The sequence below is a fragment of the Pinus tabuliformis genome, chromosome 8 (genome assembly GCF_031772625.1).
Source record: "Pinus tabuliformis cultivar Carrire ecotype Pingquan chromosome 8, CPIR1, whole genome shotgun sequence".
NCBI lineage: Eukaryota > Viridiplantae > Streptophyta > Pinopsida > Pinales > Pinaceae > Pinus > Pinus tabuliformis.
In genome coordinates, this window is record NC_142294.1 from 88,782,744 (window position 1) to 88,926,922 (window position 144,179).

At 40.9% G+C, this 144,179-nt stretch overlaps 1 pseudogene; it reads right to left on the minus strand.

Moving 5' to 3' along the window:
* Window positions 1-10,563: 10,563 nt before the first annotated feature.
* LOC149234278 (glyceraldehyde-3-phosphate dehydrogenase A, chloroplastic-like) lies at window positions 10,564-98,698 on the minus strand (annotated as a pseudogene).
* Window positions 98,699-144,179: the final 45,481 nt, after the last annotated feature.

A 144,179-nucleotide genomic window follows, 5' to 3' on the forward strand; every position in this document is an offset into this window, starting at 1 on the left:
ATGGTGAAGATGTGGGTGAATAAGGAGGTGTAGAAATGGGAGGAGGAGGATCCCTAAAAGTTTTAAAAGGTGTTTTAATAATTAACTTGCAAACCTCTGTTTCAACCTGTTCTTTATTTTCAAACAAAAATATTTGAATATACAGAGAAGGTTTCTTCAGGTTGGGAAAAAGTAGATGGAAATGTATAATGAGTTGGGGAGATAAAATCAGTTGGTTTTAGCTCCGGTAAATGTACATCTAGTTCTTCCTCTGACTTGGGTGAATCTGAAAATATTTCAGGGAGTTTGTATGGTTCCAAAGATTAGACTAAGAGAGCAGATTGTAGATCAACTCCTTTAGATAATAGTTCTAAAACCCTATGTATTAGATCAACCAAATCTAATTGGGATGGAATAGAGCTAAAGGGATTAGAAGCTGAAATATCTTCAGGTTGTAGTGGAACAGAAATGGAAGCAGAAGCTACAAGTCTCCTTCTAAACGAGGCATCTCTCACCAGTCCCTTTGGATCAGATAAAGGAGAAAGAATTTGAGAGTCAGAGTGAGATCTGGTATGTTTTGAAGGAGCCATCTTGGTCTTGTGGAGTCGTCAGGTGAATGATTTTAACCTACAATTTCATTATTCACCTTAAAGAAAAAGTCTTAATTGTTGTCCCAGGGAAAATAGTTCAACTTTTTCTCCCTGGAAATGGCACTAGTTTTATGTTGTCCTATGAGATGACTCTAGGTTAGTTAGTCATGCCAAAGCATCTAAAATGTTTTGTTTGTTTTTAAAGTTTTTGGATGACCAATGTTATGAATTATTTGAAAACAAGTGCTTAAGCCTTAACAATTACTAAGTTGGATGAAAGGGCTTCTGTTTGTCTAGCTATAGTTAATTGATTTGAAATGGGTGAATAGTAGAGTCTTGATGAAATATAACTTGCTAAATATTTAGACAAAATATTTGATTGATTATAAGAAAAGAATACAGGAAAACATTTTTTCCTGTAGAACAAAATATATTTAAATGAATGGAGATGGGTGTGACAATTAATTGATGTAGAGGATTTTATAATAACAGATAGTCTTATAAACTAGTCCCTAATTATTTTTTATAACTTCAAAGGGGATTTAAGACTGATTGATACTCAATATGATCTTACCCAGATATTTGCATAAAGACTTAAATACATGAAGAAAGACATAATGAAATAAGCACATAAGAAAAACTTACTAGGAGACAAACTATAGAAGGAAAATTCAGAATCCTTTCATTAACTTGAAGCAAATCTCTAGCTTAATTACATTTTTGTTCTGAAAGCTCATCTAAGGGTTCAACCCTTAATAACTCAGAGGAGTTATTTATACAAGAAGTTCTTCTATATATTTTCAAAACAAAAATACAAAAATAGTACAAAACTATAGGAATTTCAAAATTGCTAAGCGTTGGCACTATCCTTTAGGAATTTGTTGATGATCTGGTCCCAAAAATGTGCTTCCCACCTGTGTTTCAGTTGTTGATGAAAGTTAGTCGATAACTTGACACAAGTGATCCCATCTGTCCTCACTTGGTATAGAAAGATTTACCAAATTTCCTGTAAACTTCATCAACCTCAGTGTACTTCTCAAAAGTTGGCTTATTTACAAAAATGTATTTAGTATCATGCTTAATGTTCAAGTCAAAATCTAAAGCCTCTAACATTTGTTTTCCTATCATATGACCCTTTGTACCTACAAAAATTTCTTTATCAATTGCTATTGTATAAATATTTTGGTAGTCTTCCTCCAATCTGATCAACCTGTCATTTGGGGCCACTAATCATGGCAGTGCTCTCTGATTAAGTAGATTAAACATAAAATGAAACCTTTGAAAAGAAACATTAAATTTTTTTCACTTAGTATCTAACTGAGTCATAAGGTTCTTTTTCTGAAAAACCTTCTTGATCTCCAAAATGGTTTTTGTTATGTCTAGAATCTCAATCTCCTCCAACTTGACCCTAGTTTTTGAATTAAGAATTTTGATTGTGTATGTAGCTTCACTTGGTTTGTCTTTAAGAAGTTTCTTAACTTCATACATAGCTATCTCACATCTGTTTATAAGTTCCTCTTGCTAACTTATAAACTGTACATAAATTCCTTTAAAGATTCATTCTTATTCTTAATTTCAAGGAAATTAGTGAAGATGTTTGGCTCCTCTGTTTCACTTGCTCCTGCAGATTGGGTGATTTCTGACAAATTTTGTGAAGCTGAAGAAGAAGATGGAGTAATGATTATAGGTTATTCTTTCACTATGGAAACCCGTGAATCATCCAAATTGATGATGATAGATTCCTTCTATCCTTGAGTAGTAGTAGTGCCTTTGGAGTCAATCCTTGATTTGTTCTGATAATAAATGAATTCCTTTTCTCCAACTGTTGATGATGAAGATCCTTCTCTGGGTCTCTTGTCCTGCTGAGTGTGAGAAGTAGGAGTTTGAAGAGTAGAAGGAGGTAAAACCTCCTCTTTTACTTCTTGATGTGTATTCTCCCCCCACTGTTCTTGACTTCTATACTTCTCAATCTCTGGTCTTGGTGTATGATTGTAAGGTGTGGTTTTGAGTTCCACCCTCAAGTTTGAAATAATACTAAATGGTTCATAAGTGTTAGAAAATTATATATTACAGAGCAATGGAACACATAAAATATTGCAGAAATATAAACACAGAAAACACATAAAATAAGAGAGACACAGATATACGTGGTTCACCCAGTTTGGGCTACGTCCATAGAGAAACAACCAGTCCTTCCTTTTATATTATCCAACAAACTGAAGAGATACAACCTACAGCAGACCCGCTGTAACACCCTCTTTGCTCTCAATATCCTCTCTCTTTCGCACTCAGAAATACAGATCTACATAGACGCAATACAATTCCCTCATATATAGTGAGGGGTTGCCTTCTAGGGAAAAAAACCCTAAATTAAACATAACTTCTATCATCAGATCTCTGCCTAATGAATGGCCCAGATTGACTAGAAATTACTATACTTTTACAAGGCAATTTTACATCTATTCTTAGCTTCGGGGGCGCTGCCCCCGAAACCCCCCACCAGGGGGGGACTGCCCAAAGGTCACAGTCGTGCCCCCCCGCCCCTGGACCCCCCCTACAGCGAATATTTTTAGAGCAGTGTTGCCACCCCATTTCGAACTGGGGTCTAATGTGGCGATACCTTTGAATACAGTAGATAATCAGGCTCTACACCCAACAATAAGACCAAGTGAAGCTTGGTTGGAAACCCATATGTTTGAGTATTGCATATTATTCTAAACCTACTAATCTAGGATTAAAAATGAATGATCCTACCTGTGACTTTATCTTAAACTGAGATTTCTTCTTGCAGAAATAAAATGAAGTTTATCCATATTAAGCATTTGCCTAATATTCTCCAGAGAGAAAATTATCATTGGAACATATTTTGGAAATTTATATGGAGCCAATTTGCAGTCATATACTCTAATCTCTTTATATTTCTAGTAAATATACGAGTCTCTTTTTATATCTTGATCACTGAGATGTAGGATCCTTTTGATTTCTGTACTGATATTGGGTTCACTCTGGCTGTTGAGAAGTTGTGCAACTAGGTGAATGAAACAATCAATGAATTCTAAAAATCTGAACTCAGTTGAGTTCTTCCTAATCAATGAGGTCCATTCTGTGATTGCTTGATTCACTTGTTAATCATCCTCCTTGTGTATAACAATAGGTAACCTATCTCCCTGTTGAAAAATAATCACATGTACTAGAAAAGAGGAGTATTTAAACACTCCTTCAGTAGTAATATTCATCAATTGGTCATGCATAGCTTCAACCAAGAATTGACTATAATTACACATGAAGGCATGTTTGTTTTCTTTATAGAAAATATATAGATAACATAGGACAACTTCATCTACCCATTGATATGTTTGGTAGCCTAACAAGAAAGAAACTAGGGAAATGATGTGTTTATCTCTCTCAGGGAACATGGATGCTGGATAAGGAGGATTATTTTTAGGGAGTTCAGCATCTTTAGGGAGAAAGATGTCAAAAATCCGAGCTCTTTGAGGGAAGGGAAAATTTTGATATAGTTCCATTAATACTGCAGTGGAGAAAAAGCTAATTGAATCATTTTCAGGGATCCAAAGCATTTTGTTGATGATTTATGGGGTGATAGATATTAGAGTTTCTCCATTTTGAGCTACCACGGTTCTCTGCAAATGGTTATACTTAGCTTGGCACCAGATGACAAGATCAGTAAAAGTATAGGTTTGAGGAAACATTTACGAGGGAAAAAGGGATTCCCATAGGTTTATATCATCTTCAGAGTCAATATAGGTTTGTTTAAGCCAATTGTGTAATTCAAACATGTCGGATTCACATTTTGTTTCTATGATTTTGAAATAGTGGTTAGCCAATGGAATGTGGTCCAAGTATAAGGCATCAAAGGCTTTGGGTTTTCCCATAATGCAGAAGAACTGGTAAATGGCTTATCTTTCTTCTTAGGAGCCATGACTACATAATTGTAATGAAGGATAAGAAAAAAAGGAATAGAGATACCTTGAGATGACGTGTATTGTTTGTAGACTCAGTAGTGCCATAGACTGTAAAATAGGAACAATGAAATCAAATAGTGAAAGAGGAGTTTAGAAAAATAGACGTAACGGGGCGAGGGGATTATTTATCATCGGGATAAGCTTATTGTTAAGGGAAATCTGTTACTGATTGACAAATGGGAATTTAATGCAGAGGGATAATAGTAATGGGAGGCAATAAATCGATGGCAATGGATAGGTGGCAACGGATCGACGACACGAGACATACAACGGTTGGAAGCGGAAGGCGCAGGAGATGCTATCGTTGACATGGTATTGGGAGGTGCGTGAAAAGAGAAAGCGGATTTCAGAGGGGGGTGGGGATAAGTGGTAAGGAGTGAGGGGGGTGTGAAGTGGCTTCCCCACCATTGATCTGGATGGGGAAGCAGATCACTGTTGTTTTTCTATTTACCTTGATCACATCACGACAAATCGCTTTTGTTGTATATGACCTTGACTAAAAAGAAATATAATGTTTATTTACATAAGATTAACCACCATTTAAAGAAAGTAGTTAAATTCTAATCGAAATTTAATCTAGCTTCGGCCCATTTAGACTAGCAGCCATTATTTAACTAATTCACTAATTAATCCTAATCTAATACAACTTTGGCCAAAATTTGAGCATATTAGGCCATTAATTTATCCTATTCTATCATATCTTCTAGTGGTCAACCAAGATGGAACAGTTTGGTGAACTTATTCACTAATCTAAAACATAAATTAAATGATTTAGTCAATATTAAACTGTAGGATTCAAATCAGAAGAAAAGGTTGTGGCATGTAGACAAGCTACACACAAAACCTTGATTTATGACAATACAATTTATTTCTATGAAGTGGCATTTAAACAGGCACATGTATGCAAATTTTGATTTTCTTTTGATGGGGTTTTATTTCATATCTATTTTTAATTTTTAATTTTTTCATATTTCCATTTTTTTCCTTTATTATTCATACCTTCTTTTATAAATAAAAACCAACTTATCAAAAATAAAGTATGTTACAACAGAGCCTTGAGACTGCGCAATTCACATTTTTGACTGGGTTGAGGAACAAAATTGCTCACTCTGGGAGCTTAGGATGACAGGTTGCAGGGATAGGCACTTGATCAACCTATTTCACATTTCTAGAGGACAAATGAGCCTAGGTGACAATGCAATTGTATAGTTCAAGAGCTCAAGGTTGAGGCTTGAGCCTTGAGACTACACAATGCGTAGTTTAGGCTAGACAGAGGGAGAAAACTGTGCAGTTTTGGGAGCAAGAGAAGTAGGTTGAGATGATGGACACTTAGTGGACACACTACACAGTTATGAGAGACAAGAGATGATGGGAATTCTTTAAATGCACATTTCAGATGTTGAGGGAATGAGCTTGTGGCTTGTGATTGTGCAGTGCCCAGTTAGGGCCAGGCTGGGAGAAAGGATTTTGTAATTATGGAGGTCAAGGCTGGAGCTTGGTCATAGAAACTATGCAGTGCAACAGTCTTGGGCGGGGAAAATTTTAAGAACCCCCCTAAATTTATATGTATAATAAATGGGTGAATCCCCATGATACATAGGAAAAATGGAAGGCAATTTTATCAATAATATAATATGTATATATAATATTTTTGGTGAATCTCTCGCCAAATTATATTATCTTTTAAAATCATGGTGAATCTTTCATTGAATTATAAAATATTTTAAGATATTGGTGAATCATTCACTGAATAATAAAGGCTTTGTAAATGGCTAACAAAGTTCATACTGAGTATTTCTTGTGATGGCTTCAAGCCTTGTTAAGAAATCAATGAAGAACCAAAACAAGTATATTCCTTATAAGTATATTCTTTATATGGAATATAAAGGCATTTCTCATGGAAAGTCAATTAGGTTTAGCGCAGGTGGTAGGGAGGAATCCTACATGTCACAATGTGTTGAACTCATAATGAGCATTTCTTGTAATGGCTATGAGCCTTGTTGTCTAAGCAATTCCTCGAGGACTGAAATATGTATATTCCTCATATGGAATATAAAGATATTGTCATGTATTGGAATATAAATATATGAGCGAGGAGTGGGAAATTAGCCATAATAAGTCCTTGGAAAATTGATAGTAAGAAGATAAGTGCAAAAAATAAAAAAAATGTGAAAAATGCAAAAATGGAGAAGAAATACAAGGGAAAAGTGGTGAAACAACAAAATCATAATCCATGGGAGGAAAAATGATTAGAGATAGTGAGGGAATATGTTCCCTCATCCTAGGGGTAACAAAGGAAGACATTCTAACTCTCACTTATGCAAGTGTAGTTAAACAAACATTAATCTCTATGCGAGTCATGAGAGGGAGGAAATCTGTGAAATAAATGCAAGAACAAGAATTTAAATGGAATAAAGCATTGGGATTACAATCCTTGCTTGTCGAGTTTGGGTACTTCCTTTGAGGCCTATTGAAAAATTAGGTATGATCTATCTATGTATCTTGTTATATAATTAGTTTCCAAGTAGCTATGTTAGAGAATGGAATTTGTGAAAAAAAAAAAATCATCATACTGCCTATCTTGAGATGGAGATGGATGGATATGAGTATTGGAGATAGAATTCTCCCATTTTTTTGTTGTAACAAGTTGTATAGGTATAGCTACAACTCCCAAATTTTAGTTCAAACAATATCAATTGGTGTGAGAAAAGATGTTTGAGGTTTTCACCTTGCCTTTTTTTATCCCTATCAATGTTTAATAGATCTAAGGATAAGATGGATTTATGTTAGTTTATAATTTCTTAAAATATAAATATAGAAATTGAAATAAATATGATGCCATTTCATTTTATTTTATGTAAAATTCTTTAAATAAATAATACATCAGGTCTTTTTTTTGTTCATTTTGTTGTATTAGTGACACACCCACACATGGGGATCTCCCCCACCCTAGGCTATCAAGCACCCTACTTCTGTTGGCACAAAGAATAAATATGGCTTGAGAAAAGTTTGGTTCTTACCCGTTTTGAACTTGGAGGTAGGTTACAGGTAATAAAAAAACATTCAAGCTCTTCTAGTTGATTATTTGTCTTTCATCAACATATATGCTTGTTCTAACACCATTTGGTTACTTTTAAGAAACCATAAAGACTTTGATTGATTGTTATGTGAAATGAACTCTCCAAAGGTCAATGGTAGGAATATTATTGTAGGCTATCCATACCCTTAAACAATTTAAATCTTTTAAGCTCAACATAAACTTTTGATATGTTTTATTAATCTAATATTTTTCTCCCAATATTCCACCCCTCTACTTGACATACTTCAACGATATCCTTTGTGTTGTTATATAGTTAGGTGTTTGTGCTTCAACCTAGATATCTAATTTTGTATTTTAAGGATATGTCTTCTTTTCAGTTACATCTTTATTGTGCTCTTAATGTATTTAAGAATCCTCAACGACCTCCTTTGTGGAGTTCTATAGCTAGGTGTTTGTTTTTCAACCTAGATATCTACTTTTGTGTTGGAAAGATATGCCTCCTTTCTGGATACATTTTTATTGTTCTCTTAATTTATTTCATAATATTAACCGCACTTCCCTCTTTCCATTCTAACAAAGAATTAATTTAATTCAGATTATTGACTACAATTAGTGCTAATATCAAATTAACATCTGCATGGATTTAGAATTTTCTTACACTTGATCTTGAATTTATATCTGTTGTAACAAGTATAAGGATGTAATTATTTATTTCTTTCTCTCTTTTACCAAATTAATCTCTTTTACTTTTGTGTACTTGCATTCATACAGAACTCATCGATAGAGCTGGAAAAACATTGATACAGCACAAGTTAGAATTCTTGTGCCAAAAATATTATTTTGCATAGTTGATCATCTTGGTCATTCATATTATTTTAGATAGACTCAAGACTTTACTAAGAAAGATGACACTATAAAATTATCCTATTGTGTAGGTCCTTGTTTGATGCATCCTGAATTCATTGCATTTTTTAGGTAGGTGAGTTAAAGTGGAACACCTTTGCAACTTAGAGTTTGAAATTATGAATTTTATAAAATTCTATCAAGCATTCATGTTGCATATGGAAGGTGGTATAATTCAAAAAAAGTGAGAACATTTAAAATAAATTTTATTTCAAATTAAATCGAGTTGTAGTTTGGTGGAGTTAAATGATAGGGTATACAAAGTCATTGTGGGAGTTAAATTAACACCTTCGATTTGAGGAATTTTATGAAAATTTTTCCAATAGTGGTTGGGAATATATGGAGGTGGTAGGTAATGTTTGTAAAACAAGATTTACACTACAAACTAGGAAGAATTTAAGGAATACATGCTCAACATTACTTTCTAATTTATGAAGACAAAAACTGGAATGCCTATTTTATTATGAAAAAAATTGCATTTATGTAGTGACACCCATAGTGGCAAGTTAATCTCCAAAATGTTCACTTGAGAAATTATTGCAAGAGAGCAACCCTTTCCATCATTTCAAAGGTGAATCTACATTTTTGTAGACTGGTACCCTCAATTCTATTGGGTATTAAACGAGGAGTAATGAAGCAAAAACCCTTTTTTTTCCTCACAAGATTTGTAACAATCCTACTTTGTAACTGTCATATGGAGTATCTGTGTATATCTACGTGAAGAGTGCCATATAGATGATAGCATTGCATGAAAAATTACGTGAGAAGATACATTGCAAGAATGAGTTCATCATCTTATGACTATGATGAACTTGAAGATGCTACCATGACCTTTCAAAGGTTGCTTGATCATTTTCTTCATAATGATCAAAGCAATTGGAAGCAGCAATACACAATAAATGCCATTTTTTTCACAATCATTTAATAAAGATAAGTATGATGTGGGGATTCCATTCATAAAATATTGGAAGGAAGGAAGATATATTGGTGTTGACCTTGCTATGCATGATGATGTATGAGTAGCAGTGGTTTAGCATGGCATCTCATCTAATACCCAACATACACATCATTTGTCAATGCATGTTGTAACACTGGAGATATGAAGAAGGACCAAAAGATACTTCTCAACAAAATATATGAAGCAGGATCAGGTGCATAATTGGTTAATGGCCCTCATTCGCACCTCTATGATTTTCCTCATTATAGACTTAACCCAAAATTTTCATCTAACTTGGATTTTTTTTCTCCTTTTATGGACAAAATAAGATTTTGGCTCCAAAATTATTTATTTTTGTTTTTTTAACATAGGGAAAGTTTTGTTGATCTGGGATGTTTTTGATGTGGTTGTTGATGTGGCACCTTAGGTCCACATGTCACCCTAAGAAGTTGCAACATCACCTCCTTGGCCACCTTATCCTATAAAACCACCCACCATTTTTGTTACAAATGGGAAAAGGGTCCCACATCCTCTATCATTCATCTACCTATCCCCTCTTCATAGGCTAAGGTGACAAGCAAGGCCAATCCCACATCCTTTCCCTCTTGGCACATAACTCGCCATTGCACTTTATCAAATGATGGATATTGAGTGAAAATTGATGGTTGTGAATCATTGCAAGGGATTGATTTGCAAGGATGTTATCTTGTCCTCTAAGTCCCAATACCACTTACCCAGATGAGTGGTTTCAATCATGATACACAATTTCTCAAAAAAAATTAACAAATTGAATAATTTTTTTATATAAATATTCTATGATTCAGAATGTAATTCAAAAAATAAAATTAATAAATACACACTATGAGCTTGAAACTATTATGTCAGTAAGTTGAATAAGGCATTGCTTACCAATAGAGGGGAAAAAGAATTATGCAAAGCACCTTGCAAAAACCAAAAAATTGTAATATAATTTGAAAAACTATTCATAATGTTGTCATGAAATAAACAACATAAAACATACATTACATAGATTAGACTAAGTGGATCATTTCATAGAAAACATTAATGGAAAACGAAAACAACCATATTTGTTATGTAGAAACTTAGGTTGAGAAAGGATAAACTGATTGTCTAAGACTTCCAATTGTTGGAAACAATGTCAGCCAAATCAACAACCCTTTGTTAATAACCACATTCATTGTCATTCCAAGAAACCACTTTCAACATATCATCTCCCATCACCATTGTGAGTGATGAATCCATAGTTGAGGAGACATCTTAACACATGAAATCTATTGACACTAGAGGCTCATCACACAATGCGAGGATACCATTAAGCTCTTTATCTGCACTTTCTTGGAACACTACATTCACCTTCTCTACAAATGTCTTCTTCTCCACCTGAGAAACCACGTCAACAACTGATACATTGGGTGTTGACACTCTCAGAGCAATTCCATTCAGTTTCCCTTTAAGACTTGGGAGAATTAGTGCCATTGCCTTTGCTGCTCTTGTTGATATTGGGATAATGTTCATGGTTGTAGCTATGGTGCGCATAAGATCTCTTTGACTAGCATCGATAAGTATTTGATCACTAGTATATGAATGAGTTGTTGTCATGGTGCCCTTGATGATTCTTGCACTAAACAAATTTAGGTGTACATTAGCAAGCATATTGTTGGCTTGTGGGGGCATGACCCAGGTTCAACGTTAGTTAGCCAAAAAAATCCCTACACTATTGGCCCTTTTGGCAACACCTTGTAAAACGCAGACTGAAGTCTCACCTGAAGCAGTATGGGGGGATGCTGGAACCAAGTTTCCACACCCTTGAGATGGTTGTGATGTCGGTTTATCCCAGATATACCTGCCTTCGTGCATGTTTCTTAGCCCTCTATTCCACCCTTTAGTACCTTTGCGAAAGGGTACAATCAGCTTTCGCACAACCCTAACCAAGGGCTGATATACTTTCGCTCTGCTAGGGCAGCGAACTGAGATATCTCCCAAACTAGCCTAAGTGTCTTTCTTATCCTATTAATAGATCTTAGTTAGCTTCACGTAAACAGATGTTCTTACTTGCGTTCACTTAACCGATACATTTACATAAATTTGCACATCATATAAGCATTATAAGTGAAATTCATACCCAATATAACAAATGGATAAACATGAAATAAAGACGCAGAAATTGTAGAATACTTCTCTTTATTGATAATTCTAGACAATTACAAACTTAACCCACCTTGCGCACTTAGCTGCAGACTTCTACGCCTCTGCGCACTCAGCTATAGAGCCTCTACCTATGCTACGACCCAAACATAGACTTCTGATCTAAAGCTATGACTCAATCCTTCATGATTATCGATTCCTTTTCTTCAAACTACTTAGAGCTTAGCTCTATTTAGATCTTCTACAACCGACATTACATTTCCAAAATAAGGGTGGACAACCCTATGAGTCTTTAACATCTACGTGTTGCACGACCACAAAACGTGGAGTCTTTACATTTGGATTACAAAATTGGACCAAAATATGGGCTTTTAGCCCCAAAACTGCCCTTGGGGGATCTCGTGCCCAATAAGCCCCCAACACAAACATCGTGACATGCCCTCGAGTCACTCTACAGGTGTAGAGATCTTAGAACGAAGACCTCCCAACTCCATTTGGATCATGATGCAGGAGCATACAACCTAAGAGAAAATCATTGTTATTAAGTAGACATAGGGGGTCGTGTATTTTAAGGAAGTTGGATTCCTAAGTGATGAATTAATGTAATATTTAGGATTTTGAGTACATAGAATAGGAATTAATTAGATAATGTGAGGTGTTTTGTAAATGCTCTCACATAAATGAGAACATGAGTGGTTAATAAAGACAAAAGAGTTAAAAGTCAATTTTAACTCTTAAGAAGTTTCATGATTCGAGGAATGAGAGAGAGTTTTTATGAATTAAATGAAGTTAGAAGTGGACATAGAGGATTTAGGAGTCAGTTTAGTAGATTTAGGAGGGGAACCAGAATTAGTTCAATAGATCTTTCTAGTATAAATGTAAGCCTACAGGCAGAGTAGAGGAGGAGGCCACTCATATTGAAGAATAGGCCTATGAGAGACAGGGAAGTCTCGAATGTAATCATTTGTTTATAATTATATATACAGAGGTTTATTCCTAGCTGTGTAAGTGTGTGAAATGAGTATTTTATGAATGAATTATATGTGAATATGTAGGATCTGTAACAGGGTTGCAGGCAGAATTCTAAAGGATACACAGAGGAACGTAATGATTCAGAGGAGTCATAAATGGATCATTGAATCTAGTGGAAGATCAGAGTGAAGCTTTGGGGAGAGGTAGCGAAGTGAGAATTAATAGAAGAGTAAAGCTCAGAGGAAGTTGAGCAGTGGAACCCTTTGAAGAAACCTGAAGAAAAACTTGAAACATAGAGAAAACGCTGAAGAGATAGTGTAAAATATAGAGAAAGGGACAAATGAAGAAGTGAAGTGTTAGTACACAGCAACCGTTGGATCTTATAGATCAATGGTCCAAATCATGTCGCATGAGGTAGCATTGAAATATCGCATCGGCGAACTTTAACAAAGGAAGGTAGGTTTATAACCTTAAGTGGTATTTCAGGTGGCAAAGAGGTGGTAAATGGTATCGAAGGTTAGCCTTCCGATTCCATTCATAACACAACATGTAGCAGAGAAGTGAAGAGTGGAAACCGCATTATCAGGCAGTTAAAACCCATGCTTGTTGTCTATCCGAATTCATCGTAGACCGTTGGATCTACTAAGTGAAGATCAATGGTGGAGGGTTGTCAAGCAACTTTGCAACGGGAAAAGATATCGGCCGTTGGATCGAAACCTTGATCAACGGTCGCAATCTAATCGCAATCGCATTAGAAAGAGGTCAAAGGTTGGTGGACTGTGAAATGCTGATGCGTCAATAGTGATAAAGCGCTGATCAGTGACTAGAGGTGCTCGAAGATCGGCAGAGCGCTGTGGAAAGGTCTAAAGGAGCGGACCCGACGAATTATGGAAGTGGACATATAAAGTTTGAAGTCCGATATTGGAATATCGCATATCAGGTGCGATAGAGACTATAATAATGTGAACCTTGAAGGAGACGATACCCGATTGTGATAAAGGTGAAAACTCAACAGACGTGCAGAAGCTGTATAAAGAAAAAAGATATGGTTGGCACATATTTCCTTTGTAAATGGTTATAAAGGGTTAAGCGCACGTATGTGAGGTTTTATATATAAATCAATGTTATCAAAAGATGGAATGTTTTATGTGATAAATATATATCAACCAAGGTTTAAAGAGGGGAAATTTAATATATGTGCGGGTTAAGGGATAATGAAGGTTATGAGGAGGTTTAAAGTCCCGATAGAAGGTTGAAGTGGGGTGGTTGAGTTCCTATATAAAGGAACTAATGAATAGGGCCTTAACCATTAAAGGTTGAATATTTTGACTCCTTAGAGAGTAAAATACCTGGGACAAGTGTGAGTATGCATTTTACATGTGTACTGTGGGTGTAAGTGGGGGTAACCCTGCATCATTTGGTATCAGAGAAGAATTTTAATCGGAGCGGGGAAGGATTTCCTATGAAAAGGAGTTTGCACACAGAAGAAGGTAATGTGCATAAGTTAATTGATGAATGATAGAGGCTACAACAGAAGATTGTAGGGGAACTTTTGGAGTTCTTGGGAGATTGTAGCAGTTCCAGCAGAGGCTTGGAGTAGACAGGAACAGAGGATTCCTTGAAGAAAAGTGAGAGCAAGATTTCTTAGTACAAGTTCTGAAGGAAAGAGGACTTGGAGACCAAACAAAGGACAATCCATTCAAAGTACAGAAGAATGGGAGAATAAGATCATACATAGATCTTGGAGGTAAGATAGTGTGTTTTGTTTCAAATTGAAATTGAAGATTGTGGTTGCAGATGAAACATCTTAGCAAAGGATAGCAAGAGAAGCTGTGAGAGGAGAACCAGATGTGTTCTTGAAGACAGAGTAAGGAAAACACTCTGAAGAAAAAGTGGCAGTGAACCTGAAAAATCCAACAAGAGATTGGACAGAGAGGACAGCTGAAGTGTTCTCAAGAGAGAGTGAGAGATTGCAGAAGCCTAGAAGGAGAAAAGGTGTTGCTCAAGAGGAGGTTCCAGACAGAGGACCCATGCTTACCAAAAGACTGAGTGAGGAGAGCTTAGTGAGGTAAGATTGCAGCGAGGAGGACTAGCTGTTGCAGAGGCTTATTGCAGATGAGTGAGGAGCTCATGAAGGAAGAGGAGAAGAAGATGACTATTGATAGTCATAGCAAAGGTTCAGAGAGAAGCCACAACAGAAGATATGAGAAGAAGAATGCCAAAGAAGATGGCAAGATGACGAGTCAAGAGTAAATTGACAAAGAGATTGCAGAGTTAAAAGATCAACCCGATACATTAAGGAGAATAGTAGAGGAAAACCAGAGACAAGGTTGGGTATTAAGGAAGAAGCCAGTGGAATGGCATGAGATGTAGAGAAGGCTACAGCAAAAGCAAGTAAAGTGGCTGAGGGAAAAACTCAAGGAAGTTGAGTTAGAAATGGAAGAGTCCATTTGTGAACTAGAACAGGGAGAAATTCTGGGAGAAAGTGAAGACTACATTGAAGCTAAAAAATGGAGATCAAGTGAAGATCTCATGGACTATTGGGATAGTTCAAAATAGCATGAGGAGATGCTGACTGAAGATGAAGACTTGAAGAATGAAATTTCAAGTGAGGCCAAAGGGTAACATGGTTTTAAATCTGACAATTTGTGTATGTTTGCAAGTGAAACATGTAAAGAAGGAAAATTTGCTGATATTGTCATAAAGGAAGAAGAAGACAAGCAGAATCTAAATTCTGTTCTAGAAGAAGATGAGATAGATAGGTCCCATATACAATTGGGGGAAGATATAAAGCAACCCATTGAAGGGCTTGAGAATATTGAAGAGGAGACCATCGAAGAATTTTTGACTCATAAAGAGAACTCGTAATAGTTAGCTCTGCTGTAATCCAACAATTCAAGGATCAAATACAGACATGATAGGGTCTTTTATGCTCAAAAGGGATGTGCATCAATTGTTCTTCTCCTACTCCTTCAATCTGTTCGCATTTTCATAAACCCTGCTACCTCCATTTTTTCTCTATAACTCTGTGAAAATCCATGATCTTTCAGCCCCTAGGCGCTAAGTATCAAACCCATATAACCGCGATAACATGACCGCGCGCCTTCTCCAACTGTTTCTCACCGAATAACCCGCACCGTCCGATCTATTCCTTCAGCGATCTAACGGTCTCCGCCGTTTTCCCCGCTTGTTAACACGTTTTTATCTCTCACCGTCCGATCGTTCCTGCCGGGTGATCTGACGTTATCCGCTCCTCCCGCGCCCACAAGTTGCACGCACATTAACTCGTGAGGAAAGCGTTTTCTATCTGTCCCATCCGCCACGTGTCGAGCACTGATTATGATTGCACGCCTGTGTACGATTACCACCAGACCCTCGTAAGCGGTGCGATACATACCACTTACCGATTATCTTGCCCATCCCCGCGCATTATCCCTCGCGCTACTCTTCCGCCTGATAGCCGTCGGATCTGTCCGCCCGCGATTTGACGGCTCACATTTGTCTGCTCCCGTTTTTCACGATACCCTCTACAAATCGTTTCCCACCGTCGATCCACGCGATTCAACGGTTGATTTTTCTCCACCATGCCTCCGCCATACTATCCGTGTCCATGGCCTGTCCCATGTACCCGAAGGAAGAAGGAGGCCAGAATCCAGTATCCGATGCATTAGATCCTCAACAACCGCATTTAACATGAAGAATGGCTGACGAAGGAAAGTACAGAGCGAGAGAAGATAAACACATTTATTAGTTATGGAGCTTCTCTCATGCAACACTCTGCCTGCTCAAGAAGGACAACAAAGCATCCAAGAAGGACAAATTCATTTGCAGAATACAATTAGATTGTAGCAGAGACTCCATCAGAGAGTTAAAAGTGGTTGGCGGTCCATTATGACCCCTCCACGTCCAGAATAGCAAAATATCTTTGTAATGAAACTCTATATATACCCAGAATACAGATGTAATTAGGGTTGATGGTTGTAGTTTTGATGTAACGTTGAACTTCTGGAGACTGTAACTACTTTGATACTTGCAGTGTCTGGTATTCATTTTCAGCTGATACAAGCTTCTTTTGTTGTTAATTGCTCACTTTCCATTTCTACTCTGTTCTAGGTTGTGCTTGTTATGAATTTATTCATGTGCTCTTGATATTTAGCATTAGAGGGGCTGTCATCCCACCTCGGTGTTGAAGTCTAGTATGTATCATTGAATGTGTTATGCAGGTTTCTATTTACTTAGTGCCAGAGAGCTGTCATCCTGTCTGTGCATTAGGAAATAGATTTGCAGACCTCTTTACTAGTTGCAGCCTGGCATCACATGGTCTTGTGCATCTGCTGGTGTGGTCAGTATTCTCCATGTTCACCTAATCCTCAAACTGTGAGTAACTGGTGGTCTAAAGCCTTGTAGTCTGGGGGTGTTCACCCATGTCTGGAGTTAAGCATTGTAGAGGTGGTTATCTAGATTGAATATGCATCATTCCTTCCATTCATCCATTTCCAACATTTTGTTGAGTTTGTAATGTTCCCAAGCATCTTCGAGATACAACCTAGGAGAGTTTCTTGGGGTCATAACATTAATTGGCGCCGTCGCCGAGGAGAGGAGATTGAGGCTCAGCTTCCCTGGGAGAACGCCACAGTTCCAGATTTTGATGATAGACAAAGTCTGGGCACATTTCTGGTTGTAATCATCTATCTGGCGACTCCAATGGAGGAAGACCAACCTTTGGCAACTCCACATTGCAGTTCTGGCTCAGTTTGTGAGGCATGCTTGGAGAAATCCTCAGAAATCACTAGCTGACCCAGTGCCTGATCCTGAGAAGATCGTTAAGCAGAAGAAAGCATCGTAGAAAGGAGCATCAGGACCAGGTAAGCCTTAGAAATCCCATGTATCTCTGCTAGTGAAAATCACCTACAGAGATTCATAAAGCTCCTCAGTTATTCATTTCCCTTTTGGATTTCAGTCCAAAGAAAGCCTCCCATACAGTCCATCATATTCCTCTGTTTCTGTCATCCATTACATTTCTTCATACCACTCAGTCTACCAGTATCCTTAAACCTAACTCCAGTCATGGTAGGCCAGCAAGCCCTCACAAAGATAGAAAGATTCGTACCTGCTAGGTATGGATCCTTGGTCTTGCCTGTTCCTTTAAATTCCATGCCTACAAGAGATTATCAAGAATATATGCCCAAGTTTATTGGTACAGAAGGAGTAACAGCTGAAGAGCATCTAGAGTCTTTTTATTATTATGCTGATAACCTGGATATCTATGAAGAGGATGTGTGGATGAGGGTTTTTGTCCAAAGCCTAGATGGGGAAGCTAGAAAATGGTTCAGAGAATTACCCCCTAGGTATATTGCAGACATTGAGGCTTTAGATGATGTGTTTCTAAAGCATTGGGGGGAGAAGAGAGATTTGCTCTATTATCATACTGAATTTGGGAACCTGCAGAGGGAGAATGGTGAGTGGCTGTCTGGTTTCAACAAGAGATTCAATCATTTGTACAACAGAATACCATACGAAGTGAAACCCACCCCTACTTTTGCTATGATCACTTATGCCAATGCCTTCGATTCTTAGTTCTAACTGCAGTCAAGAGAAAGAAGATGTGCTTCTTTGGCTGATATGCAAGATGCAGCCTTTGAAGTAGAATCGAACATTTTGGCTGCAGAGAGACTCGAAGGTGATGCTGATAGGAGAAGACAAAAAGGTGAGCTCTCATCATCCTCAGATCTTAAGGTCGATATATTGGCCAGGATGATAGAATCATTAGCCTCTGAAGTTTCCAGATTAGAAGCTGAGCAGTATTCTAAGGTAGCAGGAGCTCCTTGTGCCTTTTCTCTTCCATGTCAAGATCTATATAGAGGAGCAAAGGAGCAGTTGCAGATTTTGCAAAGAAACAAAGATGCAAACAAAGACAAAAGGGTGAAGACCCTTTTTCAGAGTATAGTCATGGAGGAAGAGCAGTTTGAAGAAGAGGAGGAGGTCCGTGGTTTGGAAGATAAGGGCAGTGCCCCTTTATTAACTAGAGCTACCTATGAGAGGTCATTATCTATAGGCACTGCTCACCTGTTTGTTGTACCTGCAGAACAACAAGATGATTAGCAGAAGCAACCAGCAATAGATCCCACCATCCTCGAAGAGCTTGAAGCGAGCCCATCTTCCCATGACTATGCAGATCTGCAAATTGACCAGCCTGCGGTTATCCCCAGTCCAGTGATCAAAAGGGGTGAAGTTAACTGCCCATCACCCTATGCTTCTCTGTCTGTTCAAGTGACAATCCCTCATAGCTGCCTCCTAAGAACTGAGGCAAGCCATGATTTAAGGCCCAATGCTAATATATAAAATATCTGTTTTGATATGTAGAGGCCTACCCAGGTGGCCCCCACACAGCTTGAAAGGAAAGTTTGCTAGATGACAGAGGAAGAAGGTGTATAGTTGCGGGAATCCTCCTTGGATGTGGACTGTTCTAAGAAAAATGCAGGAGCAGATGATGTCTTTGTGTCCTCCACACAAGAATACATTAGTTCACCATTTATATTAATTATGCAGGCCACAAATGACATAGACAAGCACACAACAATTATTGTTGTTCAGCAGGTGTACAAAGGCTCCCATGAAGAACATCCAAGGATGAGAGCATACAGAGAGGGGATAAAATATAAACCATCTCTACCTAACAAGGCCAAATGCCCAAAATTTTTTGAGGTAGAATGTCAAATAAATCCAATTTTGCAACTCTTTGATGAACCGGCTGACAGGCTAGCCGAGAGGAGGAGAAACAGTTTTGAGGGTCTAGTAGATGGCCCATTTTTGAAGATTTATGTTGTTTTCGAGTCTTAATTATTGTAAGCATGTTCTTTTACAGGTTTTAGCGTAGACTTAATTAGACTCCATGCCCAATGGATACTAGGCAATGTTTTGAAGCTTGTTTTGTATGAAGGCATTGGTCTGCAGTTCTTAAGACCTCACAGGGAGGATCTCATCCCCAGAAGGAGCTAGTGTTAGCTCTGCTATAATCCAACAATTTGAGGATCAAATACAGGCTTGATTGGGTCATTTACACTCAAAAGGGATGTGCATCAGCTTTTCTTCTCCTACTCCTTCACTCCATTCGCATTTTCATAAACCCTGCTACCTCCATTTTTGCTCTATAACTCTGTGAAAATCCATGATATTTTAGCCCCTAGGCACTAAGTATCAAACCCATATAACCACGATAACATGACCACGCGCCTTCTCTAACTATTCCTCACCAAATAACCCGCACCGTCTGATCTATTCCTTGAATGATCTAACGGTCTCCACCGTTTCCCCACCTGTTAACACATTTTTATCTCTCACCATCCGATCGTTCCTGCTAGGTGATCCGATATTATCTGCTCCTCCCACGCCCGCAAGCTGCACGCACATTAACTCACGGGGAAAGCAGTTTTCTGTCTGTCCCATCCGCCACATGTCGAGCACTGATTGTGATCGCATGTCCATGTACGATTACCGCCCGACCCCCGTAAGCGTGCGATACATACTACTTACCGCCCATCTCACCCATCCCCGCACGTTATCCCCCGCGCTACTCTTTTTCCCGATAGCAGTCGGATCTGTCTGCCCGCGATCCGACGGCTCACATTTGTCCGCTCCCATTTTTCTGATACCCTCTACAAATCGTTTCTCGCCATCGATCCACATGATTCAATGGTTGATTTTTCTCCACCATGCCTCCACCATATTGTCCGTGTCCATAGCCTGTCCCATGTACCCAAAGGAAGAAGGCGGCCAGAATCCAGTACTCGGCGCATTAGATCCTCAACAACCACATTTAACATGAAGAATGGCCGAGGAAGGAAAGTACAGAGCGAGAGCAGATAAATGCATTTATTAGTTATGGAGCTTCTTTCATGCAACACTCCGCCTGCTCAAGAAGGACAATAGAGCATCCAAGAAGGTCAAATTCATTTGCAGAATACAGTTAGATTGTAGCAGAGACTCCATCAGAGAGTTAAAAGCGGTTGGTGGTCCATTATGACCCCTCCATGTCTAGAATAGCAAAATATATTTATAATGAAACTCTATATATACCCAGAATACAGATGTAATCAGGGTTGATGGTTGTAGTTTTGATGTAAGGTTCAACTTCTAGAGACTGTAACTACGTTGATACTTGCAGCGTTTGGTCTTCATTTTCAGCTAATACAAGCTTCTTTTGCTGTTAATTGCTCACTTTCCATTTCTACTCTGTTCTAGGTTGTGCCTGTTATGCATTTATTCATGTGCTCTTGATATTTAGCATTAGAGGGGCTATCATCCCACCTCTGTGTTGAAGTCTAGTATGTATCATTGAATGTGTTATGCAGGTTTTTGTTTACTTAGTGCCAGAGAGCTATCATCCTGTCTGTGCATTAGAAAATATATTTGCAGACCTCTTTACTGGTTGCAGCCGGCCATCACATAGTCTTGTGCATTTGCTGGTGTGGTCAGTATTCTCCATGTTCGCCTAATCCTCAAATTGTGAGTAATTGGTGGTCTAAAGCCTTGTAGTCTGGGGGTATTCACCCATGTCTAGAGTTAATCATAGTAGAAGTGGTTATCTAGCTTTAATAGGCATCATTCCTTCCATTCATCCATTTCCAACATTTTGTTGAGTTTGTAATGTTCCCGAGCATCTCCGAGATACAACCTAGGAGAGTTTCTTGGGGTGATAACATTAATTGGCGCCGTTGCCGGGGAGAGGAGATTGAGGCTCAACTTCCCTGGGAGAACGACACAGTTCTAGATTTTGATGATAGCCAAAGTCTGGGCACATTTCTGGTTGTAATCATCTATCTAGCGACTCCACTGGAGGAAGACCAACCTTTGGCGACTCCACATTGCAGTTCTAGCTCAGTTTGTGAGGCATGCTCGGAGAAATCCTCAGAAATCACCAGCTAACCCAGTGCCTAATCTTGAGAAGATCGTTAAGCAGAAGAAAGCATCGTAGAAAGGAGCATCAGGACTAGGTAAGCCTTAGAAATCCCATGTATCTTTGCTAGTGAAAATCACCTTCTGAGATTCATAAATCTCCTTAGTTATTCATTTCCCTTTCGGATTTTAGTCCAAAGAAAGCCTCCCATACAATGCATCATATTCCTCTGTTTCTATCATCCATTACATTGCTTCATACCACTCAGTCTGCCAGTATCCTTACACCTAACTCCAGTCATGGCAGGCGAGCAAGCCCTCACAAAGATAGAAAGAATTGTAGCTGCTAGGTATGGACCCTTGGTATTGCCAGCTCCTTTAAATGCCATGCCTACAGGAGATTATTAGGAATATATGCCTAAGTTTACTGGTACAGAAGGAGTAACAACTGAAGAGCATCTAGAGTCTTTTTATTGTTATGTTGATAACCTGGATATCTATTAAGAGGATGTGTGGATGAGGGTTTTTATCCAAAGCCTAGATGGGGAAGCTAGAAAATGGTTCAGAGAATTACCCCCTAGGTCTATTGCAGACATTGAGGCTTTAGATGATGTGTGTCTAAAGCATTGGAGGGATAATAGAGATCTGGTCTATTATCATACTGAATTTGGGAACTTGCATAGGGAGAATGGTGAGCGACTTTCTGATTTCAACAAGAGATTCAATCATTTGTACAGCAGAATAGCATACGAAGTGAAACCCACCCCTACTTCTGCTATGATCACTTATGCCAGTGCCTTCGATTCTTAGTTTTTCCCGCGGTTAAGAGAAAGAAGATGCGCTTCTCTGGCTGATATGCAAGATGCAGCCTTTGAAGTAGAATCAAACATTTTGGCTGCAGAGAGACTCGAAGGTGATGCTAATAGGAGAAGATAGAAGGGTGAGCTCTCATCATCCTCAGATCTTAAGGTCAATATATTGGCTAGGATGATAGAATAATTAGCCTCTGAAGTTTCCAGATTAGACGCTGAGCAATATTCTAAGGTAGCAGGAGCTCCTTGTGCCTTTTCTCTTCCAAGTCCAGATCTATATAAAGGAGCAAAGGAGTAGTTGTAGATTTTGCAAAGAAACAAAGATGCAAACGAAGAAAAAAGGGTGAAGACCCTTTTTCAGATTATAGTCATGGAGGAAGAGTAGTTTGAAGAAGAGGATAAGGTATCTAGTTTGGAAGATAAGGGCAGCACCCCTTTATTAACCAGAGTTGCCTATGAGAGGTCATTATCTATAGGCATTGCTCACCAATTTGTTGTACCTGCAGAACAACAAGCTGTTCAGCAGAAGCAGTCAGCAGCAAGTCCCACCATTCTCGAAGAGCCTGAAGCCAACCCATCTTCCCATGACTATGCAGATCTGCAAATTGACCAGCCTGCGGTTATCCCCAGTCTAGTGATCAAAAGGGGTGAAGTTAATTACCCATCACCCTATGCTTCTCTGTCTGTTCAAGTGACAATCCCTCATAGCTGCCTCCTAAGCACTGAGGCAGGCCATGATTTAAGGTCCAAGGCTGATATAGATAATATTTGTCTTGATATGCAGAGGCCTGCCTAGGTGGCCCCCACACAACTTGAAATGGAAGTTTTCCAGATGACAGAGGAAGAAGGTGTACAATTGTGGGACTCCTCCTTGGATGTGGACTATTCTAAGAAAAATGCAGGAGCAGATGATGTCTTTGTGTCCTCCACACAGGAATACATTGGTTCACCATTTATATTAATTATGCAGGCCACAAATGACATAGACAAGTACACAACAATCATTGTTGTTCAGCAGGTGTACAAAGGCTCCCATGAAGAACATCCAAGGATGAGAGCATGCAGAGAGGGAATAAAATATAAACCATCTCTACCTAACAAGGCCAAATGCCAGAAACTTTTTGAGGTAGAAGATCAAATAAATCCAATTTTTCAACTCTTTGATGAGCTGGCTAACAGGCCGACTGAGAGGAGGAGAAACAGTTTTGAGGGTCTAGTAGATGGCCCGTTTTTGAAGATTTATGTTGTTTTCGAGTCTTAATGATTGTAAGCATGTTCTTTTACAGGTTTTAGCATAGACTTAATTAGACTCCATGCCCAATGGATACTAGGCAATGTTTTTAAGCTTGTTTTATATGAAGGCATTGGTCTACAGTTCTTGAGATCTCACAGGGAGGATCTCATCCCCAGAAGGAGCCAGTGTTAGCTCTAATATAATGCAACAATTCGAGGACCAAATACAGGCCTGATCGGGTTGTTTACGCTCAAAAGGGATGTGCATCAACGATTCTTCTCCTACTCCTTCACTCCGTTCACATTTTCATAAACCCTTCTACCTCCATTTTTTCTGTATAACTCTATGAAAATCCATGATCTTTCAGCCCCTAGGCACTAAGTATCAAACCCATATAACCGTGATAACATGACCGTGCACCTTCTCCAACCGTTTCTCACTTAATAACCCGCACCGTTCGATCTATTCCTTCAGCGATCTAACGTTCTCCACCGTTTTCCCTGCTTGTTAACATGTTTTCGTCTCTCACTGTCCGATCGTTCCTGCCGGGTGATCCGACGTTATCCGCGCTCGCAAGCTGCATGCACATTAACTCATGGGGAAAGCGGTTTTATGTCTATCCCATCCGCCATGTGTCGAGCGCTGATTCTGATCGCACGCCCATGTATGATTATCGCCCGACCCCCGTAAGTGGTGCGATACATACCACTTACTGCCTGTCTCACCTGTCCCCACGCGTTATCCCCCGTGCTACTCTTCCACCCGATAGCCATCGGATCTGTCCGCCCGCGATCCGACGGCTCACATTTTTCCACTCCCATTTTTCCCGATACCCTCTGCAAATCGTTTCCCGCCCTCGATCCACGTGATTCAACGGTTGATTTTTCTCCACCATGCCTCCGTCATACTGTCCATGTCCATAGCCTGTCCCATGTACCCGAATGAAGAAGGAGGCCAAAATCCAATACCCGGCTTATTAGATCCTCAACAACCGCATTTAACATGAAGAATGGCCAAGGAAGGAAAGTACAGAGTGCGAGCAGATAAACGCATTTATTAGTTATGGAGCTTCTCTCATGCAACACTCCGCCTGCTAAAGAAGGATAACAGAACAGTAAAGAAGGTCAAATTCATTTGCAGAATACAGTCAGATTGTAGCAGAGACTCCATCAGAGTGTTAAAATAGATTGGTGGTCCATTATGAACCCTCCATGTCCAGAATAGCAAAATATCATTGTAATAAAACTCTATAGATACCCAGAATACAGATGTAATCAGGGTTGATGGTTGTAGTTTTGATGTAAGGTTCATCTTCTGGAGACTGTAACTACTTTGATACTTGCAGTGTCTGGTCTTCATTTTTAGTTAATACAAGCTTCTTTTGCTGTTAATTGCTCACTTTCCATTTCTACTCTGTTCTAGGTTGTGCCTGTTATGCATTTATTCATGTGCTCTTGATATTTAGCATTAGAGGGGCTGTCGTCCCACCTGTGTGTTGAAGTCTAGTATGTATCATTGAATTTGTTATGCAGGTTTCTATTTACTTAGTGCTAGAGAGCTGTCATCCTGTCTGTGCATTAGGAAATAGATTTGCAGACCTCTTTACTGGTTGCAGTTGGCCATCACATGGTCTTGTGCATCTGCTGGTGTGGTCAGTATTCTCCATGTTCACCTAATCCTCAAACTGTGAGTAATTGGTGGTCTAAAGCCTTGTACTCTGGGGGTGTTCACCCATGTCTGGAGTTAAGCATAGTAGAAGTGGTTATCTGGCTTGAATATGCATCATTCCTTCCACTCATCCATTTCCAACATTTTGTTGAGTTTGTAATGTTCCCGAGCATCTCCGAGATATAACCTAGGAGAGTTTCTTGGGGTGATAACATTAATTAGTGCCGTTGCCGGGGAGAGGAGATTGAGGCTCAGCTTCCCTAGGAGAATGACAAAGTTCCAAATTTTGATGATAGACAAAGTCTAGGCACATTTCTGGTTGTAATCATCTATCTGGCGACTCCACTGGAGGAAGACCAACCTTTGGCGACTCCACATTGCAGTTCTGGCTCAGTTTGTGAGGCATGCTCAGAGAAATCCTCAGAAATCACCAACTGACCCAGTGCCTGATCCTGAGAAGATCGTTAAGCAGAAGAAAGCATCGTAGAAAGGAGCATCAGGACCAGGTAAGCCTTAGAAATCCCATGTATCTCTGCTAGTGAAAATCACCTTCAGAGATTCATAAAGCTCCTTAGTTATTCATTTCCCTTTCGGATTTTAGTCCAAAGAAAGCCTCCCATACAATCCATCATATTCCTCTATTTCTGTCATCCATTACATTGCTTCATACCACGCAGTCTACCAGTATCCTTACACCTAACTCTAGTCATGGCAGGCCAGCAAGCCCTCATAAAGATAGAAAGAATCGTAGCTGCTAGGTATGGACCCTTGGTCTTGCCTGTTCCTTTAAATGCCATGCCTGCAGGAGATTATCAAGAATATATGCATAAGTTTACTAGTACAGAAGGAGTAATAGCTAAAGAGCATCTAGAGTCTTTTTATTGTTATGCTGATAACCTGGGTATCTATGAAGAGGATGTGTGGATGAGGGTTTTTGTCCAAAGCCTAGATGGGCAAGCTAGAAAATGGTTCATAGAATTACCCCCTAGGTCTATTGCAGACATTGAGGCTTTAGATGATGTGTTTCTAAAGCATTGGGGGGATAAGAGAGATCTGCTCTATTATCATACTGAATTTGGGAACCTGCAGAGGGAGAATGGTGAGCGGCTGTCTGATTTCAATAAGATATTAAATCATTTGTACAGCAGAATACCATACGAAGTGAAACCCATCCCTACTTCTGCTATGATCACTTATGCTAATGCCTTCGATTCTCAGTTCTGCCTACGGTTAAGAGAAAGAAGATGCGCTTCTTTGGCTGATATGCAAGATGCAGCCTTTGAAGTAGAATCGAACATTTTGGCTGTAGAGAGACTCGAAGGTGATGCTGATAGGAGAAGACAAAGGGGTGAGCTCTCATCATCCTCAGATCTTAAGGTCGATATTTTTGCCAAGATGATAGAATCATTAGCCTCTGAAGTTTCCAGATTAGAAGCTGAGCAGTATTCTGAGGTGGCAGGAGCTCCTTGTGCCTTTTCTCTTCCAAGTCCAAATCTATATAGAGGAACAAAGGAGCAGTTGAAGATTTTGCAAAGAAACAAAGATGCAAACGAAGACAAAAGGGTGAAGACCCTTTTTCAGAGTATATTCATGGAGGAAGAGCAGTTTGAAGAAGAGGAGGAGGTCCGTGGTTTGGAAGATAAGGGCAGTGCCCCTTTATTAACCAGAGCTGCCTATGAGAGGTCATTATCTATAGGCACTCCTCACCAGTTTGTTGTACCTGCAGAACAACAAGTTGATCAGCAGAAGCAGCCAGTAGTAGGTCCCACCATCCTCGAAGAGCCTGAAGCCAACCCATCTTCCCATGACTATGCAGATCTTCAAATTGACCAGCTTGCGGTTATCCCCAGTCCAGTGATCAAAAGGGGTGAAGTTAATTTCCCATCATCCTATGCTTCTCTGTTTGTTCAAGTGACAATCCCTCATAGCTGCCTCCTAAGCACTGAGGCAGGCCATGATTTAAGGCCCAACGTTGATATAGATAATATCTATCTTAATATGCAGAGGCCTACCCAGGTGGCCCCGACACAGCTTGAAAGGGCATTTTGCCAGATGATAGAGGAAGAAGGTGTACAGTTTTGGGACTCCTCCTTGGATGTGGATTGTTCTAAGAAAAATGCAAGAGTAGATGATGTCTTTGTGTCCTCCACATAAGAATACATTGGTTCACCATTTATATTAATTGTGCAGGCCACAAATGACATAGACAAGTACACAACAATCATTGTTGTTCAGCAAGTGTACAAAGGCTCCCATGAAGAACATCCAAGGATGAGAGGATACAGAGAGGGGATAAAATATAAACCATCTCTACCTGACAAGGCCAAATTCCCGAAACTTTTTGAGGTAGAAGATCAAATAAATCCAATTTTGCAACTCTTTGATGAGCTGACTGACAGGCTGGCTGAGAGGAGGAGAAACAGTTTTGAGGGTCCAGTAGATGGCCTGCTTTTGAATATTTATGTTGTTTTCGAGTCTAAATGATTGTAAGCATGTTCTTTTACAGGTTTTAGCGTAGACTTAATTAGACTCCATGCCCAATGGATACTAGGCAATGTTTTTAAGCTTGTTTTGTATGAAGGCATTGGTCTGCAGTTCTTGAGACCTCACAGGGAGGATCTCATCCCCAGAAGGAGCCAGTGTTAGCTCTACTATAATCCAATAATTCGAGGATCAAATACAGGCCTGATCGGGTCGTTTACGCTCAAAAGGGATGTGCATCAGCTATTCTTCTTCTACTCCTTCACTCCATTCGCATTTTCATAAACCCTGCTACCTCCATTTTTGCTCTATAACTTTGTGAAAATCCATGATATTTCAGCCCCTAGGCACTAAGTATCAAACCCATATAACCACGATAAAATGACCGCGTGCTTTCTCCAACTTTTTCTCACCGAATAACCTGCACCATCCGATCTATTCCTTCAGCGATCTAACAATCTACACCATTTTCCCTGCTTGTTAACACATTTTTATCTCTCACCGTCTGATCATTCCTGCCGGGTGATTCGATGTTATCCGCTCCTCCCGCTCCCGCAAGCTGCACGCACATTAACTCGCCGGGAAAGTGGTTTTTTGTCTGTCCCATCTGGCACGTGTCCAGTGCTAATTGTGATCGCGTGCCCATGTACGATTACTACCCCATCCCCGTAAGCGGTGCGATACATACCACTTACCGCTCGTCTCACCCGTCCCCGCGCGTTATCCCTTGCCCTACTCTTCCGCCCAATAGCCATCGGATCTGTTCCCCCGTGATTCGACGGCTCACATTTGTCCACTCCCGTTTTTCCCAATACCCTCTACAAATCGTTTCCCGCCATCGATCCACGCGATTCAATGGTTTATTTTTCTCCACCATGCCTCCGCAATATTGTCCCTATCCATAGCCTATCACGTGTACCCGAAGGAAGAAGGAGGCCAGAATCCAGTACCCGGTGCATTAGATCCTCAACAACTACATTTAACATGAAGAATGGCTGAGGAAGGAAAGTACAGAGCATGAGCAGATAAACGCATTTATTAGTTATGGAGCTTCTCTCATGCAACACTCTGCCTGCTCAATAAGGACAACAGAGCATCCAAGAAGGTCAAATTCATTTGCATAATATAGTCAGATTGTAGCAGAGACTCCATCAGAGAGTTAAAAGCGGTTGGTGGTCCATTATGACCCCTCCACGTCCAAAATAGAAAAATATCTTTGTAATGAAACTCTATATATACCCAGAATACAGATGTAATCAGGGTTGATGGTTGTAGTTTTGATGTAACGTTCAACTTCTGGAGATTGTAACTACTTTGATACTTGCAATGTATGGTCTTCATTTTCAGCTAATACAAGCTTCTTTTGCTGTTAATTGCTCACTTTCCATTTCTACTCTATTCTAGGTTGTGCCTATTATGCATTTATTCATGTGCTCTTGATATTTAGCATTAGAGGGGTTGTCATCCCACCTCTGTGTTGAAGTCTAGTATGTATCATTGAATGTGTTATGCAGGTTTCTGTTTACGTAGTTCCAGAGAGCTATCATCCTGTCTATGCATTAGGAAATAGATTTGTAGACCTCTTTACTGGTTGCAACTGGCCATCACATGGTCTTGTGCATTTACTAGTGTGGTCAGTATTCTCCATGTTCACCTAATACTCAAACTGTGAGTAATTGGTGGTCTAAAGCCTTGTACTCTGGGGGTGTTCACCCATGTCTAGAGTTAAGCATAGTAGAAGTGGTTATCTGGCTTGAATATGCATCATTCCTTCCATTCATCCATTTCCAACATTTTTTTGAGTTTGTAATGTTCCCGAGCATCTCTGAGATACAACCTAGGAGAGTTTCTTGGGGTGATAGCAGGAACAACAAAGAGACATGATGGCTGAAGCATCCAGTGAGACCACAGGGTCTTATGTTTTTAAAACTGATAGTTTGTGTATGATGGCAGGTATTGTAGGAGAAAAGCAACCTTTTGGAGATATCTTCAGAGGAGATGAAGATCTAGAAGTAAAAGGTGACAAAGAAAATTTCTCAAAAGAAGAAGAATTTGACTGCATATAGAAGAAAAAGTCTATGGATGAGTCTATAGAAGCTGTCATGGAGATGAGGAATCAAGATCTTATCCTGAGGAAGAATGAAGGAATATTGTCTCAGAAAGGTAATCAAATGAGTTTGATTAATGTTATTGATGAAGAACAAATTCAAGAGAATATTAATGAAGATGATGAGACAAGGATAACTCTGGGAGAAGAGTTACAGAGAGACAGCAAGACAAAATATACTGAAGAAGAAGGACATCTACTAAAAGATGTTAAGGAATGAGAAGTCTATGAAAAAGACTTAGCAAAGGGAAAAAGGACATCTGATGATTTATCAATAACAAGGGAAGATATGGAAACTTGTGTGAAATTTCCAAATTCTACTCCAATTGAAATTATTCAGTTATATAGAAAATTACACTTTCAAAGAAGGGAGTTGGAAAAACAGAGGATAGATGTTCAAGAGAGATTGTTGAAAAAGGAAAACAAAAACATTGTCATGAATGACAATCATTAGAAAAAGGAGATGGATATGAAAGTTCAACAGATTGACACTGTAAAGGAAGGAGTTCACTATGGTGGACAAGAGTAGGAAGACATCATTAGAGCAGGCAATGTGGAAGAGAGACTAGTTGATAGTCTCATGAGCACTTTTGAGAATTCAACACAGCATACTGATGTACTGATAGAGAAGAAAGAAATAGAGCAACAAACTTAATTGTTTCCAAAGGAAGATAAGGCACAAAAGTCTTATGCTTTTTTATTTTAACAAGTGTTTTGTGAGTGCAGGTTTTGTTGCAAATGATAGAGGAAATTTGGCACAGATGAAGAGCCAAATAAAGATGAAAGAAGAAGATTCTGTGGAAGAATCTAATCCATGGAACAGAGATTCTCAATTGCTGGAGAGAATGCTGGAAAGTCATGATTCAGTGTAGACAGAAATAATCATGAAAGAAGGTAAGGATGATAGGGAGGTAGTAAGCAAAGCAAAAGTTGGAACAAAAGAAAAAGAAGAAGAAAAATTAAACCAACAGCTACAAAGTGAAAGTAACCAGCAGCAGTTTGAAGAGTTAGTGAACAACAACAACAACTTGAAGCAAAGAGAAAGTGGAAGAAGTAAGGGGCAGAACATGGACCAGTCCAAGGATAAACTGGAGATAGAGATTGAAGAATTGTGGCAGCTGATGATGAAACAAGCCATAGGGAGCAAAATTATGGCAACAAGAAGAATGATCAATCAGAGCATGAACCTGATTGACAAAGAGAAGAAGATGGAACAAAAGACAACAAAAGTACAACAACAGCAAAGGAAAAAGACATTTGGACACTTACAAAACAAGGTATGGGATCCAGGAAGATAAAGATCAGAAGACATATGATCAGGAGATCATGAATATTTTCTACTTTGGGAGTCTGATGCAAGAGCATTCAACCGAATAGAAAATCATTGTAATTAAGTAGACATAGGGGGTCATGTATTTTAAGGAAATTGGATTCCTAAGTGATGAATTAATGTAATATTTAGGATTTTGAGTACATAGAATAGGAATTAATTAGATAATGTGAGGTGTTTTGTAAATGTTCTCAAATAAATGAGAACATGAGTGGTTAATAAAGACAAAAGAGTTAAAAGTCAATTATAACTCTTAAGCAGTTTCATGATTTAAGGAACGAGAGAGAGTTTTTTGGAATTAAATGAAGTTAGAAGTGGACATAGAGGATTTAGGAGTCAGTTCAGTAGATTTAGGAGGGGAACCAAAATTAATTCAATAGAGCTTTCTGGTATAAATGTAAGCCTATGGGTAGAGTAGAGGAGGAGGCCACTCATATTGAAGAACAAGCCTGTAAGAGACAGGGAAGTCTCGAATGTAATAATTTGTTTATAATTATATATACAGAGGTTTATTCCTAGCTGTGTAAGTGTGTGAAACGAGTATTTTATGAATGAATTACATGTGAATTCGTAGGATCTATAACAGGGTTGCAGGAAGAATTCTGAAGGATACGCAGAGGAAAAAAATGATTCAGAGGAGTCATAAATGGATCATTGAATCTAGTGGAAGATCAGAGTGAAGCTTGGGGAAGAGGTAGCGTAGTGATCATTCGCAGAAGAGTAAAGCTTAGATGAAGTTGAGCAGTGGAATCCTTTGAAGAAACCTGAAGAAAAACACGAACCATAGAGAAAACACTGAAGAGATAGCGTAAAATATAGAGAAAGGGATGAACGGAGAAGTGAAGTGTTAGTACACAGTAACCGCTGGATCTTATAGATCAATGGTCCAAATCATGTCACATGAGGTAGGGTTGAAATATCGCATCGAAGAACTTTAACAAAGGAAGGTAGGGTTATAACCTTAAGTGGTATTTTGAGTGGCAAAGAGGTGGTAAATGGTATTGAAGGTTAGCCTTCTGATTCCATTCATAACGCGACATGTAGTAGATAAGTGAAGAGTGGAAACCGCTTTATCGAGCGGTTAAAACCCATGCCTGTTGTCTATCTGAATTCATGGTAGACCGTTGGATCTACTAAGTGAAGATCAATGGCGGAGGGTTTTCAAGCGACTTTGCATCGGGAAAAGATATCGACCGTTGGATCGAGACAATGATCAATGGTCGTGATCTAATCGCAATCACATTAGATAGAGGTCAAAGACTAGTGGATTGTGAAATGCCGATGCACCGATAGCGATAAAGCGCTAGTCAGCGACCCGAGGTGCTCAGAGATCGGCGGAGCACTGCGGAAAGGTATGAAGGAGCGAACCCGACGAATTATGGAAGCGGACATATAAAGTTTGAAGTCCGATATTGGAATATCACATATCGGGTGCGATAGAGACTGTATTAATGTGAACTGTAGAGGAGCCGATACCCAATTGCGATAAAGGTGAAACCTCGAGAGATGTGTAGAAGCCGTATAAAGCAAAAAGATATGGTTGGCACATATTTCCTTTGTAAATGGTTATAAAGGGTTAAGTGCGCATATGTGAGGTTTTTATATATAAATCAATGTTATCAAAGGATGGAAGGTTTTATGCAATAAATATATATTAACCAAGGTTTAAAGAGGAGAAATTTCATATATGTGCGGATTAAGGGATAATGAAGGTTATGAGGAGGTTTAAAGTCCCGATAGAAGGTTGAAGCGGGGTGGTTGAGTTCTGATATAAAGGAACTGATGAATAGGGCCTTAACCATTGAAGGTTGAAGATTTTGACTCCTTAGAGAGTTAAATACCTGGGACAAGTGTGAGTATGCATTTTACATTCGTACTGTGAGTGTAAGTGGGGGTAACCCTGTGTTGGATCACCACAACCTCGACAGCGCACTGAGCGGCTATCTGTTGGACTTCTTCCACTCGCTACTCGGTGACTGCTACTGAACTGCTGCCCTAAATCTTCTGCCGAGTTGCCTGTAGTTGCACTAGATTTCCTTCAATAGAGGCTATGATCGCATAAGCCTCATGTATCCATGGTTGTAGGCACGCTTTTAATACTGCTTCTTTATGCCGAGCAACATCCACCTGTTCCTTGAGGGCCTTTACCTCCTGCATCCGTGTGAGTCTCTGTGTAAGGGAAACTATCTGCGTGGTCCCTCTGATCTCGTCATATTTTTGTTGTAGCTCGCGTGCCTCTGTCTCCGGGTGCTCTACACTTGGGTACTCCTACAGGGTGGTTAGGACCTTGAATGACTATTCAAAAAGCTGCATGCAGTTTTCCACTGCACTATCAACCACCGCTATCGTTGTCGTAACCGGGGTGGTACGATGTTCCCTAACTTCTGGTGGAGTCGAAGGTTGAGCACTCAACTACAATTCTGCGATCTACAGGTTCAGCTCTAGCTAAACCCTAGCCATCTCTACACGGGTGTTGCAAACCCCCGTGCCTAACTTATGGACACGCGCCTCCACTGGTTCTTCTTCCTGAATGTGCAACTCCGAGACCATCAGGCAAGCTTCCTCCACTACCTACATGAGCTTCTTGTTCTATTCTAGTGCCTCGTTGCATTACATGCCCAACTACTTGATGTTGATGTGCTGGTCACTCATCACCTATAGAGTGCAACTCTCTCAGGCCCTGAGTTCCCCGATGACTTTATCCTGCAAGAGGTATAACATCTCCCGAGGGAGTGCTGCCATATTTAATCCTACCCCTTTCAAGCTATTGACCATGGGCCTGTCGACCTCATTCTCTATAGTAAGTGCCCCGTCTCGTAGCACTATCATGTTTGTCACCCTTGTGCACAACATCTCCTCAGCAGCTGAAGTTCCGATCGCAAGGTTGGTGGACACTATGCCAGCCTGTGGAGTGTGAACCTGCAACTCTTGTAGCTCTATCAGGAGAGCCCCCAATACCAACTGCTGCTACTCTTCAAACTATTGGAGGCCTCCACGGTGACATCCCTCACCATTTCTATGATATCATGCAAATCCCTCTCTGTGAGGGTGATTGGGTTGAAGGATGTGTTTGATGCCAAGGTTTTCTTTCGTGGCATTGCCTTCTCTCATGGTCGAAGACGCTTGAGTTGGGTGGAAATTTCCTGTGGGTCCGCACAACCTTTTTCTGTCTTTGTTTCTGCCTCAGTCCCGGGTGATGGTGACTTCTGTCCTTTGTGCTCTTCTCCTCCTATTTTCTGTTGTCCCACCAATTTCGTGGTGTCGCGCATTGCCTGGTCCTTAGCCCCTACTTCCTCTTTTCTACGCTTCTTCACCAGTTGAATCATTCAGAGCTTTGTCTCTTCCTTCTTGCATTCCACAGCGGACTTGTCCATTTCCACCACGAAGTCAGCTGGAGCGTGCCACTCCAATAGCCAAGATTCGAGGACTGTGAGCATTACATCATCAGACACCAGATATGTTAGGTTATGCCATCTCTTCGTAGCATCCTTCCGTGCCCTGATAAACACATGGTGGAAATCTTCTTTGAACTACGCAAAGCTCTGCAAACTAGCATATACTGTGGGCGACAACCACGTCTTGCGATTGATCCCCATCTGGATACTCATCTCCATTAAGACCCAAAATATCTTACTTTATTTGATATGCTGTGTGTCCTTCGTTGCCCACACCGAAGCATACTTCACTGCCTCTGGAAGGTTTGGCACGACTGAAGGGAATTGGCTGTCTTCTGGCAGCTCCCACACCACTAGTACGAGTGACAACATGAGCCACGCATAGTGAAATGTCTTGCCCTGCTCCTGTGCCTCGCGACAGTTAGCAAGGAACTCGCTGCATAGATAATTCACCCAATTGAACTGGACTCCTTCTGCGCATTGGGCCACTAGTGTAATCACAGGCACAGGAACCTCATTCGCATGACACTTCCACATCACTTTTCCTGCTAAAATTTGTGTTGCGACCTTGACTATAGGGTTTCTAATGCTAGAGATGGCATATCCTCACTTCTTCTTCTCCAACTTTAACTTCTTCTTCATCGCTTCCGCAAGGGCCAACTCGCCACCTTTTCCTTCTAAGATATTGGTTAGATCCTCCGCTGAGTAAGGCAGCCGTGTGATCTAATGAATCGAGTGGTCTGTGATGGGAATGGGCTCCTCCAACCACAAACACCCATCATGCACCAAGCAGAGCAGCTTCCTGATGACGAAGACAGTCATTGGGGCGTGGTGGTAATGCGACACCCAGAACAGGTTTAGCAAACCAGTTTTTTTTACACCCTTGAGCTAGGTGTGCGGCTCCAATTCAATCGTTCGAGCCATTGCGTCAATCTGCCAACGCATTAGCTACTCCGTCACTAAATGCAGGAATTTCTCATGGTCCGCAAGGTCCCAATCTTCAAACTTTAGGATAGGAACCCACCCTAAGTGCAACCCCTGAAAAAAAATATCGTCTGGAGAGCAATGGAGTTTGCAGAGAGCTCTTGCTCTCATCTATGTCCTTCGACACCTTGGCTTTACCCTTGCACGGAGGAATATATTCTAGTAACCAAGTAATAGGGTTTGCACCCTGGGTTTCAACTTCGATTTCCACGTCCTCCTCATCCACCAGGATTTCTTTAGATTCTTCCTCGTCGACCTTCGGATTAATGGACTTCCCCTTTTCTTGCAAGGTGAGCTTGGTCCTCTGTGGGTTTCTTGGTGAGACGTGCACCAAGATCATAGCTTGCTTATCCTTCTTAGGTCTCGGTGTTCTGGGTGATTTAAGGACCTCAACTATCAGTCCAGTGCTCTCTGGGGCTTCTACTACCACAATTTCCTACACGGCTTCCTCGGGTGTCGACATCGTTCTAGTTAGGAGGTCCTGCGTCTCCTTCAGTAATGTTTCAAACACTAAACTTGCTCTCAAAGCCACAAAATTCAAAAGGTCCATACACATTGATAGCACAACAACTAAATTTTCAAAATTCCAAGTGTTTTTCGCTAGACAGCCACTTGTAATTTATAGGGCATTTTGAATTCGAATTTGACCATTCCCCCCACATTCGGCCCATTAATGCTAGATTTGTGGAAAATTTTCAAGAATCCAGCCCATAAATATCGCCTTAAATGCCTCCCGCCTTCTCCATTTGGCCTCAAACCGACCATCAAATTGTAAATAGTGACTTTAACGGTCACTTTCTGGTAGACCTCCATGCTAGCGCAGTTGTCTTCACACTGTTGCAGACCCTGTGACACTTTGCTCCTTCGCGTAGTCCTGACATCACGCAGCTCCCCAGCTCGGGTAGTGTAGTTTATAGTCCCGCACCTCCTTTCGGCTACTGGAGCGCTAAGATTATGCTACTTTCATATAGCCACATGGTTGGATCGGCGGTGTATGGCTTCAAGCGACTACCATTCACCCTTCCTGGGAAGGGTTCTCCATTAAACTTAACCAATTGGATCGCGCCACCATCGGTAATCTCCTTAATAACATAAGGTCCTAACTAGTGCATCTTGGATTTTCCAGGAAATTTATCGAACTTACTATCATACAACAAAACCAGATCGTTTACCTTGAATGTGCATAGCTTGATATGTCGATCATGCCACGCATTTTCACGCTGCTTTTGGACCTGCTCGTGAAATCAGCCAAAAATCACTCTTCTTCAAGCTCATCTAACTGTGTGACCCTCTCTTCCAGAGCTCTGTGATCTATCATACCCGTGAGCACTACTATGCATAGAATAGGCACGATGTATTCCATAGGCATCACCACTTCAACCCTGTATACCAACCTAAGGGGTGTCTATCTTGTCAGCTTCTTGCACGTCATCTAATAAGCCCATAACACTGCAGGTATGTGCAGATTCCAATCACTTCGCTGAGCATTGCAAACCTTGGTCAGCGTGGTTTCAAGCACTTTTTTGAATGCCTCTACTGTCCCATTGGCCTGTGGGTGATAAGGTGTGTTCTTTTGTTGATACACTTGAAATTCCTCCGTTAGTGTGCTGATCGTCTCATTCAAGAAGTGCGTACCTCCATCGCTCATCAAGATCTTTGGACATCCAAATCGCATCAGTACATGCTCAAATAAAAACTTCGCAGTAGTCGTGCCCGTGCAATCCTTCACCGGATGCGCTTCTTCCCAACGAGTCAAATAGTCCATCGCAGTGATAATGTACCTCACTCCTCTCTTTCCTTGAGGCTAAATGGGTCCTACAAAATCTATTGCCCATTTTTCAAAAGGTTGCAATGTCATTTGTGGATTCAAAGGCATTTCATCCCTCTACGATGGCCTACCTGTTCTTTGAAATACATCGCATGCCTTGCAATATGACTTTGAATTCTGATGAGGGGTTGGCCACCACAACCCTGCACATAGAATCTTCTGCATGGTTGCTCTCCCTGCATAATGTCCTCCAGCAACACCCCCATGAGCATCCATGAGGATGCTACTTCATTCAAACTCAGGTACATACCTTCGCAGTATTTCATCATTCCCCATTTTGTATAGATGACCAACAATGACAGAGAAGTCTGCCATGCACATCACTAATTCCTTCTTTTGCTGGACAAATTATCCTTCAGGCACATTTCCTGTTGTTAGGAAGTGTATTATATCCTCAAAATGTCCATCCACAACACGCACAGCAAAGAGCTGCGCATCAGGTAATCCTTCCTCCAAATTAGTAGGTTCCTCCCTTATTTCGATGCGTGACAGATGGTCTGGTCCCGCGTTCAATCATCGAAGCTTCACAAAAATTTCAAAATCATACTCTTGGAACAATAAGAACCATCTGTAGATTCACCCCCCCAACACAGGCTTATTGACTAGGTACTTCAACATGGAGTTATCTGTATACATCTTAAATTGGCCTCCTAGTAAGTAGTCTCGATACTTCTGGTGCGCATACACCATAGCTAGGCCTTCGCGCTCAGTGGTGGAATAGTTCTTCTCTACTTTGGATAATCTGCGACTTGCAAATGCGATAGGGTGGTCCAAACCTTCTCCACCATCAAGTGTTAGTACTGCCCCCAGCGCTATACACGACGCGTCAACATGTACGTGAAACTAATTCTTCCAGTTTGGGAAGACTAGAATCGACACGGTAACCATATTTTCTTTCAATATATCCAAGCTTATCTTATAGTCATCGTTCCAGCAAAACGTGACATCTTTCTTCAACAATTTTTCCATTGGCATGGTGATCTGGGCATAGCCTTTGATAAACTTTCTATAATATCCCATATGTCCCAAAGTAGCGTGCAATTGTTTCACACTCCTAGGTGCTTCCAAGTTCAGAATTACCACGATCTTCATGGGGTCTACCATCATCCCTTTCCTGAAAATCACGTGCCCCAATAGGTTCCCAAAAGGAACACAAAATAGACACTTCTTGAGGTTGAGCGTGATCTGGTATCTTCGACAGGTATCCAGCATCAAGTGAAAGATCACTACATGGCACTTAACCAGCCCAAATATAATCCAATCATCAAAATAGACCTCCAAGAACTTATGAATAAATTCCTTGAATGCTGCAACAACCAGGCGTGAAAATATAATAGGCGCATTCTTCAATCCAAATGGCATTACAGTTTATTGAAATCAACCCCACTCAGTCGCGAAGGTTGTCTTGCTCCTATCCTCCGGTGCGATTTTGATTTGGTGGTACCCAGAGAACCCATCAGTGAAAGAATATGCTTCTTGACTGCCTACATTGTCCAACATGTCATCCGAGAATGGAGTTGGGAAAGGATCATGCACACAAGCATCATTCAGTGTTCTGGGATCCACGCATATCCTTATCTCATCCTTCTACTTCTTCTCTTGCACCACCATTGGGCTTACCTAATCAGATTCCTCCACAGGCTCAATGATGCCTACCGCTAGCATTTGGTCTAGCTCTAAGCGGACCTTCTACTTGTATTTAGGGTTTAGGCAGTAAGGTCTCTGCTTAACTAGCTTTGCTTCAGGCTTTAACGTGATCTTCATCACTCCTAGATCTCTAATTATTCCTTTCAAATTCGTAAACTTGGTAGGGAATAAGTCTTGATATTCATGGAGTAATTCAGTGGCCTTATCTATCATCACATCATCCCAGTAGTCTCCAATCTTGGTGAATTTGGGTTCTTCCTCCGTACGAATGTTCACCTGTTTAGTTTTCACCGGCGCGGTTATATCAGGGTTGTCAATATGTGGTCCTTGAACCTCGCAGTGGCCTTCTATCTCTGGAATGTTAATTTTCCACGGATCCTCATCCTCTTCTTCAACAGTTACATTATAACATTCTAGTGTGTGAGTCAGATAATAGCCCATTCAAGCTGCATCAGGTCTAAAGGATCCTGCGGTATCCTAAATATGGCTGCTTTCAACTCTTGCAGCGCTTCATCAATACTGTCAAACCCATTCACCTGTGCTATGGCGGAGCTCTATTTATATATACCAATTCATTGGGATAACATCCAGGGTATGACAGAACAGCTGCACCCACTCAGGTTGAGGCTTTTCTCCATAAGCCTGTGTCCCTTTGACCAGACGTGCACGTGGATCATCCTTCCCATCATACTAGTTTTTCAGTCGCATCTTAGGCTTCCCAAATCATGCTCTCATCATCCTCCTATATTCGCGCCAATCATTAAAGCTTCCCTTGTGCATACCCCACCATCTTATAGGTGTAGCGCGCAGTGCCCAGTCCAAGGCCTGGAAGCATTGCTTTTTTGGCACCTCCCTTTCAAATGCATCCAAAAATATATCTACCTCATTCAGTCCATCATAAGTAGGCAGAGTTCTTGCCTCTGATGACACACAATGTAGCAACTGGGTCATCATATTGCAATTCAGCGTACTTACTTCGTGTAACCGATTCTTCCAGCGTTCTATTTCTTCATTAGAATCCGAAGTGCAGGAACTATCATGCTCCCATGTAATCTGTCCATCCATGGTGGGATTCACTCAATCTTGGTCTCACACTGTTATCTTATAGATGGAGTCCAAATCATCATCACTTTCATAGTCGCGGACTGGTTCTGTATAGCGCGATCCTTCAGTAGGATCCAGGGGTATTATTACGCGTAGTGATTTCTTCTCAAAGATCATCTTTCGCTTCTTCAGATTGATTACCCCATTCATATCAGTAGCCCATTCAATTCCCAGGAGCACATGGTAGGGTTTGTTGTCATCAACAATCTCTATTACTTCAAAATTTTCCAGCGTGCTCGCTCCCTCAATATCCACGGTCACTCCCTGCAGCTGGCCCATGTGTATGATTTTCTGCTGATTCACCATCCTTAGCTGAATCGGAGACCATTGCAGTGTAGGTCGCCCCATTCGCTCCCAAGTACATTCGCATCTGATCCCAAATCCAGAATGACTTGCTCCATTTTGTATTCTCTGATCTGCGCGGTGAGTCTCATTTCACTCCCTGTCCTTGTCTTATGCTTTCTGATCTTGTGGACTACACACAGTTCACCTAGCGTGGTCCCAGCACATCTATTGATAAGTTCCTATAACCCTTTCACATTCTTAATGTCGCGCAGTAACTTCATACAGGTTTCCAAGAAAGTTGTGAGCATAGAGGGGTCCATCTCCGACTCAGGCTTATTCTTGCTTCCCAAAGTGGAGGCCTCAACGAAGCTCCTCTTAGCTTCCATGAATGCTTCCCGAGCGTGCTCCAAGTCAAACTCAGCCTCTTTTGCTGGGGCCTTGTGAACCCATGTACTATCTTCTGGCTATTTCCCTTTGTCATCTCCCATCGCGATTCCACTCCGGAGCACTGTATTTACGTTTCGATCTTCCTCGCGTGGCTCAGACCTCATCATCTACAAGTTCTGAGTCGGGGGAGGTGGTAGTGCCCCTTTGTCACATATCCTAGCTATCAGCATAGGAAAATCTTCTGTTTCATGATCAAACAATGTGCAATACTTCCACGACGGGTGTGTTGGATTAGTGCAATCGTGGGCATAGTGTCTTGCCCCCCGCAATTGTGGAAGATCAACTGTCATCGACCTCTACTAGGTCCTCCTCCACCTTGGCTTCGTCCGTGCCCCTGAAATCCTATCCACTCCATCCATGCATTATGGTCGAGGAGCCCCATTTTGGCCTGAACCCTGTAGGCGGGAGTTTTTTCCATCATCAATTCATAGCTCCTACAAGTATGCTCATCATGTCCTATCAACCTACAAAAGTTGCAGAACAACTGTTGCGGTGCTTGCACATTCTTCTGTAGCAAGTGACAGTTGTCCATGGGATGTTTTTTGGCTACCTGACAGATAACGCACCATAAAGCAGGTGCTGCGCTAGGTCCTGCTTGAGCTTCTAGCCTTAAAGGCATCGGTCCTCCTCCTACAAGGTAATTTTGTGAAGACTGGGTAGTGTTCTTTGTCATTACCCCGACTCTTGCATTTCAAACACCATACCTCTTCTCAGACTTCTAGTCGAACCGTCCTGTCCTACTTTAGACTTTTCATATCAAGGCACAAATTTTTCAACTGTGCGTGGATCTGCTAGACAACTAGATTAGGATCCTGCATCAAAGTCTCATGTAGTCTCATGGCAATCTCTAAGGTCTCTTCCTGAGTTGTTATCTTCTATTGCGAAAGCGCACTCCTTAAGTGTGGTAGTAGCGAAGCCACAAACCACTCGCGATGTTGTCCATCTGTTAAATTCATGTTGGATTCACAAATTGTACATTTCAGCCTCTAATCTAGTTCCCAAGATGTCTCGCCTAGTAGCATCGCGATCTCTTTGAATCCCACAATCGACTGCACTTTAGATTTAGGCCTGCTAAATTCCCTATTCAGTGCTACTTGAATGTTCGCTACTCTAGCATTCGGGTTATCGCTGGAGTACTCAATATACCAGGTTAGCACACGATCTTGCAAAGCACTAACCAACATTGCCTTCTTTATGCGATCATCTGTAACACCTTGAGCTTCCCATATAGCTCTCCCAACGAACCAAAATTGGTCTAGGTGCTCATTTCCCAAGCCTTTGAACAAAGGAAAATTAACTGTGTTTGTCATATTGAATCGCGGTGGAGGTGGAGATGGTACGGGTGAAGTTGGAGGTGATGGCAGTGAAGACAGAGGCAGTGTGGTCGGAGGTAGTATTCGTGGAAATCCTTGTCTTATCAACTGAATAACACTTCATGGAGAGACCTTCAAGATCCCTTCTTCGTCCTCTCGGGGAGGTGAAATCAAGGGGCTATGCTCTGGGCCCTTATTTCCTTCGTTTCTGTAGAATCTTCTACTTTGCGTAGTCCTGAATATCAAGGTAGCTGCATAACCCATTTTTTGCACAACAACATTTTAATCCAAGTATTCAGAGATTTTGCATACTTACCTCTCGGTCCTTTGAAAAAGCGTCACTTTACCTCACTATAGATGACTGAGGTGTCGACCACGAATTCAGTCACAAATCCTCCTATGATGCGATCGAGCCAATGATCGATAGCGTGAGCGATCTTATTCTCTGATGCTTCCAACCTTCTCACTAGCTTTGGGTCCACACAATAGGATCGTCAAGTTTCCACCTTCCTTGGTTATCTGCTAGCTTCGCGATCCACTCGTATAGCTCAGTAGGAAATGAGGTGAAAAGATTTCTTGGATCTCCGTATATAGGTATCAATCCAACCACTGTTCTTTTGAAAGTCGCAAATTTCTATTTTATTGTGCCGTGAACTCGTGGATCCTTCTGTCCAACCAGCCTTTGATTTTTTTCTTAGTTGGATTCCAGTGATACGACATCACACATCTCTTATGCTGATTTTGGTCCTGGGAATGGAACCTTTTGTTGGCTTGTTGGGCCCTGACCCAGGTTCAGCATTAGTTAGCCAAACAAATCCCTACACTACTGGCCCTTTTAGCATCATCCCACAGAGCGCGGACCGAAGTCTCACCCGAAGCAGTATGGGGGGATGCTGGAACCAAGTTTCCACACCCTTGAGATGGTTGTGATGTCGGTTTATCCCAGCTATACCTACTTTCGCGCAAGTTGCTTATCCCTCTGTTACACCCTTTATTACCTTTGAGAAAGGGTACAATCAGCTTCCGCGCAGCCCTAACCAGGGACCGATATACTTTTGCGTTGCTAGGGAAGCAAACTGCGATATCTCCCAAACTAGGCTAAGTGTCTTTCTTATCCTATTAACAGATCTTAGTTAGCTTCGCATAAACATATGTTCTTATTTGCGTTCACTTAACCGATACATTTACATACATTCACACATCATATAAACATTATAAGTGAAATTCATACCCAATATAATAGATGCATAAACAGGAAATAAAGACGCAGAAATTGTAGAATACTTCTCTTTATTGATAATTCTGGACAATTATAGACTCGACCCACCCCACACACTCAGTTGCAGGGGTCCGCACACTCAGCTATGGACTTCTAGGCCTCTGTGCAGTTAGCTGCAGAGCCTCTACCTACGCTATGACCCAAACTTAGACTTTTGCTCTAAAGCTATGACTCAATCCTTCATGATTATCGATTCCTTTTCTTCAAACTACTTAGATCTTAGCTCTATTTATACAATCCCATGGTCCGCGGACCATGGGTAGATCTTCTACAACAGACATTACATTTCCAAAATAAGGGCGGACAACCATATGACTCTTTAACATCTACACACTCCGCAACTACAAAATGTGGAGTCTTTACATTTGGATTACAAAATTGGACCAAAATATGGGCTTTTATCCCCAAAACTGCCCTTTGGGGATCTTGCACCTAACACATATTGAACAGGAACAAAGAAATTTCCTCAAATAGGAACTAAAAAATTCCATTTTAAATCCAGATAAACTATGGTGATCAACAGTAGAAAATGATATGTTAGATTTCAACATGAAATAGGGGAAACAATGAATATATTGTTTGTTCTATTTAACTATATGACACTCACCGAATTTCTGGTCTAGAACTTTAACGAAAGGAGCCAGACAATTAGTAGTGCAGGAGGCATTGCTAATAATTTCTTCTGCAAGATTATATTTTTCCTTGTTCACACCACAAACATATGTAGGAATATCTCCCTTTCCAGGAGCTGTGATCAAAACCTTCTTTTCCCCAGCCTGGAGATGCTTACCAGCACCTTCCCTGTCAACAAACACGCCAGTGCCTTCTATGACCAAATCAATCCCATAGTCCCTACAAATACAATATGAAGCATTTTGTCATGAGCTGAGAAGCATCAATTATCTCTATATAATAATCCTGGAAGGCTACCTAGTATTATACAAATTTATCAAATTTTTTCCGATGGTTGTTGTTGCCTCTGCTAGTAGTCTATTTGTTATAGGTTTTGGAGTTGTTTTGGGAATATTTTTCAATGGAATTTGTTCAGAATTAAGTAGGAATTTGTTGAAATTGTAAGTTTGAATTGTGATATTTCCAGAATTTGAGTGTTCTATAGGTTTTTTAGGTTCCGAATCCATATATGCAAGCCAAAACACATTTTAAATAACAAAAGATCATAATTTGACAAAAAAATGTTTGACCAAAAACTCCAAAACTTGAAATAGTTAAAAAATACCCTTAAAATATGCTAATCAGAAAATTTGCAATGCACATGCTTATATTTTGTTAAATCAAGTCTTTCATTCTCTATTCTGATTTCTTTTAGTCGTCAAGCTAAGTTCACCTAAGCAACCAAAATAATATGCATAGAAAATAAAGAATTGACCATGTTTATTACAGTTAGTGCATTTGAGTAATCTAATTGAGACCCAAGGGATCCTGTTAAGTGTTGAACATGTTAATTTCACAATTATCTAATTATTGATTTTTGAATGAACCAATAATTATCCCAAAGAATTTCAATATATGCTAACCTCAAGTGTAAACATCAGGAATCTGTAGCATTAACCTATAATCCTATACAAATAATTAGTTTCATGTACTTACTTCTGTGGCATATTTACAGGGTTCCGATCTTATACAACTTTGATGACCTTTCCATCTACCGAAATGCCATCATTTCCTACTATCTGCACATCTGTGTCAAAGGTTTGAAGAATAGAATCATATTTGAGAAAATTCACGGCCTCTTTCACACCTCCGGTGTCATTGATGACAACCACGTCCAAAGGGGAGTCCTTTTGACCATGCCAACATCGCAGAAAATTGTGACCAATCCTTCCAAACACATTGATTACAACTTTTATCTTTTCCTCCACTACGCCCCTTTTTTGTCCAGATGATCCTAACTGGAACGAAAGGACAAGGGCAAGAGGACAAAAAACCAGATTAGTTTGTTGTTTACCATGAAAATCTGATACACACATTTAATGTGATGAAACAAAATTTGCAAAGTGAGATCCATATACACCAAGGACAATCATTAAACAAGTAATCTCTGCTTGCAATACTATAACAAGCTCGAAGTGTCTAACCCCTACATGGACTAGGGCATCAATCATATAAATACATTAAATCAGCATACACCAATAGAATGATCAAAAGCCTTAATATTTGTTTAGTCAAATTTGCCTGAAATCTGACAGTAATTTGTTGGAATTACAAGTTTGATCGGTAAACTCAGCATAAATTGAGTGCCCCTAGGTTTTTTAGGGCACTAAATACATTATTATATTAAAAATGTATCTTAAATAACAAAAAAACCACTTTCTGATCAAAAATTGTTTTGCCAAATTGTCACCAAAAACTCCAAAACATAAAATAATTAGAGTCTAGATAATCCATATTTCTACACATACGAGTATCATGAATAATTATTAGTACAAAGTGTACCAACATAAGTGAGGCTGAAAATCATATTGTTAATAAACCTAGTGACATCTAAACCTCAATACAATGATCATGATACAATTTAAGAGTTAACCTTCATCCACAAAAATCTGATGAACCATGCAACAAACACACAACAAAATGAACTTCAATTAGGCCCCTATGACAGTTTAGATAGAAAACCGACCTCCATATAAACCAAAGCAACTACTACTAATAATTTTTTTAAGTGACACAATGACATACAGTCATTAGTACCATAGAAGAATGTGTTGACTTTTTTGTAGCATCAAGAGGTATTCTCGCATGCCAAGAGGCCTCCTAAGTCAGCCTAGAAGATTTATGAAAGTAAAAATAAAATTTCAAATTTTTATTAGGCTTCATGTAGGCTCAAAAAAGACAAGTTGGCCCAGCTCATGAAGGAATGTGTCCTTAGGGGTAAATGCACCCATTCGACTTGTATATATATACATGATGTGACATTTCATTTGATCACTCGTCATCATCATCTCCCTTTTATAACAATCACACGTGGAAGCAGATAGAGGATGAATCTGAATGAAGTTTGGACTTGGATTATTGGCCCAAATGTCTAGACAATTTGGAATTGTAAACCTTGTTGAAGAATAATTTCTCCTTAGAAGAACTGTTCTTGGGTTTTCTCTCAAGTTTGGGTTCCCAATGGAAAACGTGTTGCCTCTATTGTGCATGGATGTCTCTTTATGATCATTGTTGTTTCTGCTGTATTTACTGTTGAAATATTCTATATATAATTGCTCAATGATATTAGTGGCATTAGATAAATTGTTTGAGGATCATTAGGTAGTAATTATCAAATTAAAAGATTGGTTTCTATTATGTATCTTGTAGAAAATTCAACATGGAATCAATGCTTTGTTGAGAGTGTGGGGGTGTGTTATATTCTTTCCACGACTAGACCCCCTAGTTAACTGGGGGGTTAGAGGAAGGTCGAAGCCCCCCCTTCATTGTGCTGATCGCGGAGAGGGGGGGTCACATGGAGTTTGAGGGGGGCGGATAACCCCCCTCTACAGGGTCCGGGGCAGCGCCCCAGGGAAATTTGTTTTGGACTAGGTAGGGTGAACCTACCTATGGTTTTGTGCATGGTTTTCACACATGGTTTTGGACGCGATGGTTTTCAATCCATGGTATTGGATGCTTCGAATTGTATATATATGTATTGTAACATTGAAAGGAACATAATGAAAAATCAATCTGGTAGTCTCGGTTTTGGGATCCAGGGGAAAATATCTGCGTATATGTGTCTTATGTGTTATGCTCTCGCATTGTTTATTTTCTATGTTTTAGAATTCATATGCAAGTAATTTCTTTATGGGGTTAAAACCTACATTTGGTATCAGAGTTGTTTTGGCTTCAAGGGGACGCCTTTGTTGCTGAGGGGTTCCGCTCGGGTCTGTGGTATACCCCGTTGAGTGGGAGATCTACGAGATTGATTCTGGTGGAGAAAGAAGATGGTGAGCAGTGGAAATATAGAGACTGAGAAATTTAATGCTCAGAGTTTTTAGTTGTGGAAACTCAAGATGGAGGATCTGTTGGTGGACAAAGATCAGTGGATCACAGTAGATCTGGGTACTAAACCAACGGGAGTGTCCGATGAAGAATGGAAAAAGTTAGATCAGAAGGCAAAGAGCACAATATGATTGTGTGTCTTAGATACAATATTGCTAGCTGTATCAGGGGAAGCTACGACGAAGGCTTTATGGGACAAGTTAGGGAATTTGTACCAATCTAAGTCTCTGCTGAATAAATTGTTCCTACAAAAAAAGCTGTATAACCTAAGGATGAATGATGGAGACTTGGTGACAGATCATATGAATGAATTTAATACTGTGGTAAGTGAGTTATTGTCTGTTGATATTAAAATTTCAGATGAATATAAGTGCATTATTTTGTTGTGTTCTCTACCAGATTCGTGGGATAGTCTGGTTATTGCAATATGTAGCAATGCAACTACCTTGCAGTTTGATGAAATAGTCTCATCCTTACTGACAGAGGAGATGAGAAGGAAAAATATGGAGAGCCAGAATGGTGATGCCTTGTCTATACGAGGACGGTCCTAGGACAAAAGCAAAAATAAGCCATCGAGTGGGAGATCTAAATCTAGAGGAAGATCTAAATATCCAGGAAAACCTGTAAAGGTGGTGTGATGGAAATGTGGAAAGGAAGGGCACTACAAAGGGGACTGTAAATTTAAAGCTCCTGACAAAGGAAATGGATCTGATGATGCTCCTTTTGCAGAGGCAAAAACCACCTCAAATGAAGGTGGGGATGTGTACTTGTCTTCTTCAAGTACACATGTAGATTATGAGGCATGGTTGATTGACTCAGGTGCATCCTTTCACTTCACTCCCCATAGAGAGTGGTTATGTGAGTATGATAAATATGATGGTGGTGATGTCTTCATGGGTGATGACAGGAAGGCTAGAATCGTTGGTCGTGGAAAAGTCAAGTTGAAGTTACAAGGTGGAAGGGTTAGAACACTTCCAGGTGTTCTGCATATTCCTGCATTAGCCAGAAATCTGATTTCTGTAAGAAAGCTAGATGATGCAGGTGTAAAATAGTGTCTGAGAAAGGTACGTGCAAGATGGTTCAAGGAGCACTAGTATTGATGCGGGGAGTTTGGATTGGAACTCTGTATAAGCTGCAAGGTAGCACTATTGTTGATGGGTGTAATAGTTCTGTGGTTTCTGAAAGTGGAGCCAAAAATATAGTGGTCTCTGGATAATAGACCATGCTATGGCATCAAAGGCTTGGAGATATTGGAGAGAAGGGCCTTCGAATACTTCATGGTAAAGGTATGGCATAAGGTATGACTAATAGCTCTCTAGATTTTGATTTCTATGAAAATTGTGTATATAGGAAGCAAAATTGGGTGAGTTTCCCCTCTCATGGTAAGAGGGCGAAACAGATATTAGAGATTGTGCACAATGATGTGTTTGGACCTAAGAAGGTTCCATCACTGCGTAAGTTTGTGTACTATGTATCATTTATAATTAACTTCTCAAGGAATACATGGATATATTTCCTCAAGAAGAAATCTGAAGTCTTTGACAGGTTTAAAGAATTTAAGGCTCTGGTGGAAAACCAGACAGAGAAGAAGATAAAGGTGTTGAGGACAGATAACGGTGGATAGTTTTGCAGTAATAAATTTGAAGAATTATATAAGAAGTGTGGTATAGCACGGTAGAAGACTACACCATATACACCTGAGAAAAATGGAGTTGCAGAAATAATGAACAAGATGTTGATGGAAATGACAAGAAGCATGGTTAGTGGTGCTAGGTTAGGACAGGAATTCTGGGTAGAGACGGTGGAGACTGCATGCTACCTAGTCAATAGGTGTTGGCTTGTTGGGGCCTGACCCAGGTTCAGAAGTGCTTTAGCCAAACAAATCTTGAAAATACCGACCCTTTCGGCAACAGTCCGTGGTGCGCAAACTGAGGTATCACCCGAGGTAGCATGGGAGGGTGCTGGAACTAGGATTCCGCACCCTAGGGATGTCTTAATGAAGTCTAGGAAGTTTACGAACTAATCTTGCGCGCTTGCACTGCCCCACGCAGCTGTCTGACCTTCGTGTAGCTCTATAAACAACGCGAAGAGGTGATGTCTAGATCCTTTATACTTACTGTGTTATTATTATAGGTCTGACTTAATTTTGTGGGCCCAGTATTCTTATTAATCTTTCAACATTCATAACAAGTGCGCACAATCATAAACTTGTAAAGAGATGCATAAGAATATAATAGAAGCGTAAACACACAGATCTACAAGCAGATGCACAATATTTTAGAATCAACTTATCTTTTATTAACTTTTTTTCCGTTACAATCCCAACTTCGCCCTGCGCACTCAGCTGTAGGGGTCCGTGCACACAGCTATGAACTCTACAAGGCCTCTGTGCACACAGCTGCAGAGCCTCTCCTTACTACTACAACCAAGACTTGGACTTACATACTCATAATGAAATATTTATTCAGAAGCCCATCACACTTAAGATCAAGACTAAAACTCCCTTCTACACTTAGAGCATCACTCTATTTATACCTTCCCATGGTTCGCGGACCATAGGTAGGCTGACACATTTTATATTAAATTACAACATTTTAGGGCAAACAACCCTAGAGTCTCGCGCTCTGTGCCACCATTTCGCGAGGTCTTACATTACTTTTGACCAAAATTCAGGGTACAAGCCCCAAAAACCCACCATGGGGGGATCCGTTGCCCAATAAGCCCCCAACACAATCATCATGACTCATCCCGAGTCACTCAACTGGTGCAGTGATCTTTGCTCGGAGTCCACCTAGCAACATCTGTGCTTCGCGGATGTCTGCCACACATTCCTCCGATGTTTGTTGTATCGATTGTCCGTGACTCTCTGATGCATTATTGTCACAGGCACCCTCTTGCCTTTGCGCATATGTATCCTGCAACTGGGCTAATTTCCCCTCCATCGTGGTGGTGACCGTGAATGTTTCCTCGAGCCAAGGATGGATGCATGCTTTAAGCCCTGCTTCTTTCTAGCGTGTGTCATCCACCTATTCTTTTAGAACCTAGGCCTCCCTCATCTTGGCCAATCATTGAGTAAGGGCGACTGTCTGCGCGGTCCCCCTGACATTGTCATAGGCCTGCAGCAACTCGCACACTTCTATCTCTAACTGCTATAGTGTTGGGTCCTCCTGCATTGATGTGAGCATGAAGAGGGACTGATCGAACAATACCGTGCAATCCTATATAGTGTGCTCTATCACTTCCAACCCCGATTGAATGGCTTGGTGGCACTTCTCTCTGACTTCTAGGGGTGTAGAGGGTATTGCCTTCAGTCGCAGCTCCATGATTTGCAATTTTAGCTCCAACTAAACGTTCAAAACCTCCTCGTGGGTCTTGTGGACTCCAGTTACCAATTGGTGAATCTTTTCTATGGTGGGGAGTGTCGCTGGAATGACCAACTCTGGTATGCTACTACAGGCCTCCTCCACGGCCTGTTCTAATTCCTGGTTTTGTGTGACCAATTTGTCGTGCTGCATGCTGAGCTGTTCTAAATTTACCTTCTGCTTGCTCAAGACTTGGAGAGCACGGCCCTCCATGGCATGAAGCTTAGTAGTTACCCCATCCGACAGCTGGTATAGAGTTTCTCTGGGAAGGGTAGCGAAATTCAACCCCTAGCCCCTCATGTCACCTTTGGCTTCTGTAAAGACGACGCCTTATGGTAACACCAAAGTGTTCGTTGTGCAGACGCGCAACATCTGCTCAGCTTCGGATGCACCTTCCACAAGGTGCAGTGTCATCACTCCTCGGGGTCGCACCTGTAATGCCTGCAACTGCGCTCTGAGCACCCCCAGCATAGTTGTCTACTCTATCATTAATTCTTCAAGGGCATCCTTGGTGACATTTTGAATTGGTTCACCACTGTTAAGAAGAGATCCCTTAGAGGTCTTTATTGTCTTTGTATTCTTCCGTGTGGTTGGCTTCTCCTAGACACGTGGCCTCTTGAGTTGGGTCGATTTTGTTGTGTGTTCCTCTACCTCAGCCTCCCCTATATGTCCTGCTCCATGGAAATTTCTTGACCTTCCTCAGTCTCTTCGATGGGTGTGGTTATGGTTTCTACCATCTGCATTGTCTCTGTTGCCTTAGTCGCTTTCTCTTGCATGGCCTGTTACACTAAAATTTGTCACCATGACTATTTGCAGTCAGTATGGCTCCATCAATAGTGATACTGTCCTCCTTGGCAAGTCTTATACCTCTGCTCCTCATGTCAAACTCAAAAAAAGAGAGAAAGTCTTTAAAAGTCAATATAACTCTGGTTACGCAGTTTCTCTTACCCTTACCTGCGTGTACGCACCTCAATTTCATAATACCTGCGTACTTGTACGCTCTGTCTGTAAAGGGGTGGGTGCGTACTCCTGTAAAGGTCAAAAGGCGCAAGTTTTACTTCAAAAAACTTACTTGTGGTCGATTCTAGAGCATTTTAGAAGATGGTTTGACATGGATTGAGTGCCTCCAGATGGTTCATGCATCCCAATGAAAGAGGAACTTATCCCATGAAGAGGGGAGCTATCCCATTGAAAGAGGGGCTTATCCCATTGATGGTGGACCTGATTAACTTCCTCCAAAGCACTATAAATACAGGGATTGGGCCAGAGGGAGGGGAAGGTTGAAAGCTGAACATTCCTAAGGGTAGATGCTGCTGAAATTAGGACTCCCTTATAGAGCTTGAGAGGAGAGATTCCAATCCTTTCTTAGCTTCATTTGGAAGTGGGTGAGCTGATCAAAGTAAAGGAAAACTCTTGCTGGACCCTGGGAGGGACCTGCACAACACCAAGGCACTGGTTGTAATGGTTTGTTTTGTTTCCAATTAATGCAATTAAGTTCATTTTTCTCAACAAGTTGTTATATATAATTTGTTTCATAAACTCCTTGGTCTTTATGATGAATATGTTTTATTATATGAGTTATTTAGGTGCTATGTAATCGTTTGCTTGTTAGTGAATGCAGGCTTCAAGGAGAAGGAGCTCATCTGGATCGAAGAGGCTTGGCAACTCCGCTGGGGAATCCATGGATTTGATTGATTTCTCTTTTGATTGATACTTTGATTTGAGAAAATCTGATTTCTTTCTAGTTTTTGACTGATTGACTGTGAATTTGGGTGGAATAGCTTAGGGTTGAGTTAGTTTTTATTTTTCTTGATTTTGAGAGCAGTACGCACCCTCTGCGTTAAGCACAGTGCGTACCTGTACGCACTTCTGCTTTGTACACAGAGCGTGGCCGCACCTGTGCAAACAGGCTGCCTGCGTACCCTGTCAAAAGTCTAGAAAATTTCCATTTTTTCCTTTTTACCTATTAGATTTTGTTTATAGCTTGTTTTTGCTGCCCAGATCCACTGGTTACCTATCAAAAGTTTTCATCTAAGCTTGTTTCATTAGCATCAAGGGTTTTAGTGAAGTTCATAGAAATTCTAGCCCTAGGTTTGATTTTTGCATTGGTCTTGTAGTGACTTTGGCTTTAGAAGTTGTAAAAACCTTGGATCTCCCTGGTCTTTTCAGTCTTCTTAGGAGTCGGACCTTTCGTAAAATCCACCTTTGTTTGAGAAACCTACCTTTGTGTTGTCTCTTTGCGTAATTTCGAGAAGGCTTGTTGGTTAAGCTATGAATTTCATTCTTAAGAAAAAGAACAAGAACTTTTTGTTTTTTGTTTTTGACTAGTTTATGATTCTGCATGAATTAGTCCTTGGTTGAATTGTAACTGAGTAAAACATCCTGGAATTATATTTTGTAGGCTTTTACCTCATTAGATTTGCTTTTAGGTAAATTTCTCTTAGATTTGTTTTTGATAAATTTCTCTTAGATTTTCATAGATCTTAAAATTGATTTGATTTTCATAGATCTTAAAATTGATTTCTGTTAAGTAGTTTTACATGCTTTGTTAAAATCGGAAAAATACAAAATCTCTTTTGAGGAAAGTTTGTTTTAGTAGCATTTGAAGTCTTTGAAAAGAGAAAGGAAGTTTTCGTGAAATAATTAGTGGTCCTGTGTTGTGTGCTTTGGAAAAGATAAAGAGATTGTTTCTTTGATTTTCATTGCCAAGAAAGTTGTCTTTATAAATTTTGCATTCTCCAACTCTCTTAGCTAGGGAATTCATTGAAAAGGAAAGATTGTTTTTTCATCCTAGGTGCATCTTTTTAGTGGATTTGAGTAGAGTCTACACACCATCAGTTTCATCTCCGCTACCTTTTGTCCTAAAGAAAAGCCATAAAAATTAACGCTTAAAGTAAAATTAACTTAGTAACTTTTTATTTACTAGGGCTCTGATACACCAATATAGATCAGGCTAGTGTCTTGGAGTAGGAGAGTAATTAACCTCCAAGATAGTTAAACCAAACAAGTAGCTTATCTTGTGGTAGGATAAATCCAACTGTTACATTTATGCTCTGGGAAAGCTCCTCTTAAAGGAGAAGCACAAGATCGTGTCCGAACCAGTGAGGGAATCAATCCTCCTTCATTGGGAACGACGCCAGATATGCACGTACTACAAATGGTAAACCTCGGATTAACCATTGTCGAGGAGCCTGGGGTCACTTGTCGGTAAACCTTGGATTATTGTCAAGGAGCCGGCAAGGGGATTGAGCTTGTTACTCTGCCCTTGTGTGCTATCGGATCGTAGACTGTTCCCCCAGGTATATTTGTTGTTGTTGGTGACCTTAGTGACTATTATCTTTAGGATTCTTCCTAAGGTGACGGTGGAGGGAAGATCCCACTGTACCTGGAGCAGACGTCGGCTAGACTCACTTGGATTTTCTGGGGGGTTCACTTCACTCGAGACGGTTAAAGTGGAGGAACTTGGTCCAGTCTATTCATTAAGCAGGTTGTCGGGGTAACTGTTCCACCTGCCACTTCTGTACTGAATTCTGCGATGTTGGATTTCATCACCAACTAGTGTTTTCGGTCTGGAAGGTTACTGTTTGTGTGTGGTTTGACGCCCTAGATTCTTTAGGCGTGTGATTCGAATTTGTTTGGTTCTTTAGAGACTTTAGGCGGTTTGCTTTGAGATTTTACTTTGTTTGCGTGTGCAGTAGTTAAAAGTTTTTAGCTGTGGCTGAATTACCAAGACAGTCCCGTAGACTTCGGGGCCAGTCTCCTGAAGTTGTAACCGTGGCTGATTTGTTGAGGAAGTCCCGTAGACTTCGGGGCCAACCTCCTGAAGAAGTCCCGGGCCATTACGAAGGTTTGAAAGTCCTCGTAACTCATAGTGGCAGTAAAGTAGGGTCACCTGAAGAAGGAGAGTCTTCGTTGGTTGTTCATCCTGATTACCAAACTCTAGAAACAGGTTATAATCCTGAAGCTGTTTCGGTTTCCGAGCTTGCTTGTAGTTTTTCATCTACTAGTGATATAGGCGAAGAACCTGAGGTATCTAAACCTGTTACTCCCACATCGGGGTTAGTCTCTCCAACTTCTAGTGCTCCTAATTCACCTAGGGTAGAAAGAGTCATCACCGAAAATCTTCCTTCTGGTTTGATAGCTATTGAAGAACTTGCTCCAGAAGGAGAAATAGGCATCCCTATCCCTGAGAATCAACCTACTATTGACCTAAGGGAGCGTGAATCCATTTTTTACAGTCCACCTAGAAGTACTACTTGGTATCCTTCTTTAACTAATTATTTGGACAACTTGGTGTCAAGTTTTTCACCACCTCATGTTTCTTATCCACCTAGGGGTATTTATACTCCCGTAAATATGTCAGGTCAGTCGTCCATGTTTACTCAATCGCCTGAATCTTTTTTGTACGCTGGTCCTTCTGTTCCTGCTGGGTATCAGTCTCTGTCTGGTACTTTTTCGGGAGCATCTCCTCAACCCATTGAACAAAGGATGTTCACTGGAAGCAATGGTACAAAGCCATTGAGTGTAGAAGACATTCTTATGACGTCAGGTTCTATTCCTGCTTCTCAACCTCAAGGTGGCCAGTTACCGCCTGGGGGGCAGCCTCAATTAACGCCTGGGGGGCAACCTCAAGGTACACAATTTGCATCTAGGGGGCAACCTCAAGGACAGTACGTGCCTACGGTACATTACATTCCTCAAGGTCAACCCCAGACTCAATATGTACCCCAAGGTCAACCCAGTATCAATTTATACCTCAAGGTCAACCCCAGTATCAGTACATGCCTCAAGGGTATCTACCCCAAGGTCAGTACTCGAGTCAAGGTTTCCAACCACCCCAAGGTCAATCTTATGTTCAAGGTACGGGAAATGTACCTTTCACTTATCAATCCTACCCTCAACCCGGTTATGGATCTCAATATCCTCAACCTGTTATGGGTCAATACCCCGGAATGAACATAGTGTGGGATCCATCGCAAGTTCAACAGGTGTTGCAGCCAAGTGTACAGTTGTCATCTCAAATTGGACAACCCTTAGTTTCTGGTTCACCCCAGCAACCAGTCCAGTCTAATATTCAAACTTCTGTACCTTCGGTAGTTTCTCAATCTGGGCCTATTTCGCCTCGTACTCCATCTCAAACGACTGCTGCAACTGCCGCAACATCTGTTCAATCTACCCCACTTAGTTCTGGAGTATCAACAGCTCTGGTTTCTACTGTCCCTGTATCTACTCCTCAGACATCTTTACCATCGTCTGGATCCACGATTCAAACTACGGTTCAGATGCCTGTAGGACAACCTGGTTTAAGTACGGTTGTCACAAGTCAACCACAATTCACTTATCAACCATACCAGAGACAATACCAATTCGGTCCTGCTGTCCAGCAACCAGTTTACCAGTATCAACCGTATCCTGGGTACACTTATCAACAACCACAACAACCCCAGTACGGTCCGGTTAATCCTGGTTTTCCAGGAGGATACAATATCCCGAACGCGATTCCTATTCCTAGTTATCCTGGATATCCTCCTCCTGGGGCTGGTATAGTGACCCAGAGTTTTAGGGATCCTAATCGGCAGCTACCGTTTATCGCAACTTTGGATTTACCAGACTTGTCGCGCCTAACGAACGATCCGATCAATTATCTTCCGTTTTGGCCGCCAATGCCGAATAAGTTGCCCAGTGACATTCCCAAGTTCGAGGGTAAGTCTGGAGAGGACCCGTCGAATCATGTGATGACTTACCACCTCTGGTGTGCCTCTAATTCCATCTCGGATGATTCGATCCACTTACGTCTTTTCCAGCGCACTCTCATTGGTCTTGCGGCCAAGTGGTACATTGAGTTACCACGGGCCTCTTTTTATAATTTTAGCCAGTTAGCTACCTTGTTTTTAACTCATTTTCAGTTTCCAGTCAGATATGATAATGGCACGGAGTTACTAACTCCATTAAAGCAATCGACGTCCACTTATATTTCCGATCATATTCATGAATGGCGACGTCGAAGGCGGTTAGTGAAAGTTTTTATCCCGGACCAGATCTTAGCTGAATGGTTTGTTAAATCATTGTTACCGAAGATTACTGAAGACGTAGCTAAGGCCGGAGTAGTTACTGAGGAGCAAGTGATTGCTCAAGAACAGTACCTTGACTTAGTTTACACTCAGTCAGGTACGTTACACGAAAAGATCCCAGATCTTCCTAAGTCAAATCAAATCGCTGCTGCTCCGTCAGGGTCTCATGCTGCTGATGGCATGATTGGTACGGTGAACACTAAAAGCAAGAAGAAATCCTCAAAGAATTCTTCTCCTATTATAACCTTACCAGACTCCCCGACGGGAGATTCTTCCGCTGAACTCTCCGCCGACATTCACGCTGTAGAGTCATCTACGGCTAAATCAAAATCCAGTGGGAAGAAGAAAGGGAAGAAGAAGAATAAAGCAGACAAAACTCCAAAGGAGAAAACTGAAAAGGCAGAATCCAATGATGAAAAGCGCAAGCCTCGTTATCCATGTCTTATTTGCGAAGAAGAACACTTTACAAGAGACTGCCCTCATCGAGCAGAGGTTGCGAAGATCGTCAAAGGTTCCCAAATTCCTGCTGTCTTGAAGGATCCATTTCCAAAAGATAGCAAAATGATAGGTTCTTCCTCGAGTGCCAATGAAGAACCCATATTGATGATGTCTCATGTAAGGATTGCGACTCGATCGCAAGATTATGGTAGTAAAAGTCCTGTTGATGGCAAAGAAGCAGAATCTTCTCATTCTAATCCATCAACCTCAGCTCTCGGTTCCGATCCGCTACAGATCGAGAAACCTAATCCAGACTTAGTAATCAAGCCGCCCACCAAGGGTGTACTTCGAAGGTCTGCTTTCAATCCACATGCGAGAGCGGCCCAGAATTATAACATTGTTGAGGACTTAGCTGTTTCACCCTCAGCAATGTCGACTTTGGAAGTGCTGCAATCATGCCCAGCACAACGCAAATTACTTTTGTCGGTTATAGGAGCTGTTGATGTTCAGGATCCGAACCTAATAATCTTTGATCTAGAAAATAGTACACCACGTTTGCCTCATCAAATGGCTTTCCAAATCCCAGTGATAGTCAAAAACAGGCCTATTCATTGGACTGTTATTGATGAGGGAGCTTCAACGTGTATTATGTCGATACAGTGTTGGAGATCGCTTGGTTCTCCTTCACTAAATCAATCCCCGACAATTCTTAAGGCCTTTGATGGCCGTGGGTTTCATCCTTTTGGCATTTTACAGGATTTGCCTATAGGGGTTGAAGGAAAAACCGTTAGTCTAGATGTGGAGGTGGTTGATGCCCCTCTAGACTACAACCTTCTCTTGGGTCGAAGTTGGACTTACTCTATGACAGCGGTCGTTTCATCGGTCTTCCGAGTAATAAAGTTTCCACATAATGGAAAGATCGTAACAATAGACCAGCTGGCTTACTTTTCATCTGACTCAACCTCTTCAGAGAGTATTCAGCATGTCGGTAAAACGACTATCCCATATAAGGATGTTGGAGTAGGATTAGTTAAAGATGTCGGTTTACTGGGAACTTTTCCTTTTCCTCCTCTCAACGCATCATCTTCATTCGCAACCATTCATATGATTACATCAGACACTATTTATTATGACGATCCTTGGATCGTTCCTTCTGAATCTGAAATAGACTCATTTGGTAATTCTATGCCGTTGAGTCCATATGAAATTTCCTATGAAGCCGTGCAATCTTTTACCGACCCGTGTTCAACCAAAATCGACCAAATGAATGTGGTCTGTGAGGAATCACTTTTCACATCAACCTCGAAGTTAATAGCGTTTCCCGAAGTTGTGTCATTTGACGAGCAACTTCGTGAAGTCCTGTGTATAGATGATTTACCATGGGAGGATCTCCATCATAGATCTTCGTTTTTACCTGAGGATGATTGTTTTGAAAATGATTTCTCATCAATTTTTACAGCTGAATATGTCAAAGAAGCTCAGAATCCCATGAAACATCCTGATCCAGAGCTGAATTTAGGGAACATCTCTCGAACTATTCCCATTGACATTTCAGTTAAGCCTGGAATTGTTGAGAACATTCATATAGGTGCCTCGTGTACAGATGACGAAATTCAGACATACAAGGCCCTATTTCAAGAATTCGTGACGTGTTTTCCTGGTCCTACGAGGAAATGCCAGGAATTGATCCCGCGATTGTTGTTCATGAGATCAAGACTTACCCGGACGCTAAACCCATCCGGCAACGTTTGCGTCAGATTCACCCACGAAAAGCTGCTGCAATTAAAGCAGAAGTTGAAAAGCTGTTGAAAGCAGGTTTCATTTATCCGATCTCGTTAACGGATTGGGTATCGAATATTGTTCCGGTTAACAAAAAATAGGGAACAATAAGAATATGCATCGACTATAGGGACATTAATCGAGCTTGTCCAAAGGACAACTACCCAACGCCCTATATCGATCAAATCATTGATGATTGTGCCGGCAGTGAAATATTTTCCTTTATGGACGGTTTTTCCGGTTACAATCAAATCAATATTCTACCTGCCGATCAACCAAAAACGGCTTTCATTTGTCCATGGGGGACATTTGCTTATTGCAAATTTCCTTTTGGGCTAAAGAATGCCGGAGCAACTTTTCAAAGGGCAATGTCTTATGCGTTTCATGACATCAAACACATTGTGCAACCCTATCTCGATGATTTGCCTGCTCATTCATTACATCGAGCTGACCACCTTGTCCATTTACGAGAAATCTTCATGAGGTGTAGGCATTATCGTATTCGGTTGAACCCACACAAATGTGTCTTCTGTATAGAAGTGGGTCAATTACTAGGATTTGTAGTTTCGAAAGCCGGCATTCGCGTCGATCCCTCGAAGGTAGAAGCTATCATCAAATTGCCTCCTCCTTCGAGTCTTCGCCAACTCCAAAGTTTGCAGGGGAAAGCAAACGTTTTACGACGATTCATTCCCAACTACGCCGAGGTTACAAAGGGTTTTACTCAGTTGTTGAAACAGAATTCTCAATTCTCTTGGGATGAGATAGCTCAGAAATCTTTTGATGCACTCAAACACGTGTTGACCCATGCACCGTTGTTGCATCCTCCCAACTACAACCAGGATTACTTTTTGTACCTCGCCGCCGCTCATTCCACCATTAGAATGGTCTTAGTTCAGGAAGATGAATTCGAAACGGAACATGTGATATATTACCTTAGTTGGACGTTAAATCCAACTGAACTAAAATACTCACATGTGGAGAAATTTGCATTGGCAGCCGTTCAAGCTGTCCAGCGTTTTCGTCACTACATTTTACTCCGTAAAACTACAGTCATTTCGGATTGCAACCCTATGATCTACATTTTGACTAAACAATTGCTAGGGGGCAAGTACTCCAAATGGATTGTTATCCTGCAGGAGTTTGACTTGGAGTTTGAGAAATCTAAGTCTAAGAAATCTTTAGTTTTTGCAGAGTTAATGTGTGACTTCCCGCGTGCTGACATGGAAACTGTGGCAGAGGAACCCATTGCGGACGAATCTCTGTTTCTAATCAGCACTTTAGATCCGTGGTATGGGGATATCATCATCTATCTCCAGACCCAATCCTTTCGGCCCGAAGCTTCAAAGTCGGAACGTCAGAAAATTCGATTCCAATCCCAACAATACAAAATTATTGGAGATACTCTTTATCATCGTGGGGCGGACTCTATTTTTCGATGTTTCTTAACTCACGAAGAGGCTGAAAGGGTTCTAAATGACTATCACTCTGGAGCGTGTGGCGGTCATATGTCTGGGTATGCCACAGCCCGAAAGATATTGCGCGCTGGCTACTTCTGGCCGTCCTTGTTTAAAGATTGTATTACTGCGGTCCGAAAATGCTGCAATTGTCAAGTGTTTGATCGAAAGATGCGCTCCACCCAATAATTGCTGTTGGTCCTTTTGCCAAAGGGGGTATCGATTTTATTACATGTAACCCTCACTCGGCTGGGGGGCATGCGTATATCATCCTTGCGGTAGATTATTTTACTAAGTGGGCTGAGGCGATGCCTACATTTGAGGCAGACGGCAAGACAGCTGCAATTTTCATATTCAATCATATAATTGCTAGGTTTGGTGTCCCACAAGTGATAATCACTGACCATGGGCGCCATTTTCGAAACGTTATGATGACAGAACTTACAGGCCAGCTTGGTTTGCGTCACGATAGTTCAACTCCTTATTATCCACAAGCAAATGGTCTGGTTGAGTCCATCAACAAAGTTTTAGTTATCATGATCCGACGAATCATTGGTATTCATCAGTCGAATTGGCACAACATGTTATTTTCAGCGCTTTGGGCGTACCGAACCTCAGTGAAAACATCAACAGGGTTCACTCCTTTCCAACTAGTTTATGGTTTGGAAGCTGTGCTACCCATTGAATGCGAAATCCCGTCACTGCAAATGGCCATCGAGTTACTTCCAGCTACTTCCGAAGAGGAAAAGCATTTATTATACTTAGCTCAATTAGATGAGAATCGACATGATGCTGCATTGGCGATCGAGACTCACGCAAAACGTATGAAAGCTCAGTATGATTGAAATGTGACCCCTCGAAATTTTTCGGAAGGAGACCTAGTGTTATTATATGATCAAGCTAATGATAAATTAGGTGATGGAAAATTCGTTCCTATGTGGCATGGGCCCTATATTGTCAAGCGAAAGCTAGCAAAAGGGGCCTATGAGCTGGTAGACTTTGACGGGGACTCTTTGGGTAAACCCAGAAATGGACTTTACCTAAAGAGGTATTATGCTTAAAAGAGTGGGTATGGAGATTTTTAGTTAGGTTAGTTTTTCTTTCTAGCTGGTGTGTTTGTTAGTTTAGACAGTGTGCTTAGCTTAGAAAGTGTGTTTTTCATCGTTATTCTGGCTTATCTTGGTTTTACTCTTGATGATGCAGATGTCGATGCCTCTCCAAACATACATTGGTTTCGCTGATGGTGCTTGTCGTAGTACACGGAATATCTCTTCCGCAGCTTGGGTTATCTATTCGCCCTCTGACGAGTTAGTTTCTATGCATGGGGTGAGCCTCGGTCAAACAACAAACAACATTGCCGAATACAGTGCAGTGATTGAGTTATTGTCTGAATCTATTTCATTTGGGATTCGGAGTTTGATAGTGAGGTTAGATTCTGAACTCATTGTATTACAGCTTAATAGAGTTTATGCCATTAGAAATCCAATGTTATTGAGGTTATTTTTGAGAGTGCGTCTCTTGGAACGTGAGTTTGATTACATTGAATATCAACATATTCCAAGGTCTTTAAATACATTAGCAGATGCAATTGCTTCTCAAATGTTAAATAGACATTTGCAATAATCATACATGTAAATTTAAAATCATTCCATAACATGATTTACAAGATAAGCCGGTAATAATGATATATATATATAGATAGGAGTGTGTCAAAAAATACATCGTCTTCGATCATAGGTTGAAAAACACCTTATGATCGACAAAAATGATAAGTACAAAAAAACCAAAATGTCACATGTGTCTACAAAAATGACCATCCAATCACTGGTGATGATCTCTATATGACACCACTGCACGGGCCACCCTACACAAGAACCTCCTAAAAGGTCCTGGGACCCCGACTACATAGCGCTGAAGCCTGATAGGAATATCATCTATGGTAGTCTCCGGTATATCTGCTGTAAGATGCTCTAGGTCATGTTCCAACTCAGTTAAAGTCTTTCTGGCCTCGTCCTGTGGGGCCGGTGCCGCTGCAACTGGTAGTCTCCTCTCGAAAGGCCGGAGATTGGCTGGACGACGTGGGCCTACATCTGCATTTTGAAAATTATTACTATCAGTTTTGAGACGATATAAAACAAACAAAAAAAAATAGATAATTTAAAAATTTTGTGGAAAATGAAGTTACCTGTATCATCCCATTGTTCTCCCGATGGAAGAACCATGTCCGGATCTCCACGAAAATCAACTCCGGCATAAGGAAAATCCTGTATAGAAAAGACTTGGTCTTCTAACCAGTGAAAGTAATCCGGAGTAAATCGAACAACCTCCGTTCCCTCATCAGGATGACGGGACATAACCACAACCCATCGCATCAATTTGGGCTCTCGAGGAAGCCCAACACCAACAGTGAGCTGCTGTGGGATCAGCATTGGAACCCTCTCTAAGCCAAAACTCACAACTAAAGGCCCATAACCAAAAGTCTTCAGCTGTCTGTTTTTGGCTCTAGTCAGTTGGCCTTTTACATTGGCCAACACAACATCACACCAGTTAAAAATGGTACCTCGATAGCAATCAATCGCCATCCGCATCTGGGATCCAGTGGCAATGTGTAAAGCGGCAGCCCCACAAAGTCTGGTAACTGTAAAGGCAATCACCATAAGTTCAGGACGGGATATAAATTTGATCTCTATCCCCTTCTCCTGAGTCTGAGTGTTACACCACTCTAGTCGGAGACTAGCGATGGACTAGCCACCCGGCCTAGTCCCGAACAGAGTCAAGTGTTCGCCTCTCTTGGGAAAACCAGTGAGAAAGTAAATATCTGTGGGCTTTATCTCGAGCTGGTGCCCTCCAATATAAAAACACTAGTCCTGAACGTTCCACCTTTCTGCCAGCCACTCTAGAAATTTCACTTGGGCCCTCATGCCAAGTATGGCCCAGTATTTATAAAGGCCGCATGCCTTCAAAGCATCAATTGACGGTTGGTGATTAATGGCGGCAAAATCAACATCTTCGTGCTCTCTCTCACACCAATCAAGCATGGTGAGAAATCTACATGCCAAAAAACATCCATTAGATTCCATAAAATCAAAAAAAATTGGTTCATTTTGGAGAAATTGGGGTTTGAAAACTCGTTTTGCGGGGTACGCACCCCGCCTTTAGGAACAGAGCATGGGTACGCAGGTTCCCTTAAGGCAAGGTGCGTACGCCCGACATTTTCCCAATTGAGAAAATGTCGGGGTACGCGGGTCCCTAGTGTGGCACCTGCGTACCCCGAGAGGCGGTTCTTGAAACCCCAAAGCCTCCAAAAAATGAAATCTAGGGCCTAAAAAGAATTCTAAATGGATGAAAATGAAGAGGAGAATGTTGTAGAATACCTGAAAGAGACGGCATTCGATTTTGACGGTCGGATTCTCCGCAATGTCCACGGGAAGTTTCTTGCCAAAAGCCCTTTTTCTTTCCTCGACAGTAAAATGGTAAAAATGAATTGGTAAAAGCCCTTTTTATAGGTTTTTTGGGTATATAAATGGTAAATTTGTTTATTTTTCACCATGAAAAGGTATTTTTCAAAGTATTTTTATCTATCTTCAATAGGTATGAGTAATGTGTTGGTTTTTGTGCAGGATAAAGGATTTTCAGGGAAAATTGTCATTTTTACAAACAAAAATATCAGAGTCATCTTTAAGCCCTTTTCTGACTCCTAAAATATGAAAAGATTTCCGAGCGTTTCTTTTACACTCGTTAAAACGGAATTAAAAGACGGTCCTCTTATAGCCCTTTTTTGACCATAAAAACATGAAAAGATTGCCGGATTTTTGTCGTTTCAAATTCGATATTGGAAATAAAACGACGTGTCCTTGATCGCTTTTTACTTTTCAGATCAGAGACACTAATCATGAAAGTACTCCTTGGTCGTAAAGATCAAGCGGTTCTCTCAAGTATTATTTTATACTTTTTCGGGCTTGGGAGACACAAATTTACGAAAAAGGTCAACCCTAGAGTCTTCTTAAGTTTTTCAGACTCTCTAAAAATTGAAAAACGCTGAGTTTCTCCTATACTGGAATCGTTAAAATTTCACAGTAAAGGACCTGTTCGATTACAAACAGGAACGGACCACTCCTTCTTAGGGTTCGAATCTAAACTAAGTTGGACTCATCCGAAGGATGAGCTTATAATCAAGCAAATGTTATCCTCCTCAAGCTTGTAAAAAATAAAGAGGTACTTGCTAGAAATGGTGGGGGAAAAGAGATAAAAATGAGCCTATTTGTTATCCTTTGTCTCAGAAAAAACCTTATCACCACTCTTGAACACGACACTTTTCATTCACCTGGGTTGGGAAATCTTTTGCCTAACAGTTGATCAAACCACATTGAAAGTCTTCAGCCATTTTCTGGGTATTAACTTTGGGTCAATTGTCACGAAGCCATCTGTTGTGTCGTTATGTGTTCAATAGGTCACTGCAAATAAACCATTCATCTGCAAAATACCTGTCATTCATCTTGACCATCCCTGAGTCAGTCCTTACAGCTACATTTCTTCAACTTGATCTATGATTTCGTGTTGTGGGCTTCCCCGCAACGGATCACTTTCTATCGACATCAGCACATTATCTAGAAAGATGATCTAGAAATCATCAGTACCTTGAAATCGGCATGCATCAATGGCAGGTTTCTCGCCTTTGACGATAGTTTACATCATTGACTTTCGATCGAAGGATTCTGTGACATGTTCGACATCAACACATTCATTCACATCTCATGGATTGTACTGGGTACTTTGAGAACCATTGACATCACTGGTGGTCTCTCTCACACTTGTTAACAGTTTACATCATTGACTGGTAATCAAGTGGTTTCTACCATGTTCGACATCAACTCATTTATTCGCATGGATAGAATCGTACTATTTTGGGAAGTAGAAATGAAGACCCTGGATCTAGTTTTCGCCATCCAGGCTGCGAGGAGTTTTGTATTCATTATATAGTAGAATAATTATAAACAGATAGCTGCGTCCATACTGTGTCTACATGAGTCTATGATTATGATGTACTGCGAAATCATTCCTATATCAGAGCAATAGTTAGTTTGTTAGTTAAAGTTTTTGATCTGAGTATGGGAATGCCTACCTCAGCGATGATATGATCTCATATATGTATTTTGTGTTGAATATTTGCAGGTTCCAACTGGGCTCTCCACAAGATAATCCTTGAAATGATAAAGTGCTTCACCCTTCCTAGATGATATAAAAACCCTAATCTACTACAGGCTTTGCACTTTAGGGGGCAATCTGTTACACTAAAATTTGTCACCATGACTATTTGCAGTTAGTATGGCTCCATCAATAGTCATACTGTCCTCCTTGGCAAGTCTTATACCTCTGCTCCTCATGTCAAACTCCAAAAAGAGAGAAAGTCTTTAAAAGTCAATATAACTCTGGTTACGCAGTTTCTCTTACCCTTACCTGCGTGTACGCACCTCAAGTTCATAATACCTGCGTACTTGTACGCTCTGTCTGTAAAGGGGTGGGTGCGTACTCCTGTAAAGGTCAAAAGGCGCAAGTTTTACTTCAAAAAACTTACTTGTGGTCGATTCTAGAGCATTCTAGAAGATGGTTTGACGTGGATTGAGCGCCTCCAGATGGTTCATGCATCCCAATGAAAGAGGAACTTATCCCATGAAGAGGGGAGCTATCCCATTGAAAGAGGGGCTTATCCCATTGATGGTGGACCTAATTAACTTCCTCCAAAGCACTATAAATACAGGCATTGGGCCAGAGGGAGGGGAAGGTTGAAAGCTGAACATTCCTAAGGGTAGATGCTGCTGAAATTAGGACTCCCTTATAGAGCTTGAGAGGAGAGATTCCAATCCTTTCTTAGATTCATTTGGAAGTGGGTGAGCTGATCAAAGTAAAGGAGAACTCTTGCTGGACCCTAGGAGGGACCTGCACAACACCAAGGCACTGGTTGTAATGGTTTCTTTTGTTTCCAATTAATGCAATTAAGTTCATTTTTCTCAACAAGTTGTTATATATAATTTGTTTCATAAACTCCTTGGTCTTTATGATGAATATGTTTTATTATATGAGTTATTCAGGTGCTATGTAATCGTTTGCTTGTTAGTGAATGCAGGCTTCAAGGAGAAGGAGCTCATCTGGATCGAAGAGGCTTGGCTGCTACAAACAAGCATTGGACTAAAGGTAAGCCTTAAACACCTGGTTGCTTTTATTTTAAATGCATATTTAGGGAAAGATAGTGCTTGATTGTTTTGTTTGTCACTAGAAAGCCTTAGCTTCTAGGGAGGTCGGTTTTGTCCACAAAATTGAAACTTTCCGCATGACATGGCCACTTCCTGTTCCTGATGCTTTCTCTCCACCACCTTCGCGATGCACAGCTTGGTCTCCCTCTTCCACTGCTATGCTGCGATCTTTTCCAGTTCTTCCAAGTCTGGGGTGCACCACTCTAGAGACCATGATGCCATCACGTCAAAGATTGCATCATCTGTTGTAATGAACAACAGCTTTACCCATGCTCGGGTTGGATCCTTGCTCGCTTGGATATATAGGTTGTGCATATCTACCTTGAATTCTGTCGCGCTTTGCAAACTGTTATATACTGTCAAGGACAAGTGCAGCTTGCAGTTGATCCATGTTCATAAGCTCACCTCTAAGAATGCCCAAAACACTTTTATCTCATGAATCCTCACTACGTCTTTCGTTGCCCAGAGCGAGGTGTACCTCACGGCCTCGGGTAGGTTCTTCTCAATGATGGGAAACTGGCTGTCCTCTAGCAGCTCCCTGGCAACCAACAGGATGGATAAGAGTAGCCACGCATAGTATAAGGTCTTACTTTACTCCTGGGATTCCATATAATTTGTCAAAAACGCATCGCAGAGAAACTGTGCCCAGTTGAACTGGACCCCCTCTGTGCACTGCTCTGCCAAAGCAATTACAGATGCTGGCACCTCGTCTGTGTGACATTTCCTCATTAGCCTGCCGGCTAGTAGCTGGGTGGCTACATTCACCCCTTTGTCCATGATTCTTGCTATTACATACCCTCGCTTCCTCTTCTCCAGCTTATATTTGGCCTTCATAGCTTCTGTGACGGCCAAGTTGTTGCTCTTCCCTGCTATGGCTATGGGATTGTTTCCTTTGATGGGTAGCCGAGAAATCCGGTGAATTAAATCGGCCGTGATGGGAATCGGCTCCTCCAGCTAGAGATGCCATCATGTACTAGACATAGTAGCTGCCGGATGACAAAAATTGTGATCGCCGTGCGTTGGTAGTGGGGTATCCACCGCAGGTGTAGTAACCCAGCCTTCTCCACACTGCGTAACCATTTCTACTACAATAATTGCGCGGCAGCCAACTATGGGAACTTCCCGCTATCTGTGAGGCCCCAATCTTCAAACTTTATATTAAGTACCTGTCCCAACGGCAGACCTTCAAACCTTATTTCATCCGGAAGAAGTGGGCTCTGGAGCACACTCTTCGTGGCCTCCAGGTCCTTCGGTATCTTGGTTGTCCCTTTCCATGGGGGGATGTAGGGGGGTAACTTTATCGCCGAAGGTACTTGGGAAACATTCTCCGCCTCATCGTCCTATGCTTCAATTTGGGCGATCAGGGCTTGCAAATCTTCCTCCTCTTCCTCTGTTTCAACAGTGACAGCTTTGCCCTTCTCTACCATTGACAATTTACTAAATTGTGGGTTCCATGGTGATACCCGGATTGGCCCCATTGGCTTCTTGCCTTTCCATGGTCGCAACATGCATGGGGACTTTGGAACCTCTGATGCATCTGCTACCTCTCCAGGCTCCTCCTAGGTCACACGGGGCTCTGGGATAACTTCCGCAAATTGCACTCTGGTTCTCGCAGCCATCATCATTTCTACACTGGATCCATTTGGTCGCGTACTCACGAGTGGCAAGGTAGCTTGGTGCTCAATGCTCTGTATTGTCTTAAATCTCAAACAACCAAGTGTTGCCTGGAGGCTACCCCAAGGAATTTTATAGTAACATTTGAATGTGAATTCGACCATTCCCTCCACTTCTGAGTCATTAATACCTTCTTTGTAGCAGATCGTCCCAAAGCTAGCTCTTAATTCCTGTCTTAATGGCGCGTTGCCCGCTCCTTTCTGCCTTAAATTAGACCTCTTGTCATGAACAGTGATATCAATAGTCACCTCCCAGCCTGTCCGCGCAGCAGCATAGCCCCTTACACGCGACCGTGACCCCTGTGACATACTGGCCCTGCACGAAACCTCCTTCCCGTGCAGCTCTCCTGTAGACTCATTTATAGTCCTATGCCTTCTTTCAACTGCTTGGAGTGCTGACACTGTGCTTCCTATAGATAGTCAGGGGTCGTACCCTCGGTACGAGGCTTCTTGGGGTCATTTCCACGCTCTGGTTTTTGCTTATGGTCCTATAGGCCCATCGAATCGTTAGTACGCGCAGGTCCCAGTCGGTTCATTTCGTCTGGTAAACTTCGTTCATGACTCTGCATAGATTTTTGAATGCTCTATCGCAGACTATTTGTGGAGTGCATTTCCTTCCCCACTGCCACGTTGAGTTCTGATTTTTTATCCTTAGTCTGGGAAGTGTTTGCACAGGACATGTCTGCACCCACCGACACAGGTGGGCATGCAAACCGCTTCGTCCTGGCTTCCTGGCTTTCTTTTGTTGCTGCGGACTTCCAAACGTAAGCACATACGTCTTCTACATTCACACCAGTTTCTAATATTCTTCTAGTGTGTATTCCACCATCATGCGAGTGTCACGCGCAACGCCCATTCTAGCGCACCATACCATTGCTGTTCTGGTACTATACTTTCAAATTTGTCTAAGAATTCATCTACTCCTGTTACCCCATCATATGTTGGCAGTTCCCTTGCTTCAGTCGTCACGCACTGCAGTGATCTAATCATCATGTTCCAATTCAGCGTTGTCACTTCGTGCAACTGGTTTTGCCAGCGTTCTATCTCTTCATCTGAATCTGAAGTACAGGAACTATCATGGTCCCATGAGATTCTCCCATCTATAGTCGGGTTCACCCGATCTTGGTCTTGCACCGTTATTTGGTAAATGCAATCTAGCTCATCGTCTCTATCATCGTTGCGCACAGGTTCAGTGTAGCTTGCTCCTTCGACTCGATCTAGTAGAACTACTATGCGTAGAGACTTTTTCTCGAATATCATCTTCCACTTTTTCAGGTTGATGACTCCATTCATATTAATGGCCCAGTATATTCCTAGCAACGCGGGGTAGGGGTTTCTATCATCCACAATCTCTATTACCTCAAAGTCTGTCTGCGTGCTCGCGCCTTCGAGGTCCAGTGTTACTCCTTGCAACCTTCCCATGTGCAAGATATTTTGTTGGTTCGCCATCCGTAATTGAATAGGGGACCACTATAATGCAGGCCTGCCCATGCATTCCCATGTTTGCTTTGGTAACACATTCACGTCTGAACCCAGGTCTAGGATTACCTGATCCATTTCATATTCACCAATCTGCGTTCTTAATCTCATTTCCCTCCCGATGCGTAATGTATGCTTTCTTAGTTTTCGGACTACGTGCGGTTCACCTGACCCTGCGCACCTAGTTATCAGCTGTTGTAGTCCTTTAACTCCCTTATTATTGCACAATAGTTTCATGCACATCTCTAAAAAGGTAGTAAGCATAGAAGGATCCATTCCTGGCTCTAGTTGATCCTTAATGCCTGAGGTAGAGGCCTCCGCGAAGCTCTTCTTAGCTTCCATAAAAGTCTTTTTTGCACGTTCCAAGTCAAAATCAGGTTCCTTTGTAGGAGCCTTGCGAACCCATGTATCTTCCTCGAGCTACTTCCCCTTATCTTCCCCTGTGGTTGCACCACTTCTGAGCACCATATTCACTTTTGGGTCTTCTTCGCATGGTTCAGACCTCATCATTTGAATATTCTATGTCGGAGTAGGCTGAAGTACCCCTTTCTCTCGCATTTGCGTGATCAATGTAGGACAATCTACTGCTTCATGATCGAATTGAGCACAATATGAACAAGATAGTCTCGTTGGGTTGGTAAAGTCGCAGGCGTAGTGCCCGGGTCCCCCACAATTGTAACAGATAAATTGTCTGCGGCCCCTTCCTGGCCCCATTCTTCCTTGTCCTCGACCTCGCCCTTGAAATCCAGTGTGCGCCATCCTCGCGACTGGGTCAAGGCCTCGCGTTTCTGTCTACATTCTATACGCTAGGGTCCGCTCCATCATTAACTCGTAGCTGTGACAAGTACACTTGTCATGGCCCACCGATCTACAAAAATTGCAAAACAGCTGCTAGGGAGTCTATGTATACTTCTGCAACAAATGATAGTTGTTCGTCGTGTGATTTCCTCCCACTCGACAAATCGCGCACCAGAGCGCAGGTGCCACACTTGGTCCTACTTATGCCTCTGGTCTCAATGACATTGGTCCCCCTCCTACCAAGTAGTTCGCGAATACTGGACAGTGATCCTTATCGTGGCCCTAGCCTTTACATTTTATGCATCACACTTCTTCGCGCGCCTCCGACCGTGATGCCCTATCCTGCTTCAAACTCTGCATCTCCAAGCATAGATTCTAGTTGCACGTGGATTTGTTGGACTCCCAACTCCAGATCCTACATCAGTGTTTCATGCAACCTCATCGCCATTTCCAACACTTCGCCCTGGGTTGAAAGCTTTTGTTGTGACAGTGCAGTCCTCAGGTGTGGTGTCAAAGATGCCACAAACCGCACATGGTGTTGTGCATCTGTTAGCGTCATATTAGCCTCGTGGATCGTACTCTTCAGTCTCTGATCCAGATCCCAAGGGGCCTCACCTAGAAGCATTGTGACCTATTTAAATCCGATGATTCACTGTGTCTCTGATTTCAGCTAGCTAAATTCTCTGTTAAGCGCATTATGGATCTCCGCTATTCCTGCATTTGGGTGATCACTTGAGTTCTTGATATACCATGTCAGTGCGTGATCCTGAAGTGTGCTTACCAATGTGGCCTTCTTAATGTTGTCATCCGTGACCCCTTGTGCTTCCCACACTGCTCTTACCACGAACCAGAACTAGTCCGGATCCTCATTCCCTACTCCTTTGAATATGGGTAGCTTGATCATGCTTTCCATGCTGAACTATGGGTGACCTGGAATTTATCCAGGATAAATAATTAAAGGTATTACAGACTTGTGTGCATCGATGGGCCTATGTTACTTTATGCAACGGATCAATAAGATTGCGAAATACATAGACACTGAAGCAGTTAGACAAAACATAACACGCAAACATGTAAATGAAACAAGTTTAATAAGGAGTTCACACAACACTCCTGGGCTACGTCTCCTGGTCCAGCCTTCAGTGGTGGCCTCTCTATTATGTTTTCAAAGCAGAGTTTTACAACAGTGAGCTCAATTTGAGTCTCACTAAACAGATTTAAATCAGTAGGATTGGACTTGGATCCCCCAAGTCTCTGGAGTACACAAAATCTCCTTACTGAACTCGACCTCTATTGGTCATAGGGGTATGAGCCCTATCTGAGACTCATACATGATAGGCTATACACAGAGGAGTTCGCTTGAATCTCTCAAGCCTTCTCCGGAGTTCACAGACTCTCTGACCCTCTCTGGCTCTGTCTGGCTTGATGCTGCCCTTAGGTCAGCTCGACTTCTTCTGTTCTCTGCTCTCGGCTTTCTGCCTTCACTAACTCTCCTTACTATCTATCTCTATCAGTTCATCGCTTTAAATCCATTCTTCTTTCTAATTGTTCATTTCCGCTTCCCGACGTTCTGGTTCTCCTGCCTCTCATCTATTGGAATTCCCCTGTTTGGCATCATCATCACTATGTAACACCTCACAGGGAGGTGGCCACCTATTTCCTAACGAACTGAGCATGTCAGGTTCCTTGAATCATATTTGAATGGCCGTTATTTCCGTTTGCCTCAAGATCGCCCGTGAACATGAATATTTTGCCAACTCATCGTCCACGTCGGACTTCAAATCCCTTGTAATATTGCTTTATAACCTCGCCAAATCTAGTCATTTATTAGGATGTGCCTCCGCCGTTGATCTGGGCCCTCTGGATCCTACGGTCATCATTCATATCGGGCAAGCAAGTTGCGTGGCATTTACCCGTCTGATGCGGGCGGTTTTCTCTCTCATCTGCTGGACACGTGTCACTTGATTTGTGGCATTTGGCGGGACTCGGTCTAAACCACCTACCACCTTGAGGCCTTCCGATATCCTACTGGTTTTGTGGAATCCCGCGCTACGGAACCAAACACATTACTTTTCCATATTTCACAATCATTCCAGGTCCAGGTGCTTCGGGGCTTTCCTTCACGGAGGGGGACGCCCTGCGATATGCAATTAGCACTTTAGTGCTAATCACGTATCAGAATCTACCCCCGTTTCTCGAATTGGCCTCCAGTTTTTCCAATTTGTGCCAGCACACGTCACCATGGGCCAACGGTCTGCGTGCTCAACCGAGGGTCCTCGTTGCTCCGCTCTAGCCACAAGTGCAACTGTCACGAGGATTCCCTCTGATAACTTGATCCTTTTAAGACTTGAATCTTTTGGCATAATTTGAAATAGTCATGAAAACTTAGAGAGTGTTCTACGATCCAATTTGGATCATGACCTTCCCACTGAAAAAGATTTTGGACCACCAAAAGTTGGTTTTTAAGCACCAATCAAATGAGGATACTGTTTCCTCACCTCCTCAATTTCTACCCATCAGGCACTACTTGGTTTTGAGCCTTTGAGTCCAATCCTCAAGTACTCAACATCCCCTTTACGAGTAGTTCTCACCTTCCTTTCTAGGACTGTATCTTCCTACAACTCATTGAGATATTCAGGTAACAGATCATCAATAGAAGGCAATTGACTCGGCTCTTCGGGATCTTCAATTAACGAAGGTTCAAATAGTCTCAAGCTGTCTACATTAACAATTGAGTAGATGTGCATGTAAGCTGGTAAATCAAGGTGAAAGGCGTTCTCACCAATTTTCTCAAGTATGTTGAAAGGTCCATACGTTATTGGTTTTAGCTTCTTACCTTCACCTTGCATTTTGTCTTTTCTGGTATACAGCCAGACTTGATCACCAACTTGGAAACTATGCTCAATTCGATGCTTATCATGCCTTACCTTGTACTTGGCTTGGCTCTTTTCCAGCTGTTCTTGTACTACCTGGTGAATCTCTTGGATTTGTTCAATGAACTTGGTTTCCTTGTCCACATCACACTATCCATCAACTGCTATGTCTTTACAAAAGACAAAATCCAATGGAGACCTTGGTGTGAAACCAAAACAGGTCTCAAAAGGAGATCTTTGTGTAGAAGAATGTTTAGCTCAGTTGTAAGCATGCTGCACATAACACAAATGTTCATCCCAAAGCTTGGGATGCTTTCTGCAATAGCCTCTGAGCAACTGGATCACTGTCTTGTTGACCACTTCTATTTGGCCATCTATTTGCGGATGAAAATCTGTGCTCTTCTTTAGTCTGGTGTCCATTAATTCCCACAGACTCGACCAAACTTTCCCAACAAATCAGGAATCTCAATCAGATATAATGGAAGTGGGTAATCCAAAATGAACCCATACATGTTGAAAGAACAACTTGGTAGTTTGTTCAACTATAATCTGTTTGTCACAAGGTATTTAAATACACATTTTGCTGAACCTATCCACAACAACATATAAATAATCATGACCTTTCCTATATTTAGGCAATTCCCCAACGAAGTCCATGGAAACACTTTCCCAAGGATGAGAAGGTACTAGCATTGGAGTGTACAAGCCTAGTTTTCTATTGTTGGGCTTGCTTTTAGCACACATGGTACACCCTCTTACATATCTAGAAATGGTTTCATTCATTTTTGGCCAATAACAAAATCTTTGCAGCTGTGCAACTATTTTACTTACACCAAAGTGATCTGATATTAGAGAAGTGTGTGCTTCTCGAATTATCTTTACTCTTTATGTTTGAGGAATGCATTTCCCAAATGATACAAGAGTCGGTATTTTAGGTGATAATCCAATTCTTCTACTTGTTTTCCATGACTTAAAGTTGCATATACATCTTTAAAATCTATATATTGAGCATATTGTTCAATGTAGCTTTCTTTCAATACTGAATTATGCTTAAGTATAGTGGATGCATTTATTATTGGTTTGGACAACATATCTGCAACTTTATTGTGTATGCCCTTTTTATATCTGATGACAAGATGAAACTGTTGTAGAAAACCCATCCACCTATAGTGTCTTGATTGCTACAACTTAGTTAGTGAGTGCAAATATTGAAGTGGTTGATGGTCAGTATGTATAACTGTCTCTTTGCCCATTAAATAATGTTTCCACTTTTTCACACTCTGTACTAATGCATATAATTCTTTATCATATGTGGGATAATTTACTACTGTAGAATTAAATGTCTCAAAATGCTAACATATGGGTTTATCGTGCTGCATCAACACTACGCCCATGGCATAGTCACTGGCATCCATTTCAATTTCAAATGGTCTTTGAAGATCAGGCAGTGCTAGTACTGGTGCTGTACTAATCTTTTCTTTCAAGGTGTCGAAGGCTTTCTACCATTTGCCTCCCCACTGAAACACCTTATTCAATCCTGTTAATGCATGTAAGGGAGCTACAATCAAGGAAAAGTTAGCAATAAACTTTCTCCAATACTGTGCTCCTCCTAGGAAGCTTCTAACTTCTGTAGTAGATTTGGGTTTAGTTCAGTTAACAATGACTGCCACTTTAGAGGGATCTATCTTCAATTCACCACCCCCTACAATATGAACCAAATAATTCAAAGATGTTTTGCCAAATTCACATTTTGAGAGCTTAACATGCAAATTCTCTTTTCTAAAAACATCTAATCTCTGCTTTACATGCTTCAAATGTTCTTCCCATGTTTTACTAAATACAAGAATATCATCCAAATATACAATTACAAAGTCATCAATAAAAGGTATGAGTACATCATTCATTACTCTCATGAAAGTAGCAGGAGCATTAGTTAAGCCAAAAGGAATCACTAACCACTCATACAATCCCTGCTTTGTTTTGAAAGCAGTCTTCCATGCATCCTGCTCTACAACTCTGACCTGAGGATAGCCACTGTGCAAGTCTAAATTGGAATAATAAACAGCTTCTTTCAACTGATCTAATAGATCATCTATGCGAGGAAGAGGATAATGATTCTTGATCGCTATTTTGTTCAGTGCTCGGTAATCAATGCACATTCTCCATGAGCCATCTTTCTTTCTCACCAAGACAATTGGAGACCCACATGGTGATGTGCTAGGCCTTATGAACCCTTTCTCGAGCAGCTCCTATACCTGCTTCTTGATTTCTGCATTCTCTAAAGCAGACAACTTGTACATTCCGATGTTAGGCAATGGAGCATTTTGCTGCAAATTAATATCATGCAATATTTCCTTTTTGGGTGGTAGAACTTTAGGTTCTTGAAATAGTATATCATATTCTGAAACAACTTTTTCTAACTCAGCTTGATGTTTAGCATTACAGCCCTCAAATATACTGGTTTGATCAGGTTTCCTTTCCTTTACAACCACCAGTAAAAATTGTTTGCATGAGTTTAGTTTACAATTCTTTTCATCTGTCCTGAGTTTATGAGAGTATAATTATTTTTGAGTTTATGAGCTCTTACAAAATATTCGATTCCATATTTAATCAGTAGATACTTGTTCTCATCTCTATAGAAAATAGCTTTCCTATCATACAAGTAAGGACTTCCTAAAACAATTCCACATATATCCAAAGGAATGATATCTAACTCAACCTCATCTACAAATGCTAACCCAAAAGAAAACTTAAGTTTACATTGTCTAGTCATTTGTAGCTGTGCTTTATCACATAACCAACCTAATGGATATGGTTTCTTGTGAGGTGTAGTTAGTAATCCCAGCTTCTTTACAATTGCTTCAGAAATTAAATTTACTTATGAGCCACTATCAAAAAAAGTACCAATCTTTTAATGCTTGGAAATAATTCGAATATGAAAATGCTCATGTCTTTTCCTCTCATTTTCTTCATTATCAGTGGATTGTGCAGAATTACTAGTAGATGCTTTAGAATTCTTACCTTTTATACCTGTGGCTGCAATCGTTGTTTCATCCCCTGAGTCTGACCCAAAATCCTTTTGAATAGTTGTAGCAGTCTTCTTCTTCTTGCCATCGAATTTCTTGGGTTTTAGCTCCGGATGCAGAATCCAGCAGTGTTCATCATCATGCCCATCCTTCTTGTAGTGAGTGCACGAAGGTTTGGTCTTTTGTACAATATTTGTCTTCCTCTCTTTCCATTTCTGTTTTCTCTTTTCCTTATTTTTTCTTGTAGTGGGTTTGGATGATCCCCCAACTTCTGGGTTCACATTCTTGCCTCTAGCTTCTAGATGTGTAGCTTGAACAGATACCTCATCTATGCTAGTGGGATTAAACATGAGAATGGTGTGCTTTAAATAGCTATGTAGACCACCTATATACTTCAACAAAGTTTCAAGTGAGTCTAACGAAATTCCTAGAATCAAAGCTCTTTTCCTAAATTCTTGAGTGTAGCCTTGTACACTTTTCCCTTTCAATTGGCGAAGAGTTTGCCACCTCATCATGGCTTGTTGCATATAGGCTAGTGGATAAAATTGCTTTTTGATTGCAGAAACAAATTCACCCCAGACAGAAAGAATTTTACCATGTTTCTTCAAGTCAGCTTGGGTCCTGCCTTCCCACCATACCAAGGCAGTGCCTCCCAGGCGTAGGCTAGCCAGCTGAATCTTGCTATTGTCTAAATCAAATTTCTGTACTCTGCAATACAAATCAATCCGTCTAATCCAGTTATCTAGCTTCTCTGCATTCAACTCTCCATCATGGATAGGCAAATCAAATTTAACATCTAATTTAATCAAGGGTTCTTTTCTTTTATTTTCAGGACTTTCAGGAGGAGTGGGCAGTTTTTCTTCTTTCCCCTTGCATTTAGAATGGTCATGGAAGAAAGATTCTTCTGCTTCTTTATCTCGTTTTGATGAATCTTCATCTTTACTTTTCTTAAATTCTCTATACATTTCTTCTACCATGGCTCTCATGGTCATGAAACTTTCCAGGAACTGAGGGTTTGATTCTAGGGGAACTTCTTCTTCTGAACTTTTCCTCCTAGAATAGACTCTTCATATTTATGGGTTAGCTTCAACCAACTCTCCTTCTCCTAATTTAAGATTTTATCTAGTTAGCATTCAGCAATAAATCCAGCACAAATTGTCTAACCTTAATAAAACTTGAGCTCTGATACCACTTGATGGAGTTTATCCAAGATAAATAATTAAAGGTATTACAGACTTGTGTGCATCGATGTGCCTATGTTACTTTATGCAACAGATCGATAAGATTGTGAAATACATAGACACTGAAGTAGTTAGACAAAACATAACACGCAAATATGTAAATGCAACAAGTTTAATAAGGAGTTCACACAGGACTCCTGGGCTATGTCTCCTGGTCCAGCCTTCAGTGGTGGCCTTTCTATTATGTTTTCAAAGCAGAGTTTTACAACAGTGAGCTCAATTTGAGTCTCACTAAACAGATTTAAATTAGTAAGATTGGACTTGGATCCCCCAAGTCTCTGGAGTACACAGACTCTCCTTACTGAACTCGACCTCTATTGGTCACAGGGGTATGAGCCCTATCTGAGACTCATACATGACAGGCTATACACAGGGGACTTCGCTTGAATCTCTCAAGTCTTCTCCGAAGTTCAAAGACTCTCTAACCCTCTCTGGCTCTATCTGGCTCGATGCTGCCCTCAGGTCAGCTCAGCTTCTTCTATTCTCTGCTCTCGGATTTCTGCCTTCACTAACTCTCCTTATTTTCTGTCTCTGTCAGTTCATGGATTTAAAGCCATTCTTCTTTCTGAATATTCGTTTCCACTTCCCGATGTTCTAGTTCTCCTGCCTCTCATCCATTGTGTTATAGACATTTGTGTGCCTTACAGCTCCAAGCATGAAATGTCCATAAACCAAGGGCTCCTAAGTCCCTAAAAGTGTTGTTCTAACCCCTAAAGGAACAAGGTCGACAAATCACAGCTTCTCCCAGAAGTTCTCCACCAGAAACTGCTCAGAATAAGTCAACACAGGATCATTTCAGCTGCTCCATTGGGTAAGTGCGTTGCATAGCACCTAAATCCACTGGCTAGGTGCATTGCAACGCACCTAAATGCACTATGAGGGTGCGTTGGGCGAGAAATGACAAATGGCAGTGTCATTCCGCGAGGTGGAGAGACAATGGAAGCTTCCAGAATCTTCTCCTATGACACTTGCCTCACTGAATTCAACCAAGGATGAGTAAGAGGCCTTCAGTCTCCAAGTGGAAGCTAGAACTGACAGAGAGAAGACACTAATCAAATCACAAGCTGACTCATCCTCCTTACACACATCTATTTATGGATCCCTCATCCCAGAGATCCAGAGGCTGGAATTTTGCACATTGTAAGGAATTGTTGTTGGTTTTGAGAGAAACATCAGAGAATTGGGTGATATATGCTTTGTTGGAGGTGAAGAGGGGCTCCTTTGCTGGGAGGTTGATGCTGGGTCAGGAACCATCGGTTGTAACTCCTCCTGGATCTTCTTGTTTATCAATAAAAACTATTTGAGTTTCTCCTCCATGATTTTGTATCATTGATGCTTGTTACATTTGTATGGTTAACTTAAATCTGATCCTAAGTTGTTTATGAATATAGATCCTTGTCTTTGTATAGTTTTCTTCTTCTGTGATCTTACAGGTACTTGGTGAAGCTGGGCAAGTAAGGGAGCAGGTAGCTAGAAGTTGTCAAAGAAGAGAGGGATTAGATCAAAGGATTAGTGCAAGACACAGGTTGGTTCTTTCTATTCCTCTCTATCTATAGTTCATAAAGGAAATACAAAAGTAGTTTTCTCTGTTTGTTTCTAAGGCAGCTGTCACACCTTAGTGGTATAGAGCAGTTCTAAATAAACACTTTTCCCGGTAACAAAATGGCGACTCCACTGGGGAGAATGTCTAATTAGTTTGTTTGTGTATCTCTTGTTGTTTGTTTCATAAACTTATAAGTAGAATTAGAACTGCATTTGCCATAACAAATGTAAAGTAGACATCTGCTGCTTCAATCCATTCACTGGATATGTTTATGATTTGAACAGCTGATTCACAGACTATCTGATTGCCCCTGTGATAGCTCTTAGACCCTCCTTAGATCTACCCTTGATTGTGCATTACTGATTGCTTTTACTCGGCCAAAAACCAAAGACTAAATTGCAAACTGTGACCCAGAACCCGGATAGATTCTCGTTTCTGGCCCAGTGCAGGTACTGTGAAGAGATCCTGCATTTCAACGCACTTCCTGAAAGGGCAACCTGCGGTGCAATGCAGTTTCTCTGTGTTACAGGTGCGCTGATCAGCCTAGCCTTGTGTAGCTAAGGTTCTTGTGCTTCATTCTTGCCAGTTTTGTCTCTGAATTTTGCAGCCTGTGATCAGTATATGACTGTTCAAAACCCCTTTTCCTTACTGATATTCCGCCTCCTTTGTACAAAAGAACTGTAGATGTTTTTGTGTGTTTGTTGAGTCGTTTACAGTTTTCCATTGCAAAAGTAGAATAGTCGTACTGTCGTCCTTTGATTTAGATCTGTCGCAAGTGTCGATTTCGATCATAGGAGAAAGTTTAATTGCTGTTGATGGTCGATTATACTTTTACTATTGCCTTTGGTCTGAATTTGTGATTTTCTAGTGTCAAAACGAGTATTCATTTCAAAATCGTAAAGTGTCGTAATCATCTCTATCTTTTGATTTCGAAAAGAAGCTTGTTTGTGTTTGTCGCTTGAAAGCAAATTCAGATTTGTACATCAACTTTCTTTTTAGCATCAATACTAAGAAAGTGGAAAACAAATACATGCATGTGCATTTGCATATAGACAGTCTGTTTGGCTTGATTTAGGAAAGTGCATTTACAGTGTGCTCTTTGCTCTTTGTGAAAATATTGTGTCTTTCTTTTCCCCTAGTAGCTAGGATTTTCATTGCAGAAAAGAGATAAAAGTTTGTTTATCATCTTTAGATTGCATTTTAGGAATTACATCTACATCTCGTGGTGAACCCAAAAGGCAAACTTCATAAGCAAGATCAACTTAAAAGAAATTCAATGAATCTAACAACGCTTTGGAACTTAACGCACAACATTTAGAGGTCTAGGCTAGAGACGTATTCCGACGTCGTAAAGCCTGGTAACTGTTGTCCTCATTGATGGTTGGGTGATTCCTCCACTTTGAGATGATAAGTTCCAGTATGGACTTGTGCTCCCACGTACTGTCGAGTATATTTTGGGAGACCCCTATAGGCTTAAATCCTTTATCCATAGGAAGCCGTGTCGGCCGCCCTACTGATCGTAATGCACTGAACACAACATTCGGGAAGATTGACTGCCGTACCGTAAAAAGTATTCTGCAGTTTTGCGATTGGTTTGGTACTCCCTCTACCTAGACCTCCAGAGCAGTCCCTTTCGTTCCTTTTCAGACTCCTTAACGGAAAAGGTCCATCTGAGCACTTGTCACTTCAGGTTCATTAAAAATCGAAGGAGACGAGTCATCTTTCGTTTTTTCTCGACTCTTAAAAACTGAAAAAACAAGTTGTGTCAAAGCGTATAAAAAATTATTTTAAACGGAATATTCATACCCCTTTCCTACGTTGATCTTGGGTTGAAAAAATGGAGTTTACCAACCAAGGAATTCCCCTTGGTGGAAATACTAGTCCCTTCTCCTCTTGGGGAGATGTTGGTGCACCCCATATGGCCACATTGTCGCTTCTAGGGCTGACAATTGGTTTGCCTGTATGGCTCTTCTCAACCTCTGTCGTTCAGAACACCACTATTCCTGAACAATCGAATCAACAATTAGACAAATCCAGAGTTGCCCACCAGCCTTCTACTTCCTCTAATTCTTCCTCTCCTCCTTCCTCTTCGCTTGATGGGGCTGGTAAAGCCAAAAGTCAAGTTCCTAAGGAGAAAAAGGAAAAGAAGAAGAAAGAGAAGAAGAAGAAGGAGCCAAAGGCGAATGGGGGAAAACGAGTGTCGTCTAACAAAAATCCACACACTGCACTGACCAGGCCTAAATCACCATGTGTCATTTGCAAAGGAGACTACTTTCACAGAGATTGTCCTTGCATCCCTCGGATATTAAAGGACTGGTCTCCTCGTTTGCACAACCCGGTGTCGTCAACCTCTGATGATCATGTTGAAAGCACACCATCAACTAGTGAAAGTGAAGCCCCAGGACAAAAAGGGAAATGTAGATTTCCTTGTAAACTATGTGAAGGCGATCATGCCATCCACCGTTGTCCCTTCTTAGACGAAGCTAAAAGAGTTTTGGATGATCGTCCGGTTTCACCGTTACGACTTCCTCCTGGATATAAAAAACTCTTGTCGAGTCCGTCATTAGTTGAAAATCCGGCTGGCCCGTTCAGGTGGTCGGCTGAAGCACCTATCATTGAAGATAAACCATCCGGATCCATACCAGACGAAAGTCAAAAGGTCGAGGTGGCAGTTGACCCGGTCTTGCCTTCAGAGGTTTTATCTTCAGATGATACAGTCACTGAAGAGAACAAGGATGACACCGTCTAAATTCTCTTCATAAACACAGACTCTGACGAACATGGGGGCAATTTACCCGTTCCTTTACTGCAGGAAGGAAGTTCGTCAGAGCCGTACCCGACCGTCTATTCAGTCCCACCTCCAAGCAACCTAGTTATCTCCTTCGACTGGAATCAACTAGGCAGACCCCGTTTACCAGCAAGCGTACCATTCCGAATCATCGTTCAAATATATTGAATGGTTAGGGCTGGTACCATCATAGATGAGGGGGCTTTTGTGATTATCCTTTCCTCAACTACTTGGAAAGCACTTGGTTCACCATCGCTTTTGCCTGAGATGAGAAATCTGACGGGCTTTGATAAAGGAACCAGTCGACCTTTAGGGATCCTTCCCGATGTGCCCATAACATTGAGAAGGAAAACCGTTCACATAAACGTAATGGGAGTTCAAGGACCCCTGGATTACAATCTACTCCTTGGACGAGACTATATTTATTGCATGGGGGCAATTGTCTCCTCACTCTTTAGAGTAATGTGTTTTCCGCATGAAGGAAGAGTGGTCAAGCTCGTGGACTAGCTTTCATTTCCTGGATAATACAGAGCAAATAGTCATATACCATCCCTGAATGGTCTTTTCACGCAAGAAATGTCTCAATCTCCAATCCGTCCTCCCGATGAGCGCGAGTAATTCGAGGGATATGACTGAAACCTAGGGGGCATGCATCCTGGTCTGCTTCGGCAGGAAAACTTCAGGTATAGGGTATGTTTCCGCGGGAGAATATGACTAGTCTGTACCCCATCCATGAGTGGAAAAGAGGGTTATTCTAGAACAATAATCTCTTGTCAAAGTTATGTGAGTTGGCGAGCGCCGCCACTCACCTTTGTTTATTTCGGTAGACATTGCCAAAGAAGTGTTTTGTTTGTGCCGCAAATAGAACAATCTTTGGGTAACCTGTAAGAGGTAGGCCTCTATCGGTAAAACAAATGTTTTGGCGGATGGAAGTAGAGGTAACCTTGAAACTCTGTTTTATACCTGGGGGCATGCAAACCTTTTTGAGTGCAAGCGAAGGGCGACTATTTATTTTTTTAAATTTTTAGGACCTCTAACCCTTTAAACTCATAAGATTGGTCGTCTCCTAACTTGCATGAAGAAAGGATATGGGGCAAAACTCTAAAAATTTCCGTTTTTATATGAGACATTCTTATCATATGATTGGATTAATCGAGTAGTGTTACCGCAAGGTTCAAGCTCGTTAAAAAATAAACCCGCACCGAGCAAATGTTTCCACCTGCGTTTAAGCTCGTTAAAAAATGAACTATCCCCTAGTAAATAACCACCGTGAATGTAGTACTTCAGCCATTAAAGCCTTGGTCGTGTTTGCACCGTCACCTCCACTTTTTCATTGGCCGATCATTCACCTCCATTTGATTGTTTACCGATTTTGAGGAACAGCTGTGAAGAGTGATTTCACTAGCCATCCTTGTGACACTGCCGTGATTGGAAAATTCCAAACCTTACCTGGAATCAGCTGCTACCCATTTTATCACTCGTTCCTCAAAAGACAAGTCTTCTTTAAGCTCTTTTCAACTGACTCGTAAAATATGAAAAGATTGCCGAGTCCTTGGCCTTCCAGCTCGTTAAAAGGACATGAAGTGCTATCCCTCATCTATATTTTAATCTTTTCGGACCTGAGGGATTATTGCACAAAAAGGTCGAGCGCTTGTTTTTTTCGGCTCGTTAAAACTATCGAAAATTCATCCCTTCTGTATTGTTTTATACTTTTTCGGACTTAAGGGATTAGATGACGAAAAAGGAATTTTGGAGTTACCTTTACGTACCTTTTCAGACTCTCTAAAAATGAAAAGGACCGAGTTATCTTTGTCGTTAAACTCGTTAAAAAGATTAATAGCGACAAACTTGTCTTTAGACGAGAACGAGTTTCACTATCGCTAGGCTCGTTAAAACATAGCGATGGGTTTGCCCGAAGGGCAAATTATAGAACAAGCATATGTTATCCTCCTCAAGCTTGACAAAAATAAAGAGGTACTGGTCAGCAATGACTGGGGAAAAATTGGGAAGAAAACTCAAAGAATCTTTATTGGTAGCAAGTCGCTCTTGAACATGACACTTCCACTCCGTGTCCGAGTCGGGTTCGGTTGTTTCATTCACCGGTCACATCGCCATGGTCACACCATACCATCCACATTTGGGGTTAATGCTACCAATCCATCACATCAGTGTCGCTGACATGTTCAAGAGAAGTCATCCAGAAAGGCCACCTGTGTCCCACCCACTACCATACATTATACTCCATTCTTTCATGACCGCCACCCTGAACCGTATATCATCAGATCGTTTTCACCTCCATCAAAATCATTTGCTCCGTTCCGTGTCATTGATGTGGGATTCATTAAGGCCCTCCTATGACGGATCACTTCTTGTTGACATCAGCTCATTATCCAAGAAGTTGGTCTAGGAACACCCCATTCAGTACTTTGAAGCTTGCATGCCTCAATGGCAAGTTTCTCACTTCCGGCGACAGGTTCACAACAATGACCTTCGACCGAAAGATTTTACGTGGTGTTCGACGCCAAGTCCTTTATTCACACCACGTGAATTGTACCGCAGTACCTTGAGGATCATTATCATTATCGGTGATTCCTCTCGCGCTTGTTAACAGTTTACATCATTGACTGGTAATCAAGCGATGTCTTTCCATGTTCGACTTCAAAACATTTCTCACATGGATCGACTTGTACTTCGAGTGAAGATCGGACGAGATTGAAGACTCCGGATCTAGTTTCAACCGTCTAGGCTGCGATATATATTCAGGGAAATAAAGACATTAAAATGTACAACATTGCAGCACAGATAATCATCCTACCAAAAGGATGATGGCTCTATCAAAATCATCAGTCTACAATCAGACAATTGTCTGTCCTATGTACATAAAAATGAATTTATAAAGCTGAGCATGGGAATGCCCGCCTCAGCTAGATCATGAAAACAGTATGAAGATAATGCATTGTATTGTATCTTATTACAGGTCTCCTCCCAGCATTGAAAGAACTTCGGATCCTCATAATAAAGCATTTCACCCGATTAACGGCCTCATACTTTAGGGGGCAACTGTTATAGACATTTTTGTGCCTTACATCTCCAAGCATGAAATGTCCATAAAACAAGGGCTCCTAAGTCCCTAAAAGTGTTGTTCTAACCCCTAAAGGAACAAGGTCGAAAAATTACAGCTTCTCCCAGAAGTTCTCCACCAGAAACTGCTCAGAATAAGTCAAAACAGGATCATTTCAGCTGCTCCATTGGGTAAGTGCGTTGCATAGCACCTAAATCCACTGGCTAGGTGTGTCGCAATGCACCTAAATGCACTATGAGGGTGTGTTGGGCGAGAAATGACAAATGGCAGTGTCATTCCGCGAGGTGGAGAGACAATGGAAGCTTCCAGAATCTTCTCCTATGACACTTGCCTCACTGAATTCGACCAAGGATGAGTAAGAGGCCTTCAGTCTCCAAGTGGAAGCTAGAACTGACAGAGAGAAGAAACTAATCAAATCACAAGCTGACTCATCCTCCTTACACACATCTATATATGGATCCCTCATCCCAGAGATCCAGAGGCTGGAATTTTGCACATTGTAAGGAATTGTTGTTGGTTTTGAGAGAAACATCAGAGAATTGGGTGATCTATGCTTTGTTGGAGGTGAAGAGGGGCTTCTTTGTTGGGAGGTTGATGCTCGGTCAGGGACCATCGGTTGTAACTCCTCTTGGATCTTCTTGTTTATCAATAAAAACTATTTGAGTTTCTCCTCCATGCTTTTGTATCATTGATGCTTGTTACATTTGTATGGTTAACTTAAATCTGATCCTAAGTTGTTTATGAATATAGATCCATGTCTTTGTATAGTTTTCTTCTTTTGTGATCTTACAGGTACTTGGTGAAGCTGGGCAAGTAAGGGAGCAGGTAGCTGGAAGCTGTCAAAGAAGAGAGGGATTAGATCAAAGGATTAGCGCAAGACACAGGTTGGTTCTTTCTATTCCTCTCTATCTATAGTTCATAAAGGAAATACAAAAGTAGTTTTCTCTGTTTGTTTCTAAGGCAGTTGTCACACCTTAGTGGGATAGAGCAGTTCTAAATAGACACTTTTCCCGGTAACACATTGGAATTCCCCTATTCGGTGTCATCATCACTCTGTAACACCTCATAGGGAGGTGGCCACCTGTTTCCTAATGAACTGAGCATGTCAGGTTCCTTGAATCATATTTGAATGGCCGTTATTTCCGTTTGCCTCAAGATCACCCGTGAACACGAATATTTTGCCAACTCATCGTCCACGTCGGTCTTCAAATCCTTGTAATATTTCTTTATAACCTCACCAAATCTGCCCCGGATGCGGGTGACACTACGGATAAAGGCGAGGAGCCACATGGAAGCCATGTGCTGCCTCAAGCCTAAGACAGGCATTCAATGCGAAACGCCGCCAAGGAATATAAGCGTGGGTTCTCATGGATGGCAATTCAATGCACTGTCCGGGGTTCAGGTGCGATCACAGCGTGCAGTTATGGCATGCAGAGTTCGAGGAAGAGATGAAGAGCTTAAGAAAGGTGAGGGGGTGGATTGCAATGTGTTGGTTCGCGCTCAGAATCTGGAGTTTGGTCTATGGTTTACGGAGTGTGCTCCTGCCTGGTCTATGGTTCACGGAGCAACCGCTCACGCCACTCCTCTGTCAACTAAATGTTGTTTCAGGTTTGAAAGGCTGGTTGGAGGGCGCTTCAATTCCTCCAATTCCTCCTATTCTGCTCTGTTCTTACCCCCTGTTACTTTTGCAAAAATGGTCAGGCCTCGACAGCGCCTGCTCAGCCGTCGAGGCTCTAGCCGAGGTGGGTCTTCTCGTCCCTCAGATGCAAATCCCCAATCCAGCTGCTGTCGATGCCTTTGCCATCGAGTTGCAGAAGCCAATCCCATCCAATCAAGCCAATTCATGGACTCTAGAAGCCCAGATTCGGACTCGGCACCTCTACCTGCTTTTGGCACTGCCATCTTCTCCTTCAGCAGCTCCCAGGAAAAATCCCGCATCAACGCCCACGTCTCGGTCCTTTTCCTTGAAGAACCTCAGGATGAGGGCGAGGAACACCCCAGCAAGAAGATGCACCAGGCAGGGAGCTCAAAGGACGTCGAGGAATCGCCAGAGGCTGCCCCAGAGCATGTCGTCAACCCACCTCAGACTCAGGCAGCGCTTTCACCCACGGGGGACAAGAAAGAATCGGATCCTCTCCCTGAAGGATACGGCTGGTGCAGGATCATCGAGGAGAAGCCGGACGATTAGCCGTCCTTTCGCTCAGCAACACTCGCTCAGGCGCTGCTCAGGTCCACCCATGATTCTCTATGTTTGTTATATTGGCCTACTGTATGTTTTTGCTGTGTATGTTTGGTTCGAAAGAAATCTTGTTGAAGGCTTTTTGATGCCCCTGCGTGGGATCCTGATGAAGGTTTTTTTTGAGCCCCTGCGCGGGCTGTTAATTTTTGCTCTGGTAGCACCTCTGTGGTTTAAAGCCCCTGCGTGGGCGATTTGTCTCAGTTGCGGTGCCCCTGAGTGGGCTGCTCTTTCTGATAACTTTCAGTCCAAAGTGCCATCCGTGGCCTTTGGCAGTATGACTCAGTGACTGTAAATGTTTTTCCTGTTCATGTATATAATAGAATAGTATAGTTTTAACGAGAAAAAAAAAAAAAAACCTCGCCAAATCTGGTCATTTATCGGTATGTGCCTCTGCCATTGATCTGGGCCCTCCAGATCCTACAGTCATCATTCATATTGGGCGGGCAAGTTGCATGACATTTACCCGTCCAATGCAGGTGATTTTCTCTCTCATCCATCGGATGCATGTCACTCGATGTGTGGCATCGTGCGGGACTCGGTCTAAACCACTTACCGCGTCGAGGCCTTCTGATATCCTACCGGTTTTGTGGAATCCTGCACTACGAAACTGAATGCATTATTTTTCTGTATTTCACAATCATTCTGGGTCTGGGCACTCTGGGGCTTTCCTTCATTGAGGGGGATGCCTTGCGATACGCAATTAGCGCTTTAGCGCTAATTGTGTATCAGAATTTACCCCCGTTTCTTGAATTGGCCTCCGGTTTTTCAAATTGCGCCAGTGCGCGTCACCATGGGCCAATGGTCTGCATGCTCAACCGAGGGTCCTCGTTGCTCTGCTCTGGCCACAACTGCAACTGTCATGAGGATTCCTTTTGATAACTTGATCCTTTTAAGACTTGAATCTTTTGGCATAATTTGAAATAGTCATGAAAACTTAGAGAGTGTTCTAGGATCCAATTCGGATTAGTGGGGGTGGCGGAGGTGGGGTGAGTGAAGTTGGAGGTGAAGTAGGTGAAGCGCGTGAAGGCGTAAGTGGAGGTGATAACTGCGGAATGCGCTGCCTTATCAAATTAACCACACTTTTCGGGGAAACCCGAGCGCGCTCTTCCTCGCTCTCTCACGGGGGTGAAATTAAAGGATTGTTTCCTAATCCTTCGATACCTTTGTAGATATTTCCGCTCCGCATCGTTCCAAACATCAATGTATTCGCATAACCCGCTTTTCACATAACAACAACTTAATCCAGGTATTCAAGGATTTGATGTACCTACCTCGCGTTCCCTTGAGAAACCGTTGTTTTGCTTCGCTATAGCTCACCATTGTGTCTACCGTGAACTCAGTGATAAATTCTCCTATTATCCGATCAAGCCAATGGTCCACAACCCACATGATCTTATATTCTGATGCCTCTAGTCTGTGCACTAACTCCGGAGTCCACACTATCGATTGATTGAGCTTAGACCTTCCCTGGTTGTCAGCTAACCTCGTGATCCAATCTTATAACTTTGAAGATAAGGACGCGAAGAAGATCTCGTGGATTTTCGTGTATACATAGAGATCCAGCCACCTCTTCTCAGATATCTGCGGAGTTCCATTTTCATGTGTCACGAACTCGTGAAACTTCTGGTCCAACCAATCTTCAATTTCCTTCTTCATAGGATTCCATTGTTCCGGCATCAGACATCCCTTAGGCAGATCCTGGTCCCAGCAACGTAACCATTTGTTGGCTTGTTAGGGCCTGACCTAGGTTCAGAAGTGATTTAGCCAAACAAATCCTGAAACTACCAGCCCTTTTGGCAACAGTCCACGGTGCGCAGACTGAGGTCTCACTCGAGGTAGTATGGGAGGGTGCTAGAACTAGGTTTCCGCACCCTAGGGATGTCTTGATGAAGTCTAGGAAGTTCGCGAACCGATCCTGCGTGCTTGTGTTGTCCTGCTTAACTATCTAACCTTCGCATGGCTCTGTAAAGAGCGTGAAGAGGCACTATCTAGATCCTTTATACTTACTGTGTTATTATTATAGATCTGACTTAATTTTATGGGCCCAATATTCTTATTAATATTTCAACATTCATAACAAGTGCGTGCAATCATAAACTTGTAAAGAGATGCATAAGAATATAACAGAAGCATAAATACATAGATCTACAAGCAGATGCACAATATTTTAGAATCAAATTATCTTTTATTAACTTCTGTTCCATTACAATCCCAACTACGCCCTATGCACTTAGCTGCAGGGGTCTACACACACAGCTATGGACTCTACCAGGCCTCTGTGCACATAGCTGCAGAGCCTCTCCTTACTACTACAACCCAAGACTCGGACTTACAGACTCAGAACAAAATCTTTATTCAGAAACCCATCACACTTAAGATCAAGACTAAAACTCCCTTCTACACTTAGAGCCTATTCATACATTCCCATGGTCCATGGACCATGGGTAGGCCACCACATTCTATATTAAATTACAATATTTTAGGGTAGACAACCCTAGACTCTTGTGCTTCGTGCCCACATTTCACGAGGTCTTACATTACTTTTGACCAAAATTTGGGCTACAAGCCCCAAAAATCTGCTATGGGGGGATCCGCTACCCAACAACAGGTCACCTTCATCAGCGTTGGAGGATAAGACTCCACAAGAGGTATGGACTGGAAAGAAACCTTCTCTTTCACATCTGAGGGTATTTGGATGTGATGCATATGTACATCTTCCAAAGGAGAAAAGAACAAATTTGGATAGTAAATCTGAAAAGTGCATCTTTATTGGGTATAAGGATGGTTTAAAGGGTTATAAGCTTTGGAACCCAGTAATAAGGAAGGTTGTGTATAGATGAGATGTGGTGTTCAGAGAGGTTAAAGATGTTATTAAACATGAAGTCCCATCAAAGGAACCTAAGAAGATAGAGTTTGAGCTAAAGGAGGAAGAATCAGACTCTACAGGAGAAGAGGAATTAGAAGATGAAGAGCCACAAACTCTGGTTGTGAGAAGATAAGTTCGAGAAAGAAGGCAGGCAGAAAGGTATAGTCCATCTGCTTTCTGTTCAAATTTTGATTTATCTATTATTGATGATGATCCCAAAACTATGAAGGAAGCAGTAGATTCAGAGGATGGAAGACTCTGGAAAGAGGCCATGGTTGATGAAATGGCATCTTTGCAAAAAAATGAGGCTTGGGATTTGGTGGAGTTGTCGGATGGACACAAACCCATTGGCATCAAATGGGTGTTCAAGAAGAAAAAAAATGTAGAAGGAAAGGTGCAGAAATACAAAGCTCAGTTGGTAGCAAAAGGTTATTCCCAGGTGTCGGGAATTGATTTTGGTGATATTTTTTCTCTTGTTGCCAAGGTAGCTTCTATTAGATTACTGTTATGTGTTGCTGCTGCGTTTGATTTTGAAGTAGAATAGATGGATGTGAAGACAACATTTCTTCATGGGATTTCGGAAGAAGAGATATACATGAAGCAACCTGAAGGTTTTGTGGTGAAGGGTAAGAAATAACTGGTATGCAAGTTAAAGAAGTCTTTGTATGGGTTAAAATAGTCACCAAGGACGTGGTATCAGAAATTTGATACATATATACGGGGACTTGGCTTCACTAGAAGCAAGCCAGATCACTGTGTGTATTTTAAATTAATTGGTGACTGTGTTATTTATCTGGTCTTGTATGTGGATGATACGTTTCTAATTGGAAATGACAAAGAAATTATCCAGGATTTGAAGACCCAATTGTCCTCCAAATTCGACATGAAAGATCTTGGTGCTGCAAACTATATTTTGGGCATGGAAATTAAAAGAGATCGGGCAAAGAGGAAGCTCTGGTTAAACTAGAGGAAGTATGTCGAGACAATACTACAAAGGTTTAATATGCAGGATAGTAAAACGGTGAAGGTTCCTATTCTTGTTGGTGTAAGGTTGTCTGTTGAATAGTGTCCCAAGACACAAGAAGAGGAAGAGTACATGTCCCGTGTTCCATATGTAAGTGTAGTTAGTAGCCTAATGTATGTGATGGTCTGTACTAGACCATACATTGCACATGCAGTGGGAGTATTGAGCAGGTTTATGTCAAAACCAGGAAAGGAGCATTGGACAATAGTGAAGCAAGTTTACAGGTATTTGCGTGGCACTAGTGATTATGGTTTGTGCTACCAAGGAAGACTAGGATTGGAAAGAGTTTTGGATATTCATGGCTTTGTTGATGCAGACTGGGTTGGAGATTTGGATCAGAGAAGATCAATTGGGTATGTGTTTAACCTATTTGGAGGTGCAGTCAGTTGGATGAGTAAGAAACAATTTGTAGTGGCATTATCAACTACAAAAACAGAATACATGGTAGCCACTCATGCAAGCAATGAAGTCGTTTGGTTGCAGAGATTGTGTTTAAGTATGGGGTTAGTATAGGGAGCTATAAGGATAGATTGTGACAACCAAAGTGCAATTTTCTTGGAAAAGAACCCTTCTTATCATTCAAAGACAAAACACATTGATGTTCAATATTACTTTGTGAGGGATATGATAGAAGACAAAAAGGTGTTATTGGTAAAGGTGGACACTTCGAAGAATACTACAGATGCATTGACAAAATCTGTGAGCTCTGAGAAGTTCAGTTGGTGTAGAGAAACAATGGGCATTGTAGGGCTGGATAAATGACTAAGCTCTCTTATGTCCCCCTATGGAAAGAAAACAACAAGTGGGAGAATGTTGGGTTTTGTTATATTCTTTCCATGACTCGGGGTGCCAGTGCTCCTTGGAAATTTATTTTGGGCCCTATATTAGGTAGGGCGAACCTACCTATGGTTTTGTGCATGGTTTTCACACATGGTTTTGGACACGATGGTTTTTGGTCCATGGTATTGAATGCTTAGGCATGTATATATATGTATTGTAACATTGAAAGGAACATAATGAAAAATCATTCTGGTAGTCTTGGTTTTGGGATCCAGGGGAAAATCTCTGTGTATATGTGTTTTATGTGTTATGCTCTCGCATCTTTTATTTTCTATGTTTTAGAATTCGTATGCAAGTCATTTCTGTACGGGGTTAAAACCTATAGAGAGAATAGCCACTAAAGTCAGCCTAAGAGACAAGGGAGAGGGACTTCATTTGTGGAGCAAGAGAGCCCTAGAAGGAGCCACAGACAACAAGCTAGAAGAGGTCGAATTAAGGAACAAACAAGGAGATTTATTCTGGAATAGCTAAGTCAAAGGTCTATCCAAACAAGTTAATCGAGGTCTAGTTAGGTCTGGGGCTGCATAAATAAGGCCAAGGGATGTAGGCTTGGTTGTAGGGTGACAAGCATAGGAAGGTTCCAAAAGTCTGCAATAGGGTATCCGTGAAGCTATATAGACTTGAATTAGGGAAACTAAAGGTTGGACAGAGTTGAAAGAAGGCATCCGCGAGGCTTGTATTGAGTCTTTTCAACTTGGTTGAGGGCCAATAGCCATAAGATGTTTGGCCACAAACAGAAGGGAAGTTGTTGGGTTGTGTTTGAAGTATAAACACACAAAATGAGGAAGAGAAGGTGGTTGCAAGGCATTTTAGGACATCAACAAGGGTACCAAAACCTATTGGAGACCACTAAGAAGGCTGGTTGAGTTGGTTGTGCAACTAGGAAAGTGATGCAAACAAAAAGGCTACAACCTGAATGGTTGAGGAAAGGAAGGTTGCTGAAGATCAAAGGTAGACTTGAAGGCCTGTGTTAGGCCAAGGTTGAATAGGTTTGAGGCTGCAAAAGTAGGCTAATCAACAATGAACAAAAGGGAAAATAAATAGGTGAAAAGTTGTTGTTATGATCAGGGACATGAGGAGTTTTTTATTTGTCTTGAAGCCTTTATACTTGTTGAAAGTCTTAGGGCTTGTAGAATTAAACCTTAGAGCAAGACTTGGAGTGTTGGATGCAAGTGGAGTTTGTGAGATGATTACTTTGTTTATCTCCTTGATAGCTTGTGGAATGAAAGCATGAGATGCAAGGGTGGAATTGGTCTTGATGCTATCTTGTTTTCAAGCCTTTGGTGTGGCTAGATAACTCGATGAATGGCTTGCTAAACCTAATCTGTAGGATGAAGAAACCCTATCTCTTACAGATCATGCAAGAATGGAAAGTAGAATGCATTAGTAGATGAATGTTAAGGACGAGGATGAGTATCCACTTCAGATGAATATAAGGAATCCAAGCTTGATGATATTGCAGATGGACTCCCTTGAATATTATTATTATCTTTATTCCTTGGTCAACCTCTTGTCTTTATAATTTTTTCTTGGTTATAATTGTTTCTTCCATGGCCTCCTGAATGAGGTTTGCAGGTACATTGTGAAGGCTGCCAAGGAAATGATTATGGCAATAGATGGTAGCATCTAGAAGAATAAAGAAAAGTTTGTGGCAAGAGGGTTCTCCCAATAAGAGGGAGTGTACCACAAGGATTTTTCTTGCTCCAGTCTCCAATGGATAATTTCTTGTATGACCTAAGGGCTCGAACATAAACTCAACAAAAGTGATTGGTGTTCGAGAGGGAGAAATTGTATAGACATCCAAGACTATGCTAGATGACTAGAAGAGCTTCCAGTACCGAGGGAGCAGATAGTCAAGCAGAGTGGAAGGAGCAACCTTCCAAAGAGGATGTCATGGGTTGAGATTGTCAAGATGCTCAGAGACAGAAGGTCTCTAAGAGAAATATGCCTTCTTTGAGGAGACAATGTCAAATAGCAAAAGGACTTACTTACATGATAGAGGGAGCAACAACAACAAAAATAATTTCTTGCATGACAGAGGGAGCAACAGTGACAGGAGGATTTGCTTCTGTGACAGAGGGAGAAACCAGGACTACCACAGGAAGGCCTGCTTCAGTGTCGGAGGGAGTTGGCCTCGAAGATTGAAATGAAGGATTCTAGAAAGATACACTATTATTAGGATTGGAGATTTAGATTTGGTGGATATCATGATGTACAAGAAATTGATTGGATTCTTGATATAGTTGGTTAACACCAGGCTTGATATTTTCTTTGCATTGAACACCCTAAGCCAATATATGGTCGAGTTGAGGTAGATACATTGGGTTGTCGAAAAGCATGGCGGAGGTACTTGCGTGATACAATAGATATGGTTTGATATATGTCTCAGGTGGTGAAGTGAATTTGCAGGGATATATGGATTCAGATTGGTCTGGGAGTGTAGAGGAAAAAAAGAGCACATCATGGTGCTACTTTAGCTTGGGATCGACTATGATACCTTGGTTCAGCAGGAAGTTGACTTCTCTCGCACCCAATACATAAGAGACAGAGTATATTGTAGCTTATGTCACAAGTTGTGAAACAATGTGACTTCAAAAGCTTCTTGCAATAATATTTGATCAGGTTACTTCATCCGAGACATGGTGCAGAAAGGAGTATTGGATTTGTAGTACACATACACAGATGATCAGATTGCATACATTCTCACCAAGCCTCTTTTTATAGTGAAGTTTGTATACTTCATAGACAAGCTTTGCATGATGCAGAAAGTCTCCCTTGTTGAGAGGAAGGGTTGATTTCTTTGTAGGATTAGGGCAGGCCATCTCCTCAAGCCATAAAGTATTTTAGCTAGGTCATAAAATATTTTTGCTGGGTCCTAAAGTACTTTGTCTAGGGGAGATGGATACATTCACCTGAGAAGCTAGAAGGACCTGGCTAGGTCATAAAGGACTTTGACTAGAAAGGTGAATGGCCCAAGGAAATTATACGGGAAATTTACAGGATTGGACAAAACTTCTCCTGAGAAGCCAAAACGACTTGGCTAGGTCATAAAGGACTTTGACTAGAGGAGATAGATGTAATTCACCTGAGAATCCATAAAGGATTTTGGCTGAGGGTGAATGGTCCAAGGGAAGATTCTCTCCTAAGAAACTAGAAGGGGACTTTGACCAGAGGAGATTGATACATTTGTCTAAGGAGCCATAAAATATTTTGGCCAGAGGTAAAATTCCCTAGATACTCACATTTCCCACTCCAGGATGGAGTTATCTATAGACATACATCAACATAGCAAGCTCATGAACTTTTCTTATGGAGGAGAAATTTCAGCTAAGGGGAAATCTGTTGCAGCCAAGGAGAATATCTCCCTTACTAAGACAAAGTTTTGATTTTTGTGTAGTGTCAGGAGGTATTCCCACATGCCAAGAGGCCTCCTAAGTCGACCTAGAATATTTATGAAAATACAAATAAAAATTAATTTTTTATTGGGCTTCATGTAGGCTCAAAAAGGACAAGTCGACCCAGCTCATGAAGGGACGTGTCCCCTGGGGTAAATGCGCCCATTCGACTTGTATATATATACATAATGTGATACTTCATTTGATTACTTATCATCATCATCTCTCTTCTATAACAACCACATGTGGGAGCAGATAGAGGATGAATTTGACTGAAGTTTGGACTTGGATTTTTGGCACATATTTCTAGACAATTTGGAATTGTAAACCTTGTTGAAGAATAATTTCTCCTAGAAGAAGAGTTGTTGGGTTTTCTCCCAAGTTTGGGTTTCCCAGGGAAAATTTTTTGTCACTATCATGCATGGTTGTATCTTTATGATCTTTATTGTTTCCTCTGTATTTATTGTTGAAATCGTTTGTGCATAATTGCTCAATGATATCAGTGACATTAGATAAACTGTTTGAAGATCATTAAGTAGTAATTATCAAATCAGAAAATTGGTTTCTACTGCGTATCTTGTAGAAAATTCAACACAATGAAGAGAGCCATACAAGACCTGTACATACTATAGACAACAATATTACACTCGTTGTTCTTCCCACACTTCAAAGAGGTAGCTCAAAGTATAACTTTGATATAACGTATGTTTTTCCTAAATGCCTGGCTTAACATGAAAATACTACTTGTATTTATAATAAATCTGTCTTCTACTTCATATTTTCCCTCTGCATACAACACATCAACAATCAAACAGCGATGAAATGACACCCAATTATATGTGTGATAATTGGATGGTGAATTGTGATATGAGCTCTAAATCACTAGGGGTAATTCAAATACAACAACATAATTGTATGCCAGGTTAAAAATAATGAAATAAAGCGAGCTCTCCAAACAATAGTGTAGCAATCATAAAAAAGAGAGTAGGAATTACATAGATAATCATCCAACATTGTGATGACTATCACATAGGAAAAACAAACTACTCATCTCCTTACTAAAGGAAGACTAATTAAATCAGGTTTCACAATAGGAAATTGCAGAAACTATAGAAAACTAGAAGATGTTGTGCATGTTTTTCTGAGACGCCTGTTCACAAAAGGTGTTTGGGTATTGTCAAGTTCGCAGTGCGCTACCTTAGAGATACCTGGTGGGTGATAATCTGCATGGCATGCCTGGTAATTAATCAGGATGGCCACTCTTCACTTTCTCTTGTGAAAAAGATGAGTCTGAACCTTCAAAGACCTGCCTAAAAATTGGATTTCTATACTGGAAAGAATATCAATTTTTGACTCAATAGCCTTGCAATGTAAAGATACAAGAGATCCAAGTGCTAGATCACTTGCACTTGATCTTCTACCACGGAAAATATTAAGCACCATGCAGTAAACCTATTATTGGCTTACTGCCTTTTCATCCTGTCCATTGAATATTAGTTTATTCTCATCCAAGGGACAATATGGAAAAGTAATTAGCCAATAATTGACTTACTGAATGGTGCTTAATATTTTCTGTGGTGGCATAGTTAAGCATGGGAGAGGGGATTTTGATGTAGTGATTTTCTTTTATGTAAAGGAATGCAATTTCATCCCCTAGTAATCTAAGCATCAATTTCTCTCCCTATACACAAAAAAATAGGAAGTAGTGACCAAGAATCATAAAGAAATTTGAGCTCTAGATCAAACACTAACATCCATATAAACCAAATTGTAGCCAGATTGTCAAGTGACCTCAATATGAACAACCACCATGATCACAACAATCTGAAATCAACTGCATACACATATACATCAGTCTGACAATTTTACAATCTAAAGCAACATCAAGACAAGCCTGAGTGGTTTTGATCCAGCAAAAATAGTCCCATAGATACCACTGAATAATCTCAAAGCAAAGTGATTTCTAAAAAACTAGATCAATGGTAAAGAGACATTTTTGGGGAAATCCAAGGAATGTTTCCTCACATAAGTAGATGGTATTTCTTGTAAATCCCTAATGACATTGGCGACAACTAGTTCAACTAACCCCAGCTAAACCATGCATGTAAATGTAATAAAAGGATGGAAATATGGCATCCACACAGAGAAAAATGATCTCTACACTCACAACTATCACAATTATACAACAAAACAATATCCAGAGACACCAAAGTGGCCATTGTGGAAGAGAACTACTAAGACAATCAATAGTGTGATCACCTACACATACAATAGTGTGATGTCCAGTCATGGAGAAAAATTCCACTGTGGGAAGCTCCTAATTTTCTATAACTTTCTTTACTATCACAATGCCACTTTGTCATTATCATACCAAGAAATCTACTAATTAGACCAACAATGATGGTGGTGACTCACAATCATATATGGGATATTATCAAAAGTGTGAACATATCCTCACCGCATTATTTTGGAATGAAACTGCTGAAACCAAGTCCTTGTTGTATTTCCTTAGACAAGGGAAGCCATTGGAGCTCTTGAGACTTGAGTATTCGGAGAATCCCTTCCCTAAAGTCTGCCCATTAACAATAGCATGTGACACGTCAATTACAAATTCAACCCCAAATCCTAATGCAACTAACAAACAAAAACAAATATACTTGTTTGAACTGAATACTAATCAAACTGACTACAATAAGCTCAGTACCACCATCCAATACTTCATGTAGTAAAAACCCATATAAATTAATGAATTGCCAAGTAATATTCACTCATCATTCTTTCATTTGGTTAAGCAATTTTGCATCAGCACACAAAATTCTAATGGTGCATTAGCATTATGGCAACTGCAATGAAATAAAACAACACTGTATCTTAGAAAAACCTGCATGAACAAATTATTATCTAGCAGAGAATAATGCAAGAATAAGCAAACATCCATATGGTGTCATCTTGTAATTTTGAATAATATGGATGGTGAGGGCTTGTAATTTTGAATGATATGGATGGTGAGTGGCATGGGAAGTAGAGTATACATGAAAATATGCATGATTGTTGCTATAGTTGGCCACAATAGCCATGGAGAGTGTAGTTGAGGCCATACTCCCTCTGCTATGGTATTCCTATGTGCTTATTGGTAAAAAGGTTGAGATGGACTAAATTAGTAAGCTTATCAAGCCGAGAGGGTATAGAGCTAGAGAGTTTGTTGTTGTATAACTATAGTGTCTCTAGGTTTCTCAAATCTCCAATCCAAATGGGGATGCTTCCATTTAGCTCATTCATTGACAGATCCAAATTCAGAAGACTCTTAATATTGTTGATATCATCTGGAATTGGTCCATATAAATTGTTCTTATATAGAAATAAATTTTTCATCTTTGAAAAGGCCATCAACATGTTGGGGATCTTTCCAGATAAATGATTATGTGAGAGGTCCAAGTGTACCATATCTGTTATATCCCCTATTGACTCTGGAATTTCTCTTACTAAACTACACTTTTTCATCCACAAGTACTGCAACGTTGACAAGTTCCCGAGTTAATGTGGGATTACCTCTCGATCCAAAGGGTTGTAGGCCAGTGTTAATTTTTTCAACAAAGAGAGATTTCCAAGGAAGGAGAGAACAATACCATTCAGCATGTTAGTACCATTTAGCAGGTTAGAGTGCAAGAACAATACCTCAAGCTTAGGCAACTGTCTGAATCTAGGAATGTCCCCAGAGAAATCGTTGGCTGAGAGGTCCAATTTTACTAGCTCCTCCATTTTATATATCTCATTCGGCTAGAGTCAACCGATCCTAGTGCCAATGAGGGCTAGATGCTATAAGAGACCTTAGATGTTGGTCAAATGCAATCCAAATTCAATGAATCAAACTACCAACCCCTGTACCCTAAAATCCAGGGATAATACAACCTATTGTTTCTTTTCCAAGGAATGGAAAATGCCCCTAACCAGTGCTATTACTAGAAATCGGGGCGATGCCAAGAAGAAAATTCTATGGCCAAACCAGAAATCTAGTGATGCCAAGAAAATTATACAACCAAATCTAGAGAAGCAGGCTTTACAATGTTTATCTGCCCTATTTTTAATTGGCTAAAATATAATAATCATTTATTTTTCTTTTGGGCTAACTATTGAAAAGTGTGTAATTTTAAAAATTCACCCCTCTAAAATATGAAACCCCTTAAGTTTTTCCCATGGGCTAAAATTCACCACTAAAAATCTATATGGTCCTCGGAGGCATGAACTGTGCATTATGTAGTACCAAAGGGGAATGTTACAGCTAGAGGATTTAAACTGCATAGTTCACAGTTTAGGGTGGATGGGTGAAGCTAGGTTGCTTGGTCAGGAAAATTTTCCAGAAATGGCTAAGTGTGACACTGGCAAGATTGATGTGAATAGTGATAAAACTTTGACTATGGTCACACACTTAAAATACTTTATGACACAATAACATAGATCATCCATGACACATGAACAATGCATTTCCCTCCATGTTCCATCTTTACGACAAGTGTGACACTTAAGATGCACTTTGAGATCACTGTGACGACACTTGTGCGATAATATTTAAAACTTTGGGAATGAGTGTGACTGATGTTTACATGGTTAGAGCAACTCATTCAAATAGAGGTAACCTATTGAAACCACCAGAACAAACATTCCTACATTGTGCGATATCTAACATGCAAAAGATGACAATTGCCAAACTATGAATGAATTTTGCGATATGTGAATGACATTGAAAGTAACACACCAGAGGAAATATGACATGAAAATGACACTACTTAGAGTGAAAGCAAGAAAAAAATGACAACCAAAAAAATGAAAGTGACACTCGCGAAAACAAAGCTGTGTGGAAGCGATAGTTTGAAAAGATCACCGAAATAGAAGTACAAATGCAACTAGGATATGAGAAAATGTCGTTGTCTATGCGTAATGACTATCGACACGGATTAGAAATCGCACATACATAGTCTTAATGGAGCTTGTTATGATTGCCCAAGCTTGCGAAAAATTATGTGCTCATGAACTTGTTGCGTAATGAGCATGGGTGAGCACATGACTTCAACACTTTTGATCCAAGAAGGGAGCTTAAAAGCATCAACTGACAAAGAAGTGACTATGGAATGACCGATCACAAGATCCATAGTAGGCTCCAAAATTTGAGTGTATGAAAAATTTGGAGGGTGTTTGTCACAGCAACAACAACCTAATAATACATCTCAAACTTCAAGAGGAGTAACATCACACAATAAATCATCTATGAAGTGCTTGATTCTTTAGGGAAGGTGACACTATTGGCTGACACAAATTCCTCACCCTTGGTGAGGCCACCCGATGGTGTATGACTATGAATGTGGTGTGGGTGGTATGCCCAACCGCTTCACAACCTCTATTGAAATGAGGTTCTTTTGGCTTCCACTGTCAATAATGAACTGCAGTAGAGAACCATTCACCCACATTTTTGAGTGGAAGATTTTCTCCCCCTCATCTCAATCATCGGGCTCAGCCTTTTGGATCTTGGTGGTGGTAACGGTGGCACTAGGCTATGCATCAATAATTTGTTTCCCTTTTTCATTCCCCTTGTTGGGTACTGACTCATATTAAAAACATGCATCTAATTTGAAATCCTTCAACTCAGCCACTAGTGACTGGTTGCCTCAACACTCACTTGTGTTGTGAGTGGGGCTCTTATGGAACTCACACCATTTCCATATGTCTTTCTTCACCTTTGTGGTGTTGTTCTTTACTTGTGGATTTGGTGGGTTGCATGGGTCGCCCTACCTTGGATTTTTCCTTTGCTTTGTGGTTATGGGGTTCCCTTCCCTTTCTTTGGATTCACAGATCCAAAGTCTCACTTCTTATGTTTAAATTTCTTCTCGATCTTGATAGCATATCAATAGGAGGTGCCAAGGGAGGAGATGTCTAGGAACTCCATATCATCCTGGATGTACTTTTGTAGACATCCATGGTACTTGGGTACCAAATTCCACTCAGAATCCTTGATACCTAACTTTGTGCGAAGTGTATGGAAAATATTTGTGAACTCGGGAACATCCTGGTCTGTTCCCTCCTACAACATGGTCCACTTTATGTATTTAATGTCATAGCTACCAAAAGGGTAATATTGTTCCTTGATGGCATCTCGAAAATAATTCCAAGTGGGTGTGGCTGAAAAAATTGAGGATTCCCTCTCATCTTTTTATTCATAGTAGGTTTCCCACCAGCTCTTTACATGTGGAACGGCATTGAGGAGTGCAAAGGTAATATTTTCTCGATTGGAAAAGTCATGAACTGAAAAATATCCTTCCAACATATTTAACCACCTATCTATGACATATAGATCTATATTTCCTTCAAATATGGGAATGTCATAGTTAACTTATAACTTAAAAGGAGTGGCGCATCTAGAGTGGTTGTTGGATGAATATGCGTTTCTTGTGGGTAGCCGTCGAAGGATCTGGGAAAAGTTATCCATCATCGTGTTCCTCTGTTGCTCAAGGGATTCCTTGTGCAATATTTTGAAAGGATCTCCTACCCCATCATATTTATTTTCTTCTGCCATGGGAGGTCATCGAGATTTGCAAATTTTTTCTTGAAAAGGTTCAACCAATTCGATCCCTAACTCCTTATACCCTGACCTCGTTGGGGACATGCAAAGAAAAATAGAGAAAGAGATGACCGCTCTGATACCACTGATCCAGACTAATGTAGGAAGATAAAAAAATATAGATATACAAATAAACACAGAGATACAACAGAAATAAAACTTCATTTCATTAATATCAAAGAACAAGACTATGCTTACATAGATAATGGAAATAAACTAGCTTAGGTGATGGTATCTTATCTATGAGAAGAGATGTGACAACTACATGCTTCTGAATTATGTTACAATGAGGCTCAAGGGTCTTTTTATTATTGAACAACAAGGGAAAACCCTAAACAACCAAAAACCTAACCTCAGGAGATGAAACGCAAAGAGTTGGTGGGCCCCATTGAGGTTAGTTTGGAAGCCAACTTTCTGGGGTCATAACTTGGTCATATGATCTTTGTTTGGGGCGTATGATACTTCATCAAAAATATCTCTCCACGTACTACGAGATTTATTATAGGCCCCTACCTATGGCTATGGGCCTGCTGAGGACCTCAAAAAAACTATGTTTAGCAAGTCAAAACAACTTTAGAAGTTCAAGACTGGAAAAAAATGCTAAAAATATTAAATGTTGTTATAATCAAGGAAGAAGATGAAACTAGTTGGAGGTATAGGTGGAATAGGTGGGTGGCCACCCATATCCAACTAGATCAGTCCTCACCCCTTAGGAAGAAATGGTCCCCATTACATGCAGAGCCTCTATGAGGTGAGGAATTTTCTGTTGAACCTGGTCCCTAGTGAACCAGTTTCCGTAGTGAAGGAGATGGCATGCTTTGACAACTCAATATAGGTGGATCCTCTACTGGCGAGTGGTCTTAATATGTGTGTCCGTGATCCTGTCAGTTGTGGCCTACTTAATGCAACCTAGGTTGAGGTTTGTTGGTGTTAGATGCTCTACGACATTGTATGTGTTCAACAATGGAGGAAAGTATGGTGGCAATAGCTCAACATTGAATACTGGGTGCAGACTAAGGAATAGTGGAATGATGAGCTCGAAGGAATTGTCCCCTACAACCTTGGTGATAGTGTATGACCCATATCCGAGCAATCAAATCTTGTGGCCCAACGAGGCGCTCCTTCTGCAAATGTAACCAAACTTTGTCACCCACCTGGAACTCGTGTGGCACTCAATGTTCATCATGACATTGCTTCTACTTAGCATTGGCTCTTTCCAATATGTGATGGACTTGCTAGCATATGTGATGCATGTGCTCAATGAAGTTTTTAGCCTAGTGAGATTTGGAGTGGACATGAGCCGAATATGCTTTTTAGCTCCAAATGGTATGGACACATCAATGAGACATAGTGGCGGGAATCCTAACCCCACCTGAAGAGGGTTGTGGCCATTGGAGCTATGGATAGCTCTATTGTAGCTATGTTGGACATAGGGGAGGATTTCATCCCATATGGGTGGATGTTTCGAGCTGTACATATGAAAAATTTGCACGATCATCATGTTGATGACCTCTATTTGGTCATTAGTTTGGGGGTGGAAGGTCATGGACCTAGTGAGCTTGGTATCCAGCATCAACCAGAGGCTTGAACAAAATATACTCAAGAATATTTGTTCCAATCTGAGATAATGGACTATGGGATCCTAAAATGTACCCACACTCATTCAAAGAAGAGCTTAGCAGTGACTTCTGCTATGATACTCTTCTTGCAGGCCATTAGAATGACCATCTTAGAGAATTTGTTGACAACCACGAAGACATAGTCATTACCATGCTTAGTAGAAGGAAGGCCTGACATGTAATCAATGGAGATAGATTCCCAAGACCAAGTGAGAGTAGTCATAGGCATATATAGGCCTTGATTATTCATTGTTGGTTTGGAAATGGCGTAGGCGGTGTAGGATCTGATGTACTTCCCAAAATCTTGTCAAAGGTTTGGCCAATAAAAGTACTTTTGTAGCACTATCACTATTTTTTCTACACTGAAATGTCTAACGACCTAACTGTCGAGCACCTCCCAAATCATCTTGGCATGCTTTCTTGTAGGAATATAGATGTGTCCTATGTGACATAACAATGCCCTTGGAGGTTAAAATCTGGAACTTGCTTGCCTTCCAGGAGCATCTGGTAGGAGTTGTCGAATTTTGGATAGCTCTTGTAAATATGTGCCACCCTGAAGTCTTGTGCCCACAAGAGTCGAGCACAGTGGTTAGAGACATGACCGGTTGTTGGCTGAGACAGTCTATAACATTATTGGTGTTGCCCTTTTTGTACTTGATGTTCAAATGGAATATTTCTTATGGCTTTTGTTCTGCAACTTCCCTTGTGTCTGTGTGGAGGACCGTTTCCTTCCCCAAAATGTAATTATTCAATTTTTGGCAAGCCTAAATAATAGAATACATCTCTTTGTCATAATTGGGATACTTTCGGACTGTATCCAAAAGTGTCTAACTGTGATATGCCATTGGATGCCTCTGCTAGGTAATAACTACACCCAATAGCATAGTCATAAGCATCTGTCTTAATTTCAAATGGTTGGTGCTGGTCTGGTAATGTGATCACTGGTGCAGAGTATAGGAGATGATTTAACTTAAAAAATACCTTATTTTGGGATTCAGACCAAAATAAATTTTCTTTCGCTCCACTCTTGGTGACTTAACTCAAATGCCAAGTGATATGAGAGAATCCCAGCACGAACATGTGTTATAAATTGGCAAGTCCTAGAAAGCTACAGACCTCTATTAGAGTGGTTAAGGCTGGCTAATATCGAATAAATTGTTATCTTTGTTGGGTCCACATGTAAACCCTTCTCATTAATGATGTACCCAAAATATCAAACCTGGTTCATACCAAAAGTTCATTTCTCCAAATTAGCACACAATTTTCGTTATCACGGGGTTTGGAGGACTTATCGGATATGGTGTATGTACTCTTCCCAACTCTGACTAAATATCATGATGTCACCCAAGTAAAATACCATGAAAAAGTTGGTAAAGGGTTGCAAGATGTCATCTAGGTAAACTACCATGAATGAGTAAATGGATGCAATATGTCTTCCATTAGCTGCATGAAGGTTGTGGGGTCTTTCGTCAACCCAAAAGGAATGACTAACCATTAGAAAAGGCCCTCCTTGGATTTGAAGGAAGACTTCCACACATCGGAGGTTTCAATTGGCACCTGGTGGTATCCAGACTTCAAGTCAATCTTATTGAAATGTTTGGCTCCTTTGAGCTGGCCCAGAAAGTCATCAATCTGTGGGATTAGATACCAATTCTGGACAGTGATATTATTCAGCACTCGATAGTCAATACAGAGTCTCTAGGTGTCATATTTATTTTCTACCAACATGATTGGGCTCCCACAGGGTGATGAACTTGGCTTAATGTGTCCTTTCTACAAAAACTCCTGAATATTCCTCTAAATTTCTTTGTTCTTCATAACAAAGCATTAGTAGATGGGTCCATTGGATAGTGTATGCCTGGGATTAGATTGATGGAGTTCTTAACCTGACAATGTAGGGGTACCTGTTATAGACATATTTGGGCACTACAACCCGAATCACATATTTCCATAAACCAAGGGCTTCTAAGTCCCTAAAAGTGTTGTTTCATACCCTAAAGGAGCAAGGTCAGGTGATTACTCCATCTCCCAGAAGTTTTCCATGAAAAACCACTCAGAACTAGTCAAAGCAGGACCATACAGACTGCCCAGTGCAAAGGGTGCGATGCATCTCACCTGCCACATGCAAAAAGTGCGATGCATACTGGAAAGCCATTCTATAGGGTGCGATGAGAGAGATTAGACAAATGGCACAAGTAGTTTTCTAGGTGGAGACCCTGAGAATCTTCTAGAAACTGTTCATTTGACACTTGCCTCCCTGAATTCGCCCAAGGATGAGTAATAGATCATGAAATCTCCAAGTGGAACCAAGAACTATCAGAGAGATGACACTAATCAAATCCCAGAAGCTGACTCACCCCCCTACAAATATCTATAAATGGATCCCTCATCCCAGAGATCTGGAGGTTGGAATAGGGTAATTTGCAAAGAGGTGCTGCTGGTTTTTTTTTGAAGACATTGTTGGGTGATATTGCTTTGTGTGAGGTGAAGAGGGCTTTCAAGCTAGGAGGATGGGGCTGGGTCAGACCAAGTGGTTGTAATTCTCTCTTCTACTACTTTTACTAATAAAGTTATTTGAGTTTTCCTCCATATTCTTGTGTATCTCTGAATATTGTGTTGATATATGCATTTGTATGGTCAATATATATCTGATTCTATATTGTTTACAGTGATATATCTCTATGCTTTGATGGTATTATGCTACTGTGAATCTATAGGGGCTCTTTGAAGCAGGACAAGTAAGGAAGCAGTGACAAGATTTTGTCAAAGGAGAAAGGAAACAAGCAAGGAGCCAAGTGGAAGACTGAGGTTGGTACTCTCTACTTCTTCCTCATTTCTCTGTCGTAAAGGAAAAACAAGTGACTTTAATCTATTTGTTTCTAAGATAGCTACCCGTCTTAGTGGGACTAGCAGCTCTGAATAGACACTATATTTCTAGATAACAAAATGGCGATTCCACTGGGGAATTATTAGTTTGGTTGCTTGTCTCTATTTGTTTGATTCATAAACCACAAACGAAGCTTGAAGTTAAGCCAGCTAGCCTTCGAATTGAATTTGCTATGCAAGTGCAAAGTAGATCAATGCTGCTTCACTCAATCTCTAGGTTTGTTTATGAACTGAACAATTGACTTGCAAACATCCTAAGTGCCCTAGAGGTAGCTTGCGTAACCTCATTAGATCAGCCCCTATACTTTGTAGTTACTGACTATCATTTGCTCCGTTCCGTGTCGTAGATGTGGGATCCATCAATGCCCTCCAATGATGGGTCACTTCTTGTCGACATCAGCTCATTATCCAAGAAGCCGACCTAGGAACAACCCTTTCAGTACTTTGAAGCTTGCATGCCTCAATGGCAAGTTTCTCACTTCCGGTGACAGATTTACATTAATGGCCTTAAACTGAAAGATTTTGCGTGGTGTTTGACATCGACTCATGTATTCACACCACACGAATTGTACTACAGTACCTTGAGGGTCATCATCATCATCGGTGATTCCTCTCGCGCCTGTTAACAGCTTACATCATTGGCTGGTAATCAGGTGATGTCCTTCCATGTTCAACATCAGAACATCTTTTTCACATGGATCGACTTGTACTTTCAGGCAAAGATTGAACGAGTTTTGAAGACCCTAGATCTAGTTTCATCCATCCGAGCTGCGATATATGCAAGAAAATAAAGACATCTAATGTACATCATTGCTGCACAGATAATCATCCAAACTAAGGGATGATGGCTCTACCAGAATCATCAGTCTACACACAGATGGTTGTCTGTCCCATGTACATGAAAATGAATTTATCAAGTTGAGAATGGGAATGCCCGCCTCAGCTAGATCATGAAAATAATTATGAAGATAACGTATTGTATTGTATCTCATTACAGGTCACCTTCCAGTGCGAAAAACCTCGGATCCTCATTATAAAGCATTTCACCTGACATCAAAAGATTTACGACCTCATGCTTTAGGGGGCAACTGTTATAGACATATTTGGGAACTGCAACCCCAATCACATATGTCCATAAACCAAGGGCTTCTAAGTCCCTAAAAGTGTTGTTTCATACCCTAAAGGAGCAAGGTCAGCTGATTACATCATCTCCCAGAAGTTTTCCATGAAAAACCACTCAGAACTGGTCAAAGCAGGACCATACAGACTGCCCAGTGCAAAGGGTGCGATGCATCTCACTTGCCACATGCAAAAAGTGCGATGCATATTGGAAAGCCATTATGTAGGGTGCGATGAGAGAGAGCAGACAAATGGCACAAGCAGTTTGCTAGGTGGAGACCTTGAGAATCTTCTAGAAACTATTCATTTGACACTTGCCTCCCTGAATTCGCCCAAGGATGAGTAAGAGATCATGAAATCTCCAAGTGGAACCAAGAAGTATCAGAGAGATGACACTAATAAAAAACCCAGAAGCTAACTCACCCCCCTACAAATATCTATAAGTGGATCCCTCATCCCAGAGATCTGGAGGTTGGAATAAGGTAATTTGCAAAGAGGTGTTGTTGGTTTCTCTTTGAAGACATTGTTGGGTGATCTTGATTTGTGTGAGGTGAAGAGGGCTTTCAAGCTGGGAGGATGGTGCTGAGTTAGACCAAGTGGTTTTAATTATCTCTTCTACTACTTTTACTAATAAAGCTATTTGAGTTTTCCTCCACATTCTTGTGTATCTCTGAATATTTTGTTGATATATGCATTTGTATGGTAAATGTATATCTGATCCTATATTGTTTACAGTGATAGATCTCTATGCTTGTATGGTATTATTCTGCTGTGAATCTACAGGTGCTCTTTGAAGCAGGACAAGTAAGGAAGTGGTGGCAAGATTCTGTCAAAGGAGAAAGGAAACAAGCAAGGAGCCAAACGGAAGACTGAGGTTGGTACTCTCTGCTTCTTTCTCATCTCTCTCTTGTAAAGTAAAAACAAGTGACTTTAATCTATTTGTTTCTAAGATAGCTACCCGTCTTAGTGGGACTAGCATCTCTGAATAGAAACTAGATTTCCCGATAACAGTACCCCTATGGGTGAGCTGAAGATGTACCTATACTCTTCGATGACCTTGTCCATTTGATGCTACCATGTGGAGGAGCCTTATCTGGAGGTTTTGGATGTGGCCACAGTATTCTTCTTTCCCTTAAGGAGAATCATAAGGAAGACAAATTTCCTGGTTTGGGAAATGATCTTGTTGCATTACTTCACAGAGATCAAAGAGATGGTGGTAGAAGGAGCTACCTCTAGTCTCATGTATAACTTATTGCCCAAGTAAATAATGACAGTGCAAGGCCAAGAATCATACACAGCATGTCGCTTCCACAGCTATGGTGTTATGAAACCAACTCAAGAAAAGATAGATCAACGCCTTAGAAATCAGCCTCTTCGAGGGGGAAACCTCCTTTACATTACATAAATGAACAATTTTTGGATGATTCAAATGGAAAAACCTCCTTTCTATATATAGGAGTCTAAGGAGTCACAATATAACCCAGCTGACCTAACAATAATAATATAAAGCCACAAAAATAACAATAGAGGGATTCTATGGGGCACAGAAATAACAATATGGGGATAATAGGGGCACAACAATATTAATAAGGGATGCAACTACAATAGTAATGGGGTAATCACTAGTATTATAGGGACCCAACATGCCCCTCTCCTTCAAAAAATTATTGTCCTCAACGCTTGAGTAGTTCTGGATGCTTTTGTATAAAATTCTCATCCTCCCATGTGGAATCTTCAGCGGATAAGTTCTTCCACTTGATAAGATACTCCGAAATTGATCGATTTCGTAGCTGTCGATTTCTTGTTTCTGTGACTGCTTCCGATTCCAATATAATTTTTCCTTCCTCGTCAAGTTCAAGCAATATTGTTTGAAATGGGATCTTGTCGCCTACAACCTTCTTTAAACATGAAACATGGAAAACTGGGTGTAATCGAGAAGCTGCGGGAAGCTCTAATTTGTATGCCATAGTTTGCAACACCTTGTACGGACCATAATACTTTGGTGATAATTTATTATCCTTCTTAGCTTGCTTGAGGGACATTTACTTATATGGTTGTAGCCATAGGAATACCCAATCACCTACATCAAAACTTCTTTCACCGCGATGTTGATCTACCTGTTGTTTCATTCTATTCTGTGCCAACATGAGGTTATCCTTTAAGAGTTGGAGGACTTGTTGTTGATGTTCGATGTGATGTTCCACTGCTTGAACCTTAGAATTTTCTCTTAAATATGATGTGATGGATGGTGGCTGATATCCATAAAGTGCCATAAATGGGGTCATTTTTGTTGCTGTATGGAAGGAAGTGTTTGTCAACCGGATGAGTCGTTCTTGCGGACAAGACCGACTTCCCTAGTATCTAATGATATCTAGCGACAAACAAACCAATTAACTTCTAGCTTTCTCTAAATATGAAGTTTATAAATAAAGGCAAACAAGTGTTTTAGGCCTACCTTGGGTCTAATGCAAGTTTGTGGAAGCCTCGCTCCGTTGATCCAAATGAGCTCCCTTGTAGAGAATCTGCAAACCCAAAGAAGCACACAAATTAAATAGCACCTGAAAAGCCAATATAATAAATCATACTTATCATGATGATCAAGGAATTCATGAAACAAATCACATAAGACAATTTGTTGAGAAAAATGAATCTGATTGTATTAATTTAAATCAAATAAGAACTTTACAACCTGTGCCTTGATGCTGTACAAGCTCCTCCCAGGGTCCAGCAAGACGTCTCCTCTACTTTGACAAGTTTCACTCTCTTCCCAATGAAGCCAAAAGGTATGTGATCTCTCCTCTCAAGCTTAACTAGGAAGTCTCAATTCCAACAGCATTTACCCTAAAAAACGTTCAACTTCTAACCTCTCTAGCAACCAGCCCAATGCCTTAATTTATAGTGCAATGGAGGGAAGTTACTAGGTACTCCTTCAAAGGAATAAAACCCTCCTTCAAAGGGATGAACTCCTCTCATCAAGGGATTAGCTCCTTCACTTTTGGGATGCATGAACCACCTAGGAGCGAACCATCCACATCAAGATTCCTTCTAGAATCATCCAGAATTAACCCAAAGTGAGTTTTTAAGAATAAGCTTGCACCTTTTTGAATTTCACAGGGGTCCGCACCCAGTCCTTTAGAGACAGAGTGGGCAGGTCCGCAGGTAACATGAACAGGGGGTGCAGGACCGCAAGCAACAGTGAGAGAAAGTGCGGAACCAGAGCTTTAATGGTTTTTAAGGTCTTTCTCTCATTTTCAAAGCTTGACATGAAGAGCTAAGGTTTGATACCTTCTTAGGAGGACAGTATGAATGATGATAGACCCATACTGACTGCAAATAGTCATGGTGACAATACGACTACATGTCCTGATACGCAATTTCATATGGACTCAAAAGCATAACATCACCAAATGAGTCTATCTCAGATTCGGAAGGTATGATCCAAGGATCATCATAAACAATAGTGTCTGATGAAATCATATGAATGGTTGCAATAGAAGACGATGCGTTGATAGGAGGAAAAGAAAATGTTCCTAGTAAACCAGAATCTTTAACTAGTCCTACTCCAACATCCTTATACGGGATAGTTGTTTTGTCGACATGCTGAATACTTTCAGAAGAGGCTGGGTCAGATGAAAAGTAAGTCAGCTGGTCTATAGTTATGATCTTTCCATTATGAGGGAACTTTATAAGCCGAAAGACCGATGAAACAATAGCTGTCATAGCGTAATACCAACTATGACACAAGAGAAGGTTGTAATCTAGAGGGGCATCAACCACCTCCACATCTAGATTAACAATTTTTCCTTCAACCCCTATAGGTAAATCGTGTAGAATGCCAAAAGGATGAAACCCACACCCATCAAAGGCCTTTAGAATCATTGGGGATTGATTTAGCGTAGGAGAACCAAGTGATCTACAACACTGTATCGACATAATACACGTTGAGGCTCCCTCATCAATCACAGTCCTATAACAAGGTCTGTTTTTGACTAACACTGGAATCTGGAAAGCCATTTGATGAGGTAAGCATGGTGTACTATTTTCTAGATCGAAAATTATAAGGTTCGAGTCCTGAACGTCAATAACTCCTATAGCTGACAATAGCAATTTACGTTGTGCTGGACATGATTTCAGCACTTCCAAAGCCGACATTGCTGAAGGTGAAATAGCCAAATCTTCAACAATGTTATAGTTCTGAGCCGCTCTCGCATGTGGATTGAAAGCTGACTTTTGAAGTATACCCTTGGCGGGCGGTTTGATTACTAAGTCTGGGTTAGGTTTCTCTATCTGTAGTGGATTGGAATCGGGAGTTGAAGTTGATGGGTTCGAATGAGAAGATTCTGCTTCCTTACCATCAACAGGACTTTTACTTCCATAATCATGCGATCGAGTCGCAATCCTAACATGGGACATCATCATTATGGGTTCTTCAGAGGCATTTGAGGAAGAACCTATCATCTTACTGTCTTGACTAGGAAAAGGATCCTTCAAAACAGTAGGCATTTGGGAACCTTTGACGATTTTCGCAACCTCTGCACGATGAGGGTAGTCTCTTGTAAAATGCTCTTCGTCACAAATGAGACAAGGATAACGAGGTTTGCGTTTCTCATCAGTTGATTCTGTTTTTTCTGGTTTCTCTTTCGAAGTTTTATCTGTTTTATTTTTCTTCTTCCCTTTCTTCTTACCGCCAAATTTTGATTTGGCTGTAGATGAATCTACAACGTGAATATCGGTGGAGATTTCCGTGGAATAATCTCCTGTCGGGGAATCTAGTAAAGTTATGATAGGAGAAGAATTCTTAGAAGATTTCTTCTTACTCTTGGTATTAACCGTACCAATCATACCATCAGCGGCATGAGACCCTGAAGGAGCTGCAGTTATTTGATTTTGTTTAGGAAGGTCGGGGATTTTCTCGTGTAACGTACCTAACTGCATATAAACTAACTCAAGGTACTGAGCTTGAGCAAATACTTGCTCCTCAGTAACGACTCCTGCCCTAGCTACATCCTCAGTGATCTTCGGTAATAAAGATTTTACAAACCATTCAACTAAGATCTGATCTGAAATAAAAACTTTCACTAAACACCATCGACGTCTCCATTCATGAATGTGATCTGAAATGTAAGTGGACGTTGACTGCTTTAATGACGTTAATAATTCTGTGCCATTGTCATATCTGACTGGCAACTGAAAATGAGTTAAAAACGAAGTAGCTAACTGACTAAAGTTATAAAAAGTGGCTTGCAGTAACTCAATGTACCACTTGGCTGCAAGACCAATTAGAGTGCGCTGGAAAAACCTTAAACGGATTGAATCATCTAAAATGGAGTTAGACGCACACCAGAGGTGATAAGTCATCACATGGTTTGACGGGTCCTCTCCTGATTTGCCTTCAAACTTAGGAATATCACTAGGCAACTTATTCGGCATTGGCAGCCAAAACGGAAGATAGTTGATTGGATCGTTCGTAAGGCGCGACAAGTCAGGCAAGTCCAAAGTTGCAATAAATGGTAACTAACGATTAGGGTCCCTGAAACCCTGGGTCATGAGACCAGCCCCAGGAGGAGGATATCCAGGATAACTAGGAATTGGAATTTCATTTAGGATATTGTATCCTCCCAGAAAACCAGGATTAACTGGACCGTACTGGGGTTGTTGAGGTTGCTGATATGTATACCCAGGGTACGGTTGATACTGATAGACTGGATGCTACACAACAGGACCGAATTGGTACTGTCCCTGGTACGATTGATAAGTAAATTGAGGGTGACTTGTGACAACCGTACTTGGACCAGGTTGTCCTACAGGCATTTGAACCGGAGTCTGAATTGTGGATCCAGACTGAGGTAAAGATGTCTGAGGAATTGATACAGGAACAGTAGAAACTGGAGCTGTCGATACTCTAGAAGTAGGTGGGGTAGATTGAACAAATGTTGCAGCAGTCGCAGCAATCGTTTGAGGTGGAGTACGAGGCGTACTAGGCCCAAACTGAGAAACTACAGAAGGTGCAGAAGTTTGAATAGTAGACTGGACGGGTTGCTGGGGTGAACCAGAAACCAAGGGTTGTCCAGATTGAGATGACAACTACACATTCGGTTGCAAGATCTGTTGAGATTGAGATGGATCCCACACTAAATTCATTCCGGGGTACGGACCCATAACAGGTTGAGAATATTAAGGACCATAACCAGGTTGAGGGTAGGGTTGATAATTCAAAGGTACATTTCCAGCTCCTTGGACAAATGATTGACCGGAAAGTGGTTGGAAACCTTGGGTTGGGTACTGACCTTGAGGTTGATAACCTTGAGGCACGTACTGATATTAGGGTTGACCTTGAGGTACATATTGATACTAGGGTTGACCTTGAGGTACATATGGGGTTGACCTTGAGGAACGTATTGTCTCATAGGTATGTACTGTCCTTGAGGTTGCCCCCTAGGTGGAAATTGGGTACCTTGAGGTTGTCCCCCAAGCGATACTTGAGGACTTTGAGGCTGCCCCCTAGGCGGTAACTGGCCACCTTGAGGTTGACGATTAGGAATAGTACCTGACATAATAAGAATATCTTCTACACTCAATGGCTTAGTTCCATTATTTCTAGTTAATAACCCTTGTTCAATAGGTTGAGGAGATGCTCCCAAAAAAGTACCAGTAAGTGACTGATACCCAGAGGGAACAGAAGGACCGTTGTATAAAAAGGTTTATGGAGATTGAGAAAACATGGATGATTGTCTTGACATATTTAACGGAGGATAGTAACCCCTAGGTGTTGGGTGAAAAAGGAATGCGAGGTGGTGAAAAACTTAGTCCCGAGTTTTCCAAAAAATTGGTCAATGAAAGATACCAAGTGTCGCTCCTAGGTGGACTGTAAAAGATCGATTCACGCTCCCTAAGTTCTATAACTGGTTGATTTTCAGGGATAGGGATACCTTCTTCTTCCGGAGTAGCAAGTTCTTCAATAGCTATAAGTCCAGAAGGAAGATTTTGGGTAATTATTCTTTCTACCCTGGGTGAACCAGGACCACTAGAAGTTGGAGAGGAAAATCCCGATGTTGGCGTAGCAGCAAATTCAGTTTCAGGTTCAGATATTTCAGGTTCCTCACCTAAATCACTAGTAGATGAAAAACTACCAGTAACTTCGGAAACAGAAACAGATTGTGGATTATAATCTACTACTAGAGCTTGATAATTAGGATGTACCACTAAAGAAGACTCTCCTTCTTCAAGTGACCCAACTCTACTGTCTCTAGGAGTTACAAGGGCTCGTAACCCTTCAGGCTGGCTTGGTGAAAACTCGGGAGGTTGGCCCCGAAGTCTACGGGACTTCCTCGGTAATTCGGCCATGATTAAATATTTTAACTACTTCACACACAAACAAATAAAAATCTCAATGAAAACCACCTAAAGCCTCTAAAGAACCAAACAATTTTGAATCACACGCCTAAAGAATCTAGGAGATCAAACCACACACAAGCAGTAACTTTCCGTACTGAAATCACTAGTTGGTGATGAAATCCAACGTCACAAAGTTCAATACAGAAATGGCATTTGGAACAGTTACCCTGGAAACCTGCTTAATGAATAGACTGGCACAAGTTTCTCCACTAAACCGTCTCGAGTGAAGAGAACCCCCCAGAAAATCCAAGTGAGTCTAGCCGACGTCTACTCCAAGTATAGTGGAAGCTTCCCTCCACCATCACCTTAGGAAAGAATCCTATAGAATATGGTCACTATGGTTACCAACAGAAACAAATATACCTAGGGGAACAGTCTACGATCCGATACACACGCAAGGGCAGAGTAACAAGTTCAATCTCCTTGAAGGCTCCTTGACATAGTCCAAGGTTTACCAACAAGTGACCCCAGGCTCCTCGATAATGGCTAATCCGAGGTTTACCATTTTTAATACGTGAATATCTTCTATCGTTCCCAATGAGGAAGGATTGATTCCCACACTGGTCCAGATATGATCTCGTGCTTCTCCTTTAAGAGGAGCTTTCCCAGAGCATAGATGTAACAATTGGATTTTATCTCCTACCGCAAGATACAACTACTTGTTTGTTTTACTATCTTGGAGAGTTAACTACTCCCTACTCCAAGATACTAGCCTAAGCTATATTGGTGATATAGAGCCCTAGAAATAAAAAGATTACTAGATAGATTTTACTTTAAGCATTATTTTTATTGGTTTTTCTTAAGTCAAAAGGTGCAGAGATGAAACTTATGGTAAGAATACTCGACTCCAAATCACTAAAAAATGCACTTAAGATGATAAGCAATCTTTTCCCATCAATGAATTTCTAGCTAGGAAAGATTTGAGAATGCAAATGCTTGTAAAAGAAAATCTTTTCTTAACAAACAAATCAAAAGAAGAGCTTTTTGTCTTTTCCAATACACTCAAAAACGAGACAACTAGTTATGCTCACAAAAATTTCCCTTTTCTTCCAAACACTCAAATACTACAAAAACAAACTTTTTCAAAAGAGATTTTTTTATTTTTATAAAACACTCAAAACTATGGAAAAATCTAATCTTGAGATCTATAAATTCTAAGAACTATTTGAAGTAAAAGCTTACAAGATTTCTTTTCAAGAATGTTTTACTTAGCTATAAGCAAACTAAGGACTAATTTGTCCAGAATCACAAATCAGTCAAAAAACAACCAATTTTTGTTTTCTTTTCTAAAAATGAAATCCAAAACTTTTAACATAAGTCTTTTCGAAGTTTCGCAAAGAGAAACATAAGATGGATTCCTCAACAAAGGCAGATTTTGCAAATGGTCAGACTCATAAGAAGGCCAGTAAAAACCAAGGTGATCTGAGGCTTCTAAAGCTTCTAAGTTCTGAGCTACTACAAGACCAAAATGAAAATCAAGCCCAACAACCAAAACTTCTAGGAATTTCACCTAAAACCCTAATGCCAATAGAATTAACCTAAGAAAAGTTCCTGACAAGTCACGTGCAGATCTGGGCAGAGGCTAAAAACACCTAAACAAATCCTAAGCTGACTGAAAGAGAAAATCTTAAGTTTTTCAAAATTTTGACAAGGTCCGCAGGCCCGCAGTCCACACAGGTGCGGTACCGCTCTGTGTGTAAAGCAAAAGTGTGGATAGGTCCGCACTGTGTTACAAGCAGAGGGTGTGGTCCTCTCCCAAAAGTATGAAAAACAAAAAATAATTCAAGATCTACTAAACCTACCCAATCCCACACACATCAAGCCAAAAACAGAAACAAAAACACAGTTTCTCAAGTCAAAGTAAAGAAAATCAAAAAATCAAGTCCCCAGTGGAGTTGCCATTTTGTTAACCGGATGAGTCATTCTTGCGGACAAGACCGACCTCTCTAGTATCTAATGATATCTAGCGACAAACAAACCAATCAACTTCTATCTTTCTCTAAATATGCAGTTTATAAATAAAGGCAAACAAGTGTTTTAGGCCTACCTTGGGTCTAATGCAAGTTTGTGGAAGCTTCGCTCCGTTGATCCAAATGAGCTCCCTTGCAGAGGATCTGCAAACACAAACAAGCACAAAAATTAAATAGCACCTGAATGTTAGTACTCTGAACACCACATATCTCCACAATGGTATGATATTGTCCACTTTGGACCTAAGCCCTCATGGATTTGTTTTTGGGCTTTACCCGAAAAGGCCTCATACCAATGGAGATATTTGTCCATCGTTATATACCCATGATCCTCCCCACTTCTAGTCAATGTGGTACTTTGGTCGTATACCCAACAATCCTCCCCTCGAACAAAGGGCCATCGAGCCTCCCCTCAAATGATTATCCATCCATCCACTCTCTACCAACCTGTTGTGGGGAAAAATGCCTATGCAGGACGATCCTATCCACCTAAGGTGTGACAGTACCTTAGCAACAAACAGATACAGCTACTTCGGTTTCTTCCTTTATGAAATGTGAAAGAGGGGAGATTGGTAGACTTGCCGTTATCTTCCGGTTGTCCCTCGATCTAGATCCTCTTCTCTTTGGGTGTCCACAGCTACTTGCCTCCTCGCTTGCTCAAGAGAACAACTACTTGATTTCCACGAGATCACAAGAGAACAGCTACCTGTGACAAGAGAACAGCTACTTGCGACAAGAGAAGGACACAACACAAAGGCAAATATACATATTCATAAATGATTCAGGATTAGAAGTAAATCAAATATACTAATGCAAATCATACAAAATACACCAGCATATAGGAAAGAACCAAGAAGCTTTATTGATTGATAACAAGGTTCAGGAAGAGATACAACCCATAGGGCTCCAACCAGCATCTCCTTCCCGGCAGAATGGAATTCCTTCTTTAGCTCCCTTCAAAGAATTGAGCACCCAATGATCCAACCTCAAACCAACAGCAATTCTTTGTAATCACAAAATTCCAGCCTCCTGATCTCATAGAGGAGAGATCTATATATAGGAGTTTTGGAGAGAGGATGAGTCAGCTTGTGATCTGACTAGTGTCCTCTCCCTCTTCAGTTCTTGAGTCCACTTTGAGGTCCTTGCTTCCACTTGGAGATTTGGAACCTCTTACTCATCACTAGTCGAATTCCTTGATGCAAGTGTCATTTTGGAAGCTTCCTGGGCATTGACACCTTGAGAAATGAGCCTGCCACTTGTCCAGTTACGCTCAGCGCAGGTAGCCTTTGTTGCAGTTGACATTCAACGCAGGTAGACAGTGGAGCAGTTGACATTCAGCGCAGATGCTCAGTGGAGCAGTTGACATGATCCAGAATTGCCTTGTTTTTTAGTGTTTTCAGGTGGAGAACTTTTGTGAATTGCTGTGGTTTGCTGGCCTTGTTCCTCTAGGGGTAGGAACAACATATTTAGGGACTTTGGATCCCTTGATTATTGACATTTCATGCTCAGTGATGCAAGGCACAAAAATGTCTATAACAGTTGCCCCCTAAAGTATGAGGTCGTTTATCGGGTGAAATGCTTTATCCAGGAGGGTCCGAAGTTCATCCATTTGCTGGGAGGAGACCTGTAATAAGATACAATACAATACATTATGATTCATACTGCTTTCATGATCTAGCTGAGGCGGGCATTCCCATGCTCAGCTTTATAAATTCATTTTGTTACATAGAACAGACGATCGTCTGATGGTAGACTGATAATTCTGGCGAAACTATCATCCTTTGAGTAGGATGATCATCTGCTGCAATGATGTACATGTCAAATGTCTTTATTTTTCCTGAATATATATCGCAGCCCGCATGGATGAAACTAGATCCGGGGTCTTCAAACTCGTTCGATCTTCACTCTAAGTACAAGTCGATCCATGTGAGAATTGCGCTGAAGTCGAACATGGAAAGACATCGCTTGATTACCGGTCAATGATGTAAACCGTTAACAAGCGAGAGAGGAATCACCGATAATGATAATGACCCTCAAGGTACTGCAGTACAATTCATGTGGTGTGAATAAAGGACTTGGCGTCGAACACCACGCAAAATCTTCTGGTCGAAGGTCATTGATGTATACCTGTCGCCGGAAGTGAGAAACTTGCCATTGAGGCATGCAAGCTTCAAAGTACTGAAGGGGTTGTTCCTAGATCAACTTCTTGGATAATGAGCTGATGTCGACAAGAAGCGATCCGTCAAAGGAGGGCCTTGATGAATCCCACATCAGTGACACGGAACGGAGCTAATGATTGTAATGGAGGTGAAAACGATCTGTGACATATGATTCAGGGTGGCGGTCATGAATGGATGAAGGATAATGTATGGCAGTGGATGGGACCCGGTTGACTCTTTCTGAACAACTTCTCTTGAACATATGGCGACACTGATGCGATGGATTGGTAGCATTACCCCAAGTATGGATGGTATGGCGAGACCATGGTGATGTGACCGGTGAATGAATCAACCCAACCCGATTGTGGTATGGAGGAAAAGTGTCATGTTCAAGAGCGACCTGCTACCATCAAAGCTTTCTTGATCTTTCCCAATTTTTCCCCAGTCATTGCTGACCAGTACCTCTTTATTTTTGTCAAGCTTGAGGAGGATAACATATGCTTGTTCTATAACCTGCCCTTCGGGCAAGCCCATCGCTATGTTTTAACGAGCCTAGCGATAGTGAAACTCGTTCTCGTCTAAAGACAAGTTTGTCGCTATTTAGTGATTTTAACGAGTCTAACGACAAAGACAACTCGGTCCCTTTTCATTTTTAGAGAGTCTGAAAAGGTACGTAAAGTTAACTCCAAAATTCCTTTTTCGTCATCTAATCCCTTAAGTCCGAAAAAGTATAAAACAATACAGAAGGGATGAGTTTTCGGTATTTTTAACGAGCCGAACAAAACAAGCGCTCGATCTTTTTGTGCAATAATCCCTCAGGTCCAAAAAGATTAAAATCTAGAGGGATAGCTCTTTCGGTTGCTTTAACGAGCTGGAAGGCCAAAACTCGGCAATCTTTTCATATTTTACGAGTCAATTGAAAAGAGCTTAAAGAAGACTCGTCTTTTGAGGAACGAGTGATGAACAGGGTTAGCAGCAGATTCCAGGTACAGGTTGGAATTTTCCAATCATGGCAGTGTCACAAGGATGGCTAGGTGAAATCACTCTTCGCAGTTGTTCCTCAAAATGGGTAAACAATCATATGGAGGTAAACGATCGGCCAAATGAATAGTGGAGGTGACGGTGCACAAAACACAACCAAGGCTTTTATGGTTGATCAGGTTACATACTCAAAGGTTATTTACCGGGATGGGTTCATTTTTTAACACTGCTCAATCTTATGTTTATTTTTTAACGAGCATGAACTATGTGCTAAAACTGCTCGGATCTCGCTTTTCTATTTTTTAACGAGCATAAATTCCGCGGTAAAACTGCTCGATTATACCAGTCATATGATAAGAGTGTCTCATGGGAGATTGCTATTTTTTATGGAGCTTCATCTCCCTACGCTTTGCTCCATATCCTTTCTTTATGCAAGTTCGGAAACGGCTAACCCAAAAAACAGATAAATAACCGCTCTTTGCTTGCACTCCAAAAGGTTTGCATGCCCCTAGGTATAAAACAGAGTTTCAAGGTTACCCCTACTTCTTTTCCACCAAAACTTTCGTTTTACCGAGAGAGGCTTACCTCTTTCAGGTTACCCAAAGATTGTCTCGTTAATCTTTCAAACAAAACACTTCCTCGGCAATGCCTACCGAAATAGACAAAGGTGAATGAAAAGTAGATTATTCCACTCACATAACTTTGACAAAAGAATCTTATTCTAGAACAACCCTCTTTCCTCTATGGACGGGGTACGGACTAGTCATATTCTCCCGCAGAAACCTATCCTATACCCAAAGTTCCCCTGCCGAAGCAGGCCAGGACGCATGCCCCCTGGGTTCCAGTCATATCCTCCCGGATTACTTGCGCTCATCAGGAGGATGGACCGTGGGTTGAGACACTTCTTGCGTGAATAGACCATTTAGGGATGGTATACGACTATTTGCGATGTGTGATCCGGGAAACGAAAGTTGGTCCACGAGCTTGACCATTCTTCCTTCATGCGGAAAACACATTACTCTAAAGAGTGAGGAGACGATGGCTCCCATGCAATATATATAGTCTCATCCAAGGAGTAGGTTATAATCCAAGGGTCCTTGAACGACCATCACGTTCATTTGAACGGTCTTCCCTTTCAATGTTATCGGCACATTGGGGAGGATCCCTAAAGGGCGACTGGTTCCCTTATCAAAGCCTGATAGATTTCTCATCTCAGGCAAAAGCGCAGGCGAACCAAGCGCTTTCCAAGCAATAGAGGAAAGGATACTCACAGATGCCCCTTCATCAATAACTGTACCAGCCATTACCATTCTGTATATTTGGACAATAATTCTGAATGGTATGCTAGCTGGCAAGCGGGGTCTGCCTAGTTGGTTCCAGTCAAAGGACACAACCAGGTTGCTTGGTGGTGGGACCGAGTAAACGGTCGGATAGCGCTCCGATGAACTTCCTTCCTGCGATAAAGGAATGGTGGCATTGCCCCCTTGATCATCAGAGTCAGTGCTGATGAAGAGAACTTGGACGGTGTCGTCTTTATTCTCCTCTGTGATGGTGTCATTCGAAGATAGAGCCTCTGAAGGCAAAACCGGGTCAACTGCCGTTTCAACCTTTTGACTTTCGTCAGGTATGGATTCAGACGGCTCATCTTCAATGACAGGTGCTTCGGCTGACCACCTGAGCGGGTCAACTGGATTCTCAACTAGCGAGGGACTTGGCAAGAGTTTTTGATATCCAGGAGGAAGATTCGCTCGTAATATCGGGCGATCTTCCAGAACTCTTTTCGCCTTGTCTAAGAAGGGACAACGGTGGATGGCATGATCGCCTTCACACAGTCTGCAGGGAAATTTAGCTTTCCCGCTCTGTCCTGGAGCTTCACTCCCACTAGTTGACGGTGAACAATCGACATGGCTATCAGAGGTCGATGCTACCAAATTGTGCAAACGGGGGGACCAGTCTCTTAGTATCCGGGGGATACATGGACAATCTCTATGGAAGTGGTCTCCCCTGCATATGACGCATGGCGATTTAGGCCTTACGAGTGCTGTGTGTGGATTTTTGTTAGATGACACTTGTTTGCCCCCAGTCGCCTTAGGCTCCTTCTGCTTCTTTTCTTTCTTCTTCTTCTCCTTCTTCTCCTTAGGAACCCGGTTCTTTGATCGACCAGTTCCGTCAAGCGAAGAGGAAGGAGGAGAGGAAGATGAAGTGGAAGGCTAGGAGGCAACTCTTGTCTGATCTAACTATTGACTCGACTGTTCAGGAATGGTGGTATTTTGAACGACATAGGTTGAAAAGAGCCAAACTGGTAGGCCAATTTTCAGTCCTGGAAGCGACAATGTGGCCATGTGGGGCGCACCAACATCTCCCCAAGAGGAGAAAGGACTAGGATTTCCTCCAAGGGGAACTCCTTGGTTAGTGTGCTCCATGTTTTCAACCTAAAGACCAACACGGGAATAATGGGTGATTGTTTCGTTTAAAATAAATTGTTAACGACGCTTTAGACACAACTTGCTTTTTCAGTTTTAAAGAGTCGAGAAAAAGCTAAAGATGACTCTAGTCTCCTTCGATGTTTTAACGAGCCCGAAGTGACAAATGCTCGGATGGACTTTTTCTGTTATAGAGTCTGAAAAAGGCCAAAAGAAACTGCTCTGGAGATCTAGGCAGAGGGTGTGCCAAACTTTTCGCAAAACCACAGAATACTTTTTATGGTACGGGTGGTCGATCTTCGTGAATGTTGTGTTCACTGCATTGCGATCAATAGGGCGGCCGACACGGCTTCCTAAGGATAAAGGATATATCCCTATAGGGGTCTCCCAATATATACGCGACGGTACGTGGGAGCACAAATCCGTACTAGCGCTATCGTCCCTCAGGAGGAATCACCCACCTTCTATGAGATCGACAGTCACTAGGCTTAACGACGTTGGAACACGTCTCTAGCCTAGACCTCTATGTTGTGCGTTATGTTGCAAAGCGTTGTTAGGTTCATTCAGTATATTTTAAGTTGATCTTTTTAAAGTTTGTCTTTCAGGATCACCACGAGATGTATGGTACAATTCCTAAATGCAGTCTAAGATGATAAGCAAGCTTTATAATCTTTCAACTTTGAAAATCCTAGCTACTAGGGGAAAAGAGAGCGACTATCTTTTCTCAAAGAGCAATCAGCACACTCTAATGCACTCTTCCTAAATCAAACATGCAAACTTATCAAAATGCAAATGCACAATGCAGGTGTTTGTTTTCCACTTTCTTAGTATAAATGCCTACAAAGAAAGCTTTTTGTACAACTTTGAATTTGCTTTTAAATGACTGAAAATAAACAAGTTTACTTTTTCCAAAATCAGCAAGGGTAGAAGAGATTATAATCACTTTGCGACTTTTCGAAAGAGATACTTGTTTCGACACTTAAAAGTGACAAATTCAAACCGGTAAGCAAAAGCAAATGTATAATCAAACTGCAAACAGCCAATGGACTCTCTCCTAAGATCACAATCAATCAATCAATCAGATCTGAATCAAGGGCTACAGGATGATTACTTTACTTATGCAAAGGAAAACTGTAAATGACGCCACAAACACATAAAATCACTTACAGTCTTTTTGTACAAAAATGAGGCGGAATTCAAGCAAAGAAAAGGGGTTATCAGACTGGTACCTATGCTGGTTAAAGGCTGCAAAAACAGAGATCAAAACAGGGCAAAAGACAGTAGAGAACCCCAGCTGCACAAGGCCACACTGGTTCAGCGCAAGTCTAACACTGTCAGTTTGACATTCAGTGCAGGTAGCCTTCACGGGACCTGCGTTGAAATGCAGACTGCCTTCACAGTGTCTGCGCTGAAAGAGAAACTCTTGTTTCCCTTGGGTTCCGGGTCATAAAATGCTCAAAAATCAACTGTTTCAGGCCAAATCAGAAACACAAGCAAGGTATAAACAGAGGGATGCTTTGAGAGGGTACTAAAGACTATCACAAAGGATCATCAAGTCATTTGTGAGTCCATTGTTAAGATCATAGACAAAAATCCAGTCAAGCATCAAAGCAGCAACAGTCTACTTTGCGAAGCAGTTCGATTGTTGTCGTTGAGTCTATGAAGTAAACAATGATGCAAACACAAACAAAATGACTAAAACAAATCTTCCCCAGCGGAGTCACCAATTTGTTGTGGGGAAAAATTCCTATGCAGGACGATCCTATCCACCTAAGGTGTGACAGTACCTTAGCAACAAACAGATACAGCTACTTCAGTTTCTTCCTTTATGAAATGTGAAAGACGGGAGATTGGTAGACTTACCGTTATCTTCCGGTTGTCCCTCGATCTAGATCCTCTTCTCTTTGGGTGTCCACAGCTACTTGCCTCCTCGCTTGCTCAAGAGAACAGCTACTTGATTTCCACGAGATCACAAGAGAACAGCTACCTGTGACAAGAGAACAGCTACTTGCGACAAGAGAAGGACACAACACAAAGGCAAATATACATATTCATAAATGATTCAGGATTAGAAGTAAATCAAATATACTAATGCAAATCATACAAAATACACCAGCATATAGGAAAGAACCAAGAAGCTTTATTGATTGATAACAAGGTTCAGGAAGAGATACAACCCATAGGGCTCCAACCCAAAATCTCCTTCCCGACAGAATGGAATTCCTTCTTTAGCTCCCTTCAAAGCATTGAGCACCCAATGATCCAACCTCAAACCAACGGCAATTCTTTGCAATCACAAAATTCCAGCCTCCTGATCTCATAGAGGAGAGATCTATATATAGGAGTTTTGGAGAGAGGATGAGTCAGCTTGTGATCTGACTAGTGTCCTCTCCCTCTTCAGTTCTTGAGTCCACTTGGAGGTCCTTGCTTCCACTTGGAGATTTGGAACCTATTACTCATCACCAGTCGAATTCCTTGATGCAAGTGTCATTTTGGAAGCTTCCTGGGCATTGACACCTTGAGAAATGAGCCTGCCACTTGTCCAGTTACGCTCAGCGCAGGTAGCCTTTGTTGCAGTTGACATTCAACGCAGGTAGACAATGGAGCAGTTGACATTCAGCGCAGATGCTTAGTGGAGCAGTTGACATGATCCAGAATTGCCTTGTTTTTGAGTGTTTTCAGGTGGAAAACTTTTGTGAATTGTTGTGGTTTGCTGGCCTTGTTCCTCTAGGGGTAGGAACAACATATTTAGGGACTTTGGATCCCTTGATTATTGACATTTCATGCTTAGTGATGCAAGGCACAAAAATGTCTATAACACAACTAGGATTCTCTGCTCTAATGCGTTGGAAGCACACGCCTTACATGGAAGCACCACCTGCCTCGAGAGCTTGCTCTATCCCAGGTCAACTCCTCTTCACCGTTTTGGGGCCAGGACACGTCCATGAGAATCCGGAGCACACCGCCTGTCTAACCGAGCTCATCCACAGATCCCATCGTGATATTACCAGGGCCCACCACCTTCATTCAGCATTCCGAGGATTCATCCACTTGGCTAACTTCAGGGCATGGCTCTGATACCACTTGTTAGGACTCTGGACACCACATATCTCCACAATGGTATGATATTGTCCACTTTGGGCCTAAGCCCTCATGGATTTGTTTTTGGGCTTTACCCGAAAAGGCCTCATACCAATGGAGATATTTGTCCATCCTTATATACCCATGATCCTCCCCACTTCTAGTCAATGTGGGACTTTGGTCGTATACCCAACACTGAAAAGCCAATATAATAAAGCATACTTATCATGATGATCAAGGAATTCATGAAACAAATCACATAAGACAATTTATTGAGAAAAATGAATCTCATTGTATTAATTTAAATCAAAGAAGAACTTTAAAACCTGTGCCTTGATGCTGTACAAGCTCCTCCCAGGGTACAGCAAGAAGTCTCCTCTACTTTGACAAGTTTCTCTCTCTTCCCAATGAAACCAAAAGGTATATGATCTCTCCTCTCAAACTTAACTAGGAAGTCTCAATTCCAACAACATTTACCCTCAAAAATGTTCAGCTTCTAACCTCTCTAGCAACCAGCCCAATGCCTTAATTTATAGTGCAATGGAGGGAAGTTACTAGGTCCTCCTTCAAAGGGATAAGCTCCTCTCATCAAGGGATTAGCTCCTTCACTTTTGGGATGCATGAACCACCTAGGAGCAAACCATCCACGTCAAGATTCCTTCTAGAATCATCTAGAATTCACCCAAACTGAGTTTTTAAGAATAAAATTGCGCCTTTTTTACTTTCACAGGGGTCTGGACCCACTCCTTTAGAGACAAAGCGGGCAGGTCCGCAGGTAACATGAACAGGGGGTGCGGGACCACAGGCAATAGTGAGAGAAAGTGCGGAACTGGAAATTTAATTATTTTTAAGGTCTTTCTCTCATTTTCAAAGCTTGACATGAAGAGCTGAGGTTTGAGACTTGCTTAGGAGGACAATATGAATGATGATAGACCCATACTGACTGCAAATAGTCATGGTGACAATATTTTGTGTAACAGTGTTATAACACCATTCAGCCAGAGGCAACCATTTGACCCATTGTGTCTGTTTATCAGATACAAAGCAACGAAGATATCCTTCCAAACATTTGTTTACTATCTCAGTTTTCCCATCAGATTGAGGATGATAAGATGAGCTATGAGCTAACTGAGTACCAAGACAAGAAAATAATTCTGTCCAAAAGTTCCAGTGAAAATGGGATCTCTGTCACTTACAATAATCTTTGGGTTTCCATGTAGCTTTTGAATTGTTTCCATAAATGTAGTAGAAACTGTGTTGGCTTTAAATGGATGTGATAATGCACAAAAGTGTGCATACTTGGTAAGTCTGTCAACTACCACCATGTTGACACTCTTTCCCTCAGACTTGGGTAAACTTGTGATAAAATCCATTGAAACCTCTTCCCAACATTTGCTTGGAATGGATAAAGGTTGTAATAGACCTGATGGCTTAATTGTTTCAACTTTATTTTGTTGGCAAACCAAACATTCCGCCACAAATTTTTGAATATCCGATTTAAGGCCATCCCAAAAAAATTCCTTCTTAAGCCTGTGGTAAGTTTTTAAAAATCCTGAGTGCCCTCCTAAGGGAGAAGTGTGCAATTCCATAAGAATCTTTTGTTTTAGTTGGGAATTCTTACAAAGGTATAAGCGATCTTTGTACCATAAAGAATCATTTTTCCAGCTAAATGTATCAAACATACTGGCATCTTGTTGTAACTTTCGAATAAGTTCCCACACTTCTTCGTCATTCTTCCATTCCTCCCTTGCTTCGTTTATCCAATCTGGTTGGATAATAGAAATGGTGCACAACAATGCTTCCACATCCTCATCCTTTCTTGAGAGTAAATCTGCCACCACATTTTGCTTCACTTTTTTGTAGATGATTTCAAATTCATAACCCAACATCTTTGTGACCCACTTTTGTAGCTCTTCAGAGGATAATATTTGTTTTAAAAAGTATTTAAGGCTATCATGATCCGTTTTTACCTTGAAGTGTCTTCCCATTAGGTAGGGTCACCATTTCTTAAGTGCATAGAGTATTGCCAACATTTCCTTCTCATAAATAGCTTTGTGTAAAAAATTTCCCTTGATTGGACGACTTTCAAAAGCAATGGGTCTTTCCTCTTACATTAAAACAGCACCAATTGCATTTCGTAAAGCATCACATTCCACAATAAAGGTTTTTGTGAAGTCTGGTGTAGCTAAGACTGGTGCTTGGCACATTGCCTCTTTAAGATGTTCGAAGGCCTTTGTTGCTTCTGGAGTCCATGAAAATGCATATTTCTTCAATAATGTTGTTAGAGGAGCTGCTATTCTCCCATAATTATTAACAAACTTGCAATAATACCCTGTCAACCCGAGAAATCCTCGCAGATGCTTTATGGATGTGGGGAATTTCCATTCCTTAATGGCTTTAATTTTGCTAGGGTCTACCTTAACTCCTTCATGAGATACAATATGACCCAGATATTCCACCTCTTGTACTCCAAAGAAACAATTGGATCTTTTTGCATATAATTGTTTCTTCTCCAATAGTTGTAGCACCCTGTCAACATGTTCAACATGATCCTTCCAAGACTTGCTGTAGATTAGTATATCATCAAAAAATAGTAACACAAATTTTCTAAGGAATGGTTTGAAAATGGAATTCATCAAACCTTGAAATGTTTAAGGTGCATTGGTAAGGCCAAAAGGCATGACCAAAAATTCATAATGACCCTCATGAGTTCTAAATGCTGTTTTCGGAATGTCTTCAGTCTTCATTCTGATTTGATGATATCCTGAACGAAGATCCAACTTGGTGAAGTAAATTGATCCATGCAATTCATCCAGTAATTCATCAATGACAGGAATGGGAAACTTATCTTTAATAGTGAGCTTGTTGAGCTCCCTATAATCCGGACACATGCACCATGATCCATCCTTCTTGTGCACTAATACTACTGGAGCAGAGAAAGAACTTTGACTTGGTTGAATTATACCAGCCTCTAGCATTTCTGCAACCATATGTTCAATTTCACTCTTTTGGGCATAGGGATATCTGTACGGCCTGATGTTTGGAGGAACACTTCCTAGAATCAGATGAATAGCATGATCATGATCACAAATAGGTGGGAGACCTTTTGGAGTCTCAAATACCTTGGAATGATTGTCCAAGAATTTGTGGAGATCTGGAGAAATAGATGATTCCAATGTGGAAACATCTAGTGAACATAATTGTGCAATTACACCCCTTTGTTCCCTTTTTAGAAGCTTTGTCATACCGTTAGAGCTGATTATCTTTCTCGGTTTCCCTGCAATACCCCTTAATTCAACTTCCTTTCCTTCCACAGAAAATTTCATGAAAAGTTCTTGAAAATTAAAAGCTATTGTACCCAAGGATTGTAGCCATTGGACTCCTAGTACAACATCAACACCTCCCATTGGAATGGAAAGCATTGGGCTAGTCAATACATATTCTCCCATCGATAGCTTGATATTATGGCACTTTCTAGAGCAATTTATTGTTCCTCCATTTGCAACCATCACTTGACACTCTGGTGCTGGATATAAGAAGCAATTCAATTCTTTTGCTACCTTGCAATGAATAAAATTGTGGGTACTTCCTGAATCAATCAACACTATTACCTTTTTCTTCTTGATTTGTCCTTCTATCTTGATGGTTTGAGGAGTGGTAATTCCCACCAATGCATTACAAGATATGGTCGGATTCATTTATTCTTTATCTAGGCTTTGTTCCTGGAGTATATCCTCTTCTTTTGACCTTTCTTGCTCCTTTTCTTCTTCCTCTTCGCAATCTATGTAGAATAATTTCTTCTCAGCACACTTATGACCTTTAGTGTATTTGCTATCACAACTGTAACAAAACCCTTTTGCTCTTTTTTCTTCCAATTGTTGTGGTGTCAACCTTATAGGTTGTGGAAGACTAGGGGCAGCAACACTTCCATCTTTATAGTTGTGAGTGGTATGATTCCTGGTTGCCATAATTTTGCTTTCCATTTTTCTTGTTAACCTGAATGCCTTCTCTGATGAATCAGGTTCCCAAAGGTCAACATCATGTTAGATATTATCCTTTAAAGTCCTTATGAACACATCAATCCTATGCTCCTCTGGAATATTTTTTACCCTTATGTTCAATTTTTGGAACTCCTCAATGTGCTCCATTATTGAACCCTTTTGTTTGAGACTTATCAATTGGCTAAAAAAAGTGTTGCTTTTTGTATCCTCATAATGTGTTGTCAATTATTCCATAAAAATTGCCCAAGTGATAATTTGTTTACGAGAGCAAAGCCATTGATACCATACAAACTGATTTGGTTCCAAATATAAAGTTGCAATACGTACCTTTTGTGTGTTTTGCACAATATTGAGATCGAAAAATTACTCCATCTGTAATATCCATGTTGCGGGATCCTTGCCATAAAACTTCCTCATATCGATTTTTGGAATATGGTGGGTCTTTAATACCAAATTAGAGTCTATGAAATCATGATTAACATTTCTTTTGTTTGCATCATGAGTTTCCTTTACTACCTTTTCACCATTAGTAAGTATTTCTTGTAGAAAATTTGTCAAATCTGTCTTCAAATCTACCATGTCTGTCCTTAAATATGCCATGTCTCTCTTCAAATCTGTCTTCAAATCTATCTTCAAATCGTCCATCTTAGCTTCCACGCCCTTTATCTTAGATTCCACGCCATTTATCTTAGCTTCTGTTAGCTTTTGTGAGAGTGACATTTGTTGCACTTGTTCTTGTAATTTTGATATATCATGTAGCATTTCTTCCTCTTCTTCATGAGTCATGCTAGAGCTTTCATGTTGCTTACTAGGTGTTTTCATTTTCTTTCCTTGGGGCATTAGTTACCAATAATAATTTCTACTATGCCCTTTGAATTCCTTCAAAATAAATTTTCAAAACAATCTTAAGCAAAAATTTAAAATAATCTACACACCTATTTTCACTCTGTAGGAGCTCGATATTGCCACTAATGTATCTCTATACTTTTGGATCATCTAGTTCTGAAATTGCGACCTACAGTAGCCCTCTATGTCCTCTTTCTAATTCCACCAGTCTGATCCAAATTGGATTCTCCAAGGAAGAGTTATGCAAAATCTCCCACAGTGACCTGATTATAGACTAGTTCAGTAGAGCGAACTTGTAGGACATGCCATGAGTCACTGTTTCGACCTTTGGCTTTGAAAAATACATAAAAGAAACTATATTCCATCCTCTTTCTATACCTTCTTCAGAAATTTCAAACCGATGCTCAAAGAGAAAGTTATGACAATTTTCCCCAGGTCACCTGTTTGGAATGTAATTTAGGAGTCTACAAAAAGACCAACTTCCTCAGATCATATATCCACAACTATAGCGCGAAAAGCTTTGAAATTTAGACCCAACGTTCGGCGCGATTTATTCTCAAATGGGTTTTTTTAGCTTCTGAAATGTCTCAGAAAAAAAGTTATAGCGAAAATTCCACGATGACCTATTTCGAGCAGCGAAACCGTAGAATCCAAAGCTCTAATACCAAATGTTATGAAACTAGCTCAAGAAAATATAGAAAAGATAGACCAACGCCTTAGAATTCAGCCTCTTCGAGGGGGCAACCTCCTTTACATTACATAAATGAATAATTTTTGGATGATTCAAATGACAAAACCTCCTTTCTATATATAGGAGTCTAAGGAGTCACAATATAACCCAGCTGACCTAACAATAATAATATATAGCCACAAAAATAACAATAGAGGGATTCTATGGGGCACAGTAATAACAATATGGGGATAATAGGGGCACAAAAATATTAATAAGGGATTCAACTACAATAGTAATGGGGTAATCACTAGAATTATAGGGACCCAACATATGGTTGGCCTAATAAACATCACAAACTTGAAAAGGAGAAACATCACACAATACCTCATATATAAAGGGACTGATGCAGTAGAAAAGGTGACATTATTTGCTAACGCTGAGATCTCCCTTGCTGAATCCATCTGATGGTGTATGACTACTGGTGTGGTGTGGTCGATACGCTCAACTACTTCATGAACTCTGTTGAAATGAGGTTCTTTTGGCTTCCGTTGTTGATAATAAACTACAATGTAGAACCCTTCACCCACATATATGAGTGAAGGAGCCACTCCCCATCCTCTGGAGCTTTGGTCTCAACCTTATAGATCCTTGTGGTGGCAATGGTGGCACTAGGATCCACATCAATAATCTGATTCCCTTTGTCATTCCCGTTGTCAGGTTCTAACTTAGAGTTAGAACATGCACCTGATTTAGAATCCTTCAGCTCGGACACCATTGACTACTTGGCTTGGTACTCACTTGTGTTGTGAGTGGGGATCTTATGGAACAAAAACCATTTCCTTGTGTCCTTCTTTATCTTCGTGGTATTTTTCTTTTCTTACAGTTTCGGTGGGTTGTCCTAGGTTCCCCGCCTTGGCTTTGTCCTTTCTTAAGTGGTTTGGGGGCACCTTTCCCTTGCTTTGGATTCACAAATCCGAAGTCTCGCTTCTTCTATTTAAATTTCCTCTTGATCTTGACAATGTATTAATAGGTGGCACCAAGCAAGGAGATGTCTAGGAATTCCATCTCATCTTGGATGTACTTGTGTAAACAATTTTTATACTAAATTACCAAATGCCACTCAGAATCCTTGATACCTAGTTTCATCTGAAGGGTATGAAAAATATTTGTGAACTCAGACACATCTTGGTCCCTTCCCTAAAGGAGTGTGGTCCACTTTATGTATTTATCTTCATAGCTCCCGAAAGTGTAATATTTTTCCTTTATGGAATCTCAAAAATAATTCCAAGTGGGTGCATCTGAAAATAGTGAGGATTCCCTCTCGTCGTTTTACTCATAGCAGGTTTCCCACCAGTCCTTGACATGTGGGGTGGCTTTGAGTAGTGCAAAGGTAATATTTTCCCAATTGGAAAAGTCATGAATGGAAAAATATCCTTGCAAAAAATTTAACCATCTATCTATGGTGTTTGCATCTATCGATCCTTCAAATATGGGAATGTCAAAATTAACTTGTACCTTAAAAGGAGTGGCACCTCTAGACTGGTTGTTGGATGAAGATGTGTCACCCGTGGGTAGCCGTCGATGGATCTGCGAAAAGTTATCCATCATCATGTTCCTCTATCACTCGAGGGCTTCCTCGAGAATTATTTTGAAAGGATCTCCTACCCCCTCATATTTCTTTTGTTTCACCATGGGAGGCCATCAAAGTTTGTAAGGCTAGTCTTGCAAAGGCTCAACCAGTTTGATCCCTAACTCCTTATACCCTGACCTTGTTGGAGACATGTAAAGAAAAATAGAGAGAGAGAAGACTTCTCTCATACCACTGGTCCATACTTATGTAGGAACGCAAAAAAAATACAGATATACACATAAAAATAGAGATGTGGTAGAAATAAAAATTCATTTCATTAATATCAAAGAACTAATCTATGCTTACATAAAAAATGGAAATAAACTAGCTCAGGCGATGGTAGCTTATCTATGAGAAGAGATGTGGTGGCTACATGCCTCTAAATTGTGCTCAAATGAGGCTTAAGGGACTTTTTTTTAGTAAACAATAAGGGAAAACCCTAAAAAATAAGAACACTAGCCCCATGAGATGAAACACCAAGAGTTTGTGGGTCGTGTTAGGGTTAGTTGGGTAGCCAACTTCTCGGGGTAGTAACTTGGCAATATGATCTCCGTTTGGTGCGTATGATACCTCATTGGAAATATCTCTCAGATTACTATAGGAGTTTCCACAGGTGCTTTCCTATGACATGGGTCCTACAATAGACCTCAAAAACGCGTCGTTTAGGGGGTCAAAACAGCTCCGGATTTTTAGGACTCGAAAAACTGCTAAAAATAGTAAATGATGCTATAATCAAGGAAACATATGAAATTGACTGGAAGTCTAGGTTGAATAGGAAGGTGGCCACCAATATCCACCTAGATCAGGCTATAACCATACTCATAAGTTTGATTTCATGTGGTTATGACCTAAACACTCCAGTTCTGTGCCAACAGTTCCGAGATGTGAGCCACTTTTCTAGGCTAGCCTCTAGAACACTGCTCAAAACTACCTATACCTTTCCAAAAACATGACATGATGATGACAAAGAAAAATAATCAAAACTCAAGTAAGAACTTGACCTAGACATTCCTAATCCATTATATACATTTCGTCAAATATATGGTAAACATAAAAGCTACAGGTCATGAATGCATGTTTGATCATGAGGCTCTAAACTACATCTGAGAATCACCAAGAAGGATCTATGCCCTCACAAGCTAGCAACAAGAACACTTGTTAGCCCATGCATTTATGAACCATTCAATAACTTATCAAAATAGGACAAGAGCCATAGATGGAATGCATCATATAACCAACATACAACTAGAGTAGAAAGCATGGAAAATCAACCTTAAGATCACATAATAACCAACATAAGTGCTCATAAATCACAATAGGAAAATATCTCATATTAACATATGAAAATTCCAACCAAGTCAGGGACTTCCATGTACCACCCAACCATAGATTGGTCTACACCAAATCTCTCTTGCAGCCAATCACCCCTGTGCCATATTCCAAGCATGAATGGCTTAAACCAAAATAAAACCGTCCAAGGCTTCTAGAGGCCAAACCACCTCAACCCAAAACCACAGAGATTTGACCTATATGGTCTAAAAATCACTAGAAACAACCAGATCAATCTCTACCCAAGTTATCCAGTGCTCCAGGAACTAGTAACTCAACCAACAATCTCTAATAAACCCAATCTGTTTCAGGGCTCCAAATCATTTGTCCCAACCCTAATGCTCCAGGTGCTAGTAATCCAACCAACAACTGTAGAAATTTCACCTGTAGAAAAAACCAATATATGCAATGTTCTAAAGCATAATACTTGTTCTACTTCTACAAAACATTAAGCGAAAGCATAATCGAATTCATGAGCAACATCAAGTAGAAACATGCATAACTGATCAAGAGAAATAATCACACATAACACAAGATATATCCAGGGGAAAGCACCAGCATAAAACCCCAACCATGTATTATCAATCAAGTGGAGATCCTCAACCACATACAAAAAGAATCAGCTCAATAGCTATCCTGCCCTCTCTGTAATCAGAAGATCCTAATGATCTTCAATCAGAAGATGAAAATCATGGACTACCTAGGCCTTGATATATAGGCCACAAGTCCTCCAATCTCCTATAATAGATCCTTCTCCATGCAAGGAATACTTACTAGAAATATCCAAGCATCTGATAGTACACTATCCCACTTCTGATCTTAATTGGGTCTCTGACAGAACTGACATGCAACAGTTATCCATGTGTGAATTCTCAGTTATCTAAAATAATAGTTGTTACATGCATGCAAGCATTAACAAACTATATTTTATTATTTTAACAACTTGTTAAAATAATCTAACTGGACTTGACTAGTTAGAACTAGGTCAACTGATTCTCTCATAATAGAACTCATACTTATTCCCTCAATCAGTGGAGGAAATTAAGGATAAATTCCTCAATCAGTGGGACAACTCATGTGCATGCTCACAAAGAATTCAAATTCGAATTTCCTTAACTAATTAACTCAACTGAATTAATTAATTAATATTTCCAACTGTTGTTAAGACCAAAATTAATTTTACTTCCTATAGATAGACTAGGGACTACTATAAATAGGAAGGGACCCAGAAATGCTATTTTTTAGAACTTTCTATTTTTAGAAGTTTCACCTCTCACCCAATGTGGCCAATGACCTCACTGGCCAAACTGTTATTTTTAGACATGCTATTTTTAGCAGGTCTATTTTTAGCACATTCTAAATTTAACATTTCTTGTTGCACATTTTTCAACACTCCCTCTCAACAACAAAGGCTTTCTCTCGAACCTGATCCTGTAACTCTGGAATGTTCTGCATGCAACACATCTACTCGGTCCACTTGCTCCAACTAAACTTGGAACAAAAACACTCCCACTGACCACTCTGTTGGGCTAGGAACATACTCTGATGTTGAAGCTCTACCTGCTGCTAACAAGTGCTCCCTCTCTAACATATACACTACTGCAATATCTCCATGCATCTCACACCATTACACACCTCTCTGTGCCACCTAGCACTGTGCAAAACACTTGTGCCTCTCGCATTGTTGCAGCCTGCTAGCTTTGCGCTGTCCTGGGACTCCCTGAATGTTATAGACATATTTGGACACTGCAACCCCAATCACATATGTCAATAAACCAAGGGCTCTCAAACCCCTAAAAGTGTTGTTTCATACCCTAAAGGATCAATGTCAACTGATTACATCATTTCCCAGAAGTTCTCCCTGAAAAACTGCTCAAAACTAGTCAAAACTAGACCATACAGACTGATCCATGCTAAGGGTGCGATGCATATCACCTGCTACACACAAAGGGTGTGATGCATACTGAAAAGCCCTTCTGTAGGGTGCGATGAGCGAGAGAAAACAAATGGCAGAGGCAGTTTGCTAGGTGGAAACTCAAAGAATCTTCTAGAAACTGCTCATATGACACTTGCCTCTCTGAATTCACCCAGGGATGAGTAAGAGATCATGAAGTCTCCAAGTGGAACCAAGAATTATCAGTGAAATGACACTAATCAAAATCCCAGAAGCTGACTCACTCCCCTACAAACATCTATATATGGATCCCTCATGCTAGAGATCCAGAGGCTGGAATTTTGTAATTTGTAAGGAAGTGCTGTTGGTTTCTCTTTGAGACATTATATTGTTGGGTGATCTTGCTTTTTATGAGGTGAAGAGGGCTTTCATGCTGGGAGGATGATGCTGGATCAGACAGTTGGGTTGTAATCATCTCTTTTATTACTTCTATCAATAAAGTTATTTGAGTTTTCCTCCATATACTTGTATATTTCTGAATCTTGTATTTTTGTATGCATTTGTATGGTTAATGTCCATCTGATTCTGCATTGTTTATGGTTATAGATCTATATGCTTTGATGGTATTTTGCTGCTTTGATTCTACAGGTGTTCTGTGAAGCGAGACAAGTGAGAAAGGAGTGGTGAAGCTCTATCAAAGGAGGGAGGAAACAAGTAAGGAGCCAAGAAAAATACTGAGGTTGGTACTCTCTACTCTCTCATCTATCTCTCATAAAGGAAAACACAAGTGACTTTGAATTGTTTGTTTCTAAGATAGCTACCCGTCTTAGTGGGACTAGCAGCTCTGAATAGACACTAGTTTTCCTAGAAACAAAACGGCCACTCCGCTGGGGAGCGAATAGTTTGTTTGTTTTGTTACTGTTGTTTGCTTTATAAACTACAGACGGAGCCTGAAGTTAAGCCAGCTAGCCTTCGAACTGCTTTTGCTATGCAACTGCAAAGTAGATCAATGTTGCTTTAGTCAATCTCTAGGTTGGTTTATGAACTGAACATCTGACTTGCAAACATCCTAAGTGCCCTGGTGGTAGCTCAATAACCTTATTATATCAGCCCCTATACTTTGTGTTTACTGTTTGTCATTAGCTCAGCCTAAATCCCTGAACTTAGCTGCAAACTGTGGGTGAAAACCAAGCTCAGTCTCGTCCCTAGACCATTGCACTCTCTCATTGGCAATCTGGATGCATCGTACCTCCCGCGTGTTGCAGGTGAGATGCATCCCCGTTTTCCTTAAGGACAAGTGTGATGATTGAATGAGACTGTTTCTGCCTCCAGATTTTGGTTTTTTCTTCATTGTTTTCATCTCTATTCAGTAGTTTTGCTATCTATGATCAGTATTTCACTGTTGAAACCTTATTCCTTCACATTATTCAGCCTCCATTGATAAGGAATTGTGAATGTTTTCTATGTATTTTTCATCATTTACAGTCCTCCTTTGCAAATAGTAGCTTAATAGAACTGTCGTCTTTTGATTCGGAAGTGTCGCAACTGTCGTTTTCAGTTAAGAAAAAGAGTGTCGTAAAGTCTTCCTCTTTTAGATAGTTGATTACACTTTTGCCATTGTACTTGATTTTGAAACTATTAGTATTTCAAGTGTCGAAAGTAGTTTTAAATTCAAAATGCAAAGTGTCGTCTTAGTCCTTTCGTTTCGAAAAGAGAAAATTGTTAGTATTGTTGCTTTGAAAGAAAATAGTTCAGATCTATACTTAGTTTTCTTTTTGTCATTCTCACATTAAGGGAACTGAAAAACAAATACATGCATATGAATTTTCATTTATACTGCATGCGGAAATTGATTTAGGAAAAGTGCATTTAGTGTGTGCTCTCTGTTCTATGTTGAAAGAATCATATTTTTCTTTCCTTAGTAGCTAGGATTTTCATTGTTAAAAGAAAGTAAACGACTATTTATCATCTTAGATTGCATATTTAGGAGTTGTACATCTACAACAGGTGGTGAACCTTGAAAGGCAAACTTCTTAAGAAAGATCAACTATAAAATAAACCTCAATGAACATAAAAACGCTTTGGAACCTAACACACAACATCTAGAAGTCTAGGCTAGAGACGTATTCCGGCCTCGTAAAGCCTAGTAACTATCGTTTTCATCATAGGTTGGGTGATTCCTTCTCTTTGATATGAAAAGTGGCAGTACGAACTTGTGCTCCCACGTACCGTCGAGTATATATTAGGAGACCACAATAGGCTATATCCTTTATCCTTAGGAAGCCGTGTTTGCCGCCCTATTGATCGCAATGCACTGAACACAACATTCGGGAAAATTAACTGCCGTACATAAAAGTATATTGTAGTTTTGTGATTGTTTGGTAATCCCTATATCTAGATTTCCAAAGTAATCACTTTCGTTCCTTTTCAGACTCCTTAAAAGAAAAGGTCCATCTGATCACTTGTCAGTTCAGGCTCATTAAAAATCGAAGGTGACTAGAGTCATCTTTAGCTTTTTCTCGACTCTTAAAAATTGAAAAAGCAAGTTGTGTCAAAGCATCATAAAATTTATTTTAATTCAGAATAACATCATTGTTCCCTCATTGTTCTTAAGTTGAGAAAATGGAGTCTACCAATCAAGGATTTCCCTTTGGGGGAAATCCTAGTCCCTTCTCCTCTTTGGGAGATGTTGGTGCTCCACACATGGCTACATTGTCCCTTCCAGGACTCACAATTGGCCTACTAGTATGGATTTTCTCAATCTCTGTCGTTCAAAACACCATAAATCCTCAGCAATCAAATCAGAAACCAGATGATACTAAAGTTTCTCCCCCACCTCCCACTTTGTTTGTTTCTCCCTCTCCTTCTTCTTCTTCGCTTGGTGAAACTAGTAACACTAAAAACCAAGTAACTGAGAAGAAGAAGATGCCAACGGCGAAAGGGGGCAACCATGCATCGTCTAGCGAAAATCCACACACTACACCATCCAAACCCAAATATTCGTGTGTCATTTGCAAAGGAGACCTCTATCATCGAGATTGTCCTTGCATCCCATGGATCTTGAGAGACTGGTCTCCCCGCTTGCACAATCTGGTATCTTCAACCTCTGTCGATCATGTTGAGAGTACACTGTCAACTAGTGAAAATGAAGTCAATGGGCAAAAAGGAAGATCTAAGTTTCCTTGTAGATTGTGTGAAGGTGATCATGCTCTCCACCATTGCCCTTTCCTAGATGAAGCTAAAAGAGTCTTGGATAACCGTCCTCCTTCACTCCAGTGACTTCCTCCTGGATACAAGAAACTCTTGCCAAGTCCATCCCCAGTTGAAAATCCAACTGACACACCTCTGTTGTCGGTCGAAATTCTTATCATCGAAGATAAACCCTCTGAGTCCACATTGGACCAAAGTCAACAGGTCGAGATGGCAGTCGACCCAGTTTTGTCTTCATAGAGTCCACCTTCAGATGATACAGTCTCCAAAGAGAATGAGAATGACACCGTTCAAATTCTTTTTGCTAACACAGAATCCGATGAAGATGGGGGAAATCTACCTGTTCCTCTACCACAGGAGGGGAGCCCCTTAGTTCAAGAGATTGATCCGGCCATTTATTCGGTCCCTCTTCCAAGCATTCTAGTCGTCTCCTTTGATTGGAATCTACTAGCGAGACCCCGCCTAACATCTAATGTACCATTCTAAATCATAGTACAATCTTACAGAATGATCATGGCTGGTACTATCATAGATGAAGGGGCTTCTGTGAGTATCCTTTCCTCAACTGCTTGGAAAGCACTTGGTTCGCCATCGCTTCTGCCTGAGATTCGAAATCTGTTAGGCTTCAATAAAGGAACGAGTCGACCGTTATGGATCCTTCCAAATTTGCCTATAACTTTGAGAAGGAAAACCGTTCATCTAAATGTGATGGTAGTCCAAGGGCTGCTAGATTACAATCTACTCCTTGGGTGTGACTACATTTACAACATGGGAGTTATTGTTTCCTCACTCTTTCGGGTGATGTGTTTCTCGTATGAAAGCAAAATGGTCCAGCTCATAGACCAGCTTTCATTCCCCAGTTCAAACACGGCTACTAGTCAAATTCCATCCCTAAATGGTCTTTTTGCACAAGGAATGTCTCATCAACCTCCAGTCTGTCCACCTGATGAGCACGAGTGATTCGGTGAATGTGACTAAAACCAGGGGGCATGCGCCCTGGTCTACTTCGGCAGGAAAACCCCAGATATAATGTAGGTTTCCTCGTAGGATATATGATTATTCTGACACACCCATCCATTTAGGAAAATGGGATCAGTCTGGAAAAGGATTCCCTCGTCGAAGGTTATGTGATTGGAAGCTCACACCATTCACCTTTGTCTATTTCGATGGACAGAGCCAAGGGAGTGTTTTGTCTGCTACGCGGATGGAACAATCTTGCTTTAATGCAAGAACTTCCATATGGTAACCTAGAAACTCTACTTCTCTTTATACCTGGGGGCATGCAAACCTTTTTTACGCAAGTGAAAAGTGATCAGTGTAACTCTAACCCTGTAGTTTTTTTTACTAACTTCAACTGCTTAAGTTAGGTGATTGGTCTAATCCACCATTCACCTTTGCCGTAACCGGCCGCGATGACAAAGTAAAGGAAATGTTTCCCACCGAGAAACTATCCTACCTAACCTCAGTAGTTCTTTAACCCTTAGGACAGTAGTTGGTCATTCCTAGGTTGCATACAAAAGGCTCGGAGCAAAGTTTCGCATGGGGCAATCTCCCTAAAAAATGATCCTACTAATGAGAGACACCCTTATTATATGACTAGCATGAGCAGGTTTACGTGAAGTTCAAGCTCGTTAAAAAATAAACCTAGCAATGAGCATATGTTCCCCCAAATTTCAAGGTCATTAAAAAATGAACCCACCTTCGGTAAATAACCTTTGTGATCGCATTGCTATCAGCTTTTGAGCCTTGGTCGTGTTCTTACCATCACCTCCACTTTCTAGCTGATCATACTCCTCCACTTGACTGTTTACCCTTTTGAGGAACAACTGCGATGAGTGATTCTATTAGCCACCTTCTTTACACTGTCGTGATTGAAAAGTTCCAAACATTCCTAGAACTTGTTGCTATCTAAAAACATCACTCGTTTCTCAAAAAACGAGTCTCCTTTAAGCTCTTTTTAGACTCGTAAAATATGAAAAGATTACCGAGAAATTGGCCTCTCCAGCTTGTTAAAGTCATTGGAAGTGCCATCTCTCCTCTATATTTTAATATTTTTGGACCTGAGGGATCATTACACAAAAAGATCAAGCGCTTGTCTTTTTCGGCTCGCTAAAGTGAACGGAAAAGTCATCCCTTTCATATTATTTTATACTTTTTCGGACTTAGGGGGTTACGCTACGAAAAAGGACTACTGGAGTTTCCTTTCCGTCTCTTTTCAGACTCTCTAAAATTGAAAAGGACTGGGTTATCTTTGTCATTAAACTCATTAAAACAATAGCAACAAACTTGTCCATGTAGACAAGAGCGAGTTTCATTGTTGCTAGGCTCGCTAAATATAGCGATAGGTTTGCCCGAAGGGAAAATTATAGAACAAGCATATGTTATCCTCCTCAAGCTTGATAAAAATAAAGAGGTACTGGTCAGCAATGACTGAGGAAAAAGGGAAGAAAAATTGAATAACTTCATTGGTAGCAGGTCGCTCTTGAACATGACGCTTTCACTCCATCACCATGATTGAGTCGGGTTGGGTTATTCCGTTCACCGGTCATATCACCATTGGTCCTCCGTACCATCCATTTTGGGGTTAACACTACCAATCCATTCTAGTGTCGCCAATATGTTCAAGAGAAGTTGATCAAAGAATTCACCAACCCAGCTAATGCCTCATCCACTACAATACCTTCATGCTCCATTCTTTCATGACTGCCACCCTGAACCTTATATCATCAGATCGTTTTCACCTCCACAAAATCATTTGCTCCATTCCATGTCGTAGATGTGGGATTCATTAAGGCCCTCCTATGACGGGTCACTTCTTGTCGACTTTAGCTCATTATCCAAGAAGTTGACTTAGGCACAACCCTTTCAGTACTTTGAAGCTTGCATGCCTCAATGGCAAGTTTCTCACTTTCGGCGACAGGTTTACATCAATGGCCTTCGACCGAAAGATTTTTCGTGGTGTTCAACATCGACTCATGTATTCACACCACGTGAATTGTACTGCAGTACCTTGAGGGTCATTATCATTATCGGTGATTCCTCTCGTGCCTGTTAACAACTTACATCATTGGCTGGTAATCAAGTGATGTCTTTCCATGTTCGACATCAGAACATCTTTTCACATCAATCAACTTGTACTTCGGGCAAAGATTGAACGAGTTTGAAGACCCCGGATCTAGTTTCATCCATTCGGGCTGCGATATATTCAGGAAAATAAAGACATAAAATGTACACCATACCTGCACAGATAATCATCCAAGCTAAGGGATGATGGCTCTACCAGAATCATCAGTCTGCCACACAGACAGTTGTCTGTCCCATGTACATGAAAATGAATTTATAAAGCTGAGCATGGGAATGCCTACCTTAGCTAGATCATGAAAATATTATGAAGATAATGTATTGTATTGTATCTTATTAAAGGTTACCTTCCAGTTCGAAAAACCTTAGATCCTCATGATAAAGCATTTCACCCAACATCAGAAGATTTACGACCTCATGCTTTAGGGGGCAACTGTTATAGACATATTTGGGCACTGCAACCCCAATCACATATTTCAATAAACCAAGGGCTCTCAAACCCTTAAAAGTGTTCTTTCATAAATTACATCATTTCCTAGAAGTTCTCCCTAAAAAAACTGCTCAGAACTGGTCAAAACTGGACCATACAGACTGCTCCATGTTGAGGGTGCGATGCATCTCACCTACTACACACAAAGGGTGCGATGAGTGAGAGCAGACAAATGGCAGAGGTAGTTTGCTAGGTGGAAACTCAAAGAATCTTCTAGAAACTGCTCATATGACACTTGCCTCTCTGAATTCGCCCAGGGATGAGTAAGAGATCATGAAATCTCCAAGTGGAACCAAGAACTATCAGTGAAATGACACTAATCAAAATCCCAGAAGCTGACTCACTCCCCTACAAACATCTATATATGGATCCCTCATCCTAGAGATCCAGAGGCTGGAATTTTGTAATTTGTAAGGAAGTGCTATTGGTTTCTCTTTGAGACATTGTATTGTTGGGTGATCTTGCTTTTTATGAGGTGAATAGGGCTTTCATGCTGGGAGGATGATGCTGAATCAGACAACTGGGTTGTAATCCTCTCTTCTATTACTTCTATCAGTAAAGCTATTTGAGTTTTCCTCCATATACTTGTATATTTCTGAATCTTGTATTTGTGTATACATTTGTATGGTTAATGTACATCTGATTCTGCATTGTTTATGGTTATAGATCTCTATGCTTTGATGGTATTGTGCTGCTTTGATTCTACAGGTGTTCTTTGAAGTGGGACAAGTGAGAAAGGAGTGGCGAAGCTCTATCAAGGGAGAGAGGAAACAAGTAAGGAGCCAAGTGAAAGACTGAGGTTGGTACTCTCTACTTCTCTCTCATCTATCTCTCATAAAGGAAAACACAAGTTACTTTGAATTTTTTGTTTCTAAGATAGCTACCCATCTTAGTGGGACAAACAGCTCTGAATAGACACTAGTTTTCCCGAAAACACTGCACTGTCGCTCTCTCCGTAGCTCCATATGCATCTGTCTCTACCCAATCAGTCAGTTCCTGCTACTCCACATTGGGGCTCCTGTAGCAAGGTCTCATCTAAGAGGTTGGGTACCTCAAGGATCCTGCCCCTCCTCCTTGGGACAATCACTCTATATCGCCCCACCTCCTACCTAGAGGTATGGCTGCATGTGATCTCTTAGCCCACCTGGCTCAAATTTTCCCCCTATTAGAGGTCTCTACATG